The sequence below is a fragment of the Ictalurus furcatus genome, chromosome 17 (genome assembly GCF_023375685.1).
Source record: "Ictalurus furcatus strain D&B chromosome 17, Billie_1.0, whole genome shotgun sequence".
Taxonomy (NCBI): Eukaryota; Metazoa; Chordata; class Actinopteri; order Siluriformes; family Ictaluridae; genus Ictalurus; species Ictalurus furcatus.
This window is the reverse complement of record NC_071271.1, coordinates 9165075-9295357: the sequence shown is the minus strand read 5'-3', so window position 1 is coordinate 9295357 and position 130283 is coordinate 9165075. Positions and strand designations below refer to the sequence as shown.

General features: G+C 38.9%; 8 protein-coding genes across 15 annotated transcripts in view; 3 read left to right on the top strand and 5 right to left on the bottom strand.

Annotated features, from left to right (window-relative positions):
- Positions 1-9190: 9190 nt before the first annotated feature.
- ankk1 (ankyrin repeat and kinase domain containing 1) lies at positions 9191-16593 on the bottom strand. The gene is made up of 8 exons (XM_053646930.1): positions 16226-16593; positions 15674-15947; positions 14704-14855; positions 14347-14396; positions 14102-14257; positions 13104-13225; positions 12852-12882; positions 9191-12767 (listed from the first exon to the last, which is right to left on the bottom strand). Exons 1-8 carry the CDS (start codon positions 16423-16425, stop codon positions 11506-11508), a joined length of 2247 nt encoding a protein of 748 aa, XP_053502905.1. The 5' UTR covers positions 16426-16593; the 3' UTR covers positions 9191-11505.
- An 18345-nt stretch (positions 16594-34938) lies between these two features.
- Positions 34939-53137, bottom strand: ttc12 (tetratricopeptide repeat domain 12). 3 transcript variants are annotated; one of them, XM_053646931.1, is made up of 21 exons: positions 52734-53137; positions 52379-52542; positions 52099-52129; positions 51874-51951; positions 51634-51755; positions 51458-51517; positions 50755-50826; positions 50572-50632; positions 47489-47677; positions 46441-46510; positions 45942-46030; positions 44632-44800; positions 42916-43008; positions 41832-41895; positions 41613-41747; positions 41297-41422; positions 41037-41105; positions 40090-40191; positions 38201-38300; positions 37735-37960; positions 34939-35632 (listed from the first exon to the last, which is right to left on the bottom strand). In XM_053646931.1, the coding sequence occupies exons 1-21, from the start codon at positions 52789-52791 to the stop codon at positions 35563-35565; spliced, it is 2148 nt and encodes a 715-aa protein (XP_053502906.1). In that variant the 5' UTR covers positions 52792-53137; the 3' UTR covers positions 34939-35562. The 3 variants fall into 3 exon arrangements, with proteins under 3 accessions (XP_053502906.1, XP_053502907.1, XP_053502908.1); XM_053646932.1 differs by having other exon boundaries at positions 41297-41389; XM_053646933.1 differs by lacking the exon at positions 47489-47677.
- A 5153-nt stretch (positions 53138-58290) lies between these two features.
- Positions 58291-79498, bottom strand: si:dkey-103g5.4 (uncharacterized). The gene is made up of 24 exons (XM_053647304.1): positions 79359-79498; positions 79087-79261; positions 78850-78989; positions 78276-78583; positions 75105-75262; positions 73477-73704; positions 73006-73341; positions 72038-72412; positions 70625-70795; positions 69480-69637; positions 69257-69397; positions 68998-69145; positions 68743-68876; positions 64420-64545; positions 64118-64307; positions 63955-64029; positions 63666-63821; positions 63540-63590; positions 62684-62788; positions 62389-62540; positions 62109-62195; positions 59463-59609; positions 59216-59368; positions 58291-59077 (listed from the first exon to the last, which is right to left on the bottom strand). The coding sequence occupies exons 1-24, from the start codon at positions 79473-79475 to the stop codon at positions 58925-58927; spliced, it is 3984 nt and encodes a 1327-aa protein (XP_053503279.1). The 5' UTR covers positions 79476-79498; the 3' UTR covers positions 58291-58924.
- Positions 79499-79573: 75 nt separating this feature from the next.
- LOC128621497 (uncharacterized) lies at positions 79574-83740 on the bottom strand. The gene is made up of 8 exons (XM_053647305.1): positions 83395-83740; positions 82985-83208; positions 82539-82700; positions 81441-81626; positions 80327-80444; positions 80130-80243; positions 79870-80035; positions 79574-79797 (listed from the first exon to the last, which is right to left on the bottom strand). Exons 1-8 carry the CDS (start codon positions 83519-83521, stop codon positions 79575-79577), a joined length of 1320 nt encoding a protein of 439 aa, XP_053503280.1. The 5' UTR covers positions 83522-83740; the 3' UTR covers position 79574.
- A 3159-nt stretch (positions 83741-86899) lies between these two features.
- zgc:162608 (uncharacterized protein LOC100037332 homolog) lies at positions 86900-88487 on the top strand. Its single transcript, XM_053647589.1, has 3 exons — positions 86900-87109; positions 87214-87319; positions 87407-88487. The coding sequence occupies exons 1-3, from the start codon at positions 87064-87066 to the stop codon at positions 88191-88193; spliced, it is 939 nt and encodes a 312-aa protein (XP_053503564.1). The 5' UTR covers positions 86900-87063; the 3' UTR covers positions 88194-88487.
- Positions 88488-89199: 712 nt separating this feature from the next.
- Positions 89200-94870, bottom strand: LOC128621654 (zona pellucida-like domain-containing protein 1). 3 transcript variants are annotated; one of them, XM_053647588.1, is made up of 11 exons: positions 94094-94870; positions 93748-93849; positions 93440-93666; positions 93057-93247; positions 92759-92831; positions 92581-92678; positions 92409-92492; positions 92103-92274; positions 91905-92010; positions 91535-91561; positions 89200-90058 (listed from the first exon to the last, which is right to left on the bottom strand). In XM_053647588.1, the coding sequence occupies exons 2-11, from the start codon at positions 93839-93841 to the stop codon at positions 89928-89930; spliced, it is 1203 nt and encodes a 400-aa protein (XP_053503563.1). In that variant the 5' UTR covers positions 93842-93849; positions 94094-94870; the 3' UTR covers positions 89200-89927. The 3 variants fall into 3 exon arrangements, with proteins under 3 accessions (XP_053503563.1, XP_053503560.1, XP_053503562.1); XM_053647585.1 differs by lacking the exon at positions 89200-90058 and having other exon boundaries at positions 91488-92010; XM_053647587.1 differs by lacking the exon at positions 89200-90058 and having other exon boundaries at positions 91488-92010; positions 93748-93846.
- A 10070-nt stretch (positions 94871-104940) lies between these two features.
- laynb (layilin b) lies at positions 104941-121810 on the top strand. Of its 3 annotated transcripts, none has more exons than XM_053647268.1 (7): positions 104941-105281; positions 108521-108821; positions 113996-114153; positions 114310-114330; positions 117721-117801; positions 117895-118012; positions 120427-121810. In XM_053647268.1, exons 1-7 carry the CDS (start codon positions 105206-105208, stop codon positions 120704-120706), a joined length of 1035 nt encoding a protein of 344 aa, XP_053503243.1. In that variant the 5' UTR covers positions 104941-105205; the 3' UTR covers positions 120707-121810. The 3 variants fall into 3 exon arrangements, with proteins under 3 accessions (XP_053503243.1, XP_053503242.1, XP_053503241.1); XM_053647267.1 differs by having other exon boundaries at positions 104942-105281; positions 114283-114330; positions 117907-118012; XM_053647266.1 differs by having other exon boundaries at positions 104944-105281; positions 114283-114330; positions 120427-121808.
- Positions 121811-123202: 1392 nt separating this feature from the next.
- sik2b (salt-inducible kinase 2b) overlaps positions 123203-130283 on the top strand; it is a 62745-nt gene continuing 55664 nt past the window's right edge. For both annotated transcript variants that reach the window (XM_053647262.1, XM_053647261.1), the window contains exons 1-3: positions 123203-123737; positions 125861-125977; positions 128099-128162. In XM_053647262.1, coding sequence (XP_053503237.1) covers positions 123600-123737; positions 125861-125977; positions 128099-128162 — 319 coding nt within the window. In that variant the 5' untranslated portion in view covers positions 123203-123599. The remainder of the gene's footprint in view (positions 123738-125860; positions 125978-128098; positions 128163-130283) is intronic.

Below are 130283 nucleotides of genomic sequence, written 5' to 3'. Positions count from 1 at the left end.
CATAGGTCTGACTAGAATGATTTACTACAAATCCTAGCTAAGTGATTTAGTATGATAGCGTTGAGGCAAAGAGTAACTGCAAGCTGAGTGGGGAATGAGTGAGCAATGATTGATAAAGGGACAAGTCGAAAATTACTGCTTTGTCCTGCGGACACTCAAATCACTTTCTTCAAAGTGAGAGCAAATGGAAGTTTGGATGTAATGAAAGACTTCACTACCCCTTATACGCCTTTCAAAAGCTCTAGATTTTCGATTTCGAAAGAATCCGAACGAGGCCAGTCAGGCAGAAAATTACGCTGATCCAACTGCAGCTACAGAAGGTAACAGATAGGAGAGGATTAAACGAGCTGTTTGGAGATATTACTGTTGCTGTTAGATGCATGACCAGAAAAAAAAATATCACGTTTTATCCCAAAAGCATTGAGTCATGTTGAATCCCTTCATAATTTCTAAACAATGGTTGCTGCTGAACCAGAAAATCTGGGCATGTACTCTATAAGTAGAGGCAAGTACAGAGACCTAGTCAAAATGCTGAACGAATAGAAAACAGTTATGAGACCTGTCACCTCAAAATGTGTTTTTTTCTAGAGAGAACGAACTGTCCACTTTATTAGGAACACCTGCACATTCCTGCAGTTATCTAATCAGCCAATCATGTGGCAGCAGCACAGAAGGCATAAACACAGACACAGATCAAGAGCTTCAGTTAATGTTCATATCAAAAATAAGAATGAAGAAAAAGCGTGATCCGTTTGACTTTGATCATGGTATGGATGATGGTACCAGAAGAGCTGGTTTGAGTATTTCAGAAACTCCTGGGATTTTCACACACAAGAGTCTCTATAGTTTACACAGAATGGTGTGAAAAAACATAAAATATCCTGTGAGCCTGCAGGCAGAAACACCTTGTTGATGAGAGAGATCAGAGGAGAATGACTAGACCGGTTTGAACTGACAGGAAGTCTATAGCAACTCAAATTCTTTACAACCTTAGTGAGCAGACAAGCATCTCAGCATGATCAAAACATCAAACGTTGAGGTGGATGAGCTACAACAGCAGAAGACCACATTGTTTTCCACTCCTGTCAGCCCAGAGGCTATCATGGGCACAGACTCGCCCAAACTAAACAGATGAAGTTAAAAAAATAATTATTATTATTTTACTGGAATCTTTAATCAGGTGATTTCTTTAAAATGTCCAGTCTGGGTGAGTGATTATTTGAGTTGCTATATCCTTCCTGGGCACTCAAACCTCTGACCTCTCTTATCAACAAGGCGTTTCCACCCACAGAACTGTCACTCACACAATGTTTTTTTGTTTGTTTGTTATTGGCACCATCCTGCATAAACTGTTGTGTGTGAAATTCTCAGGAGATCAGCAGTTTCTGAAATACTCAAACCAGCCCATCTGGTACCAACATCCATGTCATGATCAAAGTCACAGAGATCACACATTTTCTTCATTCTGATGTTTGATGTGAACATTAACTGAAGCTCTTGACGTGTATCTGCATGATTTTTTTATTTTTATTTTTTGCATTGTGCTGCTGTCACATGATTGGCTGATTAGATAACTCCCTCTCCCTCTCTCCTTCTGTCGAGCCACACATGATTTTATGGAGTTGCCAGTGATCCTGACCCTTTCTGCTCTCCTTACCTGCATGATCCATCCTGATGTCCTATCTCTGGATGGAGCTCTCATTAACTGGAGGCTACAGCCTGGAGATTGCTGAGGATGGTACCGCTTGAAGTACCATGGAAACGGTTTTGGACCTCAGTTCCTCATGGACATTCTCAGTGTGGTTGCTGGGACTACGGTTGCTGCTATGGCCTTGAGACTGCAATTCACACATGCAGTTTTGCACTCAGGTCTCCTTTAGTGAACAGTGGACTAGTTCAAAAAACAGACTTCATATAAAAACCACAATGAACTTTCTTTTACTTTCACACTATCCGTTGTTATCCACATGAGGATGGGTTCTCTTCTGAGTCTGGTTCCTCTCAAGGTTTCTTCCTCATTTCATCTTAGGGAGTTTTTCCTTGTCACCGTCGCCACCGGCTCGCTCAATAGGGTTAAATTCACACTTAAAATCTGTATCCTGTGGTTATATGTTTCTGTAAAGCTGCTTTGAGACAATGTCCACTGTTAAAAGCTCTATACAAATAAAATTGAATTGAATTGAATAACTGCATGAATGTACAGCTGTACATCCCATCTTCAAAAAACAGCTAAAGACCCACCTCTGCCGTGAACACCTAATCAACCCATTAAAATAATAATAATAATTACTCTGGCACTTAAACCTCTACTCTGCACACTTCCCTTCTTCTGGAACTCAATTTAAAGATCTTGTATGGTAGCACTACTTGTACTGTTTTCTGCTTGATATGTCACTTTGCTTGTATTTTCTCATTTGTAAGTCGCTTTGGATAAAAGTGTCTGCTAAATGAATACATGTAAATGTAATGTAAATGTTCCTAATAAAGTAGATGGTGGTTGTATTTTTACACTGTAAAATGAATTTTCAAAGATCAGTCTCTAGATTTAGAAGAATTATCAGTCAATGTTTTTTCGTGATTTTCCTCCTCTGGAAACACTGCATTAATTTTTCACAGGTTTTATTTATTTTATTTATTTTACCACTTGGGTCTTATTACTTCAAAACATAACAGGCTTCCAAAATCCTGTTAAGAATGAAATTTCTTGGAAGCTTCTGGAAAGTTCTATAGCTCCTCAAAAACAAAAACAAAAAAGCTCTTTTGCTTGGTTTGGATTCATGTGAAAGTGTTTTGAGAAATGAATACGTTTCAGCAGAGATACAAACCCAGTTGTCTTTTAAAGAAAACAAGTTAAATTCTTAAATAAAATGGTGTCTGCTAAGCTTTAGGTGCCTTTACTTTAGCTATCCAAACTTCCCCAAGGAAACAGCTTCTTTCTATCAATAAACACAATACAGCTATTGAAGCAGTAATTTTCTATTTGTGAAACAGGAGTACATTTTTTATACAATTTGTGTAAACTGTATTAGAGCTACAGCTCTGATCGTCAGGTTCTTTACCTTTTCAAGGGAATCCGTGAACAGAATTGCAAAACTGCCTTCATGGAGAAGGAAGAATGCGATTCTAGATTCAAATTTGGACAAATAAGGGTGCTATACAGGGCAGCTATATTTTACTGCATACTGAATGCGATAGCCTTTATCATGGGAATGCACGAGTGCTGCTCCAAAGTGATATCTACAAAGCAGCTGCCTGCTGAATGGACCACAATTATAATATCACATGTTACACAAACAAGATACACCCCAGTCCTGCACAACAGAGAAAAGCTTAAGCACATATACCAGCTCCAGTGTACAGAATTAAAAATGTAGTGAGATTCACACATGAATAGGGCAAATGTTTTTTTCATCAGTAAGGTTGGGTTTAAAGCATGGTGTAATTGACCCCAAAAGGTGCATACAGTATTTACCATTTACTCTACTAGTGTCCCAGTTCCAATCATGTACAATTCCAGTTTGCATATGTTGCCAAATGCAGTGTATTTCACCTTACAATTTCATGCACAAATATAATTTCTTACAATATAAATGCTTCATTATCATTTCAAAGCTGAAAATTTTGTTTTGCCAATTTTCTGCCAATAACATATTTCTTCTTTAAGAAACAATCAATATATTTCATCAAAACAGCATGTTGGGTAAGAATCCAATTTAACATGCATGGTGATAAAAACAGTCAGTCTTAAACCTCGCTAGCTAAGTGTGCTTTCCTCACATACTGAATGTCACACTTTTGATTATGCTGCTGGATAGTTATGTGCCATACGGTGAAAAAAACATAAGCTTAATCAATTCTGGTTATAATAAGACACTGAAAATGCCTGTGATGCTCCCACTATACAGTGCTGCTTAAAAGTTTGTGAATCTTTTAGAATGTTCTATATTTCTGCATAAATATAATCTAAAACATCATCAGATTTTCACACAAGTCCTAAACGCAGACAAAGAGAACCCAGTTAAACGAATGAGACAAAAATATGATGCTTGGTCATTTATTTATTGAGGAAAATGATCCAATATTATATAAATGTGCGTGGCAAAAGCATGTGAACCTCTAGGATTATCAGGTAATTTGAAGGTGAAATTAGAGTCAGGTGTTTTCAATCAATGGGATGACAATCAGGTGTGAGTGTGTTTTATTTATAGAACAAGGATCTATCAAAGTCTTTTCTTGTATGTGGACTTGAATCATGGCATGAATAAAGGAGATTTTTGAGCACATCAGAAAAAGGGTTGTTGATGCTCATCACGCCGGAAATATTTACAAAAAACGTTTACAAAACATCTCTAAAGAGTTTGGACTCCACCAATCCACAGTTAGACAGATTGTGTACAAATGGAGGAAATTCAAGACCATTGTTACCCTCCCCAGGAGTGCTCAACCAACAAAGATCACTCCAAGAGCAAGACGTGTAATAATCTACGAGGTCACAAAGGAGCCAGAGTAACTTCTAAGCAACTAAAGGCCTCTCTCACATTGACTAATGTTAATGTTCATGAGTCCACCATCAGGAGAACACAGGTGTGCATGGCAGGGGTGCAAGGAGAAAACCACTGCTCTCCAAAAAGAACATTACTATCCATCTGCAGTTTACTAAAGATTACGTGGACAAGCCAGAAAAAATGTTTTGTGGATGGATAAGACCAAAATAGAACTTTTTTTTGGATTAAATGAGAAGCATTATGCTTAGAGAAAGGAAAACACTGCATTCCAGCATAAGAACCTTATCTCATCTGTACAACATGGTGGTGGTAGTATCATGGTTTGAGCCTGTTTTGCTGTATCTAGGCCTCCAACAGTTACCCGAAACTTAGTTGCAATTATTGCTGCACAAGGGGGTCACACCAGATACCGAAAGCAAAGGTTCACATACTTTTGCCACTCACAGAAATGTAATATTGGATCAGGTTCCTCAATAAGTAAATGGCCAAGTGTAATATTTTTGTCTTTTTTTTTTTTTGGTGTGTTTAATTGGGATCTCTATCTACTTTTCGGAAAATCTGATGATTCTTTAGGTCAATGTAGAAAATACTAAAGGGTTCACAAATGTTCAAGCACCACTGTAGCCTCAGATTCCTGTTCTTGGCTGATAGGAGTAAAACCTGACATGGTCTTCTGTTGTTGCCTACCCACCTGTTGTGCATTCTGAGATATTACTGATGTTCACCACAGCTGTAAAGAGTGGTTATTTGATTTACCATAGCCTTCTTGTCAACTTGAACCAGTCTGGCCATTCTCTTCTGACCTCTCTCATCAGTAAGGCATGTCTGCCCACAGGACTGCTGCTTAATGGATTTTTTTTTTTTTTTGCTTTTCACATTATTCTGTGTAAAATCTAGAGATTTTGTGTGTTAAATTATCAGGAGATCCGCAGTTTATGAACTACTCAAACCAGCCCATCAAGCACCAACAACCACAGTTAAAGTCACAGAGATCACACTTTTACCTTATTTTGATGTTTGATGTGAACATTAATTGAAGCAGTTGACCTGTATCTGCATGATTTTATGCATTGTACTGCTGCCATATGATTGGCTGATTAGATAACTGCATGGGAGTGTATTAATATTTCAATGATACAGGCAAACTTGAAGCTTGCTGTTAGGGAGGAACGAGGAGGAAGGAAAGGAGAAAAGAGGCAGGTAGAGGAAGCTCTCACAGTGCAGTGCCTATAATCACATGCTCAGACAGGACCAAACCTGTAGAAATTATATATATATATATATATATATATATATATATATATATATATATATATATATATAGGTAGATAGATAGACAGATAGATAGATGTATATAATAATATGTAAATACATAAAGGAATAAATTACTTGATAAAACAAATATAATTCATTTTAAAATTAAATTGGATCCTAAATTTATTTTTGTATGAGTTTTTTTTTCCTTAATTTATTATTTTCTGTATTCATTTTTACATTGATTTATATTCTTTTTAACTTTTTATTCATTTTTCCCATTTATTTTTATATTTATTTATTTTTTAAAATATTTATTTATTCCCGCATGTATTTATTTCCATATTTATTTATACATTGATTTATTTTGACTTTTCTGTGTTCAATATGGAAATGAGGGAGGCGGTCCCTACGCAGCTCCAGTGCATCATTGGTTGAGAGCTCATGTATAAGCATCAAGTGTAAGAGAATAAATCACAAACTTACTAAAATGTAACTAAATATTATTTCTATTTGCTTGATCAAGCCATTTATTCCTTTATTTATTTTCCTATTACATTTATTTATTTATCTATCTATTTATTTATATATTTATACATTTATTTTCAATATCTGCAGGTTTGGTCCCCATATCACCCTCTCTATAGACAATTACACTTGGCCAGCTGAGCCTGGGGCAGGTGCTGTGTTTGTTTTTCTAATGTGTTAATAAAGTCACTCCCAACAGACCATGCCTGGCACTCCACTCAGCCCAAGCTGCACATCGCTTATTCATTTAGCAGTACCTATACTGTCACAAATTATGAGCAGAAGCAATTCGTCTAGTCTCCTGGACAATCATCTGGGGTGATAGCTGTGATTCATGTCTGTCTATAATTCCTGAATAAGTATTGATTTATTGGGTGTCTTTGTATTATTATGGAAAATAATATTTTCATTCATAGTTGGATCAAAAAACCCAGAGACATAAAGCTTGATAGAAATGACTCATAGGAAAGACTCGTATGTCTAGAATCATAAATAACTAGAAAGTCTGCAAACACTGGGGTTCATTTTAACTTCACTTGGAGCAACTTGGTGCTGTTTTAACAAAGGATGATTTGTGAGGGTAATATCCTCTGGTGAGAGATCAATGAGGATTATAAAAAATGTGATTTTCTTTTCTTCTTAAATCATTCCACCGTTTTCATTCAGCAAAATGTAAAAGTCCCTATATAAATGAAAGAAGTTTTTTTGGAGGTAAAGACCTTGAAATCCTGTTTAAAATATAATCCATTTTTCAATTTCAGAGAATAAAAGAGGTTTCCAAGTGGATGAAAATCACCCAGACTTCAAAATTAAGCATTTGATCGAAACAGTCATGCCTCAATATTAAAAGGATTAAATTAAAACACACACATAGCTGGGTGCTCATTCTCCACATTTTCTACATAAAGAGTGTCATAAATAGTGTGTAATAAATAGATTTCACAGTTCAAAACCGTCTCAGTGTACGGTCGCCTGTTTGCTGTGTAATATATCACTGTATGTTAGTGTTAATATGATCATATGAACACCATCATTAATACCTGAAAGTAAATTCTGTGGTGCTACGAACAAATTCTTTAGTGGCTAAGATGTATACTAGGCTTATACCAATAAGTAAGTAAGTAAATAAATAAATAACACAACACAGGGCACCGGAATGGATTTTTAGACGGTGCTGTGATTTACTAGGGCATCTAGTTAGCATTTGACAAGAATAATAAAACAAGCCTCTCAACTAAAGCCATTCAATATCTCTGGTTCTCCTTTGGGGGAGATTGTCAATGCGCATCAGGAAGCTAAGGTTTTGTTGTTATTATTAAAGTTTTTAATGCCACTCTTAGTGTGGACACTGAAAATATTACAAAGTAACACTTCTGTAATATAAACAAAATTCTTCTTAGTATATTATCATGTAATGTACAATACAGCTAATTAGCTAGTTATCCTCTCTTCTCCTGGCACAGCCATCATGTAATAACATGTAATTGCATGCTGTTAAGGCTTGTTTCAACAATGAAGTCCGCTCTAGTTTGATATTTTCTTGATCAAAACTTCATGCATGCTTGGAAGGTTGGAACTGCCATTTAGATTACATTTACATTTACATTTATTCATTTAGCAGAGGCTTTTATCCAAAGCGACTTACAGAGGATGTTTTCCTCTTGTAAATTTGTCACTTTCAATGGATGTAAAAAGTCTACACAACCCTGTTACAATGCAGGTTTCTGTGATGTAATTCAAATGAAACCAAGATAAATTATGTCAGAACTTTTTCCACCTTCAATGTGAAATTATAACGTATAAAAATTAAGTGAAAAACAATCTGGAACATTTAAGAGGAAAATATGAAAAATAAAAAAAAGTTATAATAACCTGGTTGCATACGTGTGCACAGTCTTTTATTACTGATAATGATATTATTGTTCAGAATGAACCAATCACATTTAATCTCATGTTCAAAAGTCATTATCATACAGCTGGCATCAATGAGATTATTCTGATTAACCCCAACTAAAGACCAGCTGTTTCTGTAGGATTTTCTTCAAATCGTCTTGGTTTCATCTGACTGCTGAGGCCATGGACCGCAAAGAGCTTACAAAGCATGCATGGTATCTCATTTGTTGAAAGGTATCGATCAGGAGAGGAGTATAAAAGAATTTCCAAAACATTAGATGTACCATGTAACACTGTAAAGCCCATCATCAACAAGTGGAGAAAATATAGCACCACAGTGACACCACCAAGAACAAGACATTCCTCCAAAATGTATAAAAAGGACAAGACAAAAACTTACCAGGGAGGTTTCCAAGAGATCTACGGCAACATTAAAGGAGCTGCAGGAATATCTAACAAGTACTGATTACTCTCTGCATGTGACAACAGTCTCTTATAATCTTCACATGTCCAGGCTATTGGGGTAGGGTGGCTAGATGGAAGCCCTTTCTCACAAAAAATATCCAAGCCTAAAGAAACTAAATCACCCCAAACCATGTGGCAAAATGTGTTATGGTCTGATGAGACCAACTCCAAGAGGTAAAATAATTTCATAATCCCAAAAGGTATGTTTGGTGCAAAAACAAAAACAGATCACCAAAAGAACACTATACCTATGACGAAGCATGGTGGTGGCAGCATCACGCTTTAGGGTTGATTTTCTTTAGCCAGAACTGGGGCTTTTATTGAGGTGGAGGGAATCATGAATAGCTACAAATACCAGTCAATTTTAGTGCAAAACCGTTAAGAGTCTGCTAGTAAACTAGTAAGGAATTTCACCTTTCATCACAACATTGACCCAAGGCATACATCCAAATCAACAAAGGAATGGCCTAGCCAGAGCCTAGACCTAAATCCAAGTAAAAATCTGTGGGGTGACCTGAAGGAGGCTGTGCACAGGAGATGCCCTCACAATTTGATGGATCTAGAATGTTTTTGCAAGAAAGAGCAGGAAAATATTGCCAAGTCAAGATGTGCCACACTGATAGACTCTCACCCAAAAACACTGAGTGGTGTATTAAGTATTAGTTTAGGGGTGTGCATACTTGTGCAACTAGGTTATTGTAAATTTTTTGTATTTTTAATTTTTCCTCTAAAAAAGTTTGATTGTTTTTCACTTGCATACGTTGCAATAATACGTTGCAGTTTCACGTTAAAGGTGGGAAACGATCTGACATGATTTATCTTAGCTTTATTCTTTTACATCACAAAAACCTGCCATCTTAACAGGTGTGTAGAGTTTTTTATATTCACTGTACATTAATCTCTTGTATAATAATGCTGGAAAACACAGCCTGTCACTTTCAAACAGTAATACCAGCTCCTTCATACTTTTGAACTCATCATGGTTTCTATGGAGCACATAGCGACCTATAAAAACCTCAGAGCTGAGCAATGTCTGACATGTCAAGGTCATACAACATTGCATTTGCATTTAGTTTGAAAAAAATGTGGAGGCATGTGTTTAAATTCCTTGGCTAGGGCCTTCAATCCATTTAATGAATTAAAGTACACCTATTATGGTTTTTCAAATATTTCAAATCTTTCATGTAGTGTGTTTTTTAACTGTTTGTGAATGTAAAAAGTCTGCAAAGTTTCACAAATCAAAGCGCACAACAACCGGAGTTATTGATTAAAAAAAGAAGGAACCGATTCTGAACAGCTGAAACGAGTCGTTATTCCAGACTTTTCTTCCTGCACTAACCTACATAGGTTTGTAAGAAAAAGCCCCGCCTCTGTTTTCCATCGGCTGCTCCTGACAGACGGAGCTGAAAGTCGTTATGGTAGTGAGCATTTCCTTTTCAACACACGCTGACAGCGGTAAACCAATCACAACAGACTGGGACATCTGACCAATCAGAGCAGAGTATGCTGTCTGAAAGGAGGAGTTTAGAATGAATCCTTTAGAACGGATCATTTAACGAGTCGTTTTTGAAACTGCGGGGGAGAAAAGGTAATGCTACGTTTTAAATTATGAGCACATTAAAGTGTTTTTTGACCTTGGATGTATGAGACCTTTAAAACAAAATTAGGCACGTTTCATAACCATAATAGGTGTGCTTTAAGAAAAAAATACATTTAAAAACACCTTTTTCTATGAGGTATCGTTTGTACCTTGGAAAACTTTATTTGATAAGAAAATGTGCAATTCACCTCATGTCACCTTCATCACTTGTCCTTAAAATCTTATTGTGATTCATATTACACTGCTTACTGTGCTACAACATTATATTGTGGAAGTGCTAGAACTTAAACTTACAGCCTTCTCCTTCCTTTTCTTATACACTAATCCTGGTTTGGTTCTCATACCAGCACCTCTTTTCTCTGCACAGCAGCAGCAGCAGCAGGCTGTATATTATGCATGATAGATGCTTGATCTTCCATTAAATGAACAGAGAGATAACTAATTTATTGATTATTTTTGCTCATGAATTCTTTTCTGAGCAAGCCCTTTCAAATTGCATCGGCAGGATTCCTCTTGTACGGGAGATACGATGAGTCACTGTGTATTCACTGCACGTTTCAACATGTTCTCACACTTGATAGTAGGAACAATTTGCTTCATATGAAAAGTTTCCAAGGGGTGAGTAAGTGTTCAGTATGATATCACTCAAATCAAATCGCATATCGCTGTTGTTTGTTCAGGATTTGTTGATTTTTCATTAGATCAGAAGTCTACAAGCTTCTCAGAAGAAGAAACAATAGTATACAGTGTTATTGTTTAAAATGTAGCTCATTGGCTCTGTCTATAAGGTAGAGTAGAAGAGGGAGGAATGCAGTCAAAGCAGTTGTGAACTCTCTGACATGTACTGTACATAGTTTTAAAGGAATGGAATGTTATGAATGACCTACATTCCTTTGTAACAGAAGAGAATATCTAGGTGAACGCAGTAATAAACTCCTGTGAAAGATAGTTCACACAATTGTGACACTGTAAAAGTCCTCTGAAACCATATTCAACTATTACCAAATACAGCTTAGAGGAAGTGCTCATAGAAGAATTCATTCACAATAATGGGTGAGCGATACCTAAGGGAGGCCTTTTCATCACATTGTGAAAATGCCCCTGAGCCAAATCAATAGGAACACTTTTAACAAAAAAAACATATGCAGAGAGACGCAATCAATAGGCGAGATCAATGCAACCCTTCATCCTTCTCCAGTGCCGGATGTTATTTGCCATTATGTGTAGGCTTTGACTGTCTATCCTAGTCACCTTGCTCACCTAGTCTTCTAAGTGCTTCAGTAACTGCATCATCTCCTCATTGCTGCCTTGCCGAGCCAAATCTAATGCTGTATATCCTTTGCAGTTGACTATGTCCTTATCTGCACTATTCATCAGCAGGGCTTTGACAATCGGGACACTGCTTGACTGCACAGCCAGATGCAGTGGTGTGTCTTTGCTGTTGTTTTGCATGTTGACGTTGGCGTGCCCAGCAATGAGCAAGAGCACGTTGGCAAAGCTGCTGTTGTGGCACGCTAGATGCAGCGGTGTCCAACCTCCATCCTCAGCCATATTTGGGTTGGCCCCGGCGTTTATCAGCACCGAGACAACTTCATCATGTTGGTGGTGGCATGCGAGGTGCAGTGGCGTCCACCCTCCTTCACCTTGCGTGTCCACAGAGCCGCCGTTCTCTTCCAGAACCAGCAGGGTCTCTGAATGTCCCTTGAGCGCTGCCAGGTGCATGGGTGTCCAATTTTGGCACGTCCTAACATCAGTGTCCTCGCCGTGACTCAGCAGGAGCCTGCAGATGCCTGTGAAGCCTTGGAGGGCTGCAAAATGCAGGGCGCTGTAACTCCGTTTGTCTTTGCGCTTCACGTCTGCTTTGCTATTCACCAGTAGCCGTACTATCCTGAAGTGGCCCTGTTCAACTGCTAGGTGCAGAGCGGTGGATTGAGAGTTATCTGTCCTATTTGGGTCAGCTCCTTTGGCCAGTAAGACCTTGGCAATGCGCAGGTGACCATACTCACACGCTGTGTGGAGTGCCGTCCTTCCGGATTGTCCCTCTTCTTCGTCTACATTGCTCAAGCGAGAGAGAAGATGGCGCACAATATTCTCATGACCATTTTGAGCAGCAAGGTGAAGAGGCGTCCATCCTTCTTTGTCTTTCACATCAGCTGTGGCTTTGGCATCTAGTAAGAGGCGAACAGCACGGTCGTCTCCGCTCTGTGAGGCGAAATGCAGCGGCGTCCACAGGTCTTGTTCAGGGATGTTGACGTCGGCACCATGTTCCACAAGCAGGCCGAAGGTCTCGTGATACTTCTTCAGCAATGCGACAACAAGTGGTGTGTATCCGTTGGCACACTGGCAGTTCACTGACGCCCCATGATTTAACACCAGCCTAACGCATTCAGTGTTGCCGCTGGCGACGGCGTAGTGAAGGAGCGAGTTGTCATTTTTGAAGAGCATCGAGACATGCTCCTTCTTTAAGACATTTTTGAAGGTTTCAAAGTCCTTGTGTTTCAAGTAAGACACAATGTCTTTATCTGTTAGCGAGATGGATACAAAAGATTGTTTCAATCTTTGGAGCAAATTTGAAATACAGAATACATTATATTTGAAAAACCAACCTGAATGTCCATCGGGTGTATCGTTTGAGTTCTGGAAGAGAAAAGGTGCAAAGTGAATTATTCTTTATGATGGAGGAAAAAAATAGAAAGGGAAAAACAAGTTTGAAAAATACACCTAATATTAGATCTACACTGTATTAGGTCTAGACTGAAGGCCACAAGGGAACTAGTCAGAAAGTGGCAGGGATTTAAGTTTAAGCTGAGATTTAATTTTTCTGCTGACAGTGTGCTATATGGCCAAACATTACTTACTCCTCTCGGCAAGGCTGACAGAGACTTTTCAATTTTACGTGATCTCTTCTTTATCTCCTTGCCTGGAATCTTGTCTGGGAGTTTCAGGACATCACTTAGAGCTTCAGTCAGCCACACCGTCTCTGAAGAATAACAGATATCATCCTGCTTTTCGGCTCACGAAAAGCACACTGCAGAAAATACACTTTGCCCCTTTATTCCAAAAGAATTTCATTTGGCTCAGTTTAACTTTCTAGAAAGTCAGGTAAAATCCTGTGCTGGTGACCTCAGACTTTGTGCATCTGCATCTGTGATTATTTTAATGGCTTTTTTTATGTTTATTACGATACATAATATTTAATTGGCCTTCAAATGAGTTGTAACCTCTGAGCGACTGGAGTGTCTTAATCAAACAGTGTCTTAATCAAACCACCCATAAAACTGTAGTGCTAAGCAAATAACCGTGCTAATCACATTTTTAGTAAGCTGATATCAAGGTTTAATTACATTCAGCTCCTTAGTCTTTAACACTCTAACACTCTATACAAGTGGGTTTAACATTTGAATGTTTTTTTTTTTTTTTTTTTTTTACTCCTTAAGCATATTTATGCCCATGTCCAAAAAACTCTACCGCCAGGATCGGTGGCCCATAGAGTGTCAATAAAATGACTGACAGGAGGCACATTCAAACACAAACAAGCATTCCAGACCAGACTCTGCATCTATACTTTTGCGAAGGCCACAGCTTAAACCATTGGGGTTTTTTTGTTTGTTTGTTTGTTTGTTTGTTTGTTTGTTTGTTTTCCCCCCATCTGTATGTTCTACATACAGTATCTTCCATGTTATGTACAAGAAATGAATAAAAAAAAATTTCATGAGATATTTACCTCAAATTTTATTTGATACTTCACTAAACTTAGAATCAAAACAGAACATGGATAAGTTCAACAATACTTTCTTTTTTATACTCTGAAGCCCTTCTGAGCAAACGTAAAAAAACAAACACAGGCGTGTGTTACCAGAAAAAGCTGGCCGTTCGCTGGAGTCTTGACACCAGCAGAATTGCATTATGCTGATCATCTCCTCACACTCAGGAGGCTTGTCATCTGGGACCATCTCCACATTGGGCCTTTTGCCAGATGTCACTCTAATCAATATTTCAGTCATGTTCATTCCTGCATCAAAGAGCAGAGAATTAAGGATCTGTGATACAAAAGGTTTATACACAAACACTTTAGGATCTGAAATTAGGATGCAGATGTACCGCAGTACGGCCTCTTCTGGGTCAGAATCTCCCACATCACCATGGCGAAGCTGTTGTTAAGGAAGAACAGATAGCATCCATGATCAGGCAAAGCAAATGCATAAACATGGTGTAGTGTTTAGAGTGGATCTATTTCTTTAAGTGGAATCACTCCCCTAAGCATTGATCTCTGTTTGGTAATTAGCCATGCGTATTGATATTTTTTTCTGTCTTGTTCTGGTTAATTCTGGTTAATACACGAGTTAACCTTACCTCCGAGTGTCTGCTTTCTTTTTCTCAAGTTGTAGTCTAGTTCAAAAGATACAACACATGTGCTTTAACTTTATTATAAAGTCTGCATGCTTTTTGGAGTCTCACCTGTAAACATCATATTTGGAAGTAGGAGGTTCAGCGTTCAGGCTGAAAGTCTCTGGTGGGACGTAGCTAATGTTTCCCCTTGCTGCCAAATGCTCAATGAATTCCGTCTTGTTAGAAGAGTCGTCCCATTTAATTATCCCAAAATCTGAAATCTTACAGAAGATAAACAAACATTTTTTTTCAGGAAATGTTTTGCTAATGAAGTCTGTTTTAAGTCTCTGTGAATTGGATTTAATAATTCACGAATTCATGAATTCTGCAAAAGTCCGTTTTGCGCAAATGAAGCATCAGATGAAATATAAGCTGCATGAGCAACAAAACCGTTATAGGGAAATAATCAGTGACAGGGAGATGTGATCCCACCTTACAGTTGACTATTTTGTAATGACAGCACGCCCCAAAGTGTTTTATTCCTCTTATAGCACAGCAAATTGCCAACAAGTGCAATTTTTTTCATTTATTAATTAACATCACAATTGTTATCCATTTATAAGCACATTTAATGTTGTGGAACATCTGTAAATTATTATTTACTTTATACAGTCATTCCCTTGCCATCGTCTCTTTTTTTCTCTCTCTTTAAGATGAATAAGATTTTTTAAAAAAAATGCAGCATCTCGTGTTACCAGGACAAAGCCCTCTGTCCTCAAGACTTTCCAGAACTGCAAACTTCAAATTATTTCTTTACCTCTCACTGTCACAAAGAACTGACACTGAAGACTCCTTCCAAAAATGCTAAATAAACTTGCTTACCATATCAATAATGACACATTTTTAATCCATTTATGTAGAGAGTCCACCATAAAAGTCCCTGAGTAAGTTGTTACTATAGAAACAATAACATATTAGAAGAAGCGTATTAATATAAACCTTGCACCTGGTGGTACTGTTCGAGCCATGCTGTTATAGAAAATGAATCAACACCTCCTTATTTGTGAATTCACCAGCACTACTGATTATAATTATGCACCTTAACATGAAGATGATCATCAAGAAGGATGTTGGATAGCTTGAGGTTCAGATGAAGGAGAGGTGGCTTCATGCTGTGCAGGAAGTTCATGCCCAAGGTCACCTCATGGATCATTTGGAACTTCTTTGGCCACATAAGAGCATGAGTTGTGAGAAGATTATCCAGGGATCCTCTGCCCATGTACTCCATCACGCTCGAGTCTTTGCACAGCCCATAAATAGTCATCAAGTATTTAAATTTGATTTTCCCTATTTTGGAGACCTGCAACATGTTCCTAGGAGAAACAGATCACATGACATAATCTGAAGCACATACAAGTAGGAGTGGTGACTTGTCAGTCTGGATTTAAGCATACAAATCCTCTGAACATTCAGAATGTTAAATCATGATGGAAATATAATTTAAAGATAAAATGACATCCAGATTTATGTAAAGCTGGTTTGTGGCAATGTCTATCGTTCAATGAGCGATACAAATAAAGCTAAATTGAATGAAATTGAATGGAAATCATTTGCAGTTTTCAATGTTATTTCAGTGTCTGTATAACCGTACCTGTAATCACTGGAGTTAATAAAAGTCTTAACGGCACATTTTTCCCGCCACAGCTTGAGCTTGACTTTGTACATACGGCCGAACTTGCTTTCGGAAATTTTCTCCCAGTCTACTTCAAATTCTTCTTTTTTAAAATACGTAAATCTCTCCTCAGTGAAGGAATCGAGACGCTCACTTTTACGTGAAGTAGGTTCTGCCATTTTGAGGTTTTCTAAACTCAAAATTCTGTATCTCTCAACACCAAGCTATATCTTCTCTTCAACAACTTCACCAACTAAAAACTGGTCCGGGAGTTACAGTAGGAGGAGTTTAGGGTGCTGCTTATTTTCTTAAGAATGTTACTTAGCCGGTTTTTCAGTTGTACAGGTGAGACTGCATAGATTTCCGTTGGGGAAAGGGAGACGGAAATGGAGGCAAAAATGTGTTTTGAAAAGAACGATAAAGTTTAAGTAACGTCCTGAATAAAAAGACAAGTACTATGTAAATATTGTAAATACAGTGGAATATGTATGGGCTTTTTTTTAATTATTATTTCAGGTATATTAATTGATATTTAGTTCTGAAAGAATTATTTGCATAATAAATAATTTATGCATGAAATTGTGTAAACTAGACAAATGTTACTTTTTTATTGTTATGTCTAATTACGTGTTTGTTTGTTCTTTTTTTGTTTCTCTCCTCTTCTCCCTGTTTCTCTCTCTATCTCCTTCCCGTAAGCAGGAAGTAACCTGACTCCAGTGACTGGAAATGTGCTGTGATTGGAGGCGGAGACGATGAGGTGGGGATTTAAGCAGCACCATTCCACAGAGGGCGAGGGCGAGGGTGAGTGTGACGGTGAGGGCGAGCGTCTTCATCTTCTTGTCTATACTACTGTTATTGGTTTTTGGGATTAGTAGAGAGCTGGGTGCCATTTCCTTTATATACCTATTTTTGTTTTCTCCTGTTTAAGCTAGTTAGAGTATTTTTATTGTAATTTTGTTCCTTTTTCTTTGGGAATTTAGTTAGTTAGTTTCTCCGTAATAGCTAGAGGGTTTGTTTTGTGGTTTTGGCCTTGCCCCCTCTTGAAGCCTTGAAGTCCTCCCATATTAGTAAATAAAAGAATGTGTTTTTGACATTGGGTTGTTGGTTTTTGTGAAAGCACTGGGGTTGGGAATTGAACCTTGCTGTCTCCACACATCACATCATTTTTATTCTGTTACATGTCCTCCAACCCTAGACTACATTTATGACATTTGGCAGATGCCCTTATCCAGAGCGACTTACATTTATCTCATTTATACAACTGAGCAGTTGAGGGTTAAGGGCCTTGCCCAAGGGTCCAACAGAGGTAGCTCAGTAGTGCTGGGGCTTGAACTCCTGACCTTCTGATCAGTAACCAAGCGCCTTTAACCACTGAACCACCACTGCCAAAAATGGGGAGGTAAAGACTAAACAGGGACGTAACCATTATATTGTAGTATCCAGTGATTGTTATGTTTCAGTATTATATAAAGAGAAACAGTGCTGTTTATGATAATTTTGCCTTTCAAAGATCAGCATTTGAAACTATAGTACACAGTAGCTACATGTTGCTTTCTGTGTGTGTGTGTGTGTGTGTGTGTGTGTGTGTGTGTGTTTTAAACTTTAATGCACACACTTCAGGCTCTCTGTTTTCATTTGATAAAATGAATAAAGCTTGCTAAAGGGGATAGTTGTTTGTGACAAGAAACATTAATAATTAAACAAACTGCAGAACTGAGGAATTAGAGTTTGACACTCTGCATGTAGTCACAAATGACTTTTTTGCACATATTTAACAATTTAGTGATTTGCATTAGTATCTTTTAAGTCTGAGTTCAGTTGGCTTGTGATGCGAACTTGTGATTTGATTGTGAATGAAATTTAAAATGTAATAACAGTGTAAGCACACATTAATATTGTTGTTGTAATATTACACTCACCACCCACTTTATTAGGAACACTTATTCATGAAATTATGCAAACAGCCAATCAGGAGGCAGCAGCATAATCCATAAATGCATGCAGATTCCGGTTGAAGGATTACAGAAACTGCTGATCTCGTGGGATTTTCACACACAACAATCTCTAGAGTTTACACGGAATGGCGCAAACAACAGAAAACATCCTGTAAGCATCACTTCTGAAGTTACAAACGCCTTGCTAATGAGAGAGAACAGAGTAGAATGGCTAGACTGGCTCAAGATGACAATAAGGCTACAGGAACTCTGTGAACGCCTCTTTATAACCATGGTGAGAAGAAAAGCATGTCAGAACACACAACACAGCGAGCCTTGAGGCAGATGGGTTACAATAACAAAAGACCAAGATTAGAAAAAGACCAGGAAGTGTTTTTACTTCAACTGGGAACATTAACTGAGTTCTTGACCTGTAGCTGCATGATTTCATGCATTGCAATGCCGCCACATAATTGACAGTTTGGATAATTTCACAAATGAGCAGGGTTACAGGTGTTCTTAATAAAGTAAATGGGGATTGTAGTTTCTAAGGGAAAATAATAAGTACAGATTTAATGCTGAATTTGTATCAAGGGAATGCAATCCACCTTTAAACATGATCTAAATCTGTATTGCATTTGACTGTGTTGCATCAAACAAACCAAGACGAAATGTCATGCAAGCCATTGCATTTCACCAAATGTTATTATAGCTTTATTGTAACTGTGTTTCAGTCCAGTCAAATATGACGAATGCAGCACAGTGACTTAATGAAATCTCAGATTTTCCTGGGTCATTTGTGGATATACAGTGCATCTGAAAAGTATTCACAGTGCTTCACTTTTTCCACATTTTGTTATGTTACAGCCTTATTCCAAAATGGTTTAAATTAATTATTTTCCTCAAAATTCTACAAACAATACCCCATAATGACAATGTGAAAGAAGTTTGTTTGAAATCTTTGCAAATTTATTAAAAAAAAAAAAAAAAAAAAAAAAGCACATGTACATAAGTATTCACAGCCTTTGCTCAATACTCTGTTGAAGCACTTTTGGCACCAATTACAGCCTCAAGTCTTTTTGAGTATGATGCTACAAGCTTGGCACACCTATTTTTGGGCAGTTTCTCCCATTCTTCTTTGCAGGACCTCTCAAGCTCCATCAGGTTGGATGGGGAGTGACGGTGCACAGCCATTTTCAGATCTCTCCAGAGATGTTCAGTCGGGTTCAAGTCTGGGCTCCGGCTGGGCCACTCAAGGACATTCACAGAGTTGTCCTGTAGCCACTCCATTTGTTATCTTGACTGTGTGCTTAGGGTCGTTGTCCTGTTGGAAGAACCTTCGCCCCAGTCTGAGGTCCAGAGCGCTCTGGAGCAGGTTTTCATCAAGGATGTCTCTGTGCATTGCTGCATTCATCTTTCCCTCGAGCCTGACTAGTCTCCCAGTTCCTGCCGCTGAAAAACATCCCCACAGCATGATGCTTCCACCACCATGCTTCACTGTAGGGATGGTATTGTCCAGGTGATGACTGGTGCCTGGTTGCCTCCAGACATGATGCTTGCCATTCCGGCCAAAGAATTCAGTCTTTGTTTCATCAGACCAGAGAATTTTATTTCTCATGGTCTGAGAGTCCTCCAGGTGCCTTTTGGCAAACTCCAGGCGGGCTGTCATGTGCCTTTTACTGAGGAGTGGCTTCCGTCTTGCCACTCTACCATACAGGCCTGATAGGTGGAGTGCTGCAGAGATGGTTGTTCATCTGGAAGGTTCTCCTCTCTCCACAGAGACACGCTGGAGCGTGTCAGATGGTCAGAGTGACCATCGGGTTTTTGGTCACCTCCCTGACTAAGGCCCTTCTCCCCCGATCGCTCAGTTTGGCCGGGCGGCCAGCTCTAGGAAGAGTCCTGGTGGTTCCAAGCTTCTTCCATTTACGGATGATGGAGGCCACTGTGCTCATTGGGACCTTCAATGTTGCAGAAATGTTTCTGTACCCTTCCCCAGCTCTGTGCCTCGATACAAACCTGTCTCGGAGGTCTACAGACAATTCCTTGGATTTCATGGCTTGGTTTGTGCTCTGACATGCATTGTTAACTGTGGGACCTTATATAGACAGGTGTGTGCCTTTTCAAATCATGTCCAATCAACTGAATGTACCACAGGTGGACTCCAATCAAGTTGTAGAAACATCTCAAGGATGATCAGTGGAAACAGGATGCACCTGAGCTCAATTTTGAGTGTCATGGCAAAGGCTGTGAATACTTATGTACATGTGCTTTTTTTTGTTTTTTATTTTTAATAAATTTGCAAAGATTTCAAACAAACTTGGGGTATTGTTTGTAGAATTTTGAGGAAAATAATGAATTTAATCCATTTTGGAATAAGGCTGTAACATAACAAAATGTGGAAAGTGTGAAGCGTTGTGAATTCTTTCCGGATGCACTGTACAGTACATTGAGAGGGCTAAGATTTAGGTTTTTCGCTTTTTATCACAGCACTACACAATGGAGCGCACAACTGACTTGGTAGCATTTAAAGTTATTTTAGCTGTTGTTTAATTCTGACACAAATTCAGCATTTTATGGCAATTGTAAAGACATCAAGAAGGGTGAAATGAAATATAATAGAGGCTTAAAGCAGATTTAACAAACTGTGATGAATACAAATTAACAGTTGTCTTATTTTTATTCTTATTAATGTCACGATTTCCCCTCGAGCTAACGCTGTAGCATTCAGCGTGCTCAGAAAACCGAATCACAAGCTCTAAGCACGAGCTCCTGTCTTCGCCCCTGTATTTTCATTGGTTGTTTCCCATATGTGTGTTCTCAGCTGTCTTATATTTCACCCGTGATTACGTTTGCTATTTAAACCCATCGTGTATCTTGTAGGTTGCAAAGTATTACGTGAGTGTTATCACCATACCAAGCGTTTGTACCTTGTTCCTCGTTTTGTTTCTTAGTCGTTGATCTTGTTTCTTGTTTCTTGTTACGTGCCTTGCCTAGTTAATGCCTGTTTGCAGATCGCCTGACCCATTGCCTGTTTCTGACCACGATATCATCTCATTATTTGGATTTGCCTGCCTGCTTCTCTTTAATAAACCTCTAATCTGTATTTGCATCCATCATAACCTCCAATACAGTCTATTACGTGACAATTAATCCCATTTCCCAGAGCATTCCTTAATCTCTAATGTTTGTATTAATTAAGTATTTGAAAGACATAATGCAAGATGACACTGAAAATAATTACAATTACATTATAAATCTTATACTACTCTACTATAAATTAACCTGACTGATATGTTTAAGGTAGAATAATGCAGTGATAATGTGGCTGTTGCAGTTGCAGAGTGTGGAGTTTGATTTAAGTCAGGGCACGGAAAAAATATATGATCAAATCACGTTGGATGTACAAAAATAAATTATGTTAATGTAGTTCAATCACGTGGAATGAATGTATGCATTTGAATTAAGTACAGTGGGGGAAATAAGTATTGAACGTGTCAACATTTATTTCAGTAAATATACCAAAGTCTGGTGAAAATTTCATGTGAAATATATTTACTGAAAAAAATGTTGACATGTTCAATACTTATTTCCCCCACTGTAAATTCAATGAGCTTTTTTTCAGTATAAAACAATTTATATCACAGAGGTGTGATTTCCTGAATCTCTTCAGAAGGACTTGATTCATTTTCTATAAACACAGCTCTGACAGTAATGCCAACTATCATTCAAATCACAGGTATATTAATGTGCTCATTCTAATACATTATCCATCCTATAGTAACAACTCATTCAGGGACTTGTATGGCCAATTCGCCACATAATCTAGGTCTAATAACAAACAATTTTTAAAAAGTGTTGTGATTTAGCAAAAAATAAATGTATAATCATTGATATGGTAAAGTTTTATGTAAGAAGACATCTGTTCAACATTTCCGGTTTCTTGCTAACATGACAAGATGTAATTGTAAATGTTGGCAAATTGCTATGGTATAAGAGGAATAAAACACTTCACTTCACATCAGTTCACAGCACACCACTCTCTCATTGATTATTTTCAGCATCCATATTTAACAGCATGGCCGATTACATTGCATTCCATTCCTTAGATAATGAAGGTTATTTGTTTTATCTTGGTTTATTTTCTTTTTTATCACTATGGAGAAATAATGACTTTCACATTTACTCATAATGATTTAACCATGGCACAGACTCATTTATAACTCTCTCGCTTGATACGCTTTGGCTGCAAACCTCTTGTTTTAAAATGAATGAGCAGCCTCAGTCTTTCCTGAGTATCTGTGTTTCAGTTCTGTCTCCGTGCTGCTCAGGTTTCCAGATGGCTGAACTTCCTACACTTTCAATTACAGGAACCTATTAAATGGTTTATAAATAATCATCTCTGTCACATTTTCCCTCTGCCGCCTGAATCTGCCTTGCCTCTGGCTCATAACCACCACACTGATGATTTACACACCGAGGTTTCCTAAAGGCGCTGCTTACTTGTTAGAGTTTAATTGCTGTACCTCATGTTTTTCATCCAAACGCTGTAGCTGGGAAATTAATAATGACAAACCTTGTGTAATAAAATACAGCCAAACCAAATGCTGTGTGCATGTGTGTAAGGCTGAGGGTGTGTGTGTGCATGTGTGTATGCCTTGTGGAATACAAGAGGGATTACAGGTTTGTCTGACCTGAACATTTTTCACATTTTCGCACTGCGAGCTGAAGAAAGCCACAGCTACTCAAGTACAGACTCAGTGTGAACCTGAGAAAGATGTCTATAGACAGACGTCTTGCCAGTTTTTTATTTTTTTTTAACTATTGTTGTTTGTTTGCTGATTCAAAGCAAATCTACGTATAACCTACAGTACCAGCATGGCAGGCAAAGTGTAATTAATACATGTCTAGGAGTAAATGCATTTGGCATGGCGCACGGTGGCTTAGTGGTTCGCACGTTCGCCTCACACCTCCAGAGTCGGCGAGTTCGATTCTCACCGTGGCCCTGTGTGTGTGGAGTTTGTATGTTCTCCCCATGCTGCGGGGGATTCCTCCGGGTACTCCGGTTTCCTCCCCAGTCCAAAGACATGCATGGTAGGAAGATTGGCATGTCCAAAGTGTCTGTAGTGTATGAATGGGTGTGTGAATGTGTGTGCATGGAAGGAGCCTCCCCTGGCGCACCCTGGGCAACGTTCAGTATCATACTGCTGAGCGGCTAATCTTTCCACCACGATGGTTCCACTATGAAGTGGAACCTCGACACGAAAAGAAGAAGAAGAAGAAGAAGAAGAAGAAGAAGAAGAAGAAGGAGAAGAATGAGTTGGATGCATTTCAGCTCATGGTACTTTGGCAGTTCTGTCGCTGTTGAGTCTCACACACATGCATTGTTGTGACCTTTATACATGATGTTTGATACAGAACACATCTATTACATAATACAAAACACACACAAAGAAGAGAGTAACCTGATACTACACCCAGATTCATGACTCACTGCCATCTCATCTGCTTTATTTCTTTCTCAGAAGGAAGCAAGCCATTAATAACTATATGATCATATTAAATAAACACTACCAGTAAAAATGTCAGTTACATGCTGTGTCTGCAAAAGATCCATCTGCTTCTTTCAAAACAGAGCCAAAAGAAATGCAAGTTTTGCCTGTTTTGCCATACCTGCAGCACAGGCTTTTTTGTATTACCGATACTGAAAAAAGCAGCGATCCAATAATCACTTTATTTACATAAATGTTATGCTTAAAACATGACACAGCATGGGAAAGCCATTCACATGCTGAAAGTTTGTCATTTTGTGAAAACTGCAGACTTTCCTGAACTGAAATGTTGTTGTATTCCCTTTTTTTTTGCATGTATCTCAACCACTAGTAAAGTTCCAGTTCCTCCCAAAAGTAAAACGGAGAAAAACGCATGTAATAGTTATGGCTCAAACGGTTTGACAGCCGGTATCTCATTACAAACTGAGTTGATTAAACTTATGTTCATTTCACTGTGGCAAGTATCAAAGCCTAACCTTCAGCTTTTAGCCATCTTTAAGCAGACTGACTGGTTTTACTACAGTGCCATGTTTGTTGAACTGGCTCCAAGGTTAGAAAGTAAATTAAAACATTTCTAGATCATTTTTGTAAAATATATTTATGGTTTCTTAAAGTTGAGGCAAAAAGTATGTTATAGGCAGAAAAATGCCTTCTTTTTTTTCACAATTCAGCCACAGCAACATCTCATAGGTTCTCACAGACTGCTACATCATTACAGGAATACCTTTCTTATTTGAAAACACATTTAGTGTAAAAGCCTCTTCAAAGCCCTCTCCAAATGTTATATGGGTGAGAGAAATGAATCGCTCCAGGCTTGTACTTTTACATTTGGTGGAATAGAAGGCAAGAAAAAGGTCAACCTGATGAAAACTGAGAAGAGAAAGGGATGACATCGAACATGGTAGAGTAATGAGGGGTAGAAATTATTGGGCGAGAATTATTGAGAAGTGCTCAGGAGTGCTAAATGAGCTCCAGGCTCTCTCAGGGAGAGCGAGGCAGTTGAGACTCACCCTCACACACTCAGAGCGGTTCCCCACACACACTCAGATCATGGTGTAGGTAGGCAGCGGCGTAGTTAATCATCTGGAAGAGACTGATGGTGAAGCTGGCTCTTTCTGACAGGGCTCTGGGAAGCAGGCGGATGACTTAGGGATTTAACCTGGCAAATGGCATGGAGGACAAACAGTGGGAGAAAAGAGGAACTTCAGATATACAGTGCATTCAGAAAGTTTCAGACCATTGCACTTTTTCCACAATGTATGTTTTAACACATAATTAACACAGAAGCGGCTATATCGCAGGTCTTTTATCCCAGTCATGAACCTAATCTCATGAAACTTTCTCCCTATCCAATCTGGCAAAGCTTGAGAGAGTCTGCAGAGAGGAATAGGAGAAAACCCCAAATACTCATAGCATCATACTTACATAGAGCAGACAGATGAAGGCAAGTGCAGGTTTTTGGATTTTATTAAAACCATTACGGCGGACAAACAATAGGGATAGGCAATACTCAGAAACATGAGGCAGACGAATAGTCAGGCGAGCAGCAATAAGGCATAAACTAGACACGACTAAATCAGGAAACTCATCATAGAGACAACGATGGAGTGAGACTTTGTGAAATGTGTCTGTCAGTCTGGGTTATTTAAAGAGAGAAGTGTAATCACAAACCAGATGAGTGTCAGTGATCAAGTGACTATGAACAGGGATAGGACATGGCAAAGGACCATGGAAGTTGTAGTCTATAGCTTCAGGATTTCCAGACACAGACATGATAATACCAAAGAAGTCTTAAGGCTCAAGTGAGTAAGCGATTGTTTAAATGTTTAAATGAGTATAGGAGTCTCTATACATTGGGAATAGACTATAAACCACTGGAAAAAAAATATTTAAAGGCTCTATCTCTGGAAAGTATGAATGGAATATTACATAAAAACAATGTATGGACACTAACACATATCGAATAAGAGTACAATTTATCCTAGTTCATCATTCCTGTCTGTCTGATTTCCAGTGCAGGAAGTAGACATGGCGTAATGGCCGAGGCAAAAACCAAGGACACAGACCTCAGCAATTCACTGTTCAGCTTGCAAAAAAAAAAAATACAAATAAAAAGAAGTGAATAAATAAAAAAAACACTTGCACTACATCGAATAAGATGTTAGACTGTAAAACTTTACAGCTTTCAACAGTGCAATACTTTGAAAGGAGCATTATATCGGAGAGTGCTGTTCTCCTGAGATAAGACCCCATCAGATTGCAGACTGATTATTTACCCATAAGCAGGATTCTGATTTACACTTTGTAGCCAATAAACAAATGAAATATGAAGGCCATAAAACCTTCCTAAAGTGGTGTACCTTACCAAACAGGTAGCAGCTGGTCTAATCTTATGGTGGGTGAGAGAAGGGGCTTAATCTCCAGGTTCACTTGGGTGTTTATTTGTTATCTGAGGACAACACGCAGGTCAACATGGGCATGGACAAGAGCTGCTGGCTTGATGTGTCTCTCCAGGTTCGTGTGCATTTCCACTGTAGGTCCTATGCCATTTGAGACACTTGTACAGGGACCACTCCTTCACACAGAGCACTGATGCTCCTTTATATTCCTAGGCTTGTCCATATAAACTTCCCTCTTCAATTCACACCACAGGTTTTCAATAGGATCACGTTCAGAGTCTTAGATTGCAATTGCAATACACTGCAGTCTTTTCTGTGTTGATTTGGGTGCATGTTTTGAGTCGTTATCTTCAAAGATGGGGCGGCACTGCGGGTAGCATCTACAGCTGGCGCATCCATAAAGTGAGTCATAGTGATTGTATAAAACAAACACTACACACAATCGTTCAAATTTTCCACTCAAACCATATAAGAAACTTTATATTTGTTCTAACACTAAATCATTCTCCGTAGAAATACTGTGCTGAAATTATCGACATCCTTATGGAATATTTAAAGTAAAGACAAACAAACTGTCATTCTTGAAAAAAAAATTATAATAATAAATAAGAAAAAAAGGATTTCATTTGCACTAAGTCCCCAGGAACTCTGTGGTTGTCTTATGGTCATGTGCTTTTTTTCCACCAAACATACCTTTTGGAATTAGGGAAGTATTATACCTTTTTGGAACTGTTCTCATCAGACCATAACACATTTTGCCACATGATTTGCTTGGATGTTTTTTTCTGAGAAAGGGCATCCATCCAGCCACTCTACCTCGTAGCCCAGACATGTGAAGATTATAAGAGATTGTTGTCACATGCAGAGAGTGATCAGTACTTGTCAGATATTACTGCAGCTCCTTTAATGTTGCCGTAGATCTCTCGGCAGCCTCCCTGGTAAGTTTTTGTCCTTTTTATACATTTTGGAGGGGCATCCTGTTCTTGGCGATGTCAATGTGGTGCCCCCTTTTTTCCACTTGTTGATGATGGCCTTTACAGTTCATGGTACATCTAATGTTTTGGAAAACTTTTTGTACCCTTCTCCTGATTGATACCTTTCGACAGTGAGATCTTGTACAGGCTTTGTCAGCAGTCAGATGAAACCAAGAAGATGTCAAGAAAATCTTACAAAAACAGCTGGTCCTTATTTGGGGTAAATTAGAATAACTTAATTGATGCCAGCTGTATGATAATTACTTTTAAATATGAAATTAAATGTAACTTGTTCATTCTGAACACAGCCGCAATCCCAATTATAATGTGCCCACTTATGCAACCTGGTTATTGTAACTTTTTTATTTTTCCTATTTTTCCCTAAAAGGTTTCTGATTGTTTTTCCACTTCACATCGAGGGTGGGAAATGTTCTGACATGATTTAACTTGGTTTCATTTTTTTTACACAACAAAAACCTGCAATTTTAACAGGGGTGTATAGACTTTTTATATCCACTATAAATATGAGGTTGCACACATATAAAATATCTTCGGCAACTATTACCATGGGAAAAAAAAAAGAACTTTCAACACAAAAGACTCTTATGTGACATTTATAGTCATAACAAAATTTTCACATGTCTGAAACCGTTGGAAATTTGCCAGGAAATGTACAGTGCCCTCCATTAATATTGGCACCCTTGGGAAATATGAGCAAAGAAGGCTGTGAAAATTTGTCTTTATTGTTTAACCTTTTGATCTTTTGTTCAAAATATTCACAAAATACTCTGCTGTCATGGACAGAAAGAGAACAAGAAGAAAGAGAAAAACAAAATAGAGTCATTCAAAGGCAGAAAGGATGTGTTTATTACACTGTTTGCTCACTCATCTTTAATCGCATTTGTTTTTATAGGCGCATCAGATTGAAATATTGACTTGAACGTGTATTTACGCCTCAGGTTGCTAATACTTTTTCAGCAAAGGAGGAATTATAGGAACTGCCAGCTTGAAACGACAATAATTGAAAACAGTGTACGTCCTATAAATGGTCTGAAATCTAAGCTGAGGAACCATGCGGTCAAAACAGCTGCGTTTTTACTCGCCCTTCATTTTGTGGAGTCTGATAACAATAATCCAGGATAACAGACATGTGGTAGCGCTGTTTGTGCATATTGAAACTTCAATGGTGTAACAACATTGATATCAGACAAAGGAGGTAGCACAAAGTATTAACCAAAAGGGTGACAATAAATGTTGTACACCTATATTTAACAAAGATTTTTTTGTGCTGTGTTTGCAGTTGTTTGAAATCCATGAGAGAAGAGTATATTTGTGAATGTTTTGAACAAAAGATCAACAATAATGACAATTTTCACAGCCTTCTTGCCTCATATTTCCCAAAGGTGTCAATATTAGTCGAGGGCTCTGTACAGAGACGCTCACTATGTATGGGACTGCACACAATGAGAGCAAGTGATACCCAGTGTAAAATGCAGGTGGATCAGTGATGTTTTGAGGCCATTTTGTGGGCGGTCATTCAGGGGCTCTTGTGAAGAGTGATGACATCAGGAATTCTGTAAACTATTGGGTATTTCAACCCAAAACATGTCAGGAAGTTCAGACATGGGCAGAAATAATGCTTTTAACAAGACCAACTGTGGATGGTGAAGTCTAACACATGCTTCCTCTGAGACATACGAAGTCAGTTAAACACATCTTTTCTAAATGCTGCTCATGCTGCATAATACACTCGGAGGAAAGCTCTATCTGCCCTCTTCTGCGTACACGAGTTCACAGATGCCCAAAATTGGCTAAAGAGAGAGTATACATATCCAACTGTGCTCCCTTAGCTCCTGGTTACGGATGGCTGTGGCACTGTCAGGATTTGAATTCAGGACCTCTGGATGGTACGGCGAATATTTTTCTGTCACAGCACTCCAGAAGCCCCTTACCACGTTCTGCATGGAAGAATCATCTGTTTAATCTTGTCAGACATTGCAGAAAGAAACTTAGTGCTGTTATTCTCTCCAGAGCAGGCTTCATGAAATATTAATCATAAGGTTTCCAATAATGTTAAAACCAGTGTTTTGTGTATTTAAAAAAAAACAACTGTACTTACAAAAAAAACTGTGTTTGAAAAAAAAACACTATATACTGCTGTCCATTTTTATGAAGCGTGCCATTAATTCTGAAAAACACTGTCTTATCCTCCATGTCCATCTTCTTTGAAGCATATTTTTAACTGTTCCAGACTACTACTACTACTACTATTATTATTATTGTTATTATTATTATTATTATTATTATTATTATTATTATATTTGTTGGTGCATGATAAGACATTTTTAAATAAGTGTTCTCATATTTGGTCAAAAGACTTTTTTTAAATAAAATACATTTTGAATACGTTTTAAAATTATGCTATATAATTTTTATAAGATATATAAGATTTGTTAAATATTCTTTATGGGTGTAAATGTTTTGAGAGATTATTATTATTATTATTATTATTATTATTATTATTTGAGAAAGGAAATGCCTATAAGAGATTATTAGGGATAAAATCTACAATTGAGTAGAAAACTGTAATTGAGTGTAAAAAAAACAAAAAAAACAAAAACAAAAAAAACCCTTATTTATTACCCCCTTTTAATGATGATCATCAATACTTCTAAAGTTGACTGTAGATTTTTAACTGAAGCGCAATTCAGTGAGTAATTTGCTATGGAAACAGTGTACAGTGTGATACATCGTGGGGAGTTTCTCTGGAGGCAAACCTTATTATTCAAGTAGTTTCAAAAACTCCATGATTAAGCTAACATAATGAGAGTGGATTAAACTTTGCTTTTTATTTGAGAATAATTAGTGGTGGAAAAAAGTTCAAACCATACTGACTTCAGTACATGTCCTAATTCACTTGAGTAAAAGTAGTAATTATGAAAATTAATAAAGTAAGAGTAAATAAGTCATCTGGTGAAAAACTACATGAGTAATTCCTTTACAAATAACTTTTTTTACCTGTATACAATTGACAAAACGTATCCAAAATGTTCTACTTTCTATTCTGTTTTTACGTTAACTAAGTGTTCTTAAGTGAGCCAAAGTGAGCCTTATGCCCAAGTGAAGAACACCTCTATTATCAACAATGTATAAAGAAAATTAAAATTGGCTGGTTAGCAAAATTACATTATGACTTATATTATAAATTGTAACTTTTTTAACTGTATTATTTTGTTTTCTGGGAAACATGTAAATATGTTCTTATGTAGCTTCTGAAGAATCATTAAACAAAATAATAACAATTTATACCGATCATCCTGTTCAAAAGTTTATACCCCCCTGGATTGTAATGTATCATGTTGCCTTCTTGTGCATCAGTGAATGTTTGCACCTTTTGTAATAGTTGTGTATGAGTCCCTCAGTCATCCTCAGTGTGAAAAGATGGATCTCAACATCATATAGCCGCTGTTGGAAAGGGGTCAAATATGCAGAAGATGCTGGAGAAGCAAAGAATGTGCAGGACCTGCTCAGGACAAACAAGGGACTCAGGACAAACTATCACAAAACATAAAAACAGTCGTTGATCATCCAGGTAACGACACGCAGTATTAAGAATCAAGCGTATGCAAACTTTTGAACTTTTTATGATCATTATTATTATTATTATTATTATTATTATTATTATTATTATTATTTTAATTATTAACATTTAGCAGATTCTGCAAGGCATATGTAAACTTATTACCGTAACTGTACATAGATAGTTATCTAGCAAAAATGCCCTTTACACATTATCCTGAGTGCTGTAGCAGCACTTTGATATTTTTAACACAACAGGCAATAACTACCAAACATGGTAAGTTTAATACAGAGCTTTCATACTGTACAACATCAAAAATCTGGCTAGCTAGTCTAGCTCACTCAGGTAACTAATGGCTTACCTGTACATGTTTCCACATGTTGAATGTTTAGCTGTGAAATACAGGTGTCTCCAGAGGTTATGGATGGTACAATTTGCAGATCATTATCACACTGTTTCCTTTGAAGCATGTGAAACTGAGGACACCTGACAAATTGGACAAGGAATGCTCATCTGCCTTCACTGTCTCAGACATTGCTGCTGCTGATTATGTTTTTGGTGCCTCAAATGTTGACCTTAATAAGGTAAGAGCTTAAGCTTGAATTATTTAAAATACTATGCACATATTGTCTTTTAATTGGCTGACAGCTCTCCATGCATTATTTTTTTTTTTTTTACTCTGTAACTGTGATCAAAATATATGTAGCAGAGTTGAACATTTTATTTTTAAAACATGCAAGTACTACATGATAAAATGATTAGTGGACTATGTCCTTAAGTACTGTAATGATTGGCTAATGTAAGATGTAAGATGGCTCAAAAGGTAACATCAGACAAGTGATTTTCTTTTTCTTTTGACAACTGTAACAACAACAAAAAAAAGCAGTTTCAGGGAATTCTATTGTTCTTATCTCTGAACCTGCCAAAGTTTCCGTATGGGTGGTCAAGAATGTCCCTTCAAGAGATAATGCAGTCTTGGTAATGAGTTTCTTTCACAACATTCTTTTCCACTTTTTTTGATGACAGATAAAATGTCAGATATTGAGACATGCTGATGTACCTTTGGTATAGCTAAAAAGTCTGTCAGGCTTCTTGATGAGAACATTGTGATTGGGTGGTCGCAGGTGCTGGATTTTGAGTTGCATAATATGATGATAATGGGCCATTTGACGCAGCAGCTATGATGGATGACAACGTAGTGTGGATCATACTTATCTGATTAATAGTCTGTCCAGCTACAGTGGTAGAAGGAGGGGCTGACTGAAAATCATTAATTCCAGCTGATGAAACAGATGTGTTAGTTTGGCCTTCAGTAGTTTTCAGTAGTTCAACTTTACAAGGACATTCACAGAAGCAGTGTACCTCATTTATCTGATCTGGCTGCTCTCCTGGTAAGCTTGAGAAGCATGTGGATACTGAGCGTGCTCCTGTTGCTGGTGACCTGTTCCAGGTTTCTGTGATTCTGATTAGCTGCTCAGTGTAATAAAAGACACGGTCCTCTGTATTTTTACCCACTGGATGAAAACCTGTCAAGCCTTGCAGTTTTTTTTAACTCCGAGACATAGATCTAGGAGTAGGTGTCATCAGTCCTAAGGCCAAAATCAATGAGTGTTCTTTAAAAGTAACAGGGGGATGGAAATGGCGCATGGTCAATTGAGCTTGATAGGAAAGATTTTGAGGTTGCTGTCTGGGATGGAGTCAGAGGCTTGCTGACAGAACTCTGAGTGACAGCTTGACCTTCAAACACTAGTGTTGCTTGAAGTTCTGACAGAGTGTGCTGGAAGGGGGTTTGTGTAATGATAAGAGTTGTCTGACAAAACCATGCCCCGCATATTTTGGAAGGCATGATCAGCAAACTTATCATCAACCAATCTCATTAAATACTTTCACCATACACAGTTGCATCACGTCTACTCTGAGCAGATGCAGACATAACTCTCTCAGTACTGTTATCAGTTGGGGATAATTTGTCAAGGGTCTCATTCCCATAAGGATATAACGTTCTATCTTCACTGGAAGCTCAAGAGCAGTGATCAAGCTTATGGAAAGAATTGCTGTCAGTAGATGACATGTTATCTGGGCATAAAAGGAGATTGTTTTTAGACCGAGTGGAATTTTTGACTTTGATTAAAATTGAGTCTCTCTGTGAAGTTATTTACAAGGAGTCTTTGAAACTTAAAAAACTTTCTCCTCCATCTTTTACTAGTGCAGAATTCTTGATGAGTGAGCTGACTGAGTAGGTGAGTGGACAGCTGCTCCCACTTGTCTATCGCCACTTGATGTGTCATGACTTTTCAGTTTACTTGCACTAGATCTCTTGCAGATGAGATTCACTGCGACAGGTCCAGAGACCATGGTGAGGTTAGAAACAGTCTTGTTAGGTGCCTCTGGTCTGTATTTGCTTCTGTGTGTCAAAGGAAGTGTATTAGGCTTGTGAAGGCAGTTCTTGGGAAGGGAACATTCAAAGTATGGGAAAATGTGGAGACATTCATAGAATTGGTAAACACTCTTGTTATGCTTGTGCAGTCTTTAAGGAAGAGCATTTTTTTTGTTGTTGGTTGTTTGTTTTCTGCTGTTTCGTGAACTGCTTCCTGGCTGGACGAACCCAACCTTAACCTGGTGTTAAGCCTAGAACAGGCATACTCTTTCTGCTCAAGCTGACTGCTTTCTAATTCTAAGGCTCTCTGGCAACCAGTTCAACTACAGAAGCACTATCCGTGGTGTGTAACTCAGCTCTGTTTGGCAGAATTGTCAAATACATTATCATGGGGTTGCCCTTTTGTACAAAGGCCTTTTACATCATTGAAAACGGGCTCGGTAGCCTTCAGAGGGTTAGAAGTTCCCAGCAATTTCAAACTCCCATTTCATTTGTGTTTGTTTCTTGTCTTACTATTCTGTCAGCTTTCTCAAGGTTATTAATTATTGTTGGAACATAGCGTGATATCACAGGGATGCTTTTTGTGGACAAAAGAGCAATAGACTCCGCAGCTCTTTGATTCGGTGTGGAGTGTGAAGCGAAGCAGCAATCTTTACCCTGCATCTGGTTGGATGAGCAGCAGCTGCCACGATACCGCTAATATCCTGTGCTGATTCAGTATATGATGAGGATCCCCTCTCATCAGAGATCAACGGGAGATCTGCTCCACAGGCAAGCTGCCTAGCTGATGTGTTATGCTTACTCACAGTGAATTTACCAGAATGAAATGAGCCCCTCTCGTCTTGTGCTACTGTAATTACAGCTTTAGCAATACCATTCATTGAGTTTATAGTAGTTGTGTACGGCCTTTCGTGTGGTGCACGGAACAAATGTGTCCCAAGAGAAGCGATTACAGTCACACTCAGATGAGGAAGGTTCTCAGAGGAGTCCTTTGAACTGTTGTGATCGGGGTTGTTTTGGTCTTGTGACGACAGAGCAGCTTTGAAAGTTGTGCTTTCGGTTTGCAGGGACACTTGCAAATCCTTACTCCTAATTTCTAACTTTTGAAACAAAAACACAGATCCAACACTAAAATGCAGAGAAAAAAGCCTGAGAATTGAGCCGTCAGAATTTTTAGTTTCAGAGAAAACATTTCTTTAAATACATTGGATTCCCGAATGAATAAACTAGAACTGTAAATATTCTAGAGCTGTCAAGCTGCAAATTAAAAAAAATAAAACTGCATTTATATTTAATTATGTGGAATTTTCATGCGTGTTTTCCAGATTACTTCATCTATTTCCTAAGTCTTCAACATGTGAAGAATTCTCCAAATAGCATATTACCGTTTAGTATAAATTTAACAATTACCTTAAAAGCAGTTTACTTAACTTTATGTCCAACCATGAGAAATACATATGAGAGTTAACTCCATAATTACCAATCTACTGTTTTATGCAAGCAGAACATAACAAAACTTTGCTTTTATAAACACAGTTATAATTATCCCAGTCAGTGTATTGTTCTCTTGTATGACTAATAACATCCTGAAAGCTATGTCTTCCTCTTGGCTCATTTATACTTCAATTTAATTAACCAAACATGAAAAAAAAATGCATCGGGGGAAAAATTCATCACTTCAATCAAGTGGCTTCTAAGTATTATTATTTCCCATCTGTGTCAAAGCTTACAATGATAAGTCTATGTTCACAAAATCAATTATTATTATTGAATAGATTCATTGCCTGTAAGTTTTTTCAGAGGATTATTCATGAGCTCTTCAGTTCCCAATTTGACTGAGCCTGAGGTTTGGTAAAAAAAAATTCAAAACAGCAAAGCATTTACTTTTCATAAATCAGCTTTAATGTCATTTAAAATTTAGGATCCAATACTTTACTGCACAAGAAAAAGAATTTGAATTAAAAAGTAATGCCCTGTACAGACCAAAGAACATAACACTGATGTCAGTTTTGTAAACTAGGTTCTGACCAGATTAGTGATTCCTTACAAGTATGTCTATGTGAACCTGAAATAATATCAAATTAAATATTAATTACATAACTCTAAGAACCTAGTTTAATGTCTATGCATTTCCATATACTGTGTGGATTTTTCCAATTCCTTACAATAAACATCTAACTTTATTTATTATTACAATCGATAAAGAAAAAGCTATAATTTCTCAGTTTTGGCAACAAACAAGGAAAATGCAATGAAACCAAATAAACATGCAAAGTCAGCTATTTGGGATGGGAGGAAAATGAAACTTGAATTGTCGTTGGGCTGCGTGTACTCTAGTCCACCAGTGTCAGTGCTGGGTAATTAAAATGAACACAGGGAAGAACTGAGTAATAAAGATAGTCCCGGTGCAGTGTAGGTTTCTCACTTTAAGATCAGGAAGATTGTTCTGGTTGTGGTTTTCAGGGTACGTCCATGTGGGTGTGTCCGCATGAAGTGGAAGGGCTTACGTGATCAATTTCATACAGGAGTGAAGGATCTCCAGACCATTGAGCTCCCTGAGCTTCACCATGTGCCTGAAAATAAGACCAAAGCACAGTCAGCCTAAGTGAATGGGGTTGTCTGTTATACTGTATCAGCTGCCAAAGACAACATCAACTCTGCATATATCCATTTTTTTAATATGGTGATTTCTGTATGGATATTGTCTGTCTCACTGGCCACTATCCTAAACAGGCTGCTCTCTTAGCCAGATACCAGTCTGTGTCCACCGAGAGCCGGATCCCATACTACATCTTACTGTAGTCTCAGACCCAGATTATCCCTATAACATGACCTACATGGAATTATGCATTCTGCCACCCCCATACTTCCAGTGTGTGAAAGAAGCATCATTATTTAGAACCAGTTACAGCAAGGTCTTGAAAAGTGAAATAACTGAAAACTTTAAATTTTTAAACAGGTCACTCCTGCTGAGCTGCCCCATTAGCTGTTATAAATGCAATGGCTGCAAGACAGATTTTACAGTGAATTAAAGCATGAAGCAGATGAGTGCGTTTCAAAATGCCTCCTCACGAACAACTAATCTTGATATCGCATCCGATTCGTAAAATGTCACGTTTTGTTACTGACCTTCTAAAAGAGAATTTACCCAATTACATACTGATAAGTTGCATTTAAATAGCCTATTTATTTTTCTATTTAAGTGTTTTTCTTAAATACAACTCTCACATTTACAACTGCATTTCACATCCAATCATACGTTTTTCACATGTGATTATGTGAGTACTATGTAGTCACATGTGAAAGACTTGCATGGAATTGTACAATTGAACATGTGACATCATGTAAAGACCAAATCGGGTTCCACTCCTATCAGCCAGAACAGGAATCTGAGGTTACAGTGGGCACAGGTTCAAGTTTCCTGACAGTTTCAGAAAAAGACCAGGTGAAGTTTTTCCAATCGTAAGCTGTCTGATTTTGGTGAGCCTCAACCCACTGTAGCCTCAGTCACCTGTTCTGGGCTGGCAGGAGAACCCTTGCTGTCTTCTGCAGTTCTGCTGCCATTCTCCTATGACCTCACTCATCAACAAGGTATTCCTACCCACAGAACTGCCATTCATTAGACCTTTTTTGTTTTTCACACCATTCTGTGTAAACTCTTGAGACCATTGTGAATGAAAATCCCAGATCAGCAGTTTCTGAAATATTCAAACCAGCCTGTCTGGTACCAACAAAGTCACTTAGATCTCAATTTTATCCCAATTCTGAGGTTTGATGTGAACGTTAATTTCTACTTAATACTGTGACTTGACTGACTGATTGGATAATTGTATAAATAAGCAGGTGCCTATACGTGTTCCTATTAAAGTGGCTAGTACTGTTTATCACCTTTTGAATCACAATGTTAGTTTAGTCAGTTTTTGTACACTAGGGAATTCCTTCATCAGAAAATGAGATCAAGATAGAATGAGACTTCAAGGAGTCTACTAATGTGTATTTAGAATCTTGAACTTCTCTAATCGAGAGCTCACATCTCATAAGCAAATCTTGTGGGCCTTTATGATTTTATTCCACTTATAGTCTGAGAAAGGCATTCCCATGGACTTAATATAAGACAACAATGTTTATAATGAAATAATCTCATTTTATTACTAAAGTGAGTAATTTTTTTTTTGTTTTACTTCACATAACAGAGTTCAGAAACTCTTAGGAGATGCTACCTAATTTGGAGATAGTGCTAATGCTGTCTGGAACTCCAAACTCCAAATCCTGCCGAATCCCTGTAATCCCTTCTTTGCATATATCCCCTAGAAAAGTAATATTTCTTAAGGAGTCAGTGTGTTCCAGGAAAAACTGGTGATTTTGAAATGTAAATTAGGGTTATAGCCGAAGGAGGCTGAAGTTATGAGAAAAGGAGGGAATCCAAATATTTTTACCACTCATGTCCACGTTGTGCAATATTAATAACTGCGTGACTATGGATACACAGTGAACTCTGCAGATAATGAGGGCAACAATTGCATTCGTTTATTAGAGTAGCACTGCCTTGCATTTTATTGATCACCCACAATGAAGCAGGAATGATAATCAAGAATAATGCGGGTAATAGCTGGGTCAGAAACACAGCACTAATTGGTATAATGATCAGGATGATGGAAAGGGCACTTCTAAATACCTGGGCTCGGCTCTGCACAGTTTCCCCAAAGTGATGGCGGCGTTCTGCTGCACGTCAGCTCTATTAGCTTTACCAGCCACATGGCGCAGCAGGAGCATCACGCAATCTGTGCCCAAGAGACTGGCTGCGGCTCCCTGCACCGCCAAACAGTGTCCTAGACATAGAGCAGCATTCCCTACCACCAACTCATCACTGCTGCCCAGGAGCTTCCTCATGGTCACCAGCCCTGAATAAACAAGTATGTATAATTCACACAAAGTTACTGTATGTTCACCAAACCTACTTTGCTATACTTTCTTGCTATACTGTTTTTTCATAAATTAATTACTCTACCTTTTTGTTTATAGTTTACTTAACTTCGCCTTTTACTTGAGTATTTCAGACTCAATTAGCTTTTATTTAGGCTCATTTTTGTTTAATAGTTGTACCCCACTCCAATAACATTTCTCTGGCCCTCAGTACTTACTCATGTCAAGCTTTACCAGCTCTTCACAAGCCTGCTGGCCAGAGGCAGTGCACACTGCCAGAGCTTTAATTGAGTATCTCGAGCTTGTCTGCCCTTCACCCTGATAGAATGAAAAGAAGTACTTTAAGCTTTTCAGGAAACTTCACCACATTACGCATTCATGATGGTATCCATTTGTGACACAAAGCAAAAGTAATTAATGCTGTTATTTAAAGTTGGCTCAAGATTCTGTCAGATGTAAAACTGTCAATGTCCTTGGTCTTACCCATTGTTATGAATGACTAAGGAAATTTGGACAATGTGTTACCTCATATTTATACCCCTGTGAAACAGGAAGTCAAGGTTGAACAATTTCCTGTTTCTAGTCACCCAAATATTAATGGAAATATACTTCAAATATATTTTTGTGAATTATTTTAACAAAAGATCAAAAGGTTAAACAATAAAGAAAAATTTTCACAGCCTTTTTTGCTCATATTTACCAAGGGTGCCAATATTAGTGGAGGGCTCTGAAGCTAGTTTGGCTCAGTCATTTTGCACTAGTAATCTGATGATGTGAATATTTCTAAATTACAGCTGGCAATGCTTTATTTTATACTTTATACTCGTCTTTATTTATGACCGTCATGACCAGTTTATCAACTGATTCTCAACAGTATGTTAATTGATGTTTATTTATCTTTTAACAAATGTTTAAAAATGGACCAAAAGTCCATTTGAACTGAATCTGAAACTGTGATAGGACTAAGGTTGATAGTCTAGAGATAATATACTTAGTTGTAGCATGAAACCGGATTGTCTGAGGTTTCATTTTGTTCGTTATTTACAGCAGAACACAACACTGATTTTCCAACCTTCTAGGTCAACAACTGCAGGATCCATTGTGTGTGTGACTTGTTCAATATGGGACACTGACTGGCAAAATCACTTAACCTCAGTCATAAAAACTGGTAAAATGCCAATGATCACAATGTGGACAAGTACAAGGGGGATGAATATTTATGCAAAGCACTGAAATCGCATCAATCCTCATCAGGATGCCACCAATGCCTTGTGGTTAAGATGCCACCAGGACCTTAATCTTTGGAGGCCACCAGTGCTTTGAGATTAGGATGCCACAATTGCCTTGATTTTAGGATGCCATCAGTAACTTGAGATTAAGGTGCTACCAGTGCTTTGAGAAAATGATGCTCCCAGTTATGCTCCCTTGATTTTAGGATGCCACCAGTGCTTTGAGATTGAAATGCCACCAGTGCTTTGAGATTGAAATGCCACCAGTGCTTTGAGACTATAATGCCACCTGTACCATGGGTTTAGGATGCCACCATTGCCTTGAGGTTAGGATGCCACCAGTGCTTTCAGATTAGGATTTAATCAGTGCCATGATCTTATGACACCACCAGTGCCTTGGGATTAGGATGTCATTTGTGCCTTCAACCTGCTGTTCCAAATAATCCAAGGTTCATATCAGTTGATTCTGCAGGTCAGTCAAAGCTGCATTATGCACACATTTTAGACTCTATGGACCCTACAGATGTCATCTTTGGAATGTAAGAGTGTTTAATAATATATGTTATATGCTATTTTCATACATACTAGATGTAAATAAGTCAAATGACACCAGGATGTTACTGGCAGCTACAAAACGTTAACTGTAATACAGAATGTACTGTAATTAGCAGGAGTGACATGAATCTTTTGGACATATGGCTCCACACAGGGTCAGAGTGTCAACACTGTATGTGAGATTAGTCACAACATTCTGTGCATATGGTTTTAAGCTTAATGTTGCATCTTTTGACAGATTCTTTGGTAACAGTCATGTTAAAAATTGGCATACAGTGTTTTGTTTTGTTTTTTTGACAGTGGTGAAAGTGAATACTTGATACCTTGAGAATCCTGAGCAGTTTCTTTACTACTCCTTGCTGCACAATTTCCTGAGTGAGAGCAGCTGATTTGGGGAGGACCACGCTTAGCAATCCCGCTGCTCTCTAATGCCAGTGAGAAGGGGCAAACAAAAAATTATGCGATAAACAAAGTCATTCCTGAGCAACAGCACCATCACTCTCAGACAGTTAGAGTGTTTCACAGCAGCCTAGCATCCTAGCAGGAGGACAACAGTAAGCTAGTCTGTGCTGATGTATAATCTGAGCACTGAAAGGTTGCTATTCCAGGTAAACAATCCACTCCATTATTCAACATATGGGCAAGCCAGGGTGTTGCTGTTTCACCCTAATTGCACATTGTGTAACAGATTGCGGGATATGATCTGCTAAGAAAGCAAAGCCAGGGAGACTACATGTGAAGACTGATTTACATAGATATCTGTCAGATACAGAGAAATTTGTCCCTGAGCTTATGCCTAGGGTTGCTACAGGGATCATTATGAATGCTTCCTTGCATACTGACAGAATTGACTTGAGGTTATGATGCGAAAACATCAATATATTAAGAAAACACATCTGTTCCATCAAAAAGAAACAGTTCTTAGGACAGGCAAATAACTTTATTGCAAAGAGAAGGCTGCAGAGCAAGCATTGTAAGTGCAATATGGTCATTATCAAATAAAATTGCTGCCTAACGAGACACAACTTTTTCACTTGTAGGGTATCATTTCAGACAAGTAATGAGGTGCAGAATCTAAGCAGTTAGAGTAAATATAGTAGAGTTAGGGGAGGTTTAAAAACAGAAATTGGAAAAAATGTGCAAAACAGCAGATGACCTGAAAATCAGCAGTCAGAATGATACAGCTAAGAATGAGCAGTTGAGTGGGAGCTGGGGAGTCTGCTACAGTCAAGCCTGGGGGGGAGGGGTGTTGGTTGGTACATATCCTTACCGTGATGATGCCACCATCAGGATCACTAAGCAGATCCACACATCTTTTACAGCCCACAACAGCATACTCCTGTGTGACAAACACATACCAAACTCTCAGTGGGAGTTTTTTTTGGACTTGATTACAGCAAAGTGAAGAGGGGGGGGGGGGGGTGCAAACAGTACATTCTGGATTCACAGCTCAAGACATCCCCCCCCAAACAATATTCTGGAAATACTGCAATTTATTGCATTGATCCGAAGATTCAGCCAGCCTCTTACTTGAATGATCGGAGTTTGATTAGAGGCTATGTTGATCATCAGGCCCAGGAGAGGATAGAGAGCATTTCTGTATTCACAGCTAGCACACCACCCCTGGAGTAAAAACATTATTTCATCTTGACATTGCTGAAAAAAAATTAAATGTGTGTCCTGTGAAGATGTGCAAACATCAAAAAGCATTTTGATGTTTTGCAGCTCATACAATGTAATGTGAAAATGAGCTTAAACTCAAAATCAAAATTCAAGCTGGGAAAATATTATCGTTATTCACTGATGTTCAAGGACAAACTTCATCATATTAGATGATCAAATTTACCATGGCTGAAAACAAGCTCTTCCAAAATTCTTCACGGCTTGCCAGCTTGTTAATAATGACTTCATCCACAGACATGGCCCCAATCACAGAAATTAAGCAGGGCAGCAAGTCTTGGCTGGATCCTGCAACATTTTCCTATAGATAAAATAAAACTCCAGTATACAATTAACTCAAAGAGTAATGACTAAACAAATCAGAAGGACCTCGGAGATTCATTACCAGCAAATGCTCAAAAGGAGGAGCAAAAACCTTTGTAATGCTCTCTCTGGACTGGATTCGAAACCTGCAAACAAACACACACACACACACACACACACACACACACAAAATTATGCTATATTTCTGATAACTCTACAGTGTCTCCATGGTATGCAAATTGAGCCTCAGGCTTGGAATATAAAGAGTGTATTTTCCCAATGTGACCACTGATCCAAGCAGAGCCTGTAAATCTTTGAATTACTGATGAGTGTGCCTTGCTACTGCAAGGAGAAATATGGGGCCCTGTTGCTGATAATCTTTTGAGGCTTTGCAGCAATTAATTTATCACGGATATTTACTCATTTTCTTGTAAAGTGGCTCACAAAATATTCCAATTAACTGATGTCTTGGGTCTGAGCCTCATGTAATGAAAAATGCAGTCACTCCTGGTGGTCACTGCAATCTATCATACTATCACCAACAATCTTGTAAATGTGTATGTTGGGCTTGTAGTGAAGGCCAGTCTGAATTGTAGCACAGAAAGGAAATTTACTGCACCATGTCACATACCATATCCAATGCTTGAAATTTCTAGAGGTAGCGGTTCTTATCTTAAAACTCACAGAAGCACTCAATCATGTGTCCTTGACAGCATCACACCATATGACCTAAAACTCTGGATTTGGTCCGAGTGTGGAATTTGCCTGAGACTACTAATCATGGCAAAAAACAGTTAAAACCATAAGTGTGATCAATTGTTTACTACTCTGATTAGAGGTCAAATGGATTGTGTGTGCGTGGGGGGGGGGGGGGGGAGTTCCTCTCTTTCAGAGAGAGGACTGGTGAAATACTGAGCTGTGATGGATTGCTTTGCTTCATACTGGTTCATTTGGCATTCTAACAAGGCCTTGGCTATTCATTTGAATGAATTCGAATAGGTCTTGGTTTTAAATGCTTCGGATGCATAATGGATTCCCATGTGGGTAATGTGCAGGATTTCATGAAGAAGCTGCTCCTCTCTTGCCATCAGGTTGATAGATTGCAGTGAGGTGCACAGAGGGCAAGCGGCTACGAGGGGGAAGTAAATATATCCATGGGGCATTACTTATTTTCTCCAGCCAAGTTCTCCAGAATAGCCAGGGCCATGGTTCCTGATTTGTCCTCTTTGCAAACGCAGTCCATCAAGAGCTCTACCATTCTACAGGTAAAAGCCAGAAAGAAAATAGACTCAATAAGTGACTTCATCAGACAAGTTTAATTAAAGATAAGAAATCAGATCTCAGAAGCAAAGTGCATATTTTTCAGAAAAGTGAATTACAATAGATTATTATCTGCTATACCACAGCACTGTTGAATTCTCTGAAGTGATTGGCCAGATGTCAATAAATTTTCTATAACAGCATGGCTCAGACAGTAGTGCTGGCTGTAATTCAAATCACAGGTTTATATTAATGCACTTTTTCTAATATGTTATCATTTCTATTAGAGATGCAACGATACTAAATATCTCAGCCGACACCAATAGCCGATTATTCAGAGTGAAATCATCCGATACCTATAACTGATACCAATAGTTATGCCTTTTATACCTCCTTTTAAATTAATAATAATTAATTCCACAATTCTGAAAAAAATGCAAATAAAAACTCTCCATTCAACTTGTTATTCACAGTAACTGGTCTAACTGGCTAATTGGGCCCAATTTGGACATTTTCACTTAGGGGTGTACTCACTTTTGTTGCCAGCGGTTTAGACATTAATGGCTGTGTGTTGAGTTATTTTGAGGGGACAGCAAATTTACACTGTTACACAAGCTGTACACTCACTACTTTACATTGTAGCAAAGTGTCATTTCTTCAGTGCTGTCACATCAAAAGATATAATCATATATTTACAAAAATGTGAGGGGTGTACTCACTTTTGTGAGATACTGTAAATATAAATGGTTCAAAATATGATGCATCATTCATTAACAAATGAAATATTATCACTGACAAATAGCTGTGGTATAAAAGGAATAAGACACTTCAAGATGCGTTATTGAAAACTAATAAACTTCAATGCATCAAATCACTGGATTATTTTCATATTATACAACAGTTTTTTCCAGTGCACTAATTATAACCACACTGAGATGTTTCTCTGTGTGTATCATTCCACTCATCTATGCTCGCAAAATAGAATTCCACTTCCTAGTTTGAAATGGTTACTAGAGTAGTGTTAGCGACATCATCAGCAAATATGGCAAATAATACTTGTTCAGGAATATATCTTTTGACTTAAAATACGAAAGCTCATCAGATGAAGATGAAATCCATCCATCCACCCATCCATTTTCATACCGATTATCCTAAACAGAGTCGCAGGGTCGCCTATCCCAGATCATTCAGGGCACAAGGCAGGGACACCCTGGACGAGGTGCCTCAGGGCACAATCGCAGACACAGTTACACGCTACACATCCATTCATACACTACGGACATTTTGGAAATGCTAATCAGCCTACAACGCATGTCTTTGGACTGGGTCAGGAAACCGGAGTACTCGGAGGAAACCCCCGAAGCATGTGGAGAACGTGCGCAGACAGAGCGGAGGCAGGATTCGAACCTCAAAAACCAACACAATATGGCCAAATGTTCTGTTTATTTTTGCTCTGCCAATGGAAAGAAGCCACACTCACTTGATAGCCTGCTGCTAAGTTATAGCCAATTAAGCAATTTGCTCATGCGATATTGATAATTACAGCACACCCCATTGTGTTTTATACTAGTAGGAATAATAAGAAACTGATTAATGCTCTCCAAGAACAGAAAACCTTTTACCTGAGCAGATCGAGGTTTTCAATTACCAAGCGTCTCCCGTGCTGCGTCTGACAGTACATGCAGACTAGAGTTAAACACTCCTGCTGGACTGCTAAGGAAGTTGAGGTTAACAACTGGACAATCTGTTCTTTTGTGCTGGGACAATGCAGTAACAGCTGCTGATTCTCCTCTGTAAGTGACAGCATTGCAATACAAGAGTCAGTGTTCTCAGAACATTTATATCCAGAACTACAACATTTCTGACATGACAAGTAATCTTTTAGAACTTGCTTCTTTTCTGGCTACATTATGAATGAACCAGCCTGTGACACACAATCCTCCTACACAAGCAAACAACTGAATGCACCAGCACAAGTTTATTATTCCTGTAGAGACTACCAATGAATTTTCCCCATTTGAAAAGCTAGGATAATAAACTAGAGAAATATGTCTTTAGAACTGTTATCTATCCAGGCAGCTGAAGTCTCATCATCAGTGCCTGCTCTTACGCTTCCCACTCTAATGCACTCGATATAAGCAGTGAAGATTTAAGCTCTGTGATTCTGCTTTGAACTAAATGTCAAGCTGTGGCACTTGGATGGGCTTCCCCGAGCGCACAACTGGGTGCAGTCTCCTTGAAATGAAAGAACCAAGGCTGCTAATCCATATACCAAATGACTGAGCATTTGCATGGTTACATAGCTGTAATTCAGCTGTTCTGGTTGGCCTATAGGTCAAATATACCAAATTGCCTATGCACTACACTTGAGGGCATACTCATGGTGTTGCAATGTTTTACAAAGAAACCTACATGGAACTAACACTAAACAGGAATGAAACTCAATACACGTCCAAAAACACTATTGTGGATTTCTTTTAGCGGAGATAAATCCTGATTTGTAAACTTGTATGATTTGTAGTTTGTGACAAACCAACACTTCTGAGTGCTGAAGTTAAAGATGAAGAGATGCCAATTTCACCAGAAGCAGCTTTAATGAGAATGTACAAATCAAAACATTCTGGCTGATATTCAGTATATCCACACAATTGCAAGTGCGATATTGCTTATATACAACATTTCTATAAACATCCAACCAGCCATCCCTTTTCATACCACTTATCCTACACCGGGTTGCAGGGGAGCCTGGAGCCTATCCCAGAGAATTCAGGGCCTCAGGCAGGGACTATTAATTTCTCCAAACCTCTGTGTTAAATCTGCAGTGAAAAATTAGATTTGCTCCCTCTACAACTCTATACTTTGATTATATTCTGCCTGATTTGAACAAGAGTGTCTGCCAAATGAACAAATGGAAACATAAAAAATTATTTACCATTTCCACTGCAAACCATTCTCCATAATCTGAGGACAGAAACACATAGCTCCTCGCTGTGCAGCTCCTTAGAAGTCTGTGCAAGACAGCTGGAAAGAGACAAAGATGTCTAAAAAAAGAGGGGATTTATAACACACTTATCCATGCTTAACATTTGCTGCAGATCTTGTTGAATTACAACAAAACCTAAGTGCACTTTAATTTTTAAAAAATAATTAAATCAAATAAATAAATTTAAAAAACAGAGTTCCATACATATTCATAGTAGTTTATTCATATTCACTCGTTTAGAAATTAGTCCACAACAAGTTAGCTGATGAAGAGAGCTGTCTAAGACATCTAAAGCTGTAATCATTTAAGGGCTGGTTTGCACAATTTGCTGTGAACACATACGGGAAAACCTTTGCTGCATCAAAAGACTGAAGGAATTCCTACAGGAGTTAGCAAGAAAACCTTTCAAAGCGATCAGGCTGTCAGATGTATTTTCTCTAAATCGTACCTCTTTATATTCTTATTGCCAGCGATGACACTAAAGCCATTGTTTAATCGGAATAACGTCTGCCCAGTACCTAAGAGGAGTGAAAAAATGCCGTCATTGTAATCGAAACAAATGCAGTGAAAGCCATGTATCAATGCAGAACCACCCTGGCCAGTCTCAGAAACAAAATCCCTTATAGTCAAGGGCAAAAGAGACAAAGACAGAGAGAGAAATAAACAAAAACTCATTAGGAGTCAGGGACAGTTCTCTTATCTAGCCAAAAGCAGTATACCTTCTGCAGAAAGAAAATAGCTCACAAAAGGCCTTGTTCGGGTATCTTCCCTGTTCAGAGTATGGGCTGGGATCTTTTCATTTTAAAAGCTTTCACGGCTGCGTGGTTTGTAGGAATGACTTCGGGACATGGCCTTCATTCTGCTTTCACTGATAACAAGCAGCTAAGAAAATAGTCTAGAAACACCTCTCTAGCAGTAATACACTTTATTTAATTTAGTCACTTTTTGAGCCACTTTTTTAAAACAAATTTATTAAACTTAGCCCTTTGTTGTGTGAACAAGGCAAGTTTCTAGTTTGTAATATCAAGTGACTTCTTTGGAAGCTGCATTACTGAGATCAAATCTGAGCTACCGAGCACCATAAAGCAATTGGTGCTGTTCAGATGTTGACATACTGATAGGAACAGAACATAAAGAATATACCTAGCTACCTCTTTCTGCTTCATTCCTGCTCTTAAAGGGATCAGAGGTTGCCTCTATAACCAATGGCATGGATGAACCTCATGAGAAAGTGTTAATGACGCGCAAAGGGGAATCGATGAGACATCTACACCCACACTCCTCTACTCTCTCTCTTGACCACAAAGCAGAACAAATATTGGCTTGGCTTCTGAGGGTAATGCCAAATCAGGCATAAGTACACATTCACAAATGTATAGGACTAAATAAGGACACACAAAGCTGAATGGAGATTATTTGACACAATAAGTGAGACAGAGGATGAAAAATAATCTAAAGAGGACATAGACCATAAATTCAGCATTATGTGCACTCACTGTCTTTAACAGCTTGTGTGAGAAGCTCAACGCCACTGCAGTAGTAGAGGGTGTGCTCATTGGGTCTGTCCAGCTTTGTCAGCAACTCAGGAATGGCCACAGCCCCTTCTTTTCCATCGTTCAACTCCTTGAGTGCTGTTTGTTCCTGAAGGGACTTCTTCTCTTCCAAATCCACTCGTGTCAGATAATCTATAGTGGCAGCAGAGATAGGAAAGGACTGCCATTCATATCGCGGATGCAGTATTACTGCCTGTCAGTGTTTGATTTAAAGGAATAATGTCATCGTCTCTCTGCATACGTGCGATTACCCATGACAGGAATCTCCACACTGTTCTTTTCAGTGAAAAGTAAAAAATCTATGTCTAGAATCTGTCTAAGGACAGTTGTTGAACTCTGTCAATACACCAACATTTTAATCATAAAGGTCTATGGATCAGAAGACAGGGGTCATGGAGGTTAGCATGTTTGCCTCACACTTCCGGGGTTGGGAGCTCGAAACCAGCTTCCACCCTGTGTGTGTGGAGTTTGCACGTTCTCCCCTGTTTCCTCCGGGTAACTACCCCAGTCCAAAGACATGCGTTGTACTGTAGGCATTTCCGAATTGCTCGTAATGCATGAATGTGTGTGTGATTGTCCTCTGCAATGGGTTCGCACTCCATCCAGAGTGTCCCCCGCCTTGTGCCCCGAGTTCCCAGGGATAGGCTCCAGCCTCCCCGTGACCCTGTGTAGGATAAACGCTACGGAAAATGGATGGACGGATGGATAATAATATAAATAACTGTGTATCGCATCCACTGTTTTCGCTTATCGTTTCTTGGTCCAAATTACAACAGCGGCTCACATTTCTGCAGTGCTACAACTCTGTTCTTTGGCTCAGTTTAGCAGTTCACATCTGCAAAAAAAAACATGAAAATGCTGCACACAACCCAAAATACATGGCATGTTCAGTTCTCTTCCTGCAGTTGGGTCAATTCAGGGTCAAATCACATTCGCGCTGCAATCAAACTGGGCCCAGAACACCTCGCTCAGACGGTCTCGGAGCGGTTCATTTGTGGGGAAACACACCGATTCAAAATGTTTCATATGTGAAAGCAGCTTGGACGTTTATACTTTTTCGTATGTATACAGGTTCTGTTTTTTCCTCAACACAGGGAAATACATTCAATTCTTGCACTACAGATAAAGCGATCAGGTTGGAAAACTCCGGGGTATTCCTTTAAGTATTACTGAATATTACAAAATACTATATAATATTTAATTTAAGGACATAATTATGCTAATACAATTTACATACAAAAACATCTGAGTTTGTTATACTATAAAGCTGGATTGACAAAAAATCCGTTCAAAGCAGTCTTAAACATTAAACCTAATTAATTTATTCCAGCACTCAGCTAAATTTCACAACATACTCTCTGTACTACTCTACTGATCTTCGATCAAAAGGTGCAGGCTTTTTGTTGGTACCTTGAATAGTGAAGGCTACAGCAGAGGTAAGAGCTTTTTCTTACAAAGCTCCACAGTTATGGAACAGCCTTCTAATTAGTGTTCGGGAATCAGACACAGTCTCAGTGTTTAAGTCCAGGCTGAAAACATGTTTGTTTAGTCAAGCTTTTTGTGAATCATTTTTTCTTAGGTAAAGGAGCAGATACAGAGGCTCACAGGCATTGAGTGTTGTGCTGAACTGGGATGTTTGGATGCTGTAGCCCACCTCCCCCTTTCACACATTCACCCAGGTTTGCTGATGGTGGGGTGGCAGGCTGCCTTATGTCCCAAGGCGCTCTTATGTCTGTGTTACCTTCTGGCTCTCCCTTTTAATCATGCTGTCATAGCTAGTCTTGCCGGAGTCCCTGCTGGCACTCATGCAAGGTACATTGTCCTTAAACATTACAGGACAATAACCATACCTAATAATCTCTCCCTCTCGTTCCTTCTCTCTCCTTCTCTCTTTCAGTCGAGCTACACATGATACTCCAGAGATACCAATGATCCTGACCCCTTCTGCTCTTCGGACCTGCCTGATCCATCCTGAAGCCCTACTTCTCTGGCTGGAGTTCTCATCAGTTGGATGTTACATGCTCCTGCTGAGGATGGCCCCACGTCGTGCAGCCTGGAGGTCACTGGGATTGCTGAGGATGGTACCACTTAAAAATCATAAAGATGGCTTTGGACCTCGATTCATGTGAACAGTTATGCCATGATGGCCAGGAGTACAACTGCTATTATAGCCTCAGCACTGTAAATACCACAAACAGTTTTGCGCCACGCAGACCTTGAGCCACACTGAGTAGGCACTACTAACCGATCACAGATTGCGTGAGGGAAGTGCTTTGGGACAATGTCCATTGTTCAAAGCACGATACAATTAAAACTGAATTGAACTGAATTGTATTCATAACCCATACATCTTCTCAAATTCATCTTGCCTATATTTAACACACTTCTTTCTAGACTGGCCTCAGCCAACTAACCTCTCTCAATTTTAACAAAGCTGGATTTTTTTAAAAAAATTTGGCCTTTACTAAGAATTGACAAACTCAGTATTATACTGTCAAATAAACCAAAGAGCTCCAGAGCTAATGTCGCCATCCATCTATCTTCTATACCGCTTATCCTTCTTCAGGGTCACGGGGGCAGAGCTAATTCTGTCTAATTATTTTTTAAAAGTGAATGTGACAACAACTATGACTTCTGTTAACATGGACTGTGTCTGCAGTTGTTCAGACTGATCTACAAAAAGTGCTGTACCCTAGTTGTTGCAAATTACGGTTGATCCTTTCGACTCATTTAAAATGTCAAGTGGCAATGTTCTACCAAGCATGCGTGAATATGTAAAGAGATTGAAATAGTGAAGCGATTTCAGACACATTTCCATGCAATTATTTCCAAAGCTGTGTACAGTCAAGCAAAGAAAAAAATTAATAAAAAAAGGGGAGTGGGGGGGGACCACGACAGAAAAAAGAGAGAGTGCACACACTTCATGTTGTCATGGCAGCACAACATGATGGCTTAAGTGTAGAAAACTTAAATGTCACCATATACGGTATTACACATACTGTACACCTCTTGATATTATGTCTTACCTTTCACAAGGGTTTCACGCTCTGGCGCTATATCCAATATCTTTCCATAACACAGCCTGGACTAATGAAATATGGAGATAATATAGAGGGAAGATTATTAATCAGAAAGGAGGCCAGAATGAAGAATTCCACATCGTATACATAACCTGCATGTGAGTATTCAAAGCAGCCAGCTGTTCTTACCTCAATAAAATTTTTTAGCCCTAGATGTGCTCTTCCCATGTGGACGTATGCCTTAATACACATATGGTTGCACTGTGTTAGAAAATAGAAAATAAGCATTGTTAGCTACTTGGGCATGTCAGCAGTTCATCAACTTAGTGTCTATTCATTGCATCTGTAGTGAGTTTGGTCAAGAATTTTATTTTCGAATTCTCCTGTTGCGGAAACTGAAACTAGAAACATGCTTAGAGTATAATGGAAGTCTAAGGGCACTTGTTAAAATTCATTAATACATATTTCCGATTGTCCCTCTGAGGGAATCCTTAAAGGTTCTATGTAGAACCCTGCAAGTGTGAGTCTGAGTGTTTTCCTCAGAAAGGCTTCCAGGTTATTTTATATTCATTTCTGATTCATTCGACTGCCTATTAATGACTTTTTTATTTTTATTTTTTTTGGAGTAATGCTTTAACACTAAGAACCTATTGATCTATCGTCTATTTTAAGAGCTGGTGCATTCAGAGCAATGTTACATCGCTCATAAGAACAAGGCACAACTTCAACCCAGTTTTCTAAATCTACGCAACCGTTTCGTTTATTAAACACTGCTCCTGAGCAGCCCGCAGTAGTCCCTAAACAGGATGGGATAAAAGGACGAGTAGCTGAGCTGACACTATGATGAATGAGAGGGCACCTCTGGCACACCTTTACTCACAGTTACACTTACCTTCAGGGCCCACTCACAGTCACTTATAGCCTCCTTATACTTCTCCAGCTTGATATGGGCCTGCAGGATGAGGATCCATGAGAAAGCAAACATACCATCACTGGGATTTTAATCATTTTATACACGCAATCTATTTGAACGAAATAATGCTTTACAAAAAGAATGGCCCTGAGAACCTGAGCTCTGTTTGTGTAAAGGGCCGGCATGTCACGAAGCTGTTCTAGACCTTCTGTGTACATCTTGACAGCCAATTCATAGTCTCCCAGCGCAAACGCCTTGTTTCCTTTCTCCTTTAAGGCTGCGCATTATATAAAAGAAAGGTGGTGACCGTGTATAGAAATGCAGCTGTATAACATTGGTATGATTTCAAAATAAGAAGTTCACACACACACACACACACACACACACACACAAACCGTTTGCATGCTTCTCTTTCACTTGTCTCCTCAGTCTTCTCTCCTCTACATCCTTTTCTAAAGATCTCATAAAATTCTCTAAAAAACCACAGACATTAAAACAAGTCTAGTCTTGTGCAAAATAAATAATTATTCATCCTCTGAGGGCAATATCAAGCAAGCAAGGCATGGAAACTGATTTAAAAAGCAGTTGAGACAGTCCCGTGGAGTATGCAGTAAACCTACCTGGACTTTCACTGGGTACATAAGTTGCATTCTAGAAAATAAAATGATTGTTAATATACCACTGAAAACAACTGTAAGACTCTTCATAAATAATAATAATAATAATAATAATAATAATAATAATAATAATAATAATAATAAAGAAAAAAATAATTGGACCTTCAGATTATGATACAAACTATGTTCACTTCACCAAGTGGACAAACAGACACTACTGCAGTATATAATGCTTGCATGCATGAGTAGGTAAAGATTAAAGAGTAAATATAGTGTTATTTACCACTGGTCTGCTCACACATGAGGGATTGGGATTAATAACTGTCCTGTCTATGTGACTTTTGCTCGCTTTCTCTTTTTCCATTGAGGCAACCAGGCAATCTGCCTTTTCCATAGCTTTCTCCTGAGCAGCCACATCAGCAGAGTTCAGCTCCTTCACCAGCTCACCTGTACCGAGACAGAGCCACACTCACTCACACTCAGAACAGCTCACAAAACTCACTTTTCTGCGCGCGCTTTAATAACAAAAGCGGAAATGAGTGACGTTACAGCACCTAGAGTAATTTCCCAAGCCTACAGGTTAGCATGTATACTGTCTCAAATGGATTTCAAGCTCGGTAAAAAGACATAACACGCACTTATTCGGTCCACGTTCGTCAAGAACTTTTCCAAATCCTCACTTTCACACGAGTCCATAGTTCAGTTTATCTAATTCAGCCAACAACAACACAGCCAAACTACGCGTCCTCGCGGATAGATCTGTATCCATAGCAACGACGGAAATCACGTGGTATGCTCCGTCATTGTTGTGCGGCCAAAAACGTATACTAGCGAACTAAATGGAAGAATAAGTCGCATTTCGACCGATTACTTAGTACGGTCGCGTGCAGTTTTAATTCAGAAAGTCCTGACCCATCAGAGAAAATAAGGTTATAAGGTTATAACTAGAAAATAAAGTTGAAAATAAATGTGTGTGTGTGTCCGTCATCAACCTTAATTAACTCTGTTATTGGTAATAATATAAAAATAATAATAATAATAAAATAAATAAATAAATAAAACAGAAAGGACACAATGAATAGGTTGTATTGTTACACTCTAGAACATTCTAGTGGAAAACAACCCACTGTGAGTGGTTTGACAATCCAGTGCTAGGTAAATATTGGACAGAATACATGCTGGGTTATTTTAATCCAACTGGTTGGTTAATCCCATGTATAACTATGCTGGGTTATTTATTATATCTAATTGTTTCTAATAATAATAATAATAATAATAATAATAATAATGTCATCCAATAATAACTAGCCAGATATATATGTTATGGCAAACATTTTTTTTATTATAACAAAATGTACAAATTCATTAGAATTAATTAAACCCAACAAATTACAAAAAAAAAAGTATATTATTTGATGTATAGGCAAAATATTGTCATGAAATTTTCAATTACAATAAACATATAACTTAACATACTAGCGAGGCCTCATCTTTAAATAATGTTGACATTAATGAGCGCATGGTGTAATTTATTCAAAGGGCTGTAAAATTCTGTCTGAATCAGCAGAAGCTTGCTGGGCAACACAATGTGGTCAACACTGACACTTTTGATTGCTCTGATTTGCATTAAACATCAATGCCGGAATCTAATGGCTGGACACACCTCTTTATCATCATGTAAGTGGTAAGGAGATTAGGAAATGTGAGTAAAATAAAAAAGAAAGAAATGTGCTGACACTGATCAAATAGGAAACATGAGAAAATGAAAAATAAATAGGGAGAGTAAATGAAAAAGGAGGAGAAATGTAAAGTTATATTGAAATCATTTTATTCATTGTTTGAGACTGTTTGAAAAAATTTAAGACTATTTTTCAATCATTCTGTAACTCACTCTATATTTTTTTATTATTATTATAAAGCCATTGAGTTGGAAGATGCAAGATTAGATAATTTTCCTCAACAGAACTTGATCCTGAGTAATAATACACATTTTGTCACGATTCCAAGGTGGGGAGGGATGCAAGTGCAGAATTTCTTTAATTAATATTACAACTAAACACAAAACAAGAATTATGAATCAGCAGCCATACACTAAGGCTATGAATAAACATAAACCAAAGACCATAAACACAGCAACAGGGACAATGGCAAAGAAAGACAAACATAACACAAAGAATGCAGTGCAAACTGTGGCTATATACACTAGTGCTCCTTAACAGGAACGTGATTCAGGTGCAGGTGGTCATGTGACTGTGATGCAGTGGCTGCTGGGAACTGTAGTTCAGAGTTCCTTCTCTGATTACATGACACATTTGGTAACATTAGCTTGTGGTATAGATTACATCGTCATGTTGTAAGATGAGCAGATAATATTACAAGGTGTAATATGGAGGAAGATATTATTAGTTAAAAAAGAATGCAACATAGAGATAAGTTTATCATTTGTTGCACACTTTTAACCTTCCTTGAGTGAAGTACAATTTGTGTCCATAGAGCATATTATGTACAGCATTAATACTGTGTGAAATCTAATGTTATAAAGTGTTAGGATAATGCTACCTTAACATTAATACAATAAAAAGAACATATTATGAACTTTCTAAAAGTTTGTTTCCCAATCCTTTAACTCTAAACTCACCATCCGCTTTATTAGGAACACCTATGCACCTGCTCATTCATGCAGTTATCCAATAATTCGATCAGCCCAATGCATAAAATCATGCAGATACAGATGTTTGTTCACATCAAACATTAGAATGGGGAAAAATGTGATCTCTGTGACTATAACCATGACATGGACGTTGGTACCAGATGGGCTGGTTTGAATATTTCAGAAACTGCTGATCTGGAATTTTCACATACAACAGTCTCTAGAGTTTATGCAGAATGGTGAAGGAAAAAAAAAACCCACAAAAAACAGTGAGTGAGTGACAGTTCTGTGGATGAAAACACCTTGTTAATAAGAGCTGTCAGAAGAAAACGGCCAGATTGATTTAAACTTCCAGGAAGGATATAGTAACTAATATAATTGCTATTTGCAACCATGGTGAGCAGAAAAGCGTCTCAGCAAGCACAAAACATTGTAGGAGGTGGATAGGCTACAACAGCAGATGGCCTCATTGGGTTTCACTCCTGTCAGCCAAGAACAGGAATCTGAGGTTATTATGGTCACAGGTTCACCCAAACTGGTCAGATTAGAAAAGATTACCTGGATCCAAGATTAGAAAAAAAAATGTAGTCTTCATCCAGTTTTCAACTGCCCTATTGATGTACTCGAGCATCCTTAGAAATGGTTTTGTAGCATGGAAGAAGAAATGAGAGCATGCTACCATTTTGTTTACCAAACTACTAGTATTTCAAACAAAGAGCTTTGAGAAGTGCACTAATCCATGTCTGTAGGTTTTTGTGAATCAGAGAATCATGGTCTTGTGGAGGCACAGTCAAAATCAGTACAATGATGAATGATGACAAGATTTTTGTTTTGTTCATTATGCTGTACCTTTGGGAAAACTGACTGACTGGTAAAAACGTTCTTTCAGCAAGATAATGGCCACCTAAACACACTGCAAACATCATTAAGACCGCTTTGGAGTAGAAGTCTAATGGGATTTACACAATTAAATCAGCCACCTCAGATCTCCACCATCAACAGATCAGAAGCTAGAAACACTTGGCAGGTAATAGTAACTTTATAAATTCCTCAAAAAACTCTTAAAGAATTTAGTATAGCACTACTTTAGTATAGCACTACTTTAATGAGGACATATGGGTACCTTTAGAAAATGCAAGAAATAATTATAATGATTATTTCATCAATATAGAGTTTGTATACTTTTTATATTAGTATAAATAGCTTAAAAATAGACCTGCTGTGTTCTTTTCCTCATTCACATCGCTTGCTTGAAGTCAGCATGCAGTTATAATCACTACACATTCTTCTTCATGGTCCACTGCATCATTTTTATAAGGGATGGATGGATTGATGGATGGATTGAAGGATGGATTGATGGATTGAAGGATTGATGGATGGACTGATGGATTCTGACACTATGGTTCTTTCACTGTTATATTGCTAGGCTTTTCAAATGCTTTTCAAATGCCCACATGTTGTGTTTCTTTCTTTCAATGTTCCGTGCCCTGTCAGAGAATAATGCAAGATCCAGCTTAATAAATAATTGATCTTCTTTTTCATGTGAAGATGTGGCTGATGGTACACTTGACAGACATCAAGTCAAAAGCATTTTCAATAACAGGCATGTCAAATGCTCATCACCATAAGCTCAGAGGTGCAGTATAATGTTTCCAGTGTGAAGTTGCACACAAGAGAGAGAAACTTAAAGTGCACTCACATCAGTCCGAGTGCACTACTAGGATGTCTGTTTGCTCATCTGGGATGATCTGTTTAACCCCACTATATCTAAGGGGGGAAAAAGAACACAATGTTTATTCTACAGGAAAAAGAAATCAGCAAAATTAATTTACTTACAAAAGCAAAAACACTGAAAGCAATGACTTTGAAGTCTAGAAAGTGATACAGTGGTGCTTGAAAGTTTTCAAACCCTTTAGAATTTTCTAGATTCCTGCATAAATACGACCTCAAACTTCATCAGATTTTCAAACATGTCCTAAAAGTAGACAAAGAGAACCCACTTTAAAAAATGAGACAAAAATATTATACTCGCTCATTTATTTATTGAGGAAAATGATCCAATATTATACATCTGTGAGTGGCAAAAGAATCTGAACCTTTCACATACTTTTTTGTTGTTCCTCTTACACCAGAGACGTTTGCCAACACTAACAAATTTAATTTATTAAAGAAAAGACATGTTATACATTTATCAGATTAGAGTTACAATTAATGTTATGGAACATCGACAATACAAGCTTGTTCTTGTTCTCACTTATATGTTATAGCATCTATAAACTGCTGTTCCCTCACCAGCGTCTCTTTTATTTCTCTTGAACCTAATAAGACATAAAATATAGTTTGACATGTTACTAGAACTCTTCTGTCTCAAAACTCAAAGGAATAACTTTTCCTCTTTCTACAGCACTGATACTGGAGTTTCCTGCCAAAAAAAGACAAATAATTGTCTCCTTATAGAAAACTTCAGCATATTTACAAATATACACATTTTTTATGTTTATGTGGAGCATTTGCCATAAAGATCTCTGTGTACATTGTTACTATGGAAAAAATAAGATATTAAGTGAGTGCATTCATATAAACCTGTGATTTGTCTTACAGCTGGAACTGTCAAAGCTGCTGTTATAAAAAATTAATTACTGTCTTTTGACCAATAAGCACAGCACTAGAATTATCTATCACAGTATGTCCTAATTGACAACTTTAAAGGACCTTTACCCATTTTTTCTTCAAAGCCACACCTTACTCTCATAAGGTGTACTAGCTGCTAGGTAGCTGTTAGATAATATATGCTACGAGTTTATGCAACTCTTTCCATTAAATTTACAATCTAAATGAAGACTACTGTTTTTCATTTGATTAAGACTGGCCATAGCTGCTAGAAGGCCAAAAAATATATAATTATACCAACATGTTACTTATTATATTCACTGAAATAATCCATCCATCCATTTTCTGTAGTGCTTATCCTACACAGGGTCATGGGGGAGCCTGGAGCCTATCCCAGGGGACACCCTGTTTGGGGTGCCAACCCATCACAGAGTACAATCCCACATACACTAATACACCCGTTCACACACTACGGACAATTTAGAGATGCCAATCAGCCTACAGTGTAGGAAATCTGGAGAACATACTGTCCGTGCACACAGGACAGAAGTGAGAATCGACCTCCCAGCCGCGGAAGTTCAAGGTAAACATGCTAACCACTAAGCCACTGTCTCCCCTACTGAAATAATATTTTTTACCAAATTATGAATTAGAGCCTTATAATACAGAGGTTACAAAAGAGCCATCTACAAAGCTACAAGAAGTCATGTACAAATCTATTACTGGTAAACTCAGTTGTTTTTTATCTTTACTTTGAGTACTGTAAGTATGATGAAACTGGAGTGAAATTAGAGGACCACAGTGGATAATTTGCTTTACTGCATAGTCATTTGAAGCTCCACGTCTCTCAGCAGCAAGAATCTATTTTCTCCTTCTTGGAGAATCATAACCACGTGAGCCTTGAAAAATTCACACATAAAACTGAACACAGTGACTGTTACAACAATAAATATGTAGAGATGTTTATTGAAAAAATAATAAATGAAGCATTCCAGCTCTGCCCTTAGAAAACTTTGTGCCATCAACAGGTCCACAGAGCTGGATAACTCTGTTCAGTCCCAAGTGTGCAAACATTATCAAAGAAAAAACTGTCAAAATGCTGTATATATATTTTTCCTGTAATGACCTCATTTGAAATAGGACCTTGCTTTATGAAATATTGAAAGCTTTCATAATTTGCACATTTAATATTCAAGCTTTTTTAAACGTATACCAATTACTGTTACTTAGTTTAATAACTGACTACACAATCTTGCATTTTAGTAGTTTTCCATCCACCTCAGAATAATTATCTTAACGTTATAATGTACACTGATTTGCATTACATTCATGTCCTTACTTATTGTTTGTCATCATTTGGATTTTTCCTTTTTGCTTAATGTTGTTTAATGTGTGTTCCATGTGCTTCTTTTTGTAGTTACTCGAACGTCCTCAATCCAAAGCAAAGCCATCGTCTCCGCCGCCATCTGTCTCCCATGGAGCAGCTTACAGTAGTTTGGATGAGATAGTTGGTCTTGTCATATTCAGTGAAAGGCAGCAGTGCTCGTATTTCAAGACCGATTCATCACTTCACTCTGGCGCAACGCCCTGGCCTTCTGCTCCATGTTTAATTGGCGGCTCACTGTCTCTTGGGCTGACCTCCAGGTTCTTATCTCTCAGCAGGCTTTCTACTTTCCTGAACACTGAACTTTCTTTGTGCTTCTCTAGCAGCCTGGCCACCTCCTGTCAGGAATATACACCATATTAATCATTCTGTAAATTCACAACCTGCTTCCAGAGGACACTTCACCTCTCAAGTGATTGTCACAGCTTTCAGCATAGTGCCATACATCCAGCACAGGTTATAATTAATTGGCTTACATTCAGGTTCTCAGACAAAGTCCCTGGGTCGCATTTCTGCACTCTCTCGAACACAAGGCTATTAAGGGCTGAGTCAGTGCTTTGCTTCTTTCCTTCAGCTGAATCAGGCTCTAATCTGGCATAGAACAACTCACTTAGGCACACTTGCAGGACCTGGAGCATAAACAAAGCAAAGGGAGAAGTTCAAATCATACCTTGAAATGCTATAAAATGAAATGGTCCATGTGTGTATGGGCCTGGCTTGTACCTTAAAGAAAGCCCTTTGGAAGGCAACAGTTGTGTCAACAGTAAGTTGGCCAGTGGATATGTGAGCAGCACAGTGCATAAGCAGCAGAGAGAAACCTCCTACGGACTGCAGTCTCTGCTGTCGCACGTACAGAATGTTATCCATCTCCTACCGACACAGTCGAGTCAATCATTAAGACATTCATTTTTCATAATCTATTGACATACATCAACACACTTAGAAGTGGCAGTGGTGTTATGACTTCAGCATCATGTCTTCATTCTTATTGATCACAAATTATTGAACACCAGGTTGCTTGAGCAGTGCCAATCCCACCTCCTCTGCCTTATGTGTTGACTTTTAAGGAAGAAGAGACACAGTTGAGACCTTTAAAAGTGTTTCTAGATCAATAATCATGCAACCCCAATTACAAAAATGTTTGGGTGCTGAGTACGCTGAGTGTGTAAATAAATGTAAATAAAAACAGAATGCACTGATTTGCAAATCTCATAAACCCATATGTTATTTACAATAGAACATAGAAAACATACCAAATGTTTAAATTGAGTAAATGTACAATTTTAAGAAAAAATAAGGTAATTTTGAATTTGATTGCCGCAACACGTCTCAAAAAAGTTGCGACGGGGCAACAAAAGGTTGGAAAATAAGTGTTACTAAAAAGAAACATCTGGAGGAACATTTTTCAACTAATTAGGTTAATTGGCAACAGGTCAGTAAAATGATTGGGAATACAAAGAGTGTCTTAGAGAGGCAGAATCTCTCAGAAGTAAAGATGGGATGGAATCTTATTTTTTTCTTACAATGGTACATTTACTCAATGTAAAGATTTGCTATATTCTATTGTGAATAATGTACGGGTTTATGAGATTTGCAAATCATTGCATTCTGTTTTTATTTACATTTTACACAGCATCAGCGTCCCAACTTTTTTGGAATTGGGGTTGTACAAGTTCAATGATACCTTAGGAAATACTGCCATTACCATGTTTATAAGGATTTTACTGGTTTCTTTACATCAAGTTTTTGGTTGACCCTGAACTGTGCTAAAACCCAGTTGCTAAACCTCACCATTTTTCCTTAAAAAGGCAACTTACAAGGCATATGTAGTTTCAACAGTAAAGGTGGGGTCAGTTGAAGGGAAGGAAAATGGTTGTCAACAATTTTCTTAGCAAGTACTTAGGGGTAGATTATTCAGACCTTGTACATTGGATATAAAATGTCTACACATCCCTGTTAAAATGGCAGGTTTTTTTAAAAAAAAAAATGAAACCAAGACATATCATTTCAGAACTTTTTCCATCGTCAATGTGAATGTATAAAAAATAACTGAAAAACAATCAGAAACATTTTAGGGAAAAATAAAAAACTTAACCTAGTTACATAAGTGTGCACACCCCTAAACTAATATTAAATACTAGCACCTTTTGATTTTATTACAGTTTTTTGGGGTAAGAGTCTATTAACATGGCGCTTCTTGACTTGGAAATATTGTCACACTCTTTCTTGCAAACACATTCTAGAGCCATCAAATTCTAAGGGCCTCTCTTGTGCACACCACACTTCAGGTCACCCCACAGATTTTTGGTTGGATTCAGGTCTGAGCTCTGGCTAGACCATTCAAAAACTCTGATCTTCTTTTGGTTAGGCCATTCCTTTGTTGATTACTAGAAGAAACCTGAAGGTTTTTGCACTTACAGATACCTGACTAGAATTTGTAGCTTTTCATGATTACCTCCACCTTGATTAAAGCCCCAGTTCTGTACTATTTATTTATTACTTACTAACACTTTTTATTTATTACTAATTTGTTCTTAAATTAAAGAATATTACTTGCAGAAAAGCTGTTCATGAATAATGGCTGGTTTTAAATTCTTTATAGAGTAAACCAAAGCCTGCTTTAGTGTTGTTAAAATGGGATGCATCATTTGAATTGTATTCAAATTATCAAATACGTGGGTTGTACAGTGGTTTAACCTAAAATATAACCAGGACAGAGAAATGCATTTAGAAATGGCACCAAAATCCTGGAAGTACATTAAATTGCCCTTTGTCATTATAAATAACATGACATGACATGCATCATTATACAGATACATATGTGGGTGGCTGTGGCTCAGGTGGTAGAGCGGGTTGTCCAATAATTGTAGGGTTGGCGGTTCGATTCCTGGCCCACGTGACTCCACATACCGAAGTGTCCTTGGGCAAGACGCTGAACCCCAAGTTGCTACCGATGGCAAGTTAGTGCCTTGTATGGCCTTGTATCTGCTACCATTGGTGTGTGAATGGGTGAATGAGACACAGTGTAAAGTGCTTTGGATAAAAGCGTTATATAAGTGCAGACCATTTACTATATGTAGTACAGTGAGTATCAGTAGCAGACTATGAAGACTATTATAGACTATTCCTTTAACATTATAGATATTATAGAGGTTATGATTTGGCACTACTGATGAGAATATTGAACATTCAAATCCTAGAACAAACTGAGACTGGGCAAGCTTCTCCAGATTGTCCAGTATAATGACCTCAGCTTCCTTCCAATGTTGGAATTCATTTTTACAAAACATGCAGTTTTTCCCCATGTGTTATCGTCTATCTTCAAGACAATGATCAATATTACCACATGCTTACTTTGGCCATAAATACCTGGTAATAAAAGGAATTACGGAAGGAATTGCAGCAGTAGTTATTTGAAGGAAGTCTTGAGGCGAGGTGTAATTTCACTGCTGGTGCCTGGAAAGTACAAACCCAAGCATAACTAATCGGAGTTACTTTCCAATACATCAAACATTCCATTATGTCATTGTTCAGTGGGTGTAAAATATTACTCACAATAAATCAAAATGAAGGCGTGTGTGTGTGTGTGTGTGTGTGTGTGTGTGTGTGTGTGTGTGTGTGTAAAAGCCAGAAATAGGGAGATTCAAACCACTCTGTGTGTGTGTAGCAGTTGGAGAAGAAGCTGGCCGTGCTGGTAGATGAGAAACTCGCGGGGATTAAGAGTGTCAGCACCTACTTGGACGAGCTCTCCCTCACAATCCCACTGTGCATCCAAGAAATCAATAAAGGTGCACCCTGAGCCTGCGGCACAAAGACGCCCACGCTCAAGACCTCAATCTTCAATTAAAGGGACTAACTACAATTAACTACAAACTACAGCAAATGGTTTGTAATTCTTTCAGCAAGTGGCCAAAATGGGTTTAGCGAGTGACCTGCGTGCTCACCGCTAAGCAGGCCAGCGTTCTTTGCTTGGTCTCTGAGCCGCTGTTCCACATCTTGGATAAGCCGGAAGAGTGGTGAGAGCTCCAACAAACTGGCCCAGTCCTCACCTGGATCATGTGGAAGAGCACATGGCAATAATAAGCATTAAAAAGGCTTTTTTTTTTACAGCCTCTTTAACACATCGAATCTCTTTGACTTTGACAGCTGTTGAATCATCTTCAGCCTTAACCCTTCCACACAGTACACTGGCAGTCCATTCTGCCGGCGGAATAGAAATCGACTTATCGGACTTTTTCAATCAGTATAAACAAATGAATTATTTTGTGGGCGCAAGTCTGTTATAAGATTAGTCAGGACACTGTTGGGTTTCTGTGTGTTGAGTATCATGACTCTGTGTTTAGCTGCTGGTGAGCAGGGTGATGGGAAAGAGGAGGAGTGTGAGCCCTCTTCCGGGTAAACAATTCACACCTGTCCGCAATAACATTGGTACAGAGATAAAACGGACAGCAGAACTAAAGCTTTTTTGATAGTAAAGCGCCGTATACAACTGCCACAATAACATTATAACATTTAAACCAAGTAGGCTAGGTTAAAAACAGAAAAACTTATTTAAATAAAACTGCAAATTCTTAAAGCTCTGAGTGTTTGCTTTTATATGAGCCATTCACCATTACTATGGCATGTGACATCATAAATAAATTCAGTACTGAACACGGGCACCGCGAAAACAGGCAGAAATTCCATTTCTTGGCCTCTGGTAAAAAGAGTTAATTACTATCTGAAGTTGATTCTTACTACCTCCTAGTGATTAAAATATGCAAGGGCACTTTTAATTTCTACAAATGCAAATTGTCTCACCTGACAGTTTGGGGACTGTCATGTGCACGGGAAATGTCGTCTCCTTGAGATCTGATTGGGCACAAAGTTGAGACTGTCAGCTGAAGTTCTGTCACTAGAGATGTGGCGGTCAGAATACTGCCTTACCCTGGCTTTGAGCGGGGCTTACATCCTGTTCTCTGTGTGAAGGAGATGTACTGGACAATACACCCTTCAAGCCATTTAGCTCGCTCACAGATGAAGCCTTTTCATGATCTTTCAGGGATTGAGTGGAAACTGCTGCACAGCAAGACTGATTGGCATCTGTGCAGCAAAAAGCACTTTAATATCACAATGCGCAGTCAGAATATAACACCATACAGAGCAAACATGAGGAAAATATAAAAACTGCCATTCTGACCAGTGAGATTAACTCATTCATACTTTTAATTAATACCTTTAGCTACAGGGACTGACACAGTCCATGCTCTAGAGCCTGTGTCCCTGTCAAACGCCTGCTTCACTGGCAGGTCTGCAAAAGAAACAGTAAAGACTACTAAGGAATGCAGGACACACTGCTTTCCATTTCTATGTCGACGAAATGAATGAGTGTGTTGTACCAGAGTTCTGCTGGCTCTGGCCTCTGATGAAGAGACTGGAAAGTTTGCCATCCTCCAGCAGCTGAATGAGGCGCTCTAACTGAGAGAGGATTTTGTGCTGAGTCAGGGCCATTGCTTTCAAAGGGTTTTTTCTGCCTCTGGGCTGCACCATACAATAATCCCTATACGAGAATGAGCCTGATAATATGCCCTATTGAAAGGAGAAAAGCACGCTTATAGAATTTTAGTGCTATTCATAAGGCAGCTCCATACAAGTCCGGTGTGCCGTGTTTAACATGCTGGTGGCTTAAGGTGTGTGTTACCTCTGTAGTAGCAGCACGGAGCTGGCTGATCTTGCAGGTGCAGTGCAATGAAGAAAGAGCAACATCCAGCTCGGTGTATCTCTGATTTAATTGCTCCCACAGCTCCTTCTGCCATGCCTTTTCATCCTATAGCACCAGAACATCATTCCACCAAGTATGCAAGAGGATTTGTGAAACCCATGCTCACTTAAGTACACCGACTTGCTTTACAGTTAATTAGCAATGTTAAGAAGGCAGGAAAAGCTTCCAGTAAACTGCTTGTTAAGGTGTAGCACAGGTTTCTTGAATAAACAGTGAAGCTAGTGGAATCTAGAGAATGTAGATGTAGATGAACGAGTATGTTTCTTTTAACAAAGGACATAAACACCAGACACGATTAGGTAAGAGTTACATACTTTTCCTTTCCACGCACAATGTAAACCACAGGTGGTAGCCAAAATGTTCCTTTTTGCTCAGACAGTGTAGTATTTTGGACTTTTTGGGGACTGATTTTTACTTTTAGGGTTTCAAATGGTAATTGTCATTGTTACCACTTAATACTTTGAATAGCATCCATAAACGTTAAATAATTTGTTTACATGCGATTATAAAAGTTTGCAAATGATGTTCAAATGATGATTAAAATGAGAGTTGTCAAATCAAAGTTAAAAGTGGTAGTTCTACTTCCTTTCCAGTGGCAGCGGTGGCTCAACGGTTAAGGCTCTGGGTTACTGAACAGAAGGTGGGGGTTAAAGCCCAGCACTACCAAGCTGCCACTGTTGGGCTCTTGAGCAAGGCTTTTAACCCTCTCTGCTCTAGGGGTGCTGTATCATAGCTGACCCTGCGCTCTGAACCCAACTTCCTAAGAAGCTGGGATATGTAAAAATAAAGAAACAGAATTTCACTGTGCTGTCACAAATAAAGGCTTCTTCTTCTCTCTTCTGTCATTCTGGACAGTAAGGACAATTTCCATCAGAACTAGTGTAGTACTGCCATTTGCTTATTTCCTTGCCAAGGTCCAGTAGTAGTCACATTGTGACCATGACCTCATACAGGTAGCCTGAAAAAGGTCCCCACGACATCACATTAGTCCTCTTTTCCATTCTCTTCTTATTATTGTTAATTCTGCACTATCAGAGAAGTAGGCATTGATGCATAACTTGGATGAAGGTAATTTTAGCATTTGACTCATTTCTATTCTCACCACAGTTCACAGTGTCCACAAAGCAGACATTTGCAGTGAACAGAGTGTTGTAGTTTATTTTCAGTGACAGGAGGCAAGACCAATCAGACAGGGTTTAAAGGGAAAATACGTGGAAATGCTCATGTCTTATTGGCTGACAGCTGTCAATTCTGCCAAACAGCAGCTCATACAGTCAGTGTGAGCAGAAAAATGGATATATGGCATTTTTGTTATTGTTGTTGTTGTTGTTTTTGTTATTTTAACCAGTAAAGGGCTTGAAACTGAAATATTAACATCCTCTTGTGCTGAGCCAGGAAAACAAGGTGTGTAAATGTCTATATGAGTTACAAGTTACATGAACATGTTATGAGCAGAGCATAAGGACAGATAATGCCTCCCCTTGGCTAGTGACACCAAACTGGTGACAGCAGAATCTGTCACTATCTTCAAAAAACAGATAAAGACCCACCACTTCGTGAGCATGTAACTAACCACTAAAACGCCAACCCCACATTATCCTTTAAAAAAAAAAAAGAAGAAAAAAAAACAACAACAACAACAACAACCATACTCTGGCTCTTACACCACTATTCTGCGCACTTTGTTTTTCTAGAACTCAATTAAAAAATCTTGTATGGTAGCACTACTTGTATTGTTCTCCACTTGATATATCACTATGCTTGTATTTCCTCATTTGTAAGTCGCTTTGGATAACAGCGTCTGCTAAATGAATAAATGGAAATGGAAACTAGCCAAGTCTCATGTTAGATAGCCAAAAAGTTCATATTTATATTTTATCAGTCTTTTAGGCCTGTAAACAGTGATAACACCTGAGGCAAATTTTATGATAAATCCAACTTTTTGTCCAATTTACACATTTTTTAACGCAATTAGCCCTCACATGCAAGAAAAAAAATGCATTTAGAAGTCTACTAAGAATCTGGGTTCAGACCAGGTTCAGACCAGGATGATTAACAGTCCAACTAATGCCCCTGGACATGTGGCCTATTTTTTGTGTCTCCATGCAGCTGTAATGGGTGCTGGGATGCAGCGTAACTAATTTAATACATTTATGAATTCATGAATCCATAATTTGTTGTGAATTGTTGAACTTTCTCAACATCTTGGGAAAGTGCAGAATGGCAAACTGTTTGTTCTACCAGATGGAGTTGGATGATGGACATGGATCAATGCTCAAATTACCTGAGACTGAAAAATCTTTGACAAGCAATTATAGAGCCTTGACCTAAACGCAACATGATGTTGATTGCAATGCGTGAACCTCACAGGCTACGTGAACATCAGACACGGCTGCTGATCCCTCGAGGAAGAAAAGCAAGAAAGCTAGAATGGGAAGCGTTAGCTCTTTTACAATGGAGTCTTCAGCAGGCACGAGACAAACACATGAGCTGTTAGCACAACTCACCGAAATGAAGTGTAGAATTCAGAAGAGCTTAGTACAGCTTAGTACAGCTGCCTCTCATACAGACAGACCCTGATGTACTCTCAGTAGCTGCTTCTCATTCTCTAAACATGAATAATGAGCCTACCCTGCCGGAGAGTGCTGACAACCCGCCATACGAGTGTTTTGAGGATCTGAAGCACAGCTCAGCAAAAGCAAATGCTATGCAGACTCAAATAAATGCTGCACTACTGAAATTGAAGCTGGATCTTCCACAGATGATTGAATGCCTAACCCATTTCTTGATATAGTCGCTTGAGTGACTGGGCTATCCCACAAAATATCGTCTTCATTTAAGTGCATTTATATGCATTCAAAAGTTCATTGAAGCTGCAACATGAGAAAAGGCCATATATTTTGGCTGCAGTGGCGGATGTAGAAACGCTAAGGTTATGAACATAGACACCATTGGTCTCACTAGGTGCACAGGCTAGTCTGTATGTTACTTTACAAAGCAAAATGTCTAATAGTTGATATGAAGTTTTCTTCTATGGGAGTTATCTCCTATGGAGTTTTCTCCTATGGGAGAGTCTTCAAGACAAAGACAAAAAACTTTACGCTTTCCGGTTTGTCTTATTAACTTCAATTGAGAAGAAAGTCTGGTGAAGGAGCGACTATTTGTACTGTAGGTGTTATAATGTAAGCGATAACAGGAACTAACTTGTCTTGCGGATGTTCCTTAACTTTAAACGTATCTATACATGGTTCAAAAGCATGACGTAAAATAAAATTAGGAATCATTGGGAAATCACTGTAGTATAAGAAGAATAAAACATTTTGGGACATGCTGTTATGTCAGAAACCACCCTCCCATATCACACCACCCCGGCATGGATTATTTTTCTAGAACAGCACGCCCTGTTGTGTTTTATTCCTTCCACGTGCTTCCACGCCGATTGCATGCAAGTGGAAAGTGTTCTTACTGTAATGTGAAACACTGGTGCACAAATTCTTTATATTGTACTGTTTTATTTTAAACTAAAAGCATTTCTTTTGAGACTACCTTAAATTTACATAGGACATTGCATTATCTGTGATAGATTGATGGTTTGGCACTATAAGCACATAAACTACTGACACTAACTGTCCCTCAGTGGTGGAATGAACTTCCAACCTCAATCCGGAACGCAGAATCTGTCACTATCTTCAAAAAACAGCTAAAGACCCACCTCTTCCGTGAGCGCGTAACTAACCCCCAACTAAAACGCCAACTCCACATTATCCTTTAAAAAATAAATGACTCTTACACCTCTACTCTGCGCACTTTGCTTTTCTAGAACTCAATTAAAAGATCTTGTAAGGCAGCACTACTTGTATTGTTCTCCACTTGATATACTGCTTTGCTTGTATTTCCTAATTTCTAAGTCGCTTTGAATAAAAGCATCCGCTAAATGAATAAACGTAAACGTAAATGTACTCGAAACGTTTCTTGAAGGTACAGAATGTCTCTGACTTGCAAGAAAAACAATCATCCTAGAGTGGCACCTGGAACTGGTGCTAAACAGTTTGTGCAAAATGTCATATGAACACATGGAAAATGTGCATATAAAAGTGTCTAAAGTTACTTCAAACAGATTTTATGCTGGACTACTATCACTACAGCAAGATGAGACAGTGAATTGCTTGCATTTGTGTCTGTATTGGGAATCTTCAGAGTAAAATGTGTATAAGCAAAAGAGATTTGAGCGTTGAAACTGACCGCTTGCTCATCACCCAGAGGTGTGGACCGATCTTGCTCCCACTGCTGCCTTGCCATAAATACACTCACTCTATTCAACACTGCGGTCAGTTCAGCATGCCAGTGACGCTGCTGCTTCCACTCTTCTTCATCACCTGTGCAAACACACATACACACACACACACACACAAAGACATCTAATCTGTGGGAGTCTTTCTCTGTTGTAAGTCCATCCGTACCACAGCCTTTCGATAATGTGTGCAGTGTACATGTCACCTCCAGTAAGAGTGAGTAGGATGTGTCGAGGCAGCAGGAGAGACAGCTCCGAGTTTACAGCATTTCTTCTCTGAGCCTCTTTATAGTCTGCCTCCTGAAGTTCTGCTGCTGTCTCCCTTATTTGCTTATCTGTGTCTGTCCACACAAGCTAACACACACACACACACACACACACACATACACACACACATTATGATTAAGATCTTTCCACTCACATTTACCACCATCTCTTATCTATCGAGCCTGCTGTGAGCCTCACATGATCTGGCTCTTCATGTAATGCTGTGTAAAGGCAGTCCCTCAGAGCTCTGTCTAAATCTGCCACTAGTTCTTCTTCCTTTACTCTCTGCTGTCTCCAGAACTGGGCCCTCATGCTGCACTCCTTCTGTAAGGCCTCCGCCTGCACCAAACACACATATACACACACTTGTAGTGCTCACAGCCTGTTAGAAACATTCAGATATTTCACCAAATTTGCTCACCAGCACAATGTCTGGAGCTTCTCTTATGGTCAGGCACTGAGAGACGGTCACTGGGACTACAGTCCTCTTCCAGACGTCTAGCCGAGCTCCTACCACCGGAGCCACGACCCCTGTCACAGGGTCTATAGTCTGTGCCCCAAAGCGGATCGGAACCAGCCCTGGACACATTAGTGTTCATGATGAGAAAGCAGGTCATATCACTCTATATCTATCTATTGACCCGAGTGAGACACGCCACTCTGACATTAACCGTGCCTCCTTGTTGCAGTGATTTTTAATCTAACTTAGTCATGTCCAATTCCCACCTATCGGGCCTCACGTGAAGCCAGACGACCATATCTTTTTCGAAGTGCTTCTCACGCAATGGAGAAAAGCGCCATCCGTCCACTTCTGCATACGTGAGCTCAGAACTGGTTTTCTAAAACGCATTGTATGGTACTATTGGGGTGTCAGAATCAGAAACGTGTTCATAAGAACATTCGTTTTTACTGTATATCATCGAAACAGAAGAACGGTACAGATAATCAGAATGTATAATTGGTTTTTACAGGTCCGATTTTATCTCAGCTAAGTAGCTATTAGTGAGCCTTATTGGCCAGGTAAGAATTTAAAAGCTTTGCTTGCTAGATAGCTAACATGCCTAATTGCTTTAACAAACACTCATAGCTCATCTAAACATCTATGTCAAGAAGCTTTGTAGATTAGGTTCTTTCTGAAAGGTTGCCATTAATGGACACATTTAGCTAGCTAATTTTGTTCAGCTAGCAAATGAGTTTATGGCATCTGGCTGGCAACTTCAGCTTTCACTGCTGTGATGTCTGTGATGTTGTAATCGCAAATCTTGCCTTCAATTTCACAATTCGTAGTATATTCCCTCAGAGTTTCTAGAAGATATGTATATACTGCATGTCCAGCCATTGCAACCGAGCACTCCCTGTCTTTTAATAGTAATCCATAATAATAAATGATAACTTTTTAGATAATGTCAGTACGATTCCTAATCAAAATTCCTGATAGATTCTTCAGATTATAAACAAGTAGTGTCAGGTCGCTAGGTATTTTTGCATCCAGGTTGTGTGCGCATCTCTTTGTGTTTATATACACTACAGGGGTGTGATATGCAAAACTGGAAAACTATGCCTGACCCTTGCCATCTGGATCTTCCATTGTTCCAGCAAGAGGCACCATACACCCTGACATCCAGTCCAGCTGCACACCGAGAACAGGGACTGATAAGCCAGAACCTCCAGGGTCCGGATATTCCAGTCCTGGCAGAGCGGGCAGGGACAGCTCAAGGCCAGGCAGACTGATTTCGCCTACAAGAGCACACACATGCACACACACACAAAATAATTCAAATGTAATTGACAGAATAAAAATTTACCTGCTGGAGAGAGAAAAAAAAAGAGTTAGACCAGTCAAAAAGCAACCAACATGATCATGCTAGCTACAAAAGCACAACCAGCTTTACCAGTGAAATTTTGCTAATAACCCAATTTGCTGGTTAGTATTTTGTTATTATTCATTAGAAAAAGAATATTTGATATGCAGAAAAACATCTCTGAAGACGCAATGACAGCCCTGTGAGTGAAACAGAATCACAGCAACAACAGGGTCATTCCTATGATCCCAGGGTCCTACAGTATATTCCCCAGTTCCATATTCTGTTAACACACATTAAGTAAACTTTTCCAAAGTTTTCATGTAGTCAGGACTCATTTTCCCAGGGCCCTATTAACTTTATTACCTTTTAACTTTAAACACCAAAGACACATTTAAATGTATAACAACATACATTAGTTTAAAATCCTTTACATTAACACTTGAAATTAATGAACATTATGAACTTGGAAAATGAACTAAGTTGCACATGCTGAATCTCGATTTGTGCTGCTCTAAAAATAGACATTAGTCTGCATTCATACATTCATAGAGCTGAACTCCGTGCATGAACAATAGTGTAATGTATACAGTAAACTGAAGAAATGCCATACTGTAGCCTATAAAACACAGTAAACGGTCCTAAAAGGATGAACACATCCCAGCTCTAACTTATGCTGAAGCCTAGCTTCAGATTTAATGTGTTCATTATGTGCCATATAACATAACATAGGACCCTGGGAACATAGATACGCTCCCACAACAACAATGGCGGTCGTTAGCACCATGGGCACAAAATAAATTGCCAATACCAAACATGCTGGTGTATGTGCTTAGGATTTTGTGAAATAACATGTGAACGCAGCAAATGGGTGAAACTTAACTAGCTAGAGAGTCATTAACTAACTAGTTCTAGCCCTCATAAGGGTACATGATAGCTAGTTTCCTAACTGTCAGGAATAATATCATATTACACAAGTACATAGTTTTATCTATCTATCTATCTAGCTATCTATATATACACAATATATTACCAAGCTAAACATTAACTCTGCCTGTCAGGTTATTCATACTAGTATATAAGTTATTGAACTTTGCTACCAGTAAGGTTAAAACTTACATAATGTGCATATTAAAAGTGTTTACTCACATCTAAGCATATGAGCGAACCCACTCACCTAGACTGCCCCCATCTTCAGCCACCCACCAGGCCCACTCCTGCTGAGCCTCCAGACAACTTAGCAGCTGAAGCATGCAGTCCTGACTGTTCCTCCAGGCTTGCTCCAAATCTGAGGCAGCTGTCTTCACTCTGCTAATCTCATTGTTGAGGTCCAGACTCCCAGATTTCCACCCGTCACAGTAGGCCCGTATCAGCTCCACCACCCCCACCCGCGCACCAAGAGCTTGGCTGTCCAGTAGAGCCTGGAAACCCCCTGCATGTGGCACCACTTTTCCTCCCCGGAGGCTGCCGCCACCAACACGCACCAGCCTGCCACTCAGGGGCTCGATGAAGGTTTCGCCCAGCAGGAGACCTCCTACTGGAAGCACTGCACCTGCAACACAGACTTAAATGTCAGGTACTCAATCAGCCTGAGACACAAATATAAAATTGTTTTATGAACAGCACCATTAAAAATGATGCTAGTCTTTTCTTATATAAGGTTTTACCAGGAGATGAGCAAGTGTAGTCTTGGGGGCATTTTTATATTGCATATTCATAAAATCTCATATTATGTGGAATCGTGAATATTAGAGATATGGTTTTATAATAAATCTTGAGTGACTTTAATTTGGGGAATAGCTTATAGTCTGCAGATTAGAATAAGGCAGTGGTTCTCAAAGGATGCCCAGGAGTTAATGAAGCATAGTCAGTGGAAATCACAATCCATAGTATAAAAGTTATAATATTTAGGGGCCCAAGCACCAAAGTCAACTCAGACCTGTGTTATATCAGTAGAAAACTCAGGAAGAGATTTACTGAGAGGGTCTGTGGAAGTTATTTTACAGTTAAAGGGGTCTCTGACTACAAAATGTTCGTGAACTACAGCAATAAGGTGTTACTGTTTTTAAAATCTGAACGTTTCTAGTAAATGTTCAATATGACATATTCCCACATGTAGAAGAAATTATGTACACATGTACTGACCTGTATGTGAGTCCAGACTAACACCTGTTATGAGTACCACATTGCCCGTGCGAGGATCCAGCATTGGACAACCAATCTGAATGGGCTGCCGGAGTCGCGTCACAGGGCACACATGAGCACCACCTACCGGGTACACCATCCCCGTCTGGGGGTGGATGGTGACTGCCAGGATCGGGACAAGTACGCCAGATTCAAAGTCACACATGGGTCCTCCAAATACAAGCTTCTGGCCTGTTTGGAGGCTTCTCAACTTGGATGGCCCTAGCAGCTCAGAGTGGCGAGATGAAGGGTAGGGAATGAAGGGAAGCACAGGACACTCCCATTTTCCAACCTCACCTGAGATCAGTGATGAGATGTTAGAGTCACATCCAACATCTGGTGCTGAATACTGCAGTATTATAAACTGGCATCATAATGACTTAATTGTATTATGCTAAATGCTAAAGTTTGAAAGCAGGATTTTCGACTCACCCACACAAGCATCCACTGTGCATACAAGGGTGGAGCTGGAGGAGTCAAATCCTACATTCCCTGCCACTGGGAGCAGCCGGCCAGTCTGAGGATGCACGAAGAAGTCAGAGGGCACGGGCATGCTGTGGCCACTAGCTAGGAGCATGTGGGCATTCGGGATTGGATGGATGAGGCCTGTGCAGGGGTCCACATGGACTGTATCGCATGCCTGGACAGACCCATCAGGTGCTGTATCGGTGTAAAGATTAGTGCAATTTTTACAATTTGTTAGCATTTGCCATGTAAACCATTTTTATTAATCTACTGAGACAGGAAAAAAAGACAGTCATTTCCAGAAACCTGTGATGAATCCCTATATGAGCAGTACTGAGGTCTAATTTTCTTCTCTACATTCAACTACCACTAGGTGGGGTAGTTCATTTACCAGACACTACAAGAATAGTGCCAAGTATGTACCTGCAGTCTGGAGAACCAGTGAGTCAGACCATAAGCAGACAGAGTACATAATTAAATGCCTTAGCCATTTATACAGTGTATAGATTAAGATATGGGTTAGCTAATAATATAACAGCCTTTAAATCACAAATTGCGTCAGCCAATCAGTCCATTATATTATAGATTATTCACCTAAAAAATATCTATATATAGGCATATATATATATATATATATATATATATATATATATATATATGCCTATATATAGATATTTTTAGGTGAATAATACATACATATATATATATATATGTATATGTATGTATGTATGTATGTATATATATGTATATGCATATGTTGACCGCCCTCCCACACTGTAATGTCAGAGCTATAGATGTCTAGACTGCCTCAAAAAAGTATTCACCCCCTGTAGTGGTTATGGCTCTTTTTTCTGTATTGCAACACCAAATTGAAGCAAATCAGAATGTGATTTTCCCCACTGCTTTTTTTGAAGTGACTCTTTACAGAAATAAAATTAAATAAAGCCTTTAGGTGCCCTCAGAATTATTTGAATTTTTTTAATCTAAAAACTGCTTAATTGATAAGTATTCACCCCATCATTGAACTTTTGCAGCAAGTACAGATTTGAGTTGTCTCAGATGTGTCTTTTTTGAGCTTTGGACATTTTGATTGTGGCATTTTCTTCCATTCCTAAATGCACATTTCCTCCAACTCTTAAATTGAATCCAGAATGTTGGTGAACAGCCTTTTTCAGTTCATGCCACAGATTTTCAGTTGGGCTTTGATTTGGCCATTCCAAAACATGAACTTTTTTTTTCAAGCCATTCCTTTGTAGTTTTTGCCCTATGCTTTGGCTCATTGTACTGTTGGAACAAGTATTTTCGCTCTAATTGTAGATTAGCTGTCTGGAACAGGTTCTGCTGAACAATTTGCTTCATCCATTTTGCCTGTGATGGCAAGGTCCTGCTGCTGATAAACAGCCCTAGAGCATGATGTTACCACATTGCAGGATTGGTGTTACCAGGGTGTTTGGGCTGAATTGGTTTGCATCAAACATTATTCTTTGGTTTTAGAACAAATGGCTCAACTTTACTCTCATAGCCATATCACTGTTTCCTATGTAGGGCAAGCACCTTGGACATATCCCATGTGTTGGAAAAGTGCAATAACTCACCAATAATGTCATCCCTAGTGAGGACCGATCCAGAAGTGGGGCACAGTAGCCGTGCTCCAGTCCCCTGTTTGAGCACGCCCCAGCAACCCTGCCGCTGCGCCTCCATTGAGACCAGCTCTGCCATCTCCTCAGCCAGCACATGCAATCTATCCATAACACTGCACAGCACAACATGCATACTATTTCAATCACAAAGGCAGGAAATATATTTCCGATTAAAAAATAACAAAAGGAGAATGTGAGCTCCTGGAAAGAGAGCCTAAAAACCAGTACTTGATTAATTCAGGAATTCATGACCTTTGGGGTTATAAGGCTTTTCTATTTTTTATTTTTATTATTTATTTTTTTTTTTTAAAAGGGTTCAATTTATAAATGTCATTCACATTGCCACTGAATAAAGGAGAGAAATATATCTCAAATTTATTTTGTATAGATTGATTATAAATGTATTTTAAAGAGGTGAAAGGTTTATTAATGGTCAAAATCATTCATGATGTAATATCTTTAAATCACAGAATTGCCCTTGGTTTGTGCATGCTTTCAAATATAAAACTTTTTTGACAAGTTAACCATACTGAGACAAAGATTTAAAAAAAAAAAAAAAAAAAAAAAAAATTATAATAAATGAACCATGAATCTGTTAGATATGGTAATCTTGTGTAAGTGATAAAGTTTTTGATCAAATCTCATTTCTGTAAGCATGCTTATTCAGTGTTTTCTGAAGTACCATACTTAATTGTTTTTTATTTCTTCCAACATTTGTTTTTGTTTCATTTGTTTTTATCATTGCTTAGCTATGACTAAGCTATCTTAAAATGAATCCTGTCTGGCCTCTTCTAATGTTTCCCATTCTCTTTTCCAATAGTCATGCCAAAATGATCCCAACAGATCAATATAAAGATTGTTATGGAATGGAAAATCCATCAGACTCATCATTAAAAGGACCAAAGGTGCTCCAATACTCCTATTTTAGTTCCTGTTTGGCAAAGAGTCTGTATTCTATTTAAATATTGAAGGAAATGTTATTTTTAATTCCATTCCTCTTGCTTGTGCTTCAAATCGTTCAGGAGGCATAGGGTTATTCAGACCTTTGGCAGCTTCTGAGAAGAGAGTGTACTCGTGTCTTTTGAGCACTTAAGTTCAAAGTTTCTGCTTCCAGCCAAATACTTAAATTATTTAACTAAGATGAAAGCAAGGAACCTAAAACTCTACTTCCCATGGTGAGATAATGAGAACTCTGAAATGATATGACCAAGCATGCATGACCCATCATTTCTGAAGTGAAATGTTTTTCAGTGTCCAGGATATTTCATGGTGCTTAACACACAACTCTGTATGAATCAGTCATTGAATTGCAGATGAACATTCAACAGTACTGTTGCAGCTGTTGGTGGTTATTTAACACTGAAATTGGCAGACCATCCAAAGATTTGTTTAAAAAAAAAAAACAGCTAAATGAAATGTAAAGAAAAAGAACGGTTCTTTAAAGAGTACTCATTACTGAATTGTAAGTGTAGTGTCACTGGAGTTCAAAAACTAAGAATAATCAATTATGACTGATCCTGTATGCTGGATGATACTGGTGAAGTTAGATAAAGGTTTTTTCTTAGAAGAAGAAGAAGAAGAAGAAGAAGAAGAAGAAGAATAGGTATAAATATAATCATGATTCACCATAAATGTTAAATAAAACTCTAGCTTAAAGTCAAAGTAGTTGCATAATAAAATGCCCACTAGACACTGGGAATCAATAACTGGATCGGCTCAAGGTAAATCTTTGTAATAAAAATCTGCTTTGAGCTTTTTTAAGTCTACATCAAACTCTTTTCTCCTTTGATCACCATTCCAAGTTTTACACATATTTGATCAAACTTCACTTCCATTTGCACACTTTGATGGATTGATTTATCCAATAAATAAATAATTGCTTGAGTGATTGCACCACAGTTCACAGCTCTGTAGCATGACATCACTCAACCAAATGACTAAACTAACTGGCAGGCTCATAAAACCTATTGTGATCAGCTTCAGCTCTGGCCAATCAGCGTGCTCAACCCCGATGGTTAATGGCCAAATTAAAAAGAAAACACGAGTGTCTTGTGTTGGTTACATTTCATGATTATGTTCAACCTGGGAAGCCTAGGAATCCTGTTAATCCAGAAAAATGTTCATATCCTCTGAGAGCTCACTTTATTATTTGGCAATGAGTCAATGCAAATTTCTACACGGATTACACTTCCAAGAATAAATAATAGTTCATTTATTTCAATTACACACACAAAGGACACGTTTGTGAATGGAATTATTAATGGCATTAATTAGAGTTGGGGTACTCGATCCCAGACTCAGACTCTTGAATACTACTGATAGACTTACCTGAGAAAATGTATCGTGAAATAAGATTGTAGTCATATCGCCCACCCCTAAACATTAGCATTTGGTGATTCCAGTCTTGAATTTCACATAAAATGTGAACTGTACTTCTTAATGTAGTAAATATGATAAACCCTGCTGATTTTGTTGTCATTCATAGACAGATTAAAAGCAGTAATAAACCATGAAGCTTGTTGTTATGACATGCTGCTAAATGTAAATCTTCTCTGTACTCTCTCTCTCAGCCTATATAACTGTGGGAGAGATGCATCAAATAATTGAAATGCCATGTTGAACTGGAGGACACAATATAGTGTGATAGAATAACAAAACAGGTTAATTTGTATTTTCATACACTTGTAATATAATAAAAATTCTACATACACCTCTATATCCCTTTTTTCAGGCCCCTCACAAATCTGTGTAGGATAAACAATACAGAAAATGGATGGATGGATAGAAATACATGATAGTTAAAAAATGAGTCAAAGCTTCCCTTTCTGCCTCTGAGAAATTCCTTTACTTTTGCTGTCTTGTCCTCATTTTGCACTTTCAGCTCTTTGTAGGCTTTTTAGCCTTTTTGGAGTTTTGTGAGAATCATTGAAACGAAAATGAGCTGTGCCATGCATACGCTTTGCACTTTACGGTTGATCGGCATTCATCAACATACGCATGTGAGTATGAAATAAATCAGCATTGCCAAAACCTTTGTTTGGTTTGGCCTATGAAAACATGTACAGTATACACAACCTTATTAAAACTTGATAAACAAGGCCTGATGAGTGTGCACATTAAACATACCATTGCTGGATGTGTTTGTTCCAGAGAGAGGTCTGGTTGTCAGAAACCAGCATCAGCAACCGAAAGCATTCTCTGAGGAGTGCTGAGAAAGCCTTGTGCATGGCATGCTGGGACTGGGACTCATTCCGGAGGATCTGAAGCTGGCTGTCCAGCAGCTGGGAAATCTGAGTGCCCAGAACTTTCCTGCGTGCTATCTCTTGCTCCACTTGTTTCTCCAAACACTCCAGCTTGCCCCCTACCACCACAGCCCCTGGGCCAGGTTGGAGTCCCTGCACCTTTTCCAGCACCCCTTGATAGAGCTGCTTCACCTGTGGATAGATTAACAATATTTTTCCTTCAATGGGGAAAAAGCTATATTTTTCTATTGTCATCTTGCAGCCTGCTGAAGGGGAATAAGTTATTAGTGGTTAGCCCACTCCACCCAAAAGCACCACTTCAATCAACACCAAAATGGAGAAGAATTATTTATTGTGGCTATAGCTGCAACATAATTCAAGATATGTTCATTACAATTTGTATTAGGAAGAGGTCACTGGAAAATGAGGAAGTCTGGGACAAACTATGGAAAATTCACCTCTTCTTTGAACTGCCCAAGCCGGGTGGTGACAGACACATTGTGCTTAAGCAAGATGTCATAGAATGTGCTGGAACTGAAAGCCTCCAGGTTCACCTGCTTCTCATAGTCCCAGAACTCGTCTGATGTTACAGCCATAGCTATGCGCAATATGAGAACAGTAAGTAAGATCTTTACCTCAAGCTGTAGCGAATGCAATCTTCTTGACCAACACTTTACAAATCCTGCCACAGATACCTCTCAGCACTGGATCCTCGTTCATCCCAACCTCTAAGTTTCTGTGCATCTTTTTCAGTGCTATGACCCTGGAACCTTTTGATGAATAGTCATCCATGTTGTACTTGAGCTGTAGTTCCCGGTACCTGGCCTGAGAAGGCAGCTTCTCTGGCCAGCCGTGCTCCCTGAACAAGATCTGTGTGTTGGAAATGGAAGTTGATAGTTCTTGACCATTTTAACTCAGTAATCAATAGTTATAGTATTGGTTCTTATATGATTAATACAAGACTGACCAGTACTGCAAGACACAAGCAGAGCACAACTGTAGCTCCAGCCAAGAGACCTCCAATCACCCACCAGTCGGGTCGCAGCAGGAGCTGGCGTTGGAGGGTTATGCCCATCCGAATCATGTGATATGGATCAGTAGGAAAGAACGGTCCGATGTCATAGCAATCTCCTCCAGCAGGCAAAACCTTTACATACTGGAGAAGGACGTTTCTGTTGGCATCTTATGGAGAGCATGGTAATATTTTGGATGCAGTTAAAGGCAGGTTAAATGCGGACAATACCACATGCTTGTGTTGATTGCTGCTCAGTTTGATGACATACACACCAGGCTCACTAAAGCTAACGGAAAAGAGGGAGTTTGCAGATTGTGCCATTGCTAGCTCTTGTTCCAATACTCTAAAGACTCCCCAGTCAAAAGCAGCATTTGTGTTGAATAAGTTCTCTCTGTAAACAACAAGACAAACCCTCAGGTTAAGTCAGTCATCTAAATGTGGCAGACAAAGTTTTCTTACTCACACATCATACTGCGGATAGTGGTGCCTGGTCACAGTGAATAAAAGGATATCATCCAGATGCAAGCATGTGATCGGGTTCATCACTTGAGTGGCTTCTCTATTGCTGGCTCCTCTTGAAGCAGAACCCATGAACCAGTAGGATTCTGTATCTATGTAGGTATGGTTTCCTGGTAAAAGAATTAACAATGAAAACACCTGTTATGGTCACTCATTCTGAGTATGCCAGGCTGATAAATTAACTCCCTGTAAGCACTACCTTACCTATGCTGTTTCTGTTCATGATCTCAGCAAAACTATCGCTCACTTGACCACCTTCCAAGATCAAAATCCGTACTCCTACTGGGATAGTGTGGAGGAAGCCATAGAAGCCACTTTCTGTAGCATGGCAAACAGTGGGAAGCATTACAGAACCGGTTGTAAATTCTTTCATCATCCTGCCCTTGGCCATGGTTACTCACCCCTTGTCTGTATTGTGTACACAGGCTTGGAGAACCCATGATGCCGCTCACACCTCAGCCTTCCTCGGGACTCCCAATGTTTGAGGATAGATAAAAGCGCACTTCCTGATGCACTAACCTGTGTCCCTCAAAGATATATAGATCAAAGTGAAACTCTAGCCTTGTTTGCTTTAACAAGATAAACGGGGCTCATGGGACAAACAAACAGTGATCATGTTAACTGACATGATGGTGCAGCAACGTACATCCTTAGTAACTACTAGTAACATTTTAGTTATATTACGGGAAATATAACCAACTAAAACTGTTAGAAAATATCGCAGGCAGGTACTAAATAATAATAACCTTGTAGGCTAGGATTAAAACAAATAGTCCTGTACACATCTCTAGATCTCAGATTGAGGAGCCAGAATTAACACATTATGCTGACAATGCGGGTTTGTTTACCTCGTTTGTCCAGTGTTTTCCAGGGAGCATACGGTTCATATTTATTTATTTACTTTTAATATCCAGTCTAGGCCACTCCCACTTTAGGTTTAAACCCAATTATAGATACATATACAAATACTGAAGCACTGAACAGGTGCCGATACAGATAGAGTCATTATGTTACACACCTAGTGTGGCAAGACTAAAGTAATGGTCATCCATCCATCCATCCATCCATCTTCTACCGCTTACTCCTTTTCAGGGTCACGGGGAACCTGGAACCTATCCCAGGGAGCATCGGGCACGAGGCGGGGTACACCCTGGACAGGGTGCCAATCCATCGCAGGGCACAATCACATACACACTCACACACCCATTCATACACTACAGACACACCAATCAGCCTACCATGCATGTCTTTGGACTGGGGGAGGAAACCAGAGTATCCGGAGGAAACCCCCGCAGCATGGGGAGAACGTGCAAACTCCGCACACACAGGGCCACAGTGGGACTCGAACTCTGGACCATGGAGGTGTGAGGTGAACGTGCTAACAACTAAGCCACCGTGCACCCAGTAATGGTCATATTGAGTAGATATATAATGTGTAATGATGTTTATGAGTTTCAGCCCTCTAATAAAAAAGCTTGAAAAGTAGAATCATTGGGTTGAGCCAGTATGTTGTACCTGTCTATTTGCCTCAGTGTAAAGCAGCTGAAGGACAGCAGAACTGCACACCAGCTGCAACACAGGTCTCATCCTGTCTCCACACCATCCTGAGCACTCACTTCTTCCTGGATCAGTCAGACTTTTGCAGACACACAGACCCAGGGAGGCATCATAACCCTCATACAGCTGTGGAGACGCACACACCTGGGGAAGTGGAGCATGCAGGATGTGACACACTGAATCAGAAAGTTGCTGTTTCACAACAGTTATATAACGTGCTTGTTACAAGCTCACATTCATTGTCAACTGCAGGTTATGCAAAGGTTCCTAGTGTATATGTGACAAGAGATTCATGGAATAGAGCGTTCTGTTCCCCTCATGGTTCACTGACTCTCTGGTTAGTTAAATATGTTGTAACAGAAGATTAAAATTTTCACTATCATATTTAGCACTTATCTTACTAAGGTATAGTCCTTCCCAAAATTAGTTTTTTTGTTTGTTTGTTTTGCTTTGTTGTTTTTTTTTTGTTTGTTTTGTTTTTTTTACTGCAATCATTGCTTGTTTCTGCTTGGACATTAAATAGTAACTATTTTACTTTGCAATATAGCATTGAAACATGAAATTATCTTGAAGGATTTAAAGCTAGGCAAACAAATGTCCTTATCCACTCTTTAATTATATACAGTACAGCCATGCTTTAAATGACCAGTCATTGATTCCAGCTCTGTAGCAGCATGGCCTGTTTGTTTACAATAATTTCACAGACTGGTGCAATATAATCATTGAAAGAAAGAAATATCAGTATAACAAATGAGCAGTAGAGGATGAGTTAATCTGCTTGGTTGAACAAAACGTTCATTTGTGTATGTATTATTATTGGTATAGCATATGTTATGGTTATAATATTGCAGCAGCACATGATGTTGTATTACTTTACCATCATAACCATTTTCATTTTTAATGGAGTATCTGAAATAGACACAGTGGTTTGAGTTTTGCTGTGATCTCCAATGTAGCAATTCATAAGCTCCAAGCTACCACCAATGTATGGCAAAGTTCACAGAGGTATCCAAGTGATAGCACTGTTTGCCTTAGAAAGTGGCTCCTTGTACCGACCTCATTAGAACAAAGGTGTTTCCACTGCCTTCGATCCAAACACTTGCCATACTGGTCCCGTGCTTGTCCATCTTTGCAGATCTCATATATCTTTAACTCACAGGCATCCCCACTTTGTGTAGAGCGGTACCCCAAAGCACAATGGCACTGCCCATCGCTGGCCTGCATTAAGGAAACATAGATCAGATGTTAAAAACCTCATCCTTTTGTTCAGGCTTGAGTGATGGTGAATTGTTTATTGAGCTTGGTTTTCCTGTGGTTGAATCTGAGGAGAGAAAGGTTTAGTACTGAATGGGAGACAGACAGAATGTGTAACCTAACCACCTCTAGGCTGAAACATGAGCAGCTGTTTTAGCTGAAGGCTACAGATTGCACCACTGGATAATGCTGATCTGTTTGCATACAGTTACATACTAAAAAATAAAAACATAAAAACGGGTGCTCACTTGGAAGACTTGGCCCTCTGTTAGGCATACACATTTATCCTGCCTGGGTAGAGGCTGCCGAGCTCTGGATCCACAGGGCAGACAGGCAGACAGACCCTCTGTGGGAGCATAGTGATGTGGAGGGCAGCTAATACAGCCGTTGATGTCCCTGGCCCAAAAACTTGGTGCAAACGTGCCTCTGGGACATGGAACTGCAATTTCGCTGCCTTCTGGACAGTAGTGGCCTTTAGACAACATACAAAAAAACATTCACATGCACCCTTTTCATTTCCTTAGGGCAGTAGTCATACTGCATCTGTCAAAGAAGTTCAAAATGACAATGCAAGCAAACAACATGTACAAAATACTTTTGGTCTCAAAAGGTATCCTTATATTCCCATGCCTCACGGCAAGAACACTATGCACCTTACCTGGCTGACAAGAGGGTTGGCGCTGATTCGTTCGTGTTGCATTCAGTCCAAAAGCAATCCTTAGTGCTGGGCTAGAGAGCCACCAGAGAAGGACTGGCCAGCAACAATCCCTAATTTTGTGCATCATCTTGCACTGTTGAGTATACTACTCTGAGATAGTTCTCAGGGAAATAGGAAGCACTTTCTCTCCCAGGCTGAATGATTCATGAGGAGTTAGGTGTCACATATACCACAGGGCAAAGAAAGAGGCTACCCAATGCAAGCAGGTCATATTGCAGCCTTTTTGAAACGGATTACTGATTTGAGCTGTGCTTTACATGTCTCTCAGCACCTGTTTGTGTTTGTGAAAGCTGCAACCTTTAATAATGCATTTTAAGGTTAATGAAAATAGTAAATTGCCTTTAAAAAAAAAAAATCCCTAAAGCTTTTTTTTTTTTTAATGGATGCATTTTCTAAGTGTGAATCTTAAAATAATACCAATTTCCAGCTAACATGAATGACTGAATTGAATTCTGTTTACTTTCCCCAAAACAGATCAATCATGCCCAGCCTGTTTATTTGTGAAAGCTTCTGTGGTTTCTGGGTGAAAGTTGATTCCCCTGGAAGCTACAATATCCCCCAGTATACAACAACAGTAAACCTAAATATGTCCACATGAGCAAAACAGTTTAAAATGTTTGGCCTCTGCATATATCCAAGTTTCAACAGGAATGGTAAATAGATAATAATATTTGAAGTAGTTGGAAACAGATGCACCGTTTATACCATTGCAGTGGTTATAGTTCACAAAACTGGACTCACATGATATTATGTAATCTTTTAATTTACTATCAAATAATGGTCTTTGGCAAATATGCAGATACTATGACCCACATGTCATTAGTACACACATAAACTAGACTGATCTTTCACCTACTTGCAGTACTTAATTCACTAAGGGCACTATGTCTCACTGACCTTGTGAAACAAAACTACCTGCCTGGATTGATAATACAGTCATTGCAATGTCATCATCTCAAATGACGTTACGGTTATAGCTTAATTATTAAAACATACAGTATTACAGTAATACAATGACTTCTTCTATCTCTATAATTCTGTATTTAATGCTCATGACAAGTCTTACATCATTAGACTATTATAAATGTATTTATAGTTCATTTCAATCAAATTCTATTGGTCACACTCATAACCATACAGCAGCATTGAGCTGAAAACAGTGATAATATAAATATTTATAAATACGGGAGATGCTGTGTGTATTGACAGGAATGTTGGGTGTGTGAGAGTTGGTCAAAGAAATCCAAGGTCCATGGATTCATGCTGTTGAAACCAAATTCTGATGATAGCATCTGTGTTCCTGAGCAAAAATCAACCAGGTTACATGTTTCCAGTCTACAACTATTCAATTTTGGTGAGCCTGTACCCACTGCAGCCTTAGCTTTCTGTTCTTGGCTGACAGAAGTGGAACCTGATGTGGTCTTCTGCTGTTGAAAGCTATCTTCTTCAAGGTTCAATGTGTTGTGCATTCTGAGATGCTTTTCTGCTCACCACAATTGTACAGAGTGGTTATCTGAGTTACTGTAGCCTTTCTGTCAGCTCGAACCAGTCAGACCATTCTCGTTACACCTCTCTCATCAACTAGGAGTTTTGGTCTGCATAACTGCTGACTGGATGTTTTTTTCTTTATTGAGCCATTCTGGGTCAATTCTAGAGACTGTTGTATGTGAAAATCCCCACAGTTATAGATATACTCAGACCAGCCCAGCACCAACAATCATGCCACAGTCAAAATCATTTGAGATCGCTTTTTTCCCCCATTCTGCTGGTTGATGTGAACATTACCCAGAGCTTCTGGCCCGTATCTGCATGAGTTTAAGCAGTGCACTGCTGCCACATAATTGGCTAATTAGATAACTGCATGAATGTGTAGATATACAGGTGTTCCTAGTAAAGTGCTCTGTGAGTGTACCTTGGTAAATGATTCAGTGTACATAGAACAGACTGATTACTTTTAATAGACTTATCATACAATACAACACCAATAACCAATAATAGGAAATGTTATTAATAATCAATTATATTGTTTCTATGTCGAATTTAGCATACTGCATATCCAAACTCCCCATGACACACTTTGGTTTCAGGTTAATGGGTCCCTACATGTTTGTCTAGAGTTAATGCTATTTGCCGTAATCATTTACAGAGTAATACATGCATTCATCAATTGAATATTTACAGTGCTTTCAGCAAACTTTTAATCGTTATTTATTGACCACTTGTGTCTCATGATGATTTGTGATCATGAGACATCATGGTAATCTCACGATGAAGAATTGTGTGTAACATGACCATAAGCACTGTCTTTCTGTGTCAATAAAGAAAATCAATATTGTATAATATTTGAAGTGATGCTGTTTGAGAGAGTAAATACAAGGTTGAATGAGACAGTCATCCGTTTCCATGTCTGAAATTATGACGAGTTTTATGTTAACTTCATTTCTAATGCTCGGTATGTATTTCAAGAAAGTCTAACACTAATTGTGTACTATTTGATGAGCAGTGTGTACTCTTTGTTGTGAGTGTGCATGCGTTGATTCAAGAACATCAAGGGCAAACAGGGACAGAAGTAAAAACATTGACCATGTTCAAATTGTTTGCTCACAGTGACCAATTGCACCAAAGACCAATTCCACCCACAAATCCCTGGAATCCACCTCACTCACCATGTGCCTTAGTAAATAAAGTCAAAATAGCCTTGGGTTTTTTAATAAGTGCTAAGGTTATGTAGGTGTAACCTACTAGGGACTGCAGGTGTACGTACGTAAAGATGAGGTTTTATTTGTGTGGATGTCGGAACTTCAGAAAGCTCCACCTTTGGCTTTGATTATCACTCATTACATCCCAGGAGACAAACATCCCAAAAAGAATACAAACAAACAGCACCTTTGTTCTCGGCACATCAGAAATCCAGTCAACATAGATCACGGAAAGCAATTTCTGGAAGTTTCTGGGACTTTTGTGCCTTGACAGCCACATAACACATATCCATGTTAAAATTAGTAGTGCCAATTTTTTATCCTGCAGTAAATATAATGACCTCATCTACACCATTTGTTTTTTGAACCAATCAGACACTCAGATTTATGGACAATCTTTTAATCAATATTTAGTTTGATGTGAAGTAACACATTTATCAGTGTACATCCGTGTGTAAACCACATCTGGTAGTAAAATCATCAGAAGTAACTTTGACCTCACCTGACTCTGCAGTGCGTCATTCCCGACCTTGGTATGACGACATTAAGGTTACTTTGAACAACAATTGAATGTTTGAGCTACGAGACAGCCAATCAAAGGGATCACTGCCACTTCTCGCAGCAGTCTGCTATCATATTGATGCTCCACGTGGTACAGCATCTGTTGACACAGGCAGAGTGCAGGAAGGTCTCTGATAAGAGATTGCTTTAAAAGACGGGATTGAGAGGTGTACCTTACAGACCCTTACGACAAGGTAAGAACTGGACACATGAAATTCACAATATCCTGACTTGAGCTGTGACGTTTACAAGGTTCTGATCATCAATAATTCACTTTGTTTCTCCTATATTTCAGATTGGATACAAAAGCTTTCTTTAAAGAAATTTTTTAAAAAAACAAAAAAACAACATGTTTCGATATGTGATCTTTGCTGTGACACTGTGGATCACAACAGGTTTGTATCGTTTGTAATCTATAAGAAACTGTTTTATTCATGAAATAGTCCGCTTTAAAGATTAAAGATGAAGCTCACACTCTGGTGCTTCATCTACCATGTAGCGTTTCCTGTCAATCAAGATCCTGCAAGTCGAGAAGGATTTTGGAGTATCCAGGATGAAAGTGCAAACTTGGCCATTGATAAAAAAGATGGCACCAAGCAGTCTGAGTGAGTTTTTGTTAGTACTTCATATTTAATATTAATGGTAAACAGAAGGCTGGGTCTAAAAACATCTAATCATTTCATATGTTGCAGTGGAATGTGGAAGAGCCACGTGGTGAGCAGTGACCTTTACTCCCCAGACTCCCTGAACTCCATGGCAGCTGATCTCAGGCACAAACTGAGCCAGGAGTCAGACCGTCTACGAGCTCGCTTGAGACAAGAGCTTCTGGATCTCCGTCAGAGGCTCTCTCCTTACCCCAGCCACCCCCAGGTCACCCCAACTAATGTCCACGAGCTCCTGTCTCCCTTTACCGAGAGCCTTCAGTTGGCTCTCGAATCCAACACCCATCAACTCTGCAGTCATCTCATGATGACCGTCCAAGGGGTTCAATCCGATGGACCTTCGCTCTACCAAGACGCAACAGAGAAGATCAGTCAAGCTATGGATGAGAGTCATAAGAGAAGAACTGCTGCCTTTGAGGACTTTAAAACAAAGGCATTTGAGGCAGTTGAGGAGGACAAAGACAGCAGTAGGAAGGATCTATGGGAGGAGGTGACGGCCAGGCTGGGCCAAGAGATCTGCTCATTCAGTTTGGAGGCACAGGGCAAGATTGCAGCACTGAAAGTCTCATTAACAACACTCCTCACATCATCAGAACCCTTAGGAGCTGAAATGGTTTCCAAAGTGGACCAGTTCTGTGATGGTTCCTCAAAGCAGAATCATAAATTTATTGCTGATTTAGTGCAGCAAATATCCAGGCTTGAGGAAAAGCAGAGTAAAGGCGAGTCATCAAGTCATGTAAACATAGACTCCATACAAGAGGATTTCTCCACCAGACTAAATGCCTTACTCCAGGACATTGTACACAGTATAAACTAGACAGACACCTCTCCCTCTCCATTCATGTTACAATAGCCTCTTTATTGTAAATAGAAGTGAGACTGCACTGTGTGAATTATTGTCTTTCTGTAGAAGACTGTCTCTTAAAATGTCTAGTAAAGACAACTTTTTATACAGAAAAGAAAAATGTAGTGACTGCGTAGGTTATTTTATTAACAGTCCAGTGCAAGAAAACACGAATGGACCATGTTTTTTTTAGATGCAGGTTTATTAAGTTCTGTGTAATCAATATCTAAAGTGTTCTATTTTTTAAATAAATGCACATAAATTGAAGTGTGTGTGTGTATATATATATATATATATATCATCAATTGTTCATTGTCTTCTTAAATAAAACCAATGAAATTTGAGTACTATGTAATCAATTAATTGTAGGATCAAAATTGTATACAAATCAACACTCTCACTAAATGATTGTTTACCACAATGATTTCTATCTCAGTGGAGATAAGATTATCTAGGAATGCAAAATGTGACACATCACCCAAATGTAAGTGCAATAATAAGCCATTTTATTATTATAAACCATCATCTACTGTAAATACTTGGGGTTATCTAAAACACAAGATGTTCTATTTACTGGAGATGCACTGATGTATCGGCCAATAATCGGTATCGGCCAATAAAGGCAATTTTTCACACTATCGGCCGATAGTTTAAATACATCCGATGTTCAGGGCCGATTATATCCTGTCAATCAAAAGAGGGCGGGAAAACACATAGATTTCGTGCTGTGTGTAAAGATGATGTCTCTTATGTGGAATGACGACAAAACTGCAGTTTGTAATCTCTGTAATCTCTGCACTGATCAAATTTTACACCGGAGTTTTGGCGTCGAGTCTAAATTTTTTTTTGCGGCGCTGCTCATGCTGAATTAAAGGGCCAGTACACCATTGAAAGATTTAAATGAAGGTGAGTTGACAAAAAAGTATATATTGCACAGAAAAATATATTTGTAGAGTAGTATATTTCATATCCAGTTAATGTTAATATGTAAATATAAAAAAAGTTTATATTATATATTTGTTGTTCAATGATGAAGTAGAAATGCTTTTGTTTGTGGTGAGTGAATGTGAGACTAACAGGAGTTTTTTTTAGAATTCAGTCAATGTTAATAAGAATTAATAACATTCAATAAGTTAAGAAATCTTACTATAATCTTCAGAATTTAGTTCATGTGTTAATGTTAATTTGAGTAATGTGTTTTCTGTTTATGAGACCAGTTACTGTGAAACAACTTGTTCAAATGGAGAGAATAAATTTTTCATTTGCACTTCCTTTAGAACTGTGGAATTCATTATTATTGTGGAATTATTACTGTGGAATTATTATTTAAAAGAAGGCATAAAAGGCAGAACTATTGGTATCGGTATCGGTATCGGCCAATATAACTCTGAATAATCGGTTATTGGTATCAGCTGAGAAATTTAGTATCGGTGCATCTGTACTGTGTATACATTGGGATGATTTGAAAGTACCTTTTTTATAATCTAAAGAACAAAATTCAAATATTGTTAATGATCTTGCAGTTCCGTCATGCATTTATAAATATATTTGATTTAATCATGTGAACCCAAGAACCTTCTATGCTTCATTAAGGTGCTATGTTATACTGAGCTGTCTTATCAGGTGGATCAAATTTTGCTGCTCAAGCTCAGAGCAGATGCTCGGCTGCTGGCTCCTATTTTTGAAAACACAAGGTAGGTCATCATCCTACCAAACCTTCTTCAGCACAAACCATCCAGCCAGAATGAGAAGCAGTGCACCAGCAGAGGCAAATATCGCCCCTACCACCACCCCAGCCATGTTATCCTGGATTTTATTGGACAGTCCGGTGCCTCCTGCTGAATGAATAAGTCAAGTCAAGTCAAATGTATTTATATAGCACATTTAAAAACAACTTTCATTAACCAAGGAGCTGTATAGGGAGAGCCTAAAGGGTAAGATACATTAAAGCTAAAGCTAATAAATAAAACAAAATGACATTAAAGTAATAATAATTGAAACTGGAAAGATTAAGAAGAGGGGGGTATCAAAAAATTTAAGCAGAAAAGGGAGGAACAAACAGACCCAAAAGCAAGAGTGAAATTGTATTTCACTCTTGTAGTTTTTAACCTAGATTAAAAAATGTCCAGAGTGAGGGTCACAATGTTACAGTGAGGGAAAATAAATACTTTTGATATAGTATATATATTTACTTCAAATTTATATAACATCTTTATTTTTTTTCATGAAATTGATATTGGGTAAAAAGTATTCAGACACTACACAGTGTATATTCTATATTTATATATATATATATATATATATACACACACACACACACACACACACACACACACACACACATATATATATATATATAAGGGTGTTACATAAAAATAAATCAAGTTCTAGATGCAAGTTGCGCCTGGTGCAACTTGCATCCCCATACAGGTGTCCCTGTGAAAGATTTCACAGTGCGCTCTCAGACTAATGATAAGGATGGTAAGAGAGATGCTGATAGTCACTTGAAAAGATTTGCAGGATGACCTGAAAGCAGCAGGGGCATCAGTTACACCAAGAAAAATTAACTGCACCACAATCATCTCTGTTCCTACACCCCATGCAAAACTCCTCTGCTAAAAAAGAAGCACAGAGATGTGTGTCTAAAATGCCCACACACATTTAGACAATATACTATGTCTAAATATATATACTATATATTGAACAATATACTCTGGTCAGATTAAACAAAAAAAAAACTCTCTGGCCATAATTTAGCTCATTATGTTTGGGGAAAGAAGGTTTGCGTGTATGATCCCAAGAAGCACGGTCATGGGAGCATCATAATATGGTGTTGCTTCTCTGCAATTGGTACAAGGACTAGAAACATGAATGGATCGATATTCTGGGACAAACTGGATTAGAGGAGAATTTCATCTCTTATCTCATCTGCCAAGAAACTGAATCTGGGAAGAAGATGGATGTTTCACCAAGCCAAAAACTCCAAATATACAGCTAGAATATTGTCTGTATTAATGTTGTTAATTCGTGGTGTCCTTACACTTTTTCCCTATCAATTTTTTTCCCTATTTAACTTTTTGTTCATATTTAGAAGTACGAAGTCAAAAGATGTGAATTATGTGTGTAAATTGGAAATGGATATATGCAATGGAAGTGTATTAAATGTTTTTAAAAAAGTGTCTGATTACTTATTTCCCCTCACTGTAAGTGGCAATGAGTTCTATAGCAGTGGAACCCTACATAATAATAGAATTTTAGGTCAGTATATGACATTGCCAGCACATTCTCAACATAAAACTTAGAAAACGTCTTACCATAAGCAGAAGCAGTTGGGTCAGCAGCTGAAAAATCAAAGTTTTACAAGAATTATTTCAATGATAAATGAGTCTTTATTGGTCACAGCACAGTGAAATTCTTTTCTTCACATATCCCAGCATGCCAGGAAGTTGGGGTCAGAGCGCAGAGTCAGGCATGATACAGTGCCCCTGGAGCAGAGATGGTTAAGGGCCTTGCTTAAGGGCCCAAGAGTGGCAGCTTGGCAGCGCCAGGGCTTGAACCCCTGACCTGTAAACCACAGCCTTAACCACCAAGCCACCACTGCCCTGAATGGACTTTCATAGCCATTTTGCATAAACTCAATAAATGCTTTGCGCATATTTAGCATTATGGAACTAGTACACTTACTTTGGGCGGCTGTATAAAGTGGCCCCATTGACATAGTGGCTGTGGTCGGTTGTCCAGTCTGCACCTCCACAGCTCTCTTTCTTCTACCAAGGTTGCTTGTGCAACTCTACACAAGCAGTAAACAATCCATCAAAAATTACACATGACATCTATTTTGCAGTAATTCAGAAAATGAACAAAGATAAACCCTTTACATACGTTGATAATGTTCAGGCATTTGTCTGGCTCACAGAGTCTCAGTATGCAGTGAATGAAGACAGAGGACTTGTCTAGGTTGCGATGCTCCACAAAACGAAATGCCTCAAAGGAGAACCTGCTGTTTTTGGAGACCCCATTGCTCAGGACCACAGTCCGAGTGTCAGAGTTACATCTGTGGAAGAAAAGGCCTGACTCTTTATGCATAAATCAGAGCGAATTAAGCAGGATGTAATAAACAGTAAAAGAGACAGGAAGTAGTAGAACATTATTCAATCGCGAGTTGTGTACACAAGCTGTATTTCTCACACAGTAAAAAAGTCCACTTGTTCACTGTTGTTGGAGCTGTAAGGTGATGGAGTTGCATAGCAGTGGTCCAGGAGGAGATTAAAACTATTACAAATAAAACACAAATAAAATGTGAATCATTTCCTTCAGGTTTTTTTTTTTACAGTTGCCACTAGTAAATAGGTGCTCTTACTTCCCAGAAAGATTAGCTGCTTTGACCTCTACGTAGACCTTGGTTCGCAGTTGTAGTCCCCTAGGTGGAACCACCAATGGATAGAAAAAGGTTGAATCCTAAGAATAGATTGGATTATAATGTCAAAATTAAAGACAGAGTTTAAACACATTAAAGTGAAGCTGGTAAATTGACTCACATTGTACACGTTCATGCTGAGAGTATCAATAAAGCTTCCATTGTTATCACTGGTGGCCACTGACACTGATGATCTGGAAATTAAAATGAATGCCTCATTTTAGTCACTGCTGTTTTGACAAATACCAAGTCAGTTGAATAGGATTAGATCAGGGCAACTCAAATGGTTGCATGCATTTTTGTAAGTATGCTCTCCACAGGGGTCAGGTTCACTGCAATTTTGGGTTTTGGCTTTTAACATGAACTACTGTATGATAAGTGAAGCAATTGAAATGGACAGAAATGGGTTTGAAACTTACGCCACTATCTTGGTGTCATTGATGAGGTACTCCAGAGGGTAACGGCAGGAGAAGCGATAGAAGAGGTCTGTGGAATAGCTGACAACACCTGCTGAGGAGGTTGGGGTGTCAATGTAGCTGGTGATAATGACCGACTGGATTGTGGAGAACTGGCTGAATGGTCCAGAGGCGCTGGGAACCTCGTTTACAATCTGAGCACCAAAGAACACAGTGGACATCAACATTTTCTCACAGTCCATATTATTATTTCATGTTCATTTGTGATTTTTCCACATGATTATTTCCACGTGATTTTTCCACACCACCACTTTAACCATTATAAATTCACAAGTTATTCATGTTTCCATAAGAACTCAATGAGTAAAATATAAATCTGTACTCACCTGAAGTGACTGTCGGCACAAGTTGCCCTGACTGTCATTGACAGCTAGTTGATACCGGATGACTGGAGGGTTCACACTGGTGTCTATAGTGCCATTGCACTGGCTATTATTGTGCATGCCATTGAGGGCCAGGCTGGTGGGGTCGAAGCCAGCCCACTGTACTGTGCACAGGTTAACCTCCAGTTTGATGACGTTGACTCCACAGTCCACCTTCAGGTCATCATTATCTGAGTATACAGGCAGAAGATTAGTATCTGGTAACAAGAGAGACATGGCAAAACGTCAACACTCATAGGTTTGAGACTCACTTGGCACCCTCTCATAAAGCGAGGAGCAGTTATAGAGGGAGAGTGCCGGTTGCAGAGCCAGGGTCACTAATGTGAGACACAGTAAATACAGCATCCTCACTGCTGGAGAAAATCCGAAAGAAATTATTACTTAAAATTGTTAAGCATTATATTGTCAAGTATTAGCAAATCCAGCTTCTAATACTACATAAATTAGTAGCATAGAAATGAAGTTCTACTGAGTTTTACTTGCATGGAAATATAACAGAATTCAAGGCTACGTTGCAAATCTTGTCTTTAAATGAATCATTATTAATTATTATTAAGGATATTTGACTGACCACCTAGATTGATTAGAATACATTACCTTCCTGTAAGTTCACTTTAGCTTTTACATTTTAGCCTAAAAGTCAGTATACCCTAACTTGTTTAGTCCTGAGACAGCTATGCACAAAGCTGCACCTTTTATATAGTATCAGAAGTCCAAATACATGTGAACAGGTGGGTATATAGGTCTAGGGGAAGCTCATATTCACATATAACCCCTCCCAACAATGCTGTATTCTGTACGGCTCATGGTTTCTTTAGAACTGAACTCCAAAAAAGGTTAGGTAGTGTTGCTTCTTCATAGCTCCAGGGCCCCTGGTTTGATCCTGAGCTCAGTTTTCCATCCTGTGTCCACCTGGGTTTCCTCTAGGTTCTCCGGTTCCCTCCCACCTCCCAAAAACATGATGGTAGGTGGATTGGCTAGGTGTGGATGTGTGTGCATGGTACCCTGTGACATCCAGAGTGTATTCAGGTCTCACATCCAGTATCCCCAGGACAGGGTCCAGCTCTATCGCAACCCTGACCAGGATAACGCAGCTACTGGCAATGAATGAGTGAAGTCCAAGGACCTGAGTGGCTGATAATCAAACAACTATAGTACTGTGTTGTACTAGGTTTTGACATACAGCAGGCTGTATCAGTAATGTCTTAAAAATATAATTGCCATTACTTTGGTCTGCAATGGGTTGGCACCCCATCCAGGGCGTCCCCTGTGTTGTGCCCCAAGTACCCTGGGATAGGCTCCAGGCTCACAGCGACCCTGTGAAGGATAAGAGGTACAATCTTATGCATAATCCATGTTATAAGGTATTAGATATTTTTGGGTGACTGGCTGGCTAATCACAAATTTTCACTGTTTTGCCCTGAAAAAACCCCATAGCCTTATAATTGTTTTATAGTTTGGATAATATTGTCCAGCCTCCATGCTCATTGCTATCCTTTGAATTCTGAGCTATTTGAGGCACTTGATCTGAGCAGTTCGGATGCTTTGTACATTTCAGAATTCATCCTGTCATCCTGTCAGCCCCATTTCACCATGTTTCACAGGTTAGGCAGTATGTTTTAGATCACAAGCTGTTTCTTTCATTCATCTTCAGTAAGCGCTTTATCCTGGTCACAGTTGTGGTGAATCCAAAGCCTAACCCAGTTTATCGCAGAGCACTTCGCAAACACACACATTCACACACATACAAACCTACAGACAGTTTAGAAGAGCATTATTTATTTATTTATTTATTTATTTATTTACTTAATACAATGGAAGAAAAACCTACAGGAAACCCATGCTGGGGTTCATGCTGTGAGGCAGAACTGCTAGCCACTGTACCACCATGGTTTATTCAGTATGCATATAAATACCTTCAAACTAAAACTGATATTCTGTTGTTTTCAGTCAAACCCAATTGTTCAGCATGCAGAATAGATCACTTACAAACTTAAGCAAAAGCTCTTAAAAGCACTCATACTTTGCTTCAGGGATTCTGAGGAGTACATGAACTACCCTTAAGCACAAAACATGGAATGGCTATACTGTACAGTATGTTGTAGTATTTATGCTTTTGACTCCTCACTCACTTCATTCTAAAATTTGATTCCCCATTAAACAAAATAAAAAATGTGAACATTTCTAGGAGCCAATAAATCATATAATACACAATTCAAGGCCAGCTACATGATACGCTCAATAAGGTTATGTACAAGTATGAATACAGAAAATATGATATCATATACACAATATAGCACAGTGCCATAAAGAATCAACTTTAGTCGGGTTTAATGTCTGACTATTATGTTCCAAGATCTGAGTGACTTGAGAAACCCCTACAGGCTAAAAGTCTGACTGACCAAGTACAAGGTGTTGCCTGATACACAACATACAAAGAAGTAAATAACATGTTTCTGCCACTCCTGGCACTCCTCTAGTGTATACTTTTTAATATGACCTCGGTGAAGCCAATACAATATTGAAATCAAATATCTTGCGATCAGATTGCATTAATCCTGTGCGAGTGTAAGGGAACAGTTTTACATTACACAGTTCTTTGGAACAAAGATAGTATTAAGAAGAATATTGTGTGCTAGCAGATGGCAGAGGTTAGGGATAGGAACTCTGAAGAGATTTTGCATATTATATAATCATTTCACTATTGAAGAATTTATAGCCTGTTTCACAAGATATTAACACGTGTTAATATTTGACTTTCTCATCACAGCCTGCATTTTGTTATCATATTTTCCTAGGATTTGGATGAAGAAATATGCTAAAGCTGTTTGAAAGCAGCTTTCAAACTGAGAACAAAAGTGACTTCTGATTAAGGTCATACATCAACTCCCATGTAATGATCTAAGCTCATTTGTTATTCATGACCTTATTAGTAAGTACTAACTGCACATAAAAACCTGCTGGATTTTTTTTATTATGACATCTGATGCATTCAGAGTCACTAATTACACAAATTACCACCCTGTAGATGTAAAGCCACATGCGCATAATTACCAATTTTATTTCTTTTTAACTGCCACACAATTAAAACAGTGGCAAATTCTGGTCTGGTTTTAAAACATCTTTTTATAAATATAATAAAAATTGTTTTTATTTATTCTTTAAATAAATGATCCAGTGTCCTGCTCAGTTAAATGAAACCATCTTTAAGCCCGAAACAAACTCTAAACAGAGGCAGGATTAAAAGAGGGAAGGAGCAAAGTGTCCAAAATGTCATTCATATGATGCAAAAAGGAGATGCAATATCTGCCATTGTGTGTTCTTCCTGAGTAAGGAATTGTTTTCATGCACCAACAATTGCGTGATCACATTTCTTGAAGGACCTGTGGCCATCGTATGATACCAGCTTAACAATGTAAAGAGATACACTGGGAATTGTGAGACTAGATAGACTGACTGGTGAGACTTTACCCTGATGCTACGACGTGAAAGGAGTCGCGACTCCATGAGGCTCTGAAAGAGAATTCTGGTGTGACACATCAGAGGATTTGGTGTCCCAAATTACTGTTGGTCAAGTGCTATTTGAAGTGTACACTTTGTTCTAGACTCATGTACCAGTAAAAAAAAATGTCAAAGGAAGTAGTTGAAAGGGAAAATATCGACATAATTATCAGATTATCAGTTAAAAGGACACAATGAGCAGTAAAATGGAGAACAGGCTATCTGCAAGAAGTGTCTGAATTATGGAGGAGTTTTGCCTCCTCAACAAGAACTGACAGCAAGAAACGCGTACTTTTGGGACAAACACAATATTGATCATTAATTAACCGATCCTTTATGCAACATTATAGCCAATTTCTCCAATTTCTTCCTATATACGGAATTTCCATTGTGTCTTTTCCCAACAAGTGACTTGAAGGGAAGTGCACTATTTGCTAGTAACACTATGATAATTAAACTTATTTCTGAGTATACTTAATATTCCAATGTACTCATATTTTTAAATGATTTGTTAGATTTTTTTTTGTGTGTGTGTGAGCAGGATTCGATCTCATATACAAATATTTTAGCATAGAATTTGGAGAAAAGATTTAAACCCCCCTTTACTCTAATTCATGTAAACTTGATTTTACTGATCCGTATTCTGCTTAATCCTGGATAAGGTTGTGATGGATCCTGAGCCTATCCTGGGAACACTGTGTATGAGATAGGGATACACCAGCAATCTATTACAGGGCATCTCACGCACATGCATTTTCATACTCATTCACATCTAGGGGAAATTTAGAGTTGACAATCCAGGCATGTTTATGGGAGGTGGGAGGAAGCCAAAGGAAACCCACAGGGACACAGGGAAAACATATGAAATACTACACAGACAGTAACCTGAGCTCAGGATCAAATTGGGGACCCTGGAGCTGTAAAGCGGAAACAGGCACCACCATGACCAACACTTTTTTTCCTTAAATGTTCTTTATAAATAAAGCTGACCTAACTTGACTCTAAACTAATGAGAAACTAAAGTCAGAGTAATTGTTGTTGTTGTTTTTTTTTTTAATCCAGTTGGTTACACTGACCTGATGCAGAGGGGGAGCTTTAAACTCTTGTACTAAATTCACTTTAAAAATGTAAAAATATATATATTTGATTTTACTAATGGTTAGCTGTTTGTACTTTATAGTTTGTTAAAGGGTTGATCTGTATAATCTGTTGTCTAACAAAATGCCAGGGCAGAAACAGGACTATCACTGTAGAAACATGACCATGGGAGTTTGTTAGTTTTTCCAAATGGGAAAGTTATAGCATACAGTATGTAGATTATAGTATGTAGAAGTATATAGAGTACAGTATGTAACCCTGGTTCTGTGACCGAGTGTTGGACCACGAAACTACGCACTGACTGATTACATATCGTCTGGACCTAGCAATGGCACAAAGAAAAAGCAAAAAAAAAAAAGCGGTCTTCAGAAATTTCACTATGGGTGTCCTTCCCAGCTTATGCATAAATGCACATATTATGATGGTGCAGAATTAACAAGCATCAGGAATTAACTTCCCTGACAAGATTAGTAAGGGAAAGAGGCCAATTGTGATGTAGTGGGGACCTTTTAAAAACCACCCATGTGAGGTCAAGGTCACAGTCACAGAAGTTATTGGTGATTGGCGAGGAAATGAGCAAACAGGAACATTCTAGCTCTGACAGAAACCACCCTGGTGTTCTGGAACAAAAGAAAGTAGAGCAGTTGTAACCTTACATATCAAAAAGGAGCTTTACAGAAATATATCAATTTCAGATCTAAATTTTTCATTGATAAATGTATCCCTAATGAGCAAGCCAGAGGCAATGGTGGCAAGGAAAAACTCCCTGAGATGATATGAAGACGAAACCTTGAGAGGAACCAGACTTCAAAAGTGATCCCATCCTCATCTGGGTGACACCGGATAGTGTAATTCTAAATAAATCCCTTCTATAACTGTGTGCTACATGATAAAACATAAAGTGCAACCGTGTAATCAGGAAATTCACCACAGTCTCAACATAAAGTCTATTCCGGTGAAGTCATGCTCTGTCCACCGATGGAGACCCGAGTGCAAAGTCTGTGCAATTGTTTGTGGCAATTGTAGTCCCAAAACCATCACTGCAACCTCAGTCCCAAAACACTACACCAAAACTGCCCGCATCAATTGCAGACCAATGCCATCTTCACGGTTTCCAAGTGTGTCCCCAGGCTGTCCACATGAGGCCATCCTCAGCAACAGTGACTGGCCTCCAAGTGACAAGAACTCCAGAAGCAGGGCACAAGGACGGTCCATGGTGGCCCGGAGAGCAGAATGGGTCAGGCCCACTAGTACCCCAGGAGCAACATATCCAGTTCAGAGCTTCAGAACTGGTTAGAGATTCTTGCTATTTTATCTGCGTGTAAACCTCTGCTCAAAAAGGATCTCAAAAATAAGAGGAATTGCTTTCATATAATGAAATGTAATCTAATAATAAATTGCATTCATATACAGTATATTTTAGTATTTGATTTTGAATATGTTGCTTGAAGTTATCCCAATATCACCTTGTATTCAGCTCAAATTAACTTCATATTGAAGCTACTCAACAACGTGACCTGCAGTTCCTAATAACATTTCCTGCTTTCTCTCAAGGTGGGGGAACTTATTGAAGTGTTGCAGCCACCCTAAGTGCATGAGGAACAAAGTTTGAGAAAATATTGAAAGAAAAATAGAAGTGTGTTTCTAAGAATCCAAAGCCCCCAAAAAGCATTTAAAACTTCCATCAAATTGATAATATTAATATTAGCAATAATATTGTAATTACTAGTAATGGTAGTTATAATATGGAATATTAAATAACAATGTATTGTTGTTATTATTATTATTGTTATTATTATTGTTGTTATGATCAATTTGTATGTTGTCATATATTTTATACTGTCCTGTATTGTCCTTATCATTAACCACAGATATCCACAGTATGCCTTGCTTCGACATTTTATACAACAGTCTGGTTGTTTGTTTGTTTTTGTTTCCAGAACTTGCTAGAAGCATGATACATTTAAAATTTTTGTACAAGCGTCAGTGAACCAATGGCAATATGAAAGAAATGCTACCATCTAGTGGACAACTGCTTGGACGTGGTTGGACATTTGTGCATTTGACTGTTTTATTTATTCTGGTTCTGGCAAGTAAAGTAATAGAACAAAAAAAAAATAAAGGTATGGGGTGTTTTATCAGATTCTCGGATTCCGATTCTGTTTCTGGACATTCCTTACCACATATCTTCTACTGATGGTGTGGGATTGATGTGTAGAATGTTCTTGTGTGGGGGAAAAAAAACTAATGTAAAAACAATACAGAAACTGAAGTGAAATTGATTGTTTGTGCTTGCAGTGAGGTACATCGGATGTCAATTCAACCATCTCTGCTGCTCAGCAGTAGACGGGTCCATCTGTTTCCTGAGAAGTGGTCAGCACACAGTAGGAGCAGGCAGGTCACACCAGGCCACCCTCCAGGACAAGGGGCAGATCACAGGGCAGAGCACGATGCAGAGGATGATCTAAGACCCTGTCCACATGTATATGGATATTTTTAAGCATAGTTTTTTCTCTATTTCAGTCCCCTCAGAAAATATTAGAACGGCAAGGCCAAATCATTTGTTTTTGCTGTAGACTGAAAACATTTGGGTTTGAGATCAAAAGATGAATATGAGAAGTTTAGAATGTCAGATTTTATTTCCTGGTGTGTGTGTGTGTGTGTGTGTGTGTGTGTGTGTGTGTGTATGTATGTATGTATGTATGTATGTATGTATGTATGTATGTATGTATAGATAGATAGATAGATAGATAGATATAAAAATATAGATGTGTTAAAGGACATAGAACATAACACATTTTGTATCAGACAACGCAATTTGTAATTGAGCAAATGTACTGGAACATGTGACTGACAGGTGTTTTTTGTTACCCAGGTGTGTTTCCTGCTAGAATGATTGTTTAAACAATAAATAGCTCTGAACATCTACTCTTGGTTTTAGGCTTCAGTTTCACTAGTGAAGAGTGCATTTGTTGTTAAAAAAGAATAAGCCAACATGAAGCTCAGGGGAAAAGCAAGCCATTTCGAAGCTGAGAAAAGTGGGAAAATCAATCAAGCCATTACACAAACACTGGGCAGAGCCAATATAACAATTTGGAATGTCTTGAAAAAGAAAGGAACCACTGGTGTACTGAGACACAGATATTGAATGGAGCGACCAAGGAAAACTTGTCTTGTCATTGGAGAAGAGAGAAATATATCTAAGAATATTAGAAAAGCAACAATTTTTCCTCCGTGTTGTCTCTAGTAACTATTATGCCAAAGGACAGATTCAGGATTATCTCATGGAACCGTCGTGTGAGGGATCCAGAGAATGGTGAAAAAAATGACAGATAAAGAGGCGCAGAAGTCAATTACTGCCTGTTCCTCTTGAAATCCATGAGGTGCCTGTACCCCTTACTGATGTGATGATGGACACTTGAAAGGCTTTATACCATCCTCAGAAAACCATTCCAAACTCACAATGCAAGGCTAAATGAAGGCTAAATAAACTAATTGAGGGTTCAAACGTTTCACCTTGGCTAATACCAGCAGTGGCAACACAGAAGGATTTCACTGTCTGCATGGGAAAAACAACATTCCCCTCAGGCACAGGACTCGCACTCAATTCAGTGATGTCTCTGATCAAGCCAGCATTTCTGGGCTCTGGTTTCTGCTTGTTTGTAGATCATTTCTACACAAGCTCTAAACTGTTCAAATCATCTGAATCAGCTGAATATAACCATGTGTTGAGACACAACAGAAAGGAAATGTCACCAGACTCAATCCAATGCTTTGAAGAAAAATGATCCCAGAGGCTCCATCCGGTGAATCCGAGGCCCAGGGCACACAGTGGCTTAGTGGTCAGCACGTTCGCCTCAGACCTCCATGGTTGTGGTTTGATTTTGTGTGTGTGGAGTTTGCATGTTTTCCCCGTGTTGCAGGGGTTTCCTCCAGGTACTCCGATTTCCTCCCCAGTCCAAAAACATGCATAGTAGGCTGATTGGAATGTCCAAAGTTTCCCTAGTTTGTGTACGTGATTGTGCCCTGAGATGGATTGGCACCCGGTCCAGTACGTACCCCGCCTTGCTCCTGATGCTCCCTGGGATAGGCTCCAGGTTCCCCGCGACCCTGAAAGATAAGCGATATAGAAAATGGATGGATGGATGGATGCTGATCCCATTGTATACCATTTATGAACAAAGAAGTTTCAAGAATACACATCTTAACCAGAGAATGGAATAGCTTACCAGGTTGACTGGGTTCATGCTGAAAGCATTTTTTAATGATTAGATTCATTAATATTTTTTGTCTAGACTTTGTGGTGTGGTGAATCAAATATGCACAAATTAATATTTTATTTTTAAAAAACATGGAAAGAACTCTATGAACCTGATTGTACCCCGACCCTTTTTTTAAAATCTAAATTTCAGTGTTAATTATTCTCATTGTATTTTTGCACACTGATATTTTCCCCAGCTTTAATTGTACAGTCAGTTTATTTTCTTTGTCGGCTTTAGGCTGAGAATGAACAAGACTAAAACAAACATCAGTGGCAGGATACAGACTTTTTACAAAACTGAGTTTTTCCTTCCTCTCCAGGTTCCTATGCTGATCTGGCTGTGTTGACTCCGTGCACAAGTCACAGGAAGTGTCTGATTCACTTTACCTATTCGATTCTTACTAACGAGTGATTCTAAATTTTTAGAGGTTTCGATTCATTTGCTTCTATCGGCTCATTCATTCATGACTCAAAGCAGGAGTCTAAGGAATTCAAGGTTCGTTTATTGACACATTGTTGATGCAGTGTTGGTGCAGTGTTGGAGCAGTGTTGGTGCAGTGTAGGTACAGTGTTGGTGCAGTGTTGGTACAGTATCAGTGCAGTGTTGGTACAGTGTCGGTGCAGTCTTGGTGCAGTCTTGGTGCAGTCTTGGTGCAGCTCATCAATCAACAATAAAACTAAACAATAAAGTAAAGGACACTACACTATTACTCTCTCTATAAAAGCATTACGTTATAAATATAACAATACTGTACATGTCCATGTCTTTGACAGTTAGGACTACAAGCTAAGCATGACAACAGTAAAAATGCTGCATAAAACTAAACAAAGACAAAATTCTCTTGGCGTTTCTGTACAAAATGTATGTCATCTAAAACCATGATTAGACCATGTTTGCTGTACTGTATAAAACGTTTGAAGATACAGGCCATTATGAAGTCAAACTAGCTCGTGTTATTTGTTATGTAGTTCTGTAGTGCTGAAGTGCTGGGCTCTCTCTTGGTTTTGCAAAATTCACAAATTACTTCCAACCAGGGGCGTGTCTATGGGGGACAGGGGGACAGGAACTACTGAGTGGGACAAGGGGTGGCAATGGCCCCCATTAAAATTTGTTTGCCAACCCACATGTGCACTCCTATGTGCAGGTGATGTGTTTATTAGGTTGTCAGTCATCAATCTGATGTTATATATCCCCTTACACATTTTATCATAACTGCAGCTGGTATTTATATGACAGTTACATGGATTTGGTCATGGAGAATCCACATTAAAATCCGCGATTAAGTCGTGAAGTCATAACTTGATGGTCTAAAAGCAACCAGGCTGTCACATTGTACACAGTACAATTCGCATACACCTGAATTTCACTGAATTTTCTCATCTGAATTTCATTTCTCACCATACAGTCAGCCACTTGGCAAGCCAGTACTGTAACATGTTTATGCACAGCCAGTTCTTTGGAAAATCTGTTTACTCAATCTGTATCTATATTTAATCTGTTTACTGCTAAGAGTGTCACTCCCCAGTATAAAAAAGTGACATAATTTGTTTGCGTTGAGCGACTGGTCTGGATGTGATTAATTTACCAGACTGATCATGCCTGTTATAATACAAATGCATGATTGACTATCTAAATTAAAACAGAATAGAATCATGTACAGTCTTTCAGGTAATTGTAAATGTTACACAATGTTATGGCATATTATTAATTTGAGGTTATAGTATTGATTTAGTTAGTTATTTAAATGAGGTTATATTATTTATATACTTGATGGACCCTATGCTTGCTTTGTCGGGCGGCTGTGACTCGTGGGTTGTCTGTGGGTTGTCTGTGGGGACTGTGGGTTGTCTGTGGGGACTGTGGGTTGTCCACTAATAGTAGGGTTGATGGTTTGATTCCCGGCCCACATGACTCCACATGCCGAAGTGTCCTTGGGCACTGAACCCCAAGTTGCTCCCGATGGCAAGTTAGCGCCTTGCATGGCATCTCTGCTACCATTGATGTGTGAGTGTGTGTGAATGAGAACCAGTGTAAAGCGCTTTGTAGAACTGCCAAGGTTAAAATAAGGCTATATAAGTGGAGACCATTCATTTCCACCTTTCCTTCAAACCCCCTCCACCCTAAAATTGCCCTGGACACCTGACTGCATCCATCTTTGCTCTATCACTACAATACCCTGCATGCATTGCACAAGTATGTTAAGTATATCCACATTATTGGTATAGAGTGAGTGGTGGAATATGGATGGGGACAAAATAATGATCCCAGTTGTAGTCCTCCTATATTTGTTTGTGTCATTCAGGGGAATTTTCTCACAGTATTACAGCTGGGAAATAGGCTTTACTGCTGTATGCATGCATGTTTACAGCAGAATTAATTTAGGTTGTGGTTGGAGTATTCCTTTAACTACACAATTTATGGGTCTGTTTTCCCCCTCAGACCCTTCTATATAGCCTAGACTGAATTTCCTAGTATCCTTCATTCAGGGTTTAGAAAAATAACTACATCACACACACACACACACACACACACACACACACACACACAAACAAATACATCACAAGATCCTTAATCTTGTCAAAGTGCTATGAAACAATGAGAAAAGTAGCAGAGGAGTACGTTCTCATGCTGGCGTGCGACAGTTGGCATACTAATCACACAGCCCACACTATTTAGTAGTCTAGTGTGCAGAGTGGGACATGAGGAGGATTGTAGGACTTTCTGCACCGCCACTCTTCACTCTTCACTCTTTCTTTCTGTTTATTTCACACTGCGGCGCTTACTTGCAGCTTTGGACAGAACAGACTGTTGAGCTCAATTCAGCATTGATGTAAATAAATATGTGGAGATGGATTTCATGAAGCTGATCGGAACTGTTTTGGCTGTTTGTTGTCATCCAGGCTGCGCTCTGAAAGGCTTCGGCAGTAAGTAAGCGGATGTGTAGTAGTAGAGACTGTGTGGAAAAAAAAATCTATAACTAACGGTCAATAGGCCTATTCACTAGGAACAGCTGTCATGTGAGGATGTTTTTCACAGAGATTCAAAACTATCAGAAATGTTTATGTCCTGAAAGTTACGTTAAACGAGTAAAAAGTTACTTGGTTTTAATGGCTTTAATGCGTTTTTGCAGTCCTCTAAAGTAACTTCGCAAGTTGCTTCAAGTCCGAGTAGTAACAAAGTCGTTTTTGTATCGTGTGGGAGTGAAGTTTGCTTTAAGGTTATGTCTGGATTCGCCTGCTATTGGGACATGTTTCGAAATACGCAGGGTTCGTCCTGCATACTAACCTAGAGGCAAACCCTGCCAAGTGCCCATGTGTACACTATTAACTATAACTACTACAGCTACAGCCTGCTTCCATTATAGCAACAGATTCCTTCTACTACAGCTACAGACTGCTTCTACTATAGCTACAGACTCCTTCTACTATAGCAACAGACTCCTTCTACTACAGCTATAGATTCCTTCTACTACAGCTACAGACTGCTTCTACTACAGCTACAGACTGCTTCTACTATAGCTACAGACTCCTTCTACTACAGCAACAGACTGCTTCTACTACAGCTACAGAGTGCTTCTACTATAGCTACAGACTGCTTCTACTATAGCAACAGACTCCTTCTACTATAGCAACAGACTCCTACTACAGCTACAGACTGCTTCTACTACAGCTACAGACTCCTACTATAGCAACAGACTCCTTCTACTATAGCAACAGAGTCCTTCTACTATAGCAACAGACTCCTTCTACTACAGCTACAGACTGCTTCTACTACAGCTACAGACTCCTACTATAGCAACAGACTGCTTCTACTATAGCTACAGACTGCTTCTACTATAGCAACAGACTGCTTCCATTATAGCAACAGACTGCTTCCATTATAGCAACAGACTGCTTCTACTACAGCTACAGACTGCTTCCATTATAGGAACAGACTGCTTCTACTACAGCTACAAGCTGCTTCCATTATAGCAACAGACTGCTTCTACTATAGCTATAGACTGCTTCTACTATAGCAACAGACTGCTTCTACTATAGCAACAGACTGCTTCTACTATAGCAACAGACTGCTTCTACTATAGCAACAGACTGCTTCTACTATAGCTACAGGCTGCTTCTACTATAGCAACAGACTGTTTCTACTATAGCAACAGACTGCTTCTACTATAGCTACAGGCTGCTTCTACTATAGCTACAGACTGCTTCTACTATAGTTACAGACTGTTTCTACCATAGCAACAGCCTGCTAATAAAAGCATCAAAACTCTGGAGTAACACAAATGGAACTATGGGAATTGTGTTGTGATTAAAAAAAAAAAGTCCAAAATAATTAAATATTTTAGCATCTTCAAAGTAGACATCCTTTTTGCATAGAATTTCCAGAAATGTATTCTTGGCATTTTCTCAAGTGATTTCTTGAGTAATTTCCCTGAGGTACTTTTTAACCAGTATTAAAGGAGTTCACACCTACGCTGGACTGTTATTGGCTGCTCTTCAGAATATTTTGCTCCAAGTCGTCCGTTTAAAGATATATATATATATATATATATATATATATATATATATATATATATATATATATATATTAGTGTAAATAAAATGTTACTTTTCTAATGAAAGAAATTAATATGTTGGCATGATCATATTTTTTGTCTACAACACAGATTTAAAAACATTTACTCATACACCTTCAGATCACAAGGTTTTTAAGATGATGAGAAACATTTTCAGTCATGTGTGTCTAAACTTTTGACCTTTAGTGTATATAATTATTGTGGACAAGTCCATACAATAATGTACATGCTTTTTGGACACACCATCACATGATTATGAACAATGATAGGGAATCCGATCTGATTTCCTAGTCCAATCTATACAGGAACCAATTCTGAATCCGATCTGATTTCCTAATCCGATTGATACAGGGACTGCTTCCGAATCCAGTCTGTACCGGAAATTGATTCTGAATCAGGTCTGATTTCCTAATATGATCTGTAAAGGAACCCATTCTGAATCCTATTTGATTTCTTAATCTGTTCTCTACAGGGATTGATTCTAAATCCAATCAGTATGGGAAACGATTCTGAATCCTATCCGATTTCCTGATCCAGTTCTGAATCTGATCTGACTATTTTGATCCGATCTCTACAGGAACCCATTCTGAATTCGGCTATCTAATTTGAATGTGACTACCTAATCCAGGCTCAATAGGAATCTATTCTGAATCTGATCTGTTTTTCTGATCCAGTCTATACAGGAACTCTGAATCCTGACTCTGACTCTGAATCCGGTCCCATTTCTTGATCTGATCTGCATAGGAAGCGATTCTGAATCCAGTCTGATTTCCTCAAACGATCTGTATTGGAACTGATTCTGAAACCGATCGGGCTCTCAGATCTGATCTCTACAGGAACCAATTCTGAATCCAGTCTAGTTTTCTGATTTACAGGAACTGATTCTAAATCTAATTATCAGATCTCTACAGGAACCAATTCTATTTTCCGACTTGATTTCCGATCAGTCCAGGAACGCTTTCCGTCTGCGAGAGTTGGTGTTGAGTCTGCATTGCAATGCCTATGTATTTGCAATGTATTTAGTTATGCCTCTGGTATATGCTATGGGTTTCAACGACGGCATGAACAGGTTTCCCCACACATCCTGGAAAACCTGGACAGTCATAGACTAAATGGCCCTGTAAATATTGTGAGGTCTTGAGCTACTGAAATAGCAGTATCTGAAGTGGGGCTTGTATACACAAAATATTTGAGAAAAACTTGATTGAGTCATCTTAAAGTGTATTATTCGCTGAATGAATAATTCATAGTAGTTACTAAGTAATACACTTTAAGATGACTCAGACAAATAAAAGGAATTTCAGGACCTGTTCCTCTGTGTTTAAGGGTTTAAAGATGTTGGCAGATGTGAGTCATTTTAAGATGACTTTCCTTGTGCAACAGCTGTTATGTATATAAGTCATGGAAATTACCCTGGAAAAAAAGATTTTCTGAAAACAATGGGGATGCATCTGATATTTAATTTACTCTCAAATTAACTTGAATTTCTTCCGTGCTCATTTATGTCCTGATAAACTTCTAGAAACACTGTGGGAGTTAATTAAATAGGTAGTTTAAGTAGTTTAATATTGTAAACATTTTGCTGTACAGGTCAGCGCATATGTCGTCGCGGTACTGAGAGGCCGTGTTATAAGATTGCTTACCACCAGGACAGTGGGTACAGGGTGAGCTTTGAGGAGGCCAGGCGGACGTGCAGGGAAGACGACGGCGAGCTGCTCAGTATCGAAACAGAAGGCGAGCAGAGGCTAATGGAGATGTTTGTTCGAGGTGCATCGGTCGCTGAAGGTGACTTCTGGATTGGACTGCGAAGGAATCAAGGCTACAAAGAGTCAGGAGCTACAGAGTGCTCATCACAGTACTACTGGCTGGATCGTAGCCAGGCCACCTACAGGTATGACTTGGGCTAGACAGCTTACATTTTTGGCCCAGAAACTATGGGATAAGTAGTTTTTTTTATTATTATTGCAAGTTATGGAACAGTGGTGTCAAACATTTTGAAATATTTCAAATAAAGAAAGTAAATGTTCAATATCTTGAATATTTCATGTACAAGATTCTGCACTAAATGGGTGTGTGAATGTGTGTGCGATTGTGTCCTGCAGTGGGTTGGCACCCTGTCTATGGTGTCCTCTGCCTTGTGCCCAGAGTTCCCTGGGATTGGCTCCAGGGACCTAAGACCTCTTCCCCCTGACCCTGTATAGGATAAGCAGTATGGAAAATGGCAAATTTGTGATATTGACCATGTCAGCTGCTTTGTACAAAAGATCAGATTTTCATCATGTCTAATCTCTTCTATTGAAGCATGTGTTCAGACGATACTCCAATGGATTCGATCTAAAAATGGATCATAAGATTTTGTACAAACTTGTCAGCTTGAGTGCACACTGTCAGTAAAACAAAAATGAGACATACCAAACACTAAGGAATTCATGTCAATATTTCAAAGATTCTACTTTTCACTCAAGTTGTTGTCAATAATACAATTTGTAATGAAAATTGTTGTGGTAAATTAGAAAGGAATGCAAAATAGAAGCATTTTCACTAGTGGGCTCAGACTTTTGGACCCCACTGTATAGCCTGTGGGCCAGAGAGTGGTCTGATAAAGGTCTGTCCTAGGAAATGAATTTGGAAACCATGTTCTTAATTAAAATCGTGGACTCGTGGACTATAATTGAATTGAAAGATTTGAGAAAAGAGTTGGTCTCTGTTTTTCCACTAAGGGGCAGAAAAGACCAACCAAGTCATGGCCATAAGCTCAAATACTGACCCACTGTGTGAAAGATATGTAATTCTTCATTAGCAAGCTAGCAAGATTTAACACTGTAAACATGTCACTTTTCAAAATAACTAATTATTAATTATTTTCACAGCCACATGGGCGAATGCTTATGCAATCTTTTTATTTTTAAATACATTTTTTTTAAAACTATATTGATTTTATTCCCCCACTTCACAATATTAAGGTCCATTTTGTGTAGATTCATGACATACCGTATAATCTCATTTAATTCAATTTCAGTTCCAGGTTGTAACACTAAAATATGGACGAGTTCACGGTATTCAGAATGTATGTTTCAGATAAATGTTAGTGAACACATTTAACAGGAATCGTTGATGTGGTATTGTTCACTAAAATTATTTTTTGTTCCAGTTCACATCACATTGGTCAGTGTGTAAAGTAACACATTACGGAAATGAGTTTGACACCCGTGGTCTAGAGAAAACTAGCCAAATTGCTGGCAACATAGCCCTTAAAGGAGCCGTTTGCAATTTCCAAGAGCCCTCTGCTGCCTGCAAGGAGAACTGCAATCACAATGAAAACATTAACACGAACTGGTGCCAGCTTCTCTGTTGAAACTAGGTGTACCTTGTGATTTGTTTTTAAGGAAACGGGGCAGAGCTGAGCAGCTCTGTTCCAACTGCTGGTGGAGCAAATTTCCGTCCCAAAAATGTAAACAGAAGCCTGAAATGTAGAAGCTAGTCGACTCTTTTGCATGGTTATGTTATGAATCAGGTTTTATAAGGTATCTTTGGAATTATCCGATTGTCCAAAAACAAATTTTAAACATTGCATACCGAAGTTTTAGATATGTCCACATGTGTTTGCTTTACTTGCAACTTGTCATGGAAGTTAAGACAATTAAAAATAACATTGTCTTGTAATACAAGAATTGAATTAATGGGCAATTCTACACAGCTATGGCATACTAGAATATTTATATAAATCATTTTGGATCTGTATGTAGATTAAGGCTTCTCAGCTCCAGCTCTGCACTGTACTTTACATGTTGTATGTTTTTATTGCTCCTAACACACCTTATAAGCTAATTGGTTAATTACTAATCCATTCAGGTATGTTAGGAGTAGCAAAAACCTGAAACTGTGCAGGGCATTGAATCCCAAATAAAACCATATATATAAAGCCAGTGTATATATAAAGCCAGTAGGCCTAACTTAAAACCATACAGTCTCCTCCAAAAATATTCAAACAACAAGGTCAATTATTTTGTTTTTGCTGTACACTGAAGACATTTGGGTTTGGGGTCAAAAGATGACTATGAGATGATAGATCAGAATTTCATATCAGGAAGTTTTCATTTCCTGATATTTACATCTAGAAATGTTAAACAACTTAGAACATGGTCGCTTTGGTTACAGACCACACAAAATTTAGGTGGCCAAAGTATTGTGACAGATAGTCTAAAAGTAAATAACACTTAATTTTTGGTTGCATATCCCTTGCTTGTAATAACTGCATCAAGCTAGCTACCCACTGACATCACCAAACTGTTGAAGTTTTATTTTGTGGTGCTTTTCCAGACTTTCGCCGAAGCCTGTTTCAGTTGTTGTTTGTTTCGGGGGGTTTTTCCCCTTCAGTCTCCTCTTTAGGAGGTGAAATGCATGTTCAACTGGGTTAAGGTCTGGTGATTGACTTGGTCAGTCTTAAACCTTCCATCTTTTTCCATTAGCTGCGTTTACATGGTGTCACGTATCGTGACGGAGCGGAGATAGGACGGATGCAATTGCAGTATGAACAGTTGTTTATTTTAAAAGAGAGACAGGCAGACAAATCCAAAACGTGATCCAAAAACGTAATCCAAAACAGGCGAAGGTCAGGCGATCGGCAAACAGGCATACACAGGGTTAAACATGAATCAAGGTCGTGGTCACGGAAAACAGGGTCGATAAACAAAACGAGAAACATGAACTATGACGAGGAACTGGGAGCGGATAATCCAGCGTGAACTAACTCTAAACCTGGACCGTGACTATAACTACTAAACGAACTAATCTAACTCTACAATAATCTTCCACGTTGTGTGCTGGGAGGCGCGCGGTATATATGGGGACATGATCAGCGTCTAAACTGCTAGCAGCTGAGGGCAATACAGACACACGTGAAATCCCAGCCAATGACAGAACAGGGAGGAGACATGACAGAAACATAAACAAAACACACGTGTCCAGATGTCACTACTGTCAACAATGGAAAAGCAGGTGCTCACGCATTCGCGCTTAGAGCACACTGCTTCAAGGGGGAATCATGACACATGGACAACAATAATCCACTCTTAATCCGATTAAGACAATACTTTGATTAAGAAACTACCATGTAAACAGCAAGTTTTACTTACCTTAATCTAATTAAGGTCATAATCGAAGTAAGCAATAATCTAATTAAGACAGGTGGAGTACTCCTGTTTTAGTCGCATTATGGACGTGTAGTAGTGACATGTAAACACCTTAATCACATTATGAACGTCGCATGAGAGTTTTCACCGCATTTTGCGACAGGACATGATCACACACGGCAGTTTTACGTTTTATGGTGAACAAGAGAGTCCGGCCGTGTCTCAAATCGCATACTTGCCTACTATAGGCCTGTAGTGGGGAAAAATACATGTATCTCGGTTACTATATAGACAGTAACTATGCGATTTGGGACATACCCACGGCTTCAAGCAGTTGTCTATTTGCACGTATAACATGACAAATAATTAACTGCACTTAAAGCATTCGTAAAAAAATTAAATAAAAACACCCAAAACTGGGTACGGTACCATAACGAAGACGAACTGTATGTTGATACGTGAAATTCTGGAGGGACGTCGGACGGCGTGGCGCAGTGACGTAATGACACGGGCTGTTAACCTAATTATGTTCTAAAACATGTAAAACGGGAACATGAAAGGAGTATTCTAAAAGCAACTCATGTAAACACCTTAATCACATTATTATCGTAATCAGAGTAAGGTTAATAATTAGATTAATGCTGTCCATGTAAACGTAGTCACTGATGAAGTCCTTTGTTGTGTTGGCTGTCAATTGCCAGACAGAATGTTTCTGTAGACTTCTGAATTCATTCTGCTGCTACCATCATGAGTTACATCATCAATAAAGATTAGTGAGCCTGTTCCAGAAGCAACCATGCAAACCCAAACCATGACACTACCTCCACCATGCTTGTCCACTGAGCTTGTACATTTTGGATCATGAGCAGATCCTTTCTTTCTCCACACTTTGGCCTTTCCTTCACTTTGGTAGAGGTTAATCTTGTTTCCAGAACTTTTGTGGCCTTCAGATTTTTACTGCTGATGAGAGGTTTGCATCTTGTGGTATGGCCTCTATATTTCAGCTCTTTAAGTCTTCTTTGAATGGTGGATTGTGATATCTTCACCCTTGCCCTGTGGAGATTGTTGGTGACATCAATGACTGTTGTTTTTGGATTTTTCTTCATAGTGCTCACAATATTTCTGTCATCAACTGCTGTTCCAAGTCTGGTTGTTAGTACACCAGTGTTCCTTTCTTTTTCAGGACATTCCAAATTGTTGTATTGGCTATGGCAAATGCTTGTGCAATGGCTCTGAGCAATTTTCCCTCTTTTCTTAGCTTCAAAATGGCTTGCTTTTCTCCCATAGACAGCTCTCTGGTCTTCATGTTGCTTTATTCTTTTTAACAACAAATGCAGTTTTCACAGGGCTCAAACCATGAGTAGACATTCAGAGCTATTAATTGTTTAAGCAATCAATCTAACAGGGCACACCTGGGCAACGAGAAACACCTATCAGTCACATGATGTCACCAATATTTTTGATCACTTCAAAAGTCACTGGGTTCAAACAAAAGGTTGTAAGGTTTTTAACACATCTAGATTTAAATATCAGGAAATAAAAGCTGAAATTCTGATCTTTTGTCTCATATTTATCTTTTGATCTCAAACCCAAAAGTATTCAGTGTATAGCAAAAACAAAAGAATTGGCCTTGCCATCCCAATACTTTCAGAGGGGGCTGTATAGTTTAGTTTGGGATTTGTAACAATAAAATAAACAGATGTGACTGTGTATGCCTGGAAACCACAGTAACTGTAGGGACTTGAAATAAACGTTTAGTACTTAAAAGTAATGCTGACCCACCCACCAGAAATTACTGTCTACTAGAGCATTGGGTAAGTACACAAAGGAAACTTTATTTGAAGACACTCTTGCTAGTGTAATTATCTTATACGATCTTGTCTCTTACAATAGCAGCAGTTATTCAGGGTCTGTGTTATGTTGCCTTTTGCAGGAACTGGCTGTGGAATGAGCCCTCATGTGGTTTTGACCAGTGTGTGGCCCTTCACTACAGACCCAATGCTCCTGCTTCTCTCAAAGGCCGCTATATGTTCAAGTGGAGCGATATCAAATGCAGCAGCAAAAATAACTTCATATGCAAATATGCAGAAGGTGCGATATATGTTACACAGATTTTATTTATTATACCATTTCAGTGCTTTTTTTTTGTTTGTTTAGACTATTAAGATGTGTAAAAACATTGTTTAAAAGATCCTTTGTCCCTGCCTCTTTATAATTTAGAAATATCTCTGGTTCCTACTCCTGCAGGAAATTCCACTTCTCACTCAGGTAAAAATAGTCCAAAATCAGTCTCACTGGTCTAGTTGCTCTTTTGTTTATTCTCTTCTGCAGTTGTAATCAGCTTACCACATCAGCAAATCATCCAACCATTCAAACATAGAACTTTTGTCTATTCCCATGTTTTCTCATTTGTTTAGAATGCAAAAAACTGGATCAACACTGCTCCTAAATTAAGCCAAAAAGCTCAGTGCAGTTTTAATTTTGGTCAAAAATTGGGCTAAAATAATTTGAATGGCATCCATCGGTCATCCATTATATCAGTACACATAAGGAGGTCTATTAGTGAGAAAGTAAATGTTCCTTTTGTTGCCACTACTAACATACATATATATATATATATATATATATATATATATATATATATATATATATATATATATATATATATACACACACATACATATATATATATATATACATATATATATATATATATACACACATATATATATATATATACATACATATATATATATATATATATATATATATATATATATATATATATATACACACACATATATATATATATACACATATATATATATATATATATATATATACACATATACACATATAAGAATTTTTTCCAACATATGTTTTTATATATTATGAGATAATAACGACTTCATTCAGAAGTCATTGCTACACTAACAATGAATACAGAACCCATTTAAGCATACAATCCCCTCTGAAAGTATACTCACAAAAGTATTCTTTTGTTTCTACTATACACTGAAGACATTTGGGTTTGAGATCAAAAGACAAATACGAGACAATAGATCAGAATTTCAGCCTCCACAGATCAGACATTCTGATATATCATCTCATATTCATCTTCCATCAATCCCAAATGTCTTCTATGTATAGCAAAAACAAATGAACTGGCTTTGCCTGTCCAATACTTTCAGGGGGGACTGTATGCAAGAGGTTATGGGGTGGCTGTGGTTCAGGTGATAGAGCAGGTTGTCCACTAATCGTAGGGTTGGCGGTTCGATTCCTGGCCCTCATAACTCCACGTACTGAATTGTCCTTGGGCAAGACACTGAACCCCAAGTTTCTCCCAATGACATGCTAGCATTTTGCATGGCAGCGCTACAGCCATTGGTCTGTGAGTGTATGTATGGGTGTAAAGCACTTTGTAGAACCGCTAAGGTTAAAAAAAGGTGATATATAAGTGCAGGCCATTTACCATTTATGGCATATGTAATTATGTAAATTGTGTAAATTACCGTCCTGGATGCAAAAACCTCTAACATACGAAAGCAATTTGACAAACAGGATACATATATTAGGGTTAAAAGTAAAATGGTGTTGAGGTCCCCTCCTCTATCCCTTCAATCAAATGATAAAAAAACAACAACATTCAATACATAATCAATGTATTAAACAAATGGAAGAAAGAACAAAAGCATGGGTGGGAAATACTTGAGTAATTGTACCTTGTTACTATAATTAAGTATTATTTAGCATCAGTTGGTAGCAAGTCAAAGTCTAGCAAATGGTAAATAGTGATTATTTACAAGAGATTCTTACTTCTGAATAATGGATAATATTAAACTACATATGACCAGAAAACTTAGAGACATTTTCAGGCAAGATGGTGTAGTTGCTTTAAAACAAAACAAAACAAAAAACATTTAACAGTTTTAAATAAGTAAGAAAAATATATTAACTTTAAAAATATTTTTAATTCCTTAGTACGTTTAAAAGTAGCAACTTTGTTTTATAGTGTTACTCAAATACATTTATGACTGGATATGTCCACTATTAATGAAATTTTTAAACACTATCTATCCTTTCACTTAAGTATCATATATCAGTATGTGATATCTCTTTTTCCAACCCTGACAAAAAGGATAACAATTGATAAAACCATCAGGACCAGTGGGCAGGACCAAAGTAACAAGCGGTGTAATTGATCGTAAAATAGAACATTCAGGGAAATAGGTGTTGCAGTCAGGAAAACATTGTGACCCTTATAAACGAATGAAATTGCTTGCAAACATGAGATAAGAATAATAAACCTCATCCATCATAGCTTCTGTTGTTGTACCCGAAGCATGTTTGTTTTCACAGGTTCAGGCTTATCTTTGTACTAATGCACCTGTCACAGACAGCACAGCTGCTAAAGCGAGGAAGCAAACATTCACATGAAAAACATTTTGCTTGCATTATTCACCCAGTGGGGAGCTATTTTGAAAATGGCTCATATTTAGTAATAATGAGCACCTCTAACATTTTATATGGTAAAATTTGCTTATTGATTATTAACTGATTTATATAATGTATATTTTACTTATGCAGTTATACATAAAATCCTGCAGATACAGGACAAGAGCTTCAGTTAAAGCTCACACCAAGCATCAGAATGGTGAAGAAATGTGATCTCTGTAACTTGAACTGTGGGATGGTTGTTGGTGCCAAATGGGCTCGTTCGAGTATTTCAGAAACTGCTGATCGCCTGGGAATTTCACACACAACAGTCTCGAGAGTTTATACAGTACAAAGCATGCTATGTGTGGACGGTCTGTAGGCTGAAACACCTTGTTGATGAGAGAGATCAGAGGAGAATGACCGGACTGGTCTGAGCTGACAGGAAGTCTATAGCAATTCACATAACCACTCTTTACAGCTATGGTGAGCAGAAAGCATCTCAAAATGCACAACACAACACATCAAACCCTGAGGTGGATGGGCTACAACAACAGAAGGTTTCACACCTGTCAGCCAAGAACAAGAATCTGAGGCTGTCATGAGCACAGACTCACCCAAACTGGACAGTTGAAGACTGGAAAAACCCCAGATGATTATTTTTTTTCTCTCTCTCTTATCAACAAGGCGTTTCCACCCACAAGACTGTCGCTCACTCAGTGTTTTTTGGTTTGGGGTTGTTTTTTTTTTTGCACCATTCTGTGTAGAAACTGTTGTGTGTAAAAAAAAAAAATAAAAATTTTTTTAAATTTTAAAAAATCCCAGGTGATCACCAGTTTCTGAAATACTGAAACCAGCCCATCTATGCCACGATCAAAGTGTCAGAGATCTTTTTTATTTTTTCTTCATTCTGATGTTTGATGTTAACATTACCTGAAGCTCTTGACCTGTATCCGCATGATTTTTTTTGCATTGCGCTGCTGCTGCATGATTGATTGATTAAACAACTGCATGAATTTGCAAGTGTTCCTAATAAAGTGGACGGTGAGCGTATTTAACACAACTGTATACAGTATAACAAGCTTGCACAACATCTAATGGGATATAATGGGATGGGATCTAAAAATGCTAAATGTCTGCATGCAATTGTACTTGTAAGGACATTTGTTCACTATTTTGTATGTGTGTTGAATTACATTTCTTAAATGGATGCTTTCTCTTCAGATACACCAGCAGTAACTCTCAAACAACTTCCTGTCACGCCACACGATGAAAAGATAAACACGGAATTTTCTGAATCATCAGGTAACTTACTTGACCAGTTTATTACAGCATTCTGTTTTTTTGGCCTGAAATGAGTAAAACAACTTTGTATAGCTGATGCCATCCTTTTCTCAGTGTCTCTTTCAGATGAAGCCATCAATGTTTCCTACATCCTCCTGGCTACTGTACCTGCACTGCTTCTGATTATACTGGTGGTCTCTGGGGTCCTCTGTTATAGAGTCATGGCTAGAAAGTGAGTGAAAACTTTCAAAACAAACAAGATAACGCATGCAGCTGTTTTATACTAAGTGACTACTGGCTGTAAGTCAAGTAGACTGGAGTAATCTTAAAGCCGTTTCACCCATCCACTCAGTAAGGCTCTGTCTGTTGAGCGCAGTCCATTGGGTATACCTTTGAGAAGATGGACTCATAAACAAACTGTTCTGATTGAGAGCAGTTTTTCACATTTAAAGAGGTTTTCTGCTTGGTAGCTAGCTAACACTACTCACGTGTGTTCTGTGAACTACAGATAAGCACCAAGGGAGCACATGCATTATGAGATGAAACCTTCCAACTAACTTAGGTAGTGACGTATGAATCGGTATTTGCAACAAATACCATTTTTCGCTGGAATATTATCACCGCATTTTATCACCAGTCATTAAAGATAAGGAACTCTGGAAAGGTGTTCATAGATGACTATTGATACACAACTGGGAGGGGTAACGTTATCATTGTAGAACCTGGAGAAAGTACACAATGACCAGGAAGAGGAGTGTCTCATAGAGTGCCACTCCTTGTAGAGTGGCAGAGTTCAGCCCGTCTATAGTACCAGGCACTGCAAGCAATACTCTGCAGGCTCAGCTTCATAGAACCCCGCAAGGTCAATCAGCACAAGACTGGGTCATATGACATTGGACATAAATCCCATATTCAACTACAGTATCACTCCAGAGGTACACTATGACCAAATGTATGTGGAGACCTGACCATCACACTCATATTTGGGTTTTTCCCAACTCAAAGTTGTAAGCTCGGAATTGTACAGGATGTCTTTGTATGCTGGAGCATTGCAGTTTCCCCTTCACTGGAACCAAGTGGCCTAAACATGTTCCAGCATGACGATACCCCCTGCATAAAGTGGTAGACATTTTGTTAGTCAAGGTTGGAGCAGAACTCAAGTGGCCTACACAGAGCCTTGACCTCAACCCCACTGAACACTTAGGGATAAATTGAATTTCCAACTGCACCCAAGGCCTCCTCACTCAACATCAGTGCCTGACCTCTCTAATGCTCTTGTGGCTGAATGCCACGAATTCCCCACAGCCACGCTCCAAAACCTAGTGGAAAGTCTTCCCAGAAGAATGGAAGTTATTATAAGAGCAAAGGGGAACTAAATCTGGAATGGGATGTTCAACAAGCACATATAAGTGTAATGGTCAGGTGTCTACAAACTTTTAATGCCTACAAGGAGAGCTTATTGCCAAAGTAAACAAAGGTGTCAGAGGCACACATTTCAGTGTGGCAACATTCACAGGCCTTAAAGGATTGTATTTACTGTAAAGGACTGTATACACACGGTGTATTCCCTGGGTACCCTTTCCTTTGTGTATCGTGAACAAATGGGAGATTTCCAGAGAGAACCATTGTGTGTAGGGAAGACTGGCTCAAGCCCCAGAGCTGTGTGTAATACACACAAATACAGCTAACTTAACAGACTCATCTATGAACAGCTCATGGTATGGTGATGGGAAATTATTTAAGTACTCTAGCAGCATAGGCCCGCGAGATAGCTAGATGGTGGCGGATGTGGAATACTCAGAGGAGATCATGCTGAGGGAGAAAACCAACCCGCTAGGGAGGCTGAGAAGTGGAAATAAATTACACGTTGCAAGTTCCTAGAGCTTATATAGTGAACAGTGCTATGTGTGATAGCTAGTAATGCTAGTAATGTTCATAACTGAAGGCCAACATGAAGCTGGAGTTCTGTTGTGTTCCTCAGGAAAAAGCTGCTTGTAATGTATAAAAAAAACAAAAAAAACAATGAAAGATGGCTGTATGACAGTGACATTTATTGTAAATACTGCATCATCTGTCACCATGGTAATTCTGTTTCATGGCTAGAATTAATATAATATACAATATATGAATTCAAATTAACACATTTGCTTGCACCTCCAGGGCTGGGGGCTCGAATCCCACCTCCGCCCTGTGTGTGCAGAGTTTGCATGTTCTCCCCATGCCTTTGGGGTTTCCTCCCCAGTCCAAAGACATGCACTTTAGGCTGATTGGCATTTCCAAATTGTCCATAGTGTGTGAATGGGTGTGTGAATGTGTGTGTAATTGGGCCCTGCGATGGCTTGGTACCCCGTCCAGGGTTCCCCCGAAGTTCCCTACGATCGGCTCCAGGCTACCCTGCGACTCCGTGTAGGATAAGTGGTATGGAAAATGGATGGATGGATAGAATTCCAATGACATCCCGTCTGTAGTCTGCAATGTGTATTCAGACCTTATTGCTCAATTGAAATAACTTGGATGAGTGGTGGGATGTTTTTGAGATAATACCATATGTCCAGTCACCTTGATTTAGTACTACTAGATATTTCAAAGACCCTGAAAATTGTTCATAGACGTTTGCATGTGAGATTAATAACTATATCTTTTCAGGAGAAAGGAACAAAATGATATATATGCTGTGCCTGGTCAATGGGTGTCTACTGGTGCCCTGAAAAACAGCAGCAGCCCAGCCCCCAAGGAGGTTCCTAGCCGGAATGGGGCCCAGCTAGAATACATGAGCTCAGAAATCAACAGAACATTTAGTTCAACGGATTATGAGAACGTTCCCAGCAACACCGCTGGCTTTGTCACCAACGACATCTACGAGACCTGCCGCACTCCAGCCACCGTGGAGGCAGGATGGGTGGATAATGACATTTATGGATACTGAACCTGTCCAGTGCCGGGACCAAAATTGAATGACTTCCAACCCACCTGGTTCAGATTCATCTCAACTTCTCCAGTGTCTGTCTTCGGACTTTAAAGTAATCTAAAGTAACCCAATGTGAAGGACACGGGGTCCTGTGAATGGTCATCAAGGTGGAGAGTAAGCCCGCTTCTCTGAAATAGGCAGTACAAAGAAACACAAAGGTTTCATCACCTCATAGCCACTTCCTCTGTGCACGCCGGTGTCCGGGAAGATGACCTTTCTGTCCATCTGAACAACGTCCTGTCCTGTCTCTCCTATTGAGGTCCACTTTGTTTTTCAGATTCTGCAATGGCATTCCAGTTCAAATGCAAAAGAATGGGAGTTTTGCTTAGCTTGGATATTTGAAGGTGCTAAAAAATCCTGTTTTGCAAAAGCATAAAACTGTCAATGTTTCAGTCTTTTCCTGTTGTGCTTAAAAGTATACTGAATGAAATATCGTCAAACATTCCACCATACCGTTTTAACTCATTTTCATAACAAATAAGATTTTACGATTCCAGGATTTGTGCATATGTGGAAATATATCCTGTTGGTTGTGTTGAATACCCGTTTCACTACGATTGACCTTTTCCTTACAAAATTTCTCATAGCTGTCGGTCACATGGTATAATCTTACAACAGGTCAGTTATCATTCGTTCTGGACAGTGTTTACAGTACGTTTTTAACAAGACAGCATCGTCAGCGTGTTCCGTTCCAACATGTTCTCACCTTGCTAGGACTCGGTTAATATTTGCAGCTAAACTTACAGCATGGCAAGCATTTAATGATGAACTTTTATACAGAGCTCTTTTCATTATTATATCGGAAGCTGATTGTATAGTAATCAGTACTTAGAAGCATATGTTTTAAATGCCATCATAGCATTTTATTTAATTTTACCATAGGACTAATACTGTAAACAAGTTATTGGTGCATTGCGGCTATTAGTTTATAATATTTCTGCCTTGTCAAACATGCTACTATTGTCCGTTCGAAAACCGATGTTGCATTTTGTAAAATATTGTTAAAAAGAACTTCAAAAAATAAAGATGTAGAGCTGTTGAACTAACAGGCCTTACTAGCGATGTAATATTGAGCCTTGTCAGCAGATGTCCCTGTTTAATAATGTCAGTTTGAATGTGTGTGTTCAGATGGCCATGACCTTGTTGTGTTAGATTTAGGCTCTCCCTTGCACTTGCATGCCAAACTCACAATACTCAACACAATACTTATTATTATACTGCAAGTTATTATTCTGTCTACTATTCAGTGTGGGAGCATGCAGCTTCTACTACTGTTTTCAGTACATACCTTCAGGCATATGTTAGACAAAATTTAACACTGCATAAAATATATCGATTGAGAATCGCTAAAGTAACAAAGTGCGTAAATTTGTATTTAAAGGAAAGGTCCACTGGGGTGGGGTGGGTGGTATTTATATTGAAATATTTGTGGTGTGTTTAACAGTTCTGGTGATATTTCATTGGTTGATGGTGTATTTGTGTTATTCCGGTCAGAAGTTAGCAGTTTTGTGCAGCGATGATGTCACAGGGGGACAGTCGAGATGCGAAAAACGGACGCACGCGAGAAGACTCATACGGAGTAGGAGAACCAAACTACAGGACCGTGCCTCAAATCTGACACCGCCAGAACTGAATCTGAGGAAAAATTTGATCACAACGGCCGTTAATCGTCTGTCGGGTAACGCGTCAAACTAGCGATCAAAGACTACAGATTTTGGCCTAGGATTATAGGAATCTTTTAGGATTCTTGAAATTTGTCGACGACCGAATCGTGGCCAAAATCGTACAGCGTGAACCCGGCTTAAAACACAGTGGCGTTGATGGAGGTAGTATTAATCTTGTTAATGGTACTAAAGGTGAAGCTTGACCGGTTTGACCAGAGCGAGAGAGTTCGGCGGACTAAAAGATTAAAGCGCTGCTGCATCATCGCTCTACTTAGGTACAGACATGAAATGACGCAAAGGCTAAATCGCACTAGCGCCACGAGTAACATGCAAGTCGTTGTGGTTGATTTTTCCTTTAAACCCCCTGTAGAGAAAGTGTGTTTATACCGTAGACGGTGAGGCCTGATCCTGCCTAAGTGCAGGTTGAATGCAGGCTGATTATCACAGTGCACTCCGTTCCCTTTTGTGGTTGTGTAGTGGAACTATCTTCGCTGCAAGTGAACTGTGAGCTAGCTGAGAAACTGTGGCCAAACTATCGTGAGATCCGAGAGGACGATTTGAGCGCGTGTCACACTTGCACTGAGAAGACATTGCTTCACCTTTATCCGACTAGAAAGCAAACTTTTTCTTTTCTCTCTCTCTGTCCTTCTGAAGAGCAACACTGCCGCTTGACGTAAGCGGTGGCTCTGGTCGCCGTGGCGACGAGTTTGGCACTGAAGTGTGGAAGCGCTTCAAAGCCCCGCCCCTCTCCGGTACAAATACCCCCCCTCCTCGCCCTCGGCTCTGACGTCAATGCACGTCAGCAGAGAGAACACGATGCCTCCCGCGAGTCAGCTCGCGCACTGGCGCTAATAAGAGCTGAAATATTATAGCTCTATTGTATCGGGGGTAAGAGAGGTAGAGAAGGGGAGCCCGCTTTTTTTTGGCGTGACACGTCGCACTACTTCTCCCAAACCCTTTCTCAAATTTCTCTCGCCCGTAGTTCGGCTACGGTGGCTGGCAGCGGACAAAAGTGGCCGCGCGCGCGCTGGCGGTTCCGTTTCGCTCCTAGACATGGTTCTTGTTTTTACTTTTGGTGGGTCGGTGCGTTCCGACCACCGCAGTGTTGTGACTCGAGGCTGAAGTCTCCTGTCTTGCTGGGTTGTTGTGTTGTTCCCCCACCCCCCCTCTACCCCACTCCGTGAAGCATGGTCATGGCTGACTGTGAGCCGAAAGCGGCGCTCCGCGGGCCGGTGCGTGTAGGCTTCTACGACATCGAGCGCACGCTCGGCAAAGGAAACTTCGCCGTGGTCAAACTCGCGAGACACAGAATCACCAAAACTGAGGTGAGTGCACAAGCTCGAGCGCTCTGACAGCTAGAACAACTGCAGCACTGAAACACCTGTTCATACCTGTGCAAACTTCATGCATTACTGTGTTACTACTACACTTCCGCTGCAGCTTACTAACTAAATGCCAAATAATAACAAACCCATCCACGCTGTATTATTTATGTCTCTAACCAACCTCTTAAAATGCTCTAAATGCTGGCGTGCACTTTTCTTGGGTCTCTCTTTTCTTCTTCTCTTCTTTGCAGCTCCTCGAAACCACACTTGAAGCAAATCCTACTAGACATGAAAACAAACTTGCAATCTCACTGGCAATGTTTCCTGCACAGCACTTTTTATCTGAAATGTGCACAGCATGTGAGATCATTGCCCAGTCAACAGTTGGTGTGAAATATCCACAGCACTATGGACACGATGGGTGTCCCATAGTTCCACTTTTCCATAATAACCAATATATCAATACCTGATAGCGAGATCTGTAAAAATCACTTCTTCAAGCTCCTTCTGGAAGCTTATACGAACATGACATGCTGTCTTGTGTTCATGCATATGACCTGTGTAGGTGCACTTGATTGAATCGGAAACTATGGAAGACAGTTTTGTATAAAATATACAATCCTGCTATTTGTCATCATGTTAAAGACGATGGAGCGTGTGGATATGTGGTGCCTGTTGTTGAGTTGGGTGGCGGTTGCTTGTGCAAGTGTGATTTTGTGATAATAGCTGCTGTTTTGTCCATATTCGTCAGCAAGCCCTCACTGGTAGCCGAGACCTTTTTTTATCTTCAGTCTTTCTCGCAGTGGCCCTCAGAAATAAATAAATAAATAATATTTTTTATATTATAATATATATATATATATATATATTATAATATATATATATATATATATATTATAATATATATATATATATATTATAATATATATATATATATATATATTATAATATATATATATATATTATAATATATATATATATATATATATTATAATATATATATATATATATATATATTATAATATATATATATATATATATATTATAATATATATATATATATATTATAATATATATATATATATTATAATATATATATATATATTATAATATATATATATATATTATAATATATATATATATATTATAATATATATATATATATATATTATAATATATATATATATTATAATATATATATATTATAATATATATATATATATATTATAATATATATATATATATATTATTATATATATATATATATATATATATATATATATATATATATATATATATATATATATATATATATATATATATATATATATATAAGCAACGTGCTCATGATAACCATCAGAACTTTTTTTGTAGGGTTTCGGAGAACACGACAAGAATCACGTCGGCAGTAGAGAGAGAGAGAGCGCGAGCGAGCAGTGCATTAGGGAATGATCACAACTAAGAGGACTGTAAAAATGTTGTATGCAATTGATGCATTTCTTGATGTGATCTGACTCGATCAGGAGCGTTTGTCACTCTGTGCAAGGCGTCAGCTTTGTCCATGAACCCTGAGGTCATTCAGTGGTCAGCTGGACAAGTCGCCCCACGTACCACTAGCGATCACATCCACAAAGCACAAACGGACAGATTTGATGACATGATTGAGGGACAGGTTTACTAGTGAAAATGTTAAGCACCGATATTGAATTAATACCACGTGTACAGTAAACTCCAGGACGATTCGTTTTTCCCTGTGATGAGGTCACAATCGCCAAGAGCTTATTCTCCTTTTTTCTTTTCAAATGAAGCAGAGCTGAATGAATCCCTCGAGCAACACCAGAACATTCAAACGAGGAGTGTTTATGGAGACGTAACTTTATTTGATCTGCAGCGCCTCGTCAATCGGCAGTCTTTAGCCTGAGGAAATTATTCGCAATGTTAAAAAGTTATTTAATCAGGCCCGGCAGATAGGTGTCCGTCGTGTCCTCTCTCTTCATGGGGGCATGTGAAAACTGGATCTGAACCCTTTAGACACAGCTCAAAGGCTCCTCAAAACACACAGACTGCAGCCCTGAGCTTTAGGCTGTCCTCTAACTATAGAGTGCTGCTGTGTTCTTCGACAGGTGGCCATAAAGATCATAGACAAGACCCAGCTGGACTCGGTAAACCTGGAGAAGATCTATCGCGAGGTGAAGATCATGAAAATGCTGGACCACCCACACATCATTAAGCTGTACCAGGTAACTTTGATCCCACTTCTTCTATCAGGCCACGTCACATTTAACGATAAGCAGACGCCGTTTCACATATCAGGACAGAGTTAATGGCTAATCCTTCCCTTGGAGTGACCTCACAGCCCCCTTATGTAAGATTGCGGGTTGCTTCAGTTGTAGGGAATGCGAACAGCGCTTCGTTATTATACAACCGGTCCAAATGTGGCCACGTAATCACCGTGTATCATTATTTCCAACAGCTCTTCCATTCAGGCTGCATGGGTCAATTAGTCATTTCCTCTTGGGCCACATAAACAGAGGGCAGCACGGCAGGCTCGAGCTGTGTCATCTTAAACCCCCAGCTTCCCACAGCCCTGAATCCAGGATCCACACACACACACACACACACACACACACACACACACACACACACACACAAATACACTTACTGAGTTTGCCATATATGAACAATATGGAATGCATTATGATTCATAATGAAATGCTTTAGTCACATAAGCAAAGTCCACAGCGATAGTGGAGGAAGAAAGATAGAAAGACGCTGCATGCATACACACCAAGACATACATTCATACAGAGAAATATATGTAAAAAGATATCTATCGCTTTATATGCGTATGGAATTATCAGCGAGGAAGACCTATGCAGCTTAGTTAGTCACGTTGGATTCCCAGGCGTTATATTCTTTCCAATATTCTTCATTTATCTGTGACGTAATTGCGTGGTGGTGGGTTTTAATAATATTTATGTCTTCATAATTCAAGCTGATTTGACTAAACACAGACTTAGTGGTTTGTCACGTCGAACACCAGCAGGACAATTCTGTAATCTAATTTACATGAGATGATTCAAGCGGTTTCCAGAGATTTGCATATTTGGCAGCTGCCTCGGATCAGAAGTACTTAGTGGCCGGTGTGTTATGAAAATCTCCAGAAGGCGATGCTTCCCATCTAGGCAAGGAGAGAAAAAACGACCGTAGAGCATGATTTGTTTGTTGGATGTGAGGTATAAAACAACAGGGCGTGCTGGTATAGGAAAATAATCACGGATGGGGTTAATCAGCTACTGGCAGTACCCTGAAGTCGATTGTTTTCCAATGACAGCACATTGCAAGTGTTTTATTCTGTATTATATGCAATTCAATTCAATTTTATTTGTATAGCGCTTTTAACAACGGACATTGTCTCGAAGCAGCTTTACAGAAACATATAAACTTAGGATACAGATTTTAAGTGTGTGAATTTATCCCTACAATATAACCCACAACAATGTGCCAGTGATTACATGTTTTCTTAATTAACGAACGACACATTATGCTTTTATTTGTTTATGGTTATGTTTAATGTTGTATAATGTTCCTGTCATCGCTTGCATTATAGCAGCTGTATTCAGTAGTTTCTAACCATTAGAGCTTATGTTACAGAGAAATCACAAAGCCCTCCATCCTGCATTTAAAAGCTTAAGAAATCCCTGTATGAGGCTGACAGTTCTGTCTGAGCTGTGCTGTTATAGAACATTAATCAACACCTTCAGACCAATCACAACATCCAACAGTGCTGTGGTATAGCAGCCAACAGCGAATTGTTTAACAATAAACTTATTAAAATCAAGTATTACATACTTATATACTTTATATATTATCCCACAAATAAATGCCAGTACAAGTGAATGAACGAGTAACAGAATCTGTATCAGTAGCTCCCTAGTGTGTCTACAATTGGCTGTGTGCATCTGATTTATAATAGATCCACTCTGCCTCCTACTTTTTTTTTATTTGTTTGTTTATTTATTTTTTTTTAGCCATATTCATCTCTTTGTTTTCTTCGGCTAATTTTGGAGTCCTCCCACATATCAGCGTCTCGGTCATGGCACTATGAATCAAGCATACGATGGAGCAGAGTACCAAGCAACCAGGCTGATTCATGCCTACACCATTGTAGAGCTAACGGAGAGGCATGAATCCCGCTGCAACACAAGACAAGGCCCCAAAACTGTTTGTCCATTTTTATGAACCTCGTGCACTTTCCACCGGATCAGCTGATGCAAGGCAGAAGGAAGGGACTGCGTGTAGTAATGTAAACATATAGTAGTACAGTCTGAATATTGAAAATGTTCTTTGTTCTTGCACAGGTCATGGAGACTAAGAATATGCTCTACTTGGTGACAGAGTATGCCAAAAATGGGGAAATTTTTGGTAAGTGACTCTTAGATTTCGCTTGATCATGTTATAAGTAATACAATGTAGCAGTATAAAAGCTTTCATAATCCAGAACTAGTTTTTTTTTTCCTGCTAACTAAGTTGCAGTCTTTTTTTTTTTTCTTCTTTCTATTGCTACATAAAAACTTCCTTTGTTGTAAATGAGAAAGTGAAAGTAGTGCAGAGAAAAGTGAAACTACATGCAAAACTAAATGTTGCAAAATGTTCAGTTTCTGTCTAAAGAGCTTTGTGCTAACAGTAAAAGGCGAAAGCCTTAGTTACACTGGCTGATTCATTCACTTGAAACACCACAGTATAACTTCAATAATCTCACAAGGCTCAGCCCTAATATGGCACCAGCATTTATCTTCGCCATGTTGGACTCAACACGTGGTAACGTGTTTATCGTAGACGATAATGTGCGAGGTTAGAACGGAGCACACGCAAAGACGAGACTAAACACGGAGGGCCTGAGCAGCCGTCATGGCCAAACAACCGATCGGCTCGCCGTCTGCTCCATGTGCTCTCATTAGTCACGACTTCCATTACAAACTGAACGCAATTACGTTGCGCAACCTCTCAAAACTCACTCTATCTTTCAAAGTTCACTAGCAGGATGGAAAGCACTTTGAGTTTACATTTAGAGCATTCGGCGGACGTCATTATGCAAAACGATTTACGGACACGCTTTGTCGCCTCAGTCATAAACATGTCCTCGTCCTAGTACAAATAGGTCAGGCTTGAAGAATAGTACCAAACATGAGTTAGAGCACTGAGTTAGTACAGCAACAAAACAGTATGGTTAAGGATGGTTTTTAATGTACTGCTCATTTCAATACTTGCTTCAGTATTTACCCAGGGGAATTTAAGGATGAGTAACACACCTGCATGAGCCGATTTTCTGGATGAGCCTTTCAGAATATGCAAATGCAATGCGTCACATTCGCACCTCTGAGCTTGGCAGATTTTCTTGAGCAGGAGCATTCAAGGTGGTGTTTTTCAGTAGTGTCTAGATTGCAGCCTTTAAACACAACCACTAACCCAGTGGTCACCAACCCTGTTCCTGGAGATCTACCTTCCTGAATACGTCCTGGAACAACCGCAATCATGCCCACATGACCATCTAATTACTGCCTTAAGAAGTGCATGATCAGCTAAAACAGGTGTGTTAGACTTTGGTTCGAGATGAAACCAGCAGGAAGGTAGAGCTCAAGGAAGAGAGTTGGTGACCACTGCGCTAGCCTTTAAGCATGAAAATAATTCAGGGATAGAAAATGCGAACTGATATAGCGTTTCATTTCTTTGTTGTCAAATGTGATCCAATGTAACATAAAAAAAAAAAATAATAAAGTGGTCCCTGTAGGTTTCATCTACAACCAAAGTCTAACACACCTGATTTAGTTGATCAAGAACTTCTTAAGGCAGTGATAGATGGTCAGGTGGGCAGGATTATGGTTGGAGCTAAAGTCTTCAGGAAGGTAAATCTCCAGGAACAGGGTTGGTGACCAGCAAAATGTGAACACATGACCAACATGTGGAGGTCCTGACTCTCTGTGGTCATTAAAAATCCCAGGACACTTCTCGTGAAGAGTAGGGGTATAACCCCAGTGTCCAGGTGAAATTCCCCCATTGGCCCTTCTCTATAATGGCCTCCTAATAATACCCATCTCTGAAATGGCTACATCACTTTCTCCTCTACACTAATAGCCGGTGTGTGGTGGACGTTCTGGCGCACTATGGTGGCCATCACACCATCCCGGTGGATGCTACACACTAGTGGTGGTTGAGGAGACCCCCCCAAAATACTATGTAAAGGGCTTTGAGTGTCTAGAAAAGCACTATATAAATGTAACTCTTACTAACTAACTAACACAGCCAGATGTGCTTGCTGAACATCCCATTCCAAAAATATATGGAGTTGGTCCACCCTTTGCTGCCGAGAAGGCTTTCTGCAAGATTTTGGACCTCGGCTCTGGGGATTTGTGTTTATCCAGTTACAAGTGCATTAGAGAGGTCAGGCACTGATTTAGGGCACGGTCAGCGTTTCAATTCACCCCAAAGGTGTTCACTGGGGTTGAGGTCAGGCCACTCGAGTTCTTCTACACCAGCATTGGCAAA

Coding starts and splice junctions, on each gene's coding strand:
- zgc:162608 (XM_053647589.1), top strand. CDS start 87,064: ATGTTTCGATATGTGATCTTTGCTGTGACACTGTGGATCACAACAG. Junction 87,110..87,213: donor GACACTGTGGATCACAACAG/GTTTGTATCGTT, acceptor TCTACCATGTAG/CGTTTCCTGTCAATCAAGAT. Junction 87,320..87,406: donor GATGGCACCAAGCAGTCTGA/GTGAGTTTTTGT, acceptor CATATGTTGCAG/TGGAATGTGGAAGAGCCACG.
- laynb (XM_053647266.1), top strand. CDS start 105,206: ATGGATTTCATGAAGCTGATCGGAACTGTTTTGGCTGTTTGTTGTCAT. Junction 108,822..113,995: donor CGTAGCCAGGCCACCTACAG/GTATGACTTGGG, acceptor TGCCTTTTGCAG/GAACTGGCTGTGGAATGAGC. Junction 117,802..117,894: donor GGAATTTTCTGAATCATCAG/GTAACTTACTTG, acceptor TCCTTTTCTCAG/TGTCTCTTTCAGATGAAGCC.
- si:dkey-103g5.4 (XM_053647304.1), bottom strand. CDS start 79,475: ATGATTCGGATGGGCATAACCCTCCAACGCCAGCTCCTGCTGCGACCC. Junction 75,263..78,275: donor AACAAACACATCCAGCAATG/GTATGTTTAATG, acceptor TGTGCTGTGCAG/TGTTATGGATAGATTGCATG. Junction 68,877..68,997: donor CCTACTCACTCTTACTGGAG/GTGACATGTACA, acceptor GTGTTTGCACAG/GTGATGAAGAAGAGTGGAAG.
- ttc12 (XM_053646931.1), bottom strand. CDS start 52,791: ATGGACTCGTGTGAAAGTGAGGATTTGGAAAAGTTCTTGACGAACGTG. Junction 50,827..51,457: donor ACTGTGAGTGGGCCCTGAAG/GTAAGTGTAACT, acceptor TTTCTAACACAG/TGCAACCATATGTGTATTAA. Junction 37,961..38,200: donor GCTGGTAAAGCTTGACATGA/GTAAGTACTGAG, acceptor TTGTTTATTCAG/GGCTGGTGACCATGAGGAAG.
- LOC128621654 (XM_053647585.1), bottom strand. CDS start 93,841: ATGCTGTATTTACTGTGTCTCACATTAGTGACCCTGGCTCTGCAACCG. Junction 92,832..93,056: donor AATGACACCAAGATAGTGGC/GTAAGTTTCAAA, acceptor TTTAATTTCCAG/ATCATCAGTGTCAGTGGCCA. Junction 92,493..92,580: donor GCAGCTAATCTTTCTGGGAA/GTAAGAGCACCT, acceptor TATTTGTAATAG/TTTTAATCTCCTCCTGGACC.
- ankk1 (XM_053646930.1), bottom strand. CDS start 16,425: ATGGCAGAACCTACTTCACGTAAAAGTGAGCGTCTCGATTCCTTCACT. Junction 15,948..16,225: donor ATTAACTCCAGTGATTACAG/GTACGGTTATAC, acceptor TGTTTCTCCTAG/GAACATGTTGCAGGTCTCCA. Junction 12,768..12,851: donor TACACCCGATGGACATTCAG/GTTGGTTTTTCA, acceptor TCTCGCTAACAG/ATAAAGACATTGTGTCTTAC.
- LOC128621497 (XM_053647305.1), bottom strand. CDS start 83,521: ATGATGCACAAAATTAGGGATTGTTGCTGGCCAGTCCTTCTCTGGTGG. Junction 82,701..82,984: donor CAGAGGGCCAAGTCTTCCAA/GTGAGCACCCGT, acceptor TCCTTAATGCAG/GCCAGCGATGGGCAGTGCCA. Junction 80,445..81,440: donor ACACTGAGGCAAATAGACAG/GTACAACATACT, acceptor TGAGGGACACAG/GTTAGTGCATCAGGAAGTGC.